We start from the raw sequence: 144179 nt of genomic DNA on the forward strand, positions 1-144179 counted from the left end.
TTTGCCGGTTATTGGTTTTCCACTCCTGTCAGCATGAGGAGAGGATTGCTGATAACTGGCGAATCCTGAGTACGCTGTGATTGGACACAGCTGATCTTGTGGTAAAGGGCCGCCATGATTGGCTCCCTACCCCGATCCGTGATCAGCTGCATCCAAAGGACGCAGCGACCACAGATTACTGCCGATGCACGACGCAGGGGGGCGTGAAGGCAACGCGGCAACGGGAGGACGTCATACGACGGCCTCCTGGCAAAGTGCAGCCATCATTCGGCTATAGCACGGTCGCAAAGGGGTTAACTTTGCCTGTCAGCGGTCATAATGTTATGGCTGATCAGGGTGCTTTATTTTTTCTTTTAATTTACTTTTTTTTATTATTTTACCTTTTTTTTAACTTTTTCCTCTTACTTCCTTTGACTTTTTTGTACATTTTTTTTTTTTTTTTTGCATTCTAGTTTATTTTTGCTTTATCTTCAGTGCTTTTATCATTCGTTTTCCTTAGTTTTTTTTACACATTATTTTTGCTTTTTATTTTATTTATTGCCTTTCCTTTATTTCTGCTGGTTTATTCTTACTTTATTTTTCATTCATTCTCTAATTCCTCTCAACTCCTCTTTATTTACATTCCTTTATCATGTGAAGGTGTCACCAGGCAGTGGTGTCATTGTTTGCACACAGGACAGGTCACTGAGGTGTGCCATGTGCACCTCTGAGGGACTTCATTAACCTGTACAGGTCAGGTCAGTGCCCTCAGTCACCATTGGCAGCCCTGGGGCTGATTTCTGACAGAACATGGGAAGCTAAGCAGCAGCTCTCAGTCAGGAGACCGCCACAATCTGAGTGACTGAGCATCCTCCAGCACACACAGCCCGGCCGCTGCTGCTACTGCTGCCACCACCAACACTTGACGCATTGCAGGTACAGCGCGTCCAATGGGGAGATTCCTTTCAAGCGGGAAACCATTGCAGGGTCCCGCCGGCCAATTAGCGCGCTCCTCACACAGCGCTTAAGATCCGCCCCCCTCGTCAGGCTACGCGTGTAACCCTCCGCGCAGGAATATAGTCCCTGTAGTGTGTGTAGGGAGAAGGCGGGAGGGAGGTTCCCGCGCTTTGTGCACGGCTCTGCCTCCCTGACAGAAAAAAAAAAAAGCCGAGTCCATGTGCACAAACGGCTCTATGGTTAACCCCTGAGGTGACGGGGAAATGTGCAACACCAGAGCATGGCTTCATAATAAAACACATTACATAAGCCTGCTGGGTTATGGTGTCCTTATAAACTCTGTGACAGCAGGGAAGGCATCATGGCAGGGTGAGCTGGGCCTGGCAGCCATGACTGGCCCTGTCTGTCATTAGGGAAGGAGTGGGGAAGATGAACATTTATCTCTGTCACTTCCCTGTCCTCATCCATGTCCCCACCATTCATGACGGCCTAGAACCTGGAAACCCAATCCTCATCCGTGTCCCCACCATTCATGACCGGCCTAGAACCTGAAAACCCGATCCTCATCCGTGTCCCCCCCCCCCCCATTCACAACCGGCCTAGAACCTGAAAAAAGCCAAATCCTCATCCGTGTCCCCACTATTCATGACCGGCCTAGAACCTGAAAACCCAATCCTCATCCGTGTCCCCCCCCCCCCCCCCCATTCACAACCGGCCTAGAACCTGAAAAAAGCCAAATCCTCATCCGTGTCCCCACTATTCATGACCAGCCTAGAACCTGAAAACCCAATCCTCATCCGTGTCCCCACCATTCATGAACAACCTAGAACCTTAAAAAACCCAATCCTCATCCGTGTCCCCCCCCATTCATGATCGGCCTAGAACCTGAAAAACCCAATCCTCATCCGTGTCCCCGCCATTCATGACTGGCCTAGAACCTGGAAAACCCAATCCTCATCCGTGTCCCCCCCATTCATGACCGGCTGTAACCTGAAAACCCAATCCTCATCCATGTCCCCGCAATTCATGACCCGCCTAGAACCTGAAAACGCAATCCTCATCCGTGTCCCCGCCATTCATGATGGCCTAGAACCTGAAAACGCAATCCTCATCCGTGTCCCCCCCATTCATGACCGGCTGTAACCTGAAAACCCAATCCTCATCCGTGTCCCCGCAATTCATGACCGGCCTAGAACCTGGAAACCCAATCCTCATCCGTGTCCCCGCCATTCATGACGGCCTAGAACCTGAAAAACCCAATCCTCATCTGTGTCCCCGCCATTCATGACCGGCCGTAACCTGGAAACCCAATCCTTATCCGTGTCCCCGCCATTCATGACCGGCCGTAACCTGAAAACCCAATCCTCATCCGTGTCCCCGCCATTCATGACCGGCCTAGAACCTGAAAAACCCAATCCTCATCTGTGTCCCCGCCATTCATGACCGGCCTAGAACCTGAAAAACCCAATCCTCATCCGTGTCCCCGCCATTTATGACCGGCCGTAACCTGGAAACCCAATCCTTATCCGTGTCCCCGCCATTCATGACGGCCTAGAACCTGGAAACCCAATCTTCATCCATGTCCCCGCCATTCATGACGGCCTAGAACCTGGAAACCCAAACTTCATCCGTGTCCCCGCCATTCATGACCGGCCTAGAACCTGAAAAACCCAATCCTCATCTGTGTCCCCGCCATTCATGACCGGCCGTAACCTGGAAACCCAATCCTTATCCGTGTCCCCGCCATTCATGACGGCCTAGAACCTGGAAACCCAAACTTCATCCATGTCCCCGCCATTCATGACCGGCCTAGAACCTGAAAAACCCAATCCTCATCTGTGTCCCCGCCATTCATGACCGGCCGTAACCTGGAAACCCGATCCTCATCCGTGTCCCCGCCATTCATTTTTTTGGTGTGCGAGCTCATGGCGACAGGGGCACTTTAAAAAAAAAATGTTCCTATTTATTTTATTTCATTTTCTATTTTTAGCACTGTTTTTTAACAGAAATAAAAACTCTGATCACTTTACTGCCGGTTCACACTGCCGCGACCACTAAAGTCGCGTCGCTTCCAGCGCGACTTTGGCACGACTTTGGCGCGACTAAGCGTGACTTTGGCGCAACTTAGCGCGACTTTGGCGCGACTTCAGCGCGAGGCGACTTTTTATTTGGCCAATCGCAATATGATGTTTTGAAAAAAAAAAAAGAAAAAAAGAAAAAGACAGCTGGAAAGACACTGCATTAGTTTTCTACTAAAAATTATAAGAAAAATGCTGTTTTTTTAGGGGTTCTGGACATGCTACAGAGCTGAAACTTGACAGGTACACTTTTTAGACCCCCCCAGACACTAAATACAAAAAATTACATGCCTGCCTAAAAAAATGCCTGATAAATGCCTGCAAGAAAAAAAGCCAGCTGCAGAGAAGCCGCATTACTGAAATTATAAGAAAAATGCTGTTTTTTAGGGGTTCTGGACATGCTACAGAGCTGAAACTTGACAGGTACACTTTTTAGACCCCCCAGACACTAAATACAAAAAATTACATGCCTGCCTAAAAAAATGCCTGATAAATGCCTGCAAGAATAAAAGCCAGCTGCAGAGAAGCCGCATTACTGAAATTATAAGAAAAATGCTGTTTTTTAGGGGTTCTGGACATGCTACAGAGCTGAAACTTGACAGGTACACTTTTTAGACCCCCCAGACACTAAATACAAAAAAAGACATGCCTGACTAAAAAAAATGCCCGATAAATGCCTGCAAGAAAAACGGCCAGGTTGACAGAAGACATATTCATGTTTTAATAAAAATTATGCTCTTTTCTTGTTCAATACCATTTCTTTGCAAAGTCGGATGACAAGTCGCTTCAATTAAGATAAGGAGGCGACTCCCATTGAAGTATATGGGACAGTCGGATCACTGGTCGCCTCAAAGTAGTACAGGACCCTTTTCTGAAGTCGGAGCGACTTCAGTAGTGGCAATTAAGACGGCACTGATTGATTAACATTGCTTTGGTTATGTCAAGCGACCTGGGGCGACACAAGTCGCCTCGTGAGTCGCCCTAGTGTGAATGGGCACTTATTGCTGTCAAAAGCCATGTAAACATCCCTTGTGACAGTAATAGGCAGTGACAGGTACTCTTTATGGAGGGATCGGGGGTCTATAAGACTCCAAATCCCTCCACTGCACTTCAATGTATTCAAAGTGCTGAAATCGGCATTTTTGAATGCTGACAGTTTTTTTTAATTCAGCGCCGTTAGCCGACGTGTAAACCGGAAGTGATGTCATGAGGCCGCTTCTGGGTTACTACATCGGAGACCCGATCCAAGTCCAATCTGGCAGATGATGTCGGCTGGTTGCTAGGGTCTCCTGGTGGGACGGTAGACCCGGGCAGAGCCGCGGAAGGCGGCGGGAGGGGCGTCCCCTCTCGCTCGCTGGGATAACAGCTGAGCGGCTCCTGAACCGCACTGGCTGTTCTTTTCTAAAAGCCAACCGCCGGCTCTAAAAAACGGTACCGGGGTGATACCTGCAGATTCAGATCACCCCGCTACAACCACTTCTCTGAGCCGATGTACAGGTACCTCGATTCACTGGAAGTGGTTAAAGCAACCTGAGCTTCCATAACACCTCAGCAGTGCCACAGGCTGATCGCCTCCATGCCACGCCGCATTAATGCGGTAATTCATGCAAAAGGAGCCCCGACCAAATATTGAGTGCATCCTATACTGTACATTGACAGACTTCACTAAGCCAACATTTCTGTATTAAAAATCCTTTTTTTTGTTGGTCTTATGTAATATTCTAATTTCTGAGAAGGTAAGCTGCAAACACTATTGCATGTCCATGACACTGCCGCCACCATGTTTCACGGTGGGGAAGGTGTGTTCAGGGTGATGTGCAGTGTTAGTTTTCTGCCATATATTGCGTTTTGCTTTCAGGCCAAAAAGGTCAATTTGGGTCTCATCTGACCAGAGCACCTTCTTCCACATGTTTGCTGTTCCCCCCACATGACTTATTGCAAACTAACACATGAATATGCTTTGATGTAAACCATTCCATTGTAGCTCTGGCTGTATGTTTCGGGTTGTTGTCCTGCTGGAAGGTGAACCTCCGCCCCAGTCTCAAGTCTTTTGCAGACTCCAACAGGTTTTCTTCTAAGATTGCCCTGTATTTGGCTCCATCCATCTTCCCATCAACTCTGACCAGCTTCCCTGGCCCTATTGAAGAAAAGCATCCCCACAACATGATGCTGCCACCACCATGTTTCACGGTGGGGATGGTGTGTTCAGGGTGATGGGAAGTGTTAGTTTTCCACCACACATGGCGTTTTGCTTTCAGGCCAAAAAGGTCAATTTTGGTCTCCTCTGACCAGAGCACCTTCTTCCACGTTTGCTGTGTCCCCCGCATGGCTTGTCGCAAATGGCAAACAGGACTTCTTATGGCTTGGACTTTGACTGGGCCATTCTAACACATGAATATGCTTTGATGTAAACCGTTCCATTGTAGCTCTGGCTGGATGTTTCGGGTCGTTGTCCTGCTGAAAGGTGAACCTCCGCTCCAGTCTCAAGTCTTTTGCAGACTAACAGGTATTCTTCTAAGATTGCCCTGTATTTGGCTCCATCCATCTTTCCATCAACATCAATGTGGGGGATAATTTGTGCTGCACCGCAAAGCATGTGTATACCCTTCTAGCAAAGGCACTGCATTTGCAGCTTCAGAAGGGGGGTGGAGGGTAAAAACACAGCTCAACCTCCTATTTTATACCCCTAACCTCAAGGTTAAATTTTGCTTGATTGGCAGGGACTTATTCTGCGGTTGTACTGTAAGTAGATCTCTATTCTTATTGGGTTATTGCATTTTCTGGGGATAATAATTAACTGTCCGCAGCCAGTCTGCTTTTCAGAGGGTGAGCTCCAAATTTCCTGAATTTTGCTGAATGCCCGGCACACAAGATTTTACAGTCTATTAACACCCTGGTGGATATAAAAGCCATAAAACACTGCCATTTCTCTGCTTTATTGATGAACACACAATTGGGCTGTTTATTTGACTCATAAATTATGAGAAATCGTGCAAAAGTGTGCTGTAAACAGGATGCAATTTCCAAAATTATACAAAGGACACAATGTACAGGCCGGGCTCCATGTCCGCCATTAGCTGGTCACCAGAGGACACAGGCTAGGGTGGGGAGGTGGTGGTAGACTGACCTTGGCTTTATCGTTTTTTTATTTTTCTTAATATTAACTACTTGACCGTAATAAAGGGCCCCACAATGGGAGTAAAGGGCCCCAGGCTTGAAGGGAAGGGCCACAGCCAGGGGTCCGGGGGGCCCTTCATGGTTTCTTGCACCGGGGCCCTGAAGGTTCTAGTTACGCCTCTGCCACTACACTACACTACACTGACCACTACACTACACTGACCTACCTGTCCACTACACTGTCCACTACACTACACTGACCACTGCACTACACTGACCACTACACTAACCACTTCACTAACCACTACACTACACTATCCACTACATTACACTACACTAACCACTACACTACACTACACTACACTGACCACTACACTAACCACTACACTACACTACACTGACCACTACACTACACTACACTGACCTACCTGTCCACTACACTGTCCGCTACACTACACTGACCACTACACTACACTGACCACTACACTAACCACTTCACTAACCACTACACTACACTATCCACTACACTACACTAACCACTACCCTACACTACACTACACTGACCACTACACTACACTGACCACTACACTAACCACTACACTACACTGACTACTACACTGACCATCACACTACACTACACTGACCACTATACCACACTGTCCATTACACTGACCACTACACTACACTACACTGACCATCACACTACACTGACCACTACACTACACTACACTACACTACACTACACTGACCATCACACTACACTGACCACTACACTACACTACACTGACCATCACACTACACTACACTGACCACTACACTACACTGACCACTACACTACACTACACTGACCACTACACTACACTGACCACTACACTACACTACGCTACATTGCACTACACTGACCATCACACTACACTGCACTGACCACTACACTACACTGTCCACTACACTGACCATTACACTACACTGACCACTACACTACGCTGTCCATTACACTACACTGTCCACTACACTACACTGTCCTACCTACAGTATTCCTATACTGATCACTACATGGCATGACCCTAACTGCTCCTTTACTCTCACTCTGGCTGGCTGCTGCCTATGTCACACTGCCAGACTGGCTCCCTGCCACAACGGGAAAGGCCCTTAGATCGAGACCGGAGGAGAGGAGGAGGAGAAGATAGTGGCGGTTCACAACGAGGCGGAGGTGGGACTCCAGGAGCAACCCTTGCGCATGTGCCACCCGCGATCGTGAACAGGCCAGCCCGCCGCCGCACATGCCCCTATTCACCCAATAACAGGGTGCCGGCCCCCCAGTCTGAGACCGAACATGACAGCCAGAGCGCAGATGGAAACCGAAGATGGAAACGTGTTGCCGTGTTAGATGATAGATTTGCAACAAAGCTAATAAGCCTTTTGGGCCAGGCCACAATTTTAGAGTAAATGAGCAGCAATATTGCCCTGGGGTATCAAACATTTTTGTTTTGAAAGCATAAATATTTCACACTTTTCCACCACAGCTATTACAGTGGTTGTAAAGGCTGCAGTTTTTTTTACCTTCATGCATTCTATATGTAAAGGTAAAAAACATTCTGTGTGCAGCAGCCTCCCCCATCCGTCCCCAGGGATGTGCAAAAGAGTAGCAGCTCTCCCAGGTTTCTTCCTCCTCATTGGGTGAGACAGCAGCAGGGGCCATTGGCTTCCAATTACAGCCAGTGAGCCAATGAGGAGAGAGCGGGATGGGGCCAAGCTGCGCTCCATTCGTAAATGGACACACAGAGCAGCGGCTTGGAAGTGAGCCTGCTCAAGTGCCCCCATAGCATGCTGCTTGCTATTGGGGCACTCAGCAGAAGGGAGAGGAGGGAGATGCCAGGAGCGCCGGCGGGGGAGCCGATAAAACAAAGATCGAGGATGCTCAGATGCTATGAGCGTGTATATTACATCTGAAAATTTAAAATCAGTGTCTTGGTCCAGAAACTGAAGGCAGTAAGGCCCCTTTCACACTTGTACAACCTGAAAGTCGCGTAACTTTGCCGCAACTTTGATGCGACTTTAGCAATGCCTGTGTAATCTTGAGGACTATAGACCTCAAGTCGCGTCAAAGTTGGACTTAAGTAGTACAGGGACTACTTTGAAGTCGATGTGAATTGAAGTCGCACAGATATGAATAGTACTCATTGGAAATCATGGGATACGACTTGTCGTACGACTTTGCAGTCCCAAGTAGCAGGACTAGTCGCGCAAATGTGAAGAGGTCAAAATGTTATGACTTTGCACCACAGCTATTAGTGCCGGTTTACATTTGTGTGGCTTGCGAGATTGCATGTAATTCGGAGCGCACTGCTCCTTCATTACATGCGATCTCATGTGCGGATGCGAATTCAGCCATACACTTTGTGCCGTGACCGTCGGCTCCCTCCGCGTGCGCGGGAGTGATGTCACCGCGGCTCCGGCCAATCAGATGGCCGGATGCCGCGATCCCGGAAGACGGGCGACATGTCCATAGAGGTAAGTGGGCAGCACGGCGGGGGCTCGTTCTAAGGTAAGTATTTCATAATGAGCTAGTATGCGATGCATACTAGCTCATTATGTGTTTCTCTTTCAGGGTGAAAAAGAAAGAAAATAAATAAATTTGGGTTTACAACCTCTTTAAACAAATCAAAGTAAATATATAGTGATTGGTTTACATGAAAGTTGTAGAGCCTACAAACTATGGTGTATATGTACTGGAATTTTTTTATACTACTATAGTCGCGATCAGCGACTTATAATAGGACTAATAGGAATAGTGCGGCGAGCATTCTGATACTAACTGAAGCTGGGGGGAACTAACTGACACTGACATCAAGTGGTGACATTTATACAGTGATCAGTGATAATATTATACCCTGTCACTGAACTAATGACACTGGCAGGGAAAGGGTTAACATCTAGGCCGATCAAGGGCTTAAATGTGTGCCTAACTATGTGTAATATGTGTACAGTGTGCTGCTTTTACTTTATTTTTCAGGGATGAGAAACTGACAGGTCACTCCCTCTATACATTGCTCTGTGTTATTTACAAAACACAGAGCTCTGAGCTGTGATTGCATACAGCTGATCAGCAGGTCCCAGCCATGATTTATTGGCTGGGACTTGCTAACAGGCTCCTGCTGTGTATAATGGCAGCGGGTGCTGGGCGGGGGTGCACATGTGTAGCAGTAGGTAGCAATGTACTGGTACATCACTTTGCCTACAGCAGCCACTTGCCTGGTCACCAAGTGGTTGAATTGAGAAAAAAAAAATAGTTTTGCTGCACACTTTTAACCACTTAAGCCCCGGAAGATTTTACCCCCTTCCTGACCAGGGGGTTTTTTGCGATTTTTTACTGCGTGACTTTAACGGACAATTGCGCGGTCGTGCGACGCTGTACCTAAACAAATTTCACGTCCTTTTTTTCCCACAAACAGAGCTTTCTTTTGGTGGTATTTGAACACCTGTGCGATTTTTTGATCACGCGCTATAAACAAAAAAAGAGCGTAATTTTTGCAAAAATAACAATATTTTTCACTTTTTTTTATATGAAATTCCCCCCCCAAAAAAATGTAAAAATCAAAATTTTTTAACATTTTCGGCCAATCTGTTTTTTACGCTACCTATGTTTGGTAAAAAAAAAATCGCAAAAAGCGTATTTTGATTGGTTTGTGCAAAAGTTATCGCGTTTACTAACAAAGGGAAAGATTTTTGTCATTTTTGGTGTTTTTTTTTTAACGAGTAATGGCAGCGATCTGCAATTTTTTTTGCGGTACTGCGACATTGCGGCGGACAGATCGGACCCTTGACTGACATTTTTGACACTTTTGGGGTTACCAGTGACATTAGTGCAGTAATCAGTGCTATATATATGCACTGTTACTGTAAAAATGACACTGGCAGGGAAGGGGTTAACTTTATTAGACAGGGAGGGGTTAAGTGTGTCCTAGGGGTGTGCTTCTAACTGTAGTGGGACATTCCTATTGGTGTAAAAAAAAAGATCAACATAGTAGAACCGTCTGATCTTCATTTTTACACAGGAAGAACTGACAGGCGGCTTGTTTACATAAGCCGCTCTGTCTTTCTCCCGCTGTACCGGCGATCGTAGTGTGACCGGCGGACATCGGGTCCGCCAGTCACACTCCCGCACTCCTCTGTAAACGAGCCTCAGCGGGCGCGTGCCCGCCCGCTATTGGCTCTAGAAGGAGTGACAGGCGAGCGACGTAGATCTACGTCACTCTGCCTGGCCGGGGCTGACTGCCGCAGTAAATATACTGTGCGCAGTCGGCAAGCGGTTAAAGTTATTATTTAGTAAGCCACAATATCTGAGGGAGAAATTTGTGTATTTTGTCAGAAACTAAAATCCAGTTCTGTAGCATAGCTATTAAGACTGTATAAACAGCAATTTCTGATCGATTTAGCAGGTATATTGCATCTGAAAATAAAAAGAATTGTGTCTTGTTTTGCAGAATGAAGATGGTGAAAATGAACACATTTGCACAACAGCTACTAAGCCATTTTTTATAGAAAAGTCACAAAAAAAAAAATCAGGATATTTTAGTTTTTATTTTAAAAGATAAACATTGTGCAGAATTGCCCCAAAACCATGAAGCCCTGAGTGGATAGGCTGCAATTTCTGAGGAAGATAGTAAGCCAATTGCATATTGCAATAAAATAATCCTTTTTTCATTGATTGCTGCACACCTTTTAACCCTTTTTCGGAGAGGCTGCTATTTCCTTTTGGGGGGTGGGGTAAGCAACAACAACCAAGCGCAATGCACATTTTCTGTGCATTTCGTAAATGTGCACAAAATTGCGCAATTTTGGTGATAGTGATAGAAATAAGTCCATTGGCTGCACCTTCTGGCTCATACTCTTGTAGGCAAAGTCACAGAAATGTTGCTGCTATTCTGACTCTAACAGAGTTATTTGAACCTCCTTATATTACTGCTGCCAGGGTGTAGGTACATCTTCCTGGATCCCTGATGGTGGAAATAGGTCCATTGGCTGAAGCTTCTGACTCTCGCTCTTGTAGCTAAAGTTATAAAAAAGCTCCTGCTCCTCTAGCTCCACCAGAGTTTATGAGCCTCCTCTTATTGCAGCTATCAGGGTGTAAATAGATTGCCCTGGCTTTTTGATAATGGTGGTGGAAATAAGTCGATTGGTGGCAGCTGATGACTTTCATTCTTGTAGCTAAAGTAGAGAATGCTGCCGCTTCTCTGGCTCTATCAGAATTTTCTAAACCTTCTGCCAACATAGCTGCCAGGGTGTTCGTAGATTTATCTGGATCTCTGATGGTGATGGTGGAGATAAATCTGTTGGCTGCAGCTTCAGACTCTCACTTTTGTTGCCAAAGTCGTGGAAATATTGCCACTCCTTTGGCTCTATCAGAGTCTTGTGAGCCTCCTCCTTTTACAGCTGCCAGGGTGTACCCATGTTTTCCTCACTCTCAATTGATGATGGTGGAAATAAGTCTTTTGGCTGCAGCTTGAGACTCTTGCTCTTGAAGCTAAAGTCACAGAAATGCTGTCGCTCTTTCGGCTTTATCCGTTTTTGAGGGTGTAAATACTTATAAATCGTAAAAGAAAAAAGTTGAATAGGCCTTTAGAGGCACTGAATATAACAAAACAACATTTAAAACATACCACTTTATTCGTACAAAAAACTAAAAAATTGTTTACAGATCTGTGCCATAGCATAAATACATTAAATCAGTTCAAAAGAACACTCAAAAATTATCATGCCATGGTCTCAAACTAAACTACATCGGCAGATGACCTGGCATCGGCAGACTACCCACCTCTGGACTCGACCCCGGCTTGGATGACTACCTGCTTCTAGATTCAATCCTGGCTTGGATGACTACCCCCTCTGGACTTGACCCCGGCTGATTTCGCTCCTCACTCTTGCTGTTATTTATTGTTACTGCTCTAATAAATTGTTTTATTTTATTTGCATCTTCATGTGGCCTGGTTTCCTGGCACCCTGACAGTACACAAGGGCCATAAATCCTGACGATGCAGGTGCTCCTACGCTCCCCATGCTGGTTTCCAGGCTTGATCAACAAGATCACTTTGCTCAGGCGTTGCAGACGTTGCTTGAATGCACTGCACACTTTGCTACTGGTGCTGCTAGGTCGGTGGTTCCTCCTGCTGCTGTTCCTGTTGCCTCTCCTGCTCCTGCAGCTGGAATCGCTGTTACCAGAGGGATGACTGGTTCAGCTCCCCTCCCACAGCGCTATGGGGGTGAACCGAGTCAGTGTCGTGGCTTCCTAAACCAAGTGAGCATTTATTTTGAGATGGTTCCTCAGGCATTTCCCTCTGACAGGTCCGAGGTGGGCTTCCTAATCTCGTTCCTCTCGGACAAGGCCTTGGCCTTGGTGAATCCCTTATGGGAGATACTCGATTACCCAAGTTTTGTTGCCTCCTTCCGTAGGGTATTCGATGTGCCTGCTCGCTCTGCCTCTGCTGCTAAACTGCTTCTGTCCATTCAACAGGGTATAGGAACTATTGCCATGTAGGCCATCGAGTTTCGTACCCTGGCAGCAGAGATGGGCTGGAATAATGAGGCTCTGGTGGCTGTCTTCTCTCATGGTCTTTCTTATGCATTGAAGGACAAGATTGCGGTCAAGGATCACCCTGACGAGCTTGAGGCTCTCATTTTTCTCATTTTGATCGATTCCAGGCTCAGGGAGAGACCGTCATTTAGGGAGCGCCTGCGGAGGCCTCCTACCAGATTGGCTCCTACATTTTCTTCCCCACCCATTCCTCCCACGCCTCCTTAAGATGGTGCGTCTGGCTGTGAACTCAAGCAGATGGGGTTCACTCGCCTTTCTGAGGCTGTGCGCCTAAGGTCCTGTCGTGGGTAGATCTTAGGTGGAATTTCCTTGTCCCCGGTTTCCCATAAAGATAAACCGCTAATCACAGTTGTCCTCTCCTGGACAGCAGGTTCAGTGGTTACTCATGCATTGGTAGACTCTGGTGCTGGCGGTTACTTTATTGATAGTACCTTTGCTGCTACGAATTCCATAACCTTGCAGTCCCGTGTTTCTCCACTAGTCATCGAGGCGATTGATGACAGACCTCTGCAACCGGCACAGGTTACCCATGAGACTGTTTCGGTTGATATGGCGATAGGGGCTGTTCACAGGGAGTCAACAGGTTTCCAGGTTATATCGTCCCCACACTACTCTGTTGTTTTGGGGTACCCTTGGCTTTAGAAACACAATCCGACCTTTGATTGGCAGTTGGTCGGGATCCTCTCTTGGTCTTCACAGTGTGGCGCTGTTTGTATCCATGGGCCTGTTAAGGTACCTTGTAGCTCCTCGGATTTATTTTTGCCTACTGAATATCATGAGTATCAAGATGTATTTGACAAGGTGCGCGCTGGTACTCTTCCCTCTCATTGTCTGTACGATTGTGTCATAGACGTGCAAACTGGTGCCATTCCCGCTCGTGGTAGGGTTTATCCTCTCTTGGCTGCTGAGAATAAGGCCATGGAGGAGTACATGGCGGATGGGCTTGCCCGGGGGCACGTTCTAAAGTCCCCTTCTCCAGCGGGGGCCGTTTTTTTCTTTATAAAAAAGGGGGTGAGTTGAGACCTTGCATTGATTATAGGGGCCTCAATCGCATCACTGTTAAGAATGCATACCCAATTCTGTTGATTACTAAATTGTTCGACTGTCTCAAGGGAACAATGGTATTTACCAAGCTTGACTTAAGGGCCGCGTATAACCTCTTAAAGATCAAGGAGAGTGATGAGTGGAAGACCGTTTTTAATACCAGAACTGGTCATTACAAATATCTAGTGATGCCCTTTGGCTTGTGCAATGCGCCTGATGTCTTCCAGGAGTTCATCAATGATGTTTTTCGTGATATGTTGCAGCAATGGGTGACATCCTGGTTTACTCGAACTCCATTAAATCACACTACCTGGATGTCAGACGGGTGCTGCTAAGCTTGAGAAATGTGAATTCCACCTGTCTCAGGTTGCCTTCTTGGGCTACATTATTTCTGCTGAAGGGTTCTCCATAGACCCTCAGAAGGTTTCGGCTGTTCTCCAATGGCCTCGCCCTAGTGATCTCTGTTCCATTCAGCATTTCCTTGGGTTTGCCAACTACTATCGAACGTTTATCAGGACCTTTTCCTCTTTGGCCAAACCTATCTCAGATCTGACCAAAAATTTGACCTGATGCCATCCAAGCTTTCGAGGCCCTCAAGTTTGCTTTCGCTTCGGCTCCCATTCTGTCTCATCCCAATCCTGGTTTGCCCTTTGTCCTAGAGGTGGATGCGTCTGAGATGGGAGTAGGCGCCTTCCTGTTTCAACATCAGACACCTGATGGATCCTTACTTCCTTGTGAGTTCTACTCCAAGAAGCTGTCTCCAGCTGAATGCAATTATGAGATTGGAGACAGAGAGCTCTTGGCCATTATCCTGGCATTCAAGGAGTGGAGACACTTGCTTGAAGGTTCTGTGGTTCCAGTTCTCATTCTCACCGATCATAAGAATCTGACATATCTCTCGGAAGCCAAGAGGCTCACACCCGTCAGGCCAGATGGGCCTTATTCTTGTCTCGTTTTAACTATATGGTCTCCTATTTGTCCAGCTCCAAGAATGTTAAAGCTGATGCCTTGTCTCACCAGTATTCTGAGTTGTCCAGGGAGGACTCCTTGCCGACAATGGTCATACCTTCGGATCATATCCTGGCTGCCATCCGCACCAACTTAACCTCTCCTCTTGGGGAACAGATCCTTGATCTTCCTCCTGGCATGCGTATCTCCAATATCTTTCACGTGTCACTTTTGAAGCCACTGGTTTGCAATCGCTATACTTCTTCACTTCCTTGCCCTCGTTCCATTCGTGTAGGCAATCATTAGGAGAATGAGGTTATCGGTATCTTGGATTCGTCTGTTCTGAGGTCAGGTTCAACGCTGGAAGGGTTATGGTCCTGAGGAGCGCTCCTGGGTTCCCCACACTGATGTTCATGCTCCCGCCCTACTCTGCACGTTCCCTTCTCGCTTTTCTCAGAAACCGTTTTTGGCTCTGCAGAGGAGGGGCCAATGAGGGGAGGGTACTGTCAAGCTCTTACCTTGCGTTCCTGTTGGCAGCCATCTTGGACATGGGCAGACTGCTGTCTTTTATAAACTCTGTTTGCATCATCACTTGCCTGCTGCCTGTGCGTCGCTCATTGATGATGTTGAACAGCCGACTATATATATATCACCTGTTGTCTTGCAGTCCTTTGCCCTTGTGTTTGTGCTCCAAGGTGCATCACTGCTAGTAGTCTTCTGTTCTCCGTGTTCCTCTGTGCATGACCTTGCTTGGCTGACGATTTTCCTGGCTCTTGATTCCGCATCAGCAGATGACCGAGCATCGGCAGGCAACCCAGCATCGGCAGACTACCCGCCTCTGGACTCGATCCCGGTTTGGATGACTACCCGCTTGTAGACTCGATCCCGGCTTGGGTGACTACCCGCTCTGGACTTCACCCCGGCTTCACCCCGGCTGTTCCTGATTTTGCTTCTCACTTGCTGTACCTTTATTGTTGTTGCTCTAATAAACTGCTTTATTTTTCTTGCATCTTCATGTGGTCTGGTTTCCTGGCACCCTGACAGTAGCAGGATGATGAAAGTAAATAATAATTGACAAATTTCCTACTGTATTGCTCCAAGATCTTACATCCTTCAATTACGGGAGTAATTACTTGTTCCTGACTGTCTGTTAATGATAATTATGGTGATGAGTCCATTGAATGTCCCTTCAGACTCTCACAATTGGGAATGCTGCTTCATCTCTGGCTCTATCAGTTTTTGAGCCTCCTTATAATTCATCTATATGGGTGTAAGCAGTTGTTCTTGGCTTTCTGGTGATGATGGTGGAAATTAGTCTATTGGCTTCAGACTGTTGCTGTTGTAGTAAGAGTTGCTAAAATACACTTGCTCCTCCTATCAGAATATCCAGGTTTCAGCCACTTCTATATCCTTATATAGTGGTTCTTCACAAATCTGTGTAGCGCTCAACCCCAGAAGGTCCCACTGAATGGTTCCCAAAGTTCTTTCCCAAACTAGGGTATTTGCAGCCAGGCACAGTCTCAGTCACTCTTCTTGCTCAATGATTAATCTAGAGGTATCCTTTTTTCTTTTGCTTTACTAAACTAGAACTTGGATGGGTGCAGGGATACTCCTGTAGGGCAAAGTAGTAACTTGAGGTCTCAAATATTCCTAGCTCAGTCCTTGCAGAAGCAAATAATAGGCTGAACTACACAGGGACAACATAAGTGATGTCCACCTTTTAGCAAAGGCTGGCACTGACATATGAAGGATAGGAGCAGCACACAGTCACTGGGATCTCACACACCGATCTGTACTCACAAATGTCCCTAGATATTTGGATGCCTCCTTCCAATATCAGTCAGACATGTCTCCTGTGGGGAAAGAAAGAAAGGAGGCGCAAACACCTAGTTGTAATGTTCTGGTACCTCTGGTACCCTTATTCCACTTTCCATTCCGTGTATGCGTCCCACCATTCTCTTCTGGTAGGTGCGCATACACCTTTAAGACCGATGCTGTCATCACTGAGCGCCGCAGAGCGGCTATTTCAACCGCCGGCGTTCTCACTCACATGTTCGTTCAACCTGCCTTGCATCTATGCTTACAAGCGTGTCTCGCTGTGGAACCTCGCTACAGATCCCTGTATCTCGCTACCAGGATCACTTCCTCAGACCCGAACCTCGCTACTGATCCCTGTATCTCGCTACTGGATCACTTCCTCATCACCGGACCCTTCTACTACTATACTATAGTGATAAGTACCCCGCAGGGGAAACCTCCATAACTTACACTACTACTATTGCATTAAGGACTGTTACTACCTATCCATACTATTCTATCATCTGCACTGTTACATAGATTGCTAGCTCTTGAGACTACTACCATCTATCATCTGCACTGCTGCATAGATTGCTAGCTCTCCTGTCTACTACTATCTATCCTTGCACTGGGTTAGTCTATCCTGTATTTGTCATCTGCTGTCCTCACCACCTGTTAGCATACTCGATACTAACCTATCTGCATTCCTAAATAATACCATCTTGAACTCTCCTGTACAAACCTATCAAGTGCTTACCATCCTTGTCACTGTTCACACCTGTCCCTTCAGCACATCACCTTCATATTATCATATACATCCTATCACTCCAGGAACATCTCATTGAGTGTGTATATATCTGTATGTTGAAGCTGACAGGCCCACGGTGATGAGTCCTGGAGAGTTGGATCTGGTATTCAACACATCTCTACATGACTACTGAGTGGAGATTTTGCAGCTGTAAATCCAGCCTATAACAAAAACGCAGGAGCGTTACACTAGTGCATTACCCTTGAACAACTTTAAAACTCTTTATTAAAATGCCAAAAACATACTCACAGACACGAAGAGCATAAATCACATTGAATGAGTCCACCACATGTGGAGGTAGTCATCCCTGTAATTGGACTCTGACGCGTTTCGGGAGACAAGCTCCCTTCCTCAGAGCCCTCTGAGAAAGGGAGCTTGTCTCCCGAAATGCATCTCTCTCTGTGGGCCTCTCTCTCTGGCCTCCTTTCTTTCTTTCCTATGCACTTCTGATTGGAGTTCCCTGCCTGAGGAGAGCAGCACGCCAATATTCCCATTGGAGTGAGCACTTGAGTGATTTAGCTGTTTGGATTATCGATGTCTCCTGTGGGCTCTTTAGACCAGATCCCCAGGTAAAATCCTCAGCCGGCTCCAGCAAAATTCAGTAGATTAGATTAGATTAGCTCTGCCACAGCTGGGACCTCGATGAGCAAACGGAGAAGCACAGCTAGACTGCAAAGAAGGGCAGCAGCCCTTCAGGCTGGGAACTTCTCCTCCTGGACAAGAACCCTGCTGTTCCAAGCCTCATATTATTTATGCACTTCCCAACCACCTACTGGACACACTCCACCAGGCATTGGCTGGGACCACATAAATATTCAGTTGACCTTTTTGACTCTCCCAGCCCACTACATTACAGAACCCCCAGAAGTCAAAGGGAAGCAGTCAAATCTGTATCCAGTGAGACTCCGAAAAGCCCAAAATAATCATAAGCAGCTCAACAGATTGCAGAACTACAGGAACTAAATTTACCTAACCTAACTAGCAGTCTATCTAGCAAGGTGCTACATCTGGAATAGGAATATAGTAATTATCGGGGTTTCTAAGGCCTCATGCTCTATGGATGCATAAGGCTCCAGCATTTAGCCGTGTCTAAAGGGCACAGTCACACCATCCAGCCCCAATCTTATAGAGTCTGAAAGCTGCAGTGGCACCTGAGCAGGCTCGCTCCTGAGCTGCTGCTCTGGGTGTCCATTCACACACGAAGCACGGCTCAGCCCCGCCCCCCATTCTCTTGTCATTGGCTCACTGGCTGTGATTGACAGTAGCGGGAGCCAATGGCTACCACTGCTGTCTCAGCCAATTAGGAAGGAAAGACCCAGGAGAGCTGAGGCTCTCATATATATATCGCTGGATCGAGATGGGGCTCAGGCAAGTTTTGGGGGAACTGCATGAAGGTAAAAAACTTTGAGCCTTTAGAATCAATTTAAATAATATGCATTTGACGATGAAGAGTCTGCTGCTGACCGCCTCCTCTCCCTCACTGTGCTTGGACTCCCCCAATATGTGTATACTCACAGGTGCTGATTTAGATGACAAGCATGATATTCTGCCATCTAACTGAACCCAGTCGATCATCCTGCAGTATTGGTGCTGCCTAATGTCACTGATTAGGTGCTGTTGTCCTTCGTGGTTTTACCACAAGAGCTGTAAAGAAGAATAGGAAACAATGAAAGAACTATAGCAATATCTCAACAATAGGACTCCCCTTTTACAATTTGATTCTGACAGTTACATATTTCAGCTTCCTTAATTTTGCTTTTAAACTTGCTACTATCTTATGATTGGATTGCCTTTTAGCTTGGTGTTTTATTGTAATATTAGCTCATAATTGTTTTTAACAAACACAAGACATTTTGCAATGAATGATCATTAGGTTCTGAAAATGTTATTTCTATTAAATCTGCAACTACAAGGACTTTCTTTGTCTCTCTCTGTAAGCCTCTCTCAGTGGGCCTCTCTCTGTGGGCCTCCCTCTCTGGCCTTTCTCTGTGGGCCTTTCTCTCTGTGGTGTCTCTCTGTAGCCTCTCTCTGTGGGCCTCTCTCTCTGGCCTTTCTCTCTGTGGGCCTTTCTTTCTGTGGGCCTCTCTTTGTGGGCTCCTCCCCGTGGGCCTCTCTCTGTGGGCCTCTCTCTCTGGCCTCTTTGTGTGGGCCTCTCTCTGTGTGGGCCTCTCTCTGTGTGGGCCTCTCTCCGTGTGGGCCTCTCTCTGTGTGGGCCTCTCTCTGTGGGCCTCTCTCTCTGTGGGCCTCTCTCTGTGGGCTCCTCTCTCTATGGGCCTCTCTCTGTGGGCCTCTCTCTCTGGCCTCTCTATACGGGCCTCTCTCTCTCTGGCCTCTCTCTGTGGGCCTCTATCTCTAGTCCCTCTCTGTAGGCCTCTCTCTCTGGTCTCTCTCTGTGGGACTCTATCTGTAGCCTTTCTCTGCGGGCCTCTCTCTCTCTCTCTCTCTGGCCTCTCTATGTTGGCCTCTCTCTCCTCTCTATGTAGGCCTCTCTCTCTCTCTCTCTCTATCCTATCTCTGTGGACCTCTCTCTGTGGGCTTCTCTCTCTCTCTGGCCTCTCTCTGTGGGCCTTTCTCTCTCTCTCTGGCCTCTCTCTGTGGGCCTCTCTCTCTGGGTTTCTCTCTCTGGCCTCTCTCTCTCTCTCTCTGTGGGCCTCTCTCTCTGTGGACCTCTCTCTCTCTCTGGCCTCTCTCTCTGGGCCTCTCTCTCTCTCTCTCTGGCCTATCTCTGTTGGCCTCTCTCTGTGGGTCTCTCTCTCTGGCCTCTTTGTGTGTGCCTCTCTCTCTGTGGGCCTCTCTCTCTGGGCTCCTCTCTCTGTGGGCCTTTCTCTGTGGGCCTCTCCCTGTGGGTCTCTCTCTCTGGCCTCTCTATAGGGGCCTCTCTCTCTGGCCTCTCTCTCTCTGGGCCTCTCTGGCCTCTCTATGTGGCCCTCTATCTCTAGCCTCTCTCTTTAGGCTTCTCTCTCTGGCTTCTCTCTGTGGGCATCTCTCTGTGGGTCTCTCTCTCTCTGGGCCTCTCTCTCTCTGGCCTCTCTCTGTGGGCCTCTCTCTCTCTGGCCTCTCTCTCTGTGGGCCTCTCTCTCTCTGGCCTCTCTCTGTGGGCCTCTCTCTCTGGGCTTCTCTCTCTGGGCTTCTCTCTCTGGCCTCTCTCTCTGTGGGCCTCTCTCTCTCTGGCACCATCTCAGGAGTAAGGTGCATGCATTGGAGCTGATCTCAGGAGTAAGGTGCATGCATTAGGGCTGATCTCAGGAGTAATGTGCATGCATTGGATCTGATCTCAGGAGTAAGGTGCATGCATTGGGGCTGATCTCAGGAGTAAGGTTCATGCATTGGGGCTGATCACAGGAGTAAGGTTCATGCATTGGGGCTGATCTCAGGAGTAAGGTTCATGCATTGGGGCTGATCTCAGGAGTAAGGTGCATGCATTGGGGCTGATCTCAGGAGTAAGGTGCATGCATTGGGGCTGATCTCAGGAGTAAGGTGCAGGCATTGGGGCTGATCTCAGGAGTAAGGTTCATGCATTGGGGCTGATCTCAGGAGTAAGGTACATGCATTGGGGCTAATCTCAGGAGTAAGGTGCATGCATTGGGGCTGATCTCAGGAGTAAGGTGCATTCGCTGGGGCTGATCTCAGGAGTAAGGTTCATGCATTGGGGCTGATCTCAGGAGTAAGGTGCATGCATTGGGGCTGATCTCAGGAGTAAGGTGCATGCATTGGGGCTGATCTCAGGAGTAAGGTGCATGCATTGGGGCTGATCTCAGGAGTAAGGTGCATGCGCTGGGGCTGATCTCAGGAGTAAGGTGCATGCGCTGGGTCTGATCTCAGGAGTAAGGTGCATGCGCTGGGGCTGATCTCAGGAGTGAGGTGCATGCATTGGGACTGATCTCAGGAGTAAGGTGCATGCGCTGGGGCTGATCTCAGGAGTGAGGTGCATGCATTGGGACTGATCTCAGGAGTAAGGTGCATGCGCTGGGGCTGATCTCAGGAGTAAGATGCATGCATTGGGACTGATCTCAGGAGTAAGGTGCATGTGCTGGGGCTGATCTCAGGAGTAAGGTGCATGCGCTGGGGGTGATCTCAGGAGTAAGGTGCATGCATTGGGGCTGATCTCAGGAGTAAGGTGCATGCACTGGGGCTGATCTCAGGAGTAAGGTGCATGCATTGGGACTGATCTCAGGAGTAAGGTGCATGCGCTGGGTCTGATCTCAGGAGTAAGGTGCATGCGCTGGGGCTGATCTCAGGAGTAAGGTGCATGCGCTGGGGCTGATCTCAGGAGTAAGGTGCATGCATTGGGACTGATCTCAGGAGTAAGGTGCATGCGCTGGGGCTGATCTCAGGATTAAGGTGCATGCATTGGGGCTGATCTCAGGAGTAAGGTTCATGCATTGGGACTGATCTCAGGAGTAAGGTGCATGCATTGGGGCTGATCTCAGGAGTAAGGTGCATGCGCTGGGTCTGATCTCAGGAGTAAGGTGCATGCGCTGGGGCTGATCTCAGGAGTAAGGTGCATGCGCTGGGGCTGATCTCAGGAGTAAGGTGCATGCATTGGGACTGATCTCAGGAGTAAGGTGCATGCGCTGGGGCTGATCTCAGGAGTAAGATGCATGCATTGGGACTGATCTCAGGAGTAAGGTGCATGCGCTGGGGCTGATCTCAGGAGTAAGGTGCATGCGCTGGGGCTGATCTCAGGAGTAAGGTGCATGCATTGGGGCTGATCTCAGGAGTAAGGTGCATGCACTGGGGCTGATCTCAGGAGTAAGGTGCATGCATTGGGGCTGATCTCAGGAGTAAGGTGCATGCATTGGGGCTGATCTCAGGAGTAAGGTTCATGCATTGGGGCTGATCTCAGGAGTAAGGTTCATGCATTGGGGCTGATCTCAGGAGTAAGGTTCATGCATTGGGGCTGATCTCAGGAGTAAGGTGCATGCATTGGGGCTGATCTCAGGAGTAAGGTGCATGCACTGGGGCTGATCTCAGGAGTAAGGTGCATGCGCTGGGTCTGATCTCAGGAGTAAGGTGCATGCGCTGGGGCTGATCTCAGGAGTAAGGTGCATGCGCTGGGGCTGATCTCAGGAGTAAGGTGCATGCATTGGGACTGATCTCAGGAGTAAGGTACATGCGCTGGGGCTGATCTCAGGAGTAAGATGCATGCATTGGGACTGATCTCAGGAGTAAGGTGCATGCGCTGGGGCTGATCTCAGGAGTAAGGTGCATGCGCTGGGGCTGATCTCAGGAGTAAGGTGCATGCATTGGGGCTGATCTCAGGAGTAAGGTGCATGCACTGGGGCTGATCTCAGGAGTAAGGTGCATGCATTGGGGCTGATCTCAGGAGTAAGGTGCATGCATTGGGGCTGATCTCAGGAGTAAGGTGCATGCATTGGGGCTGATCTCAGGAGTAAGGTTCATGCATTGGGGCTGATCTCAGGAGTAAGGTTCATGCATTGGGGCTGATCTCAGGAGTAAGGTTCATGCATTGGGGCTGATCTCAGGAGTAAGGTGCATGCATTGAGGCTGATCTCAGGAGTAAGGTGCATGCATTGGGGCTGATCTCAGGAGTAAGGTGCATGCATTGGGGCTGATCTCAGGAGTAAGGTTCATGCATTGGGGCTGATCTCAGGAGTAAGGTTCATGCATTGGGGCTGATCTCAGGAGTAAGGTTCATGCATTGGGGCTGATCTCAGGAGTAAGGTGCATACATTGGGGCTGATCTCAGGAGTAAGGTGCATGCATTGGGGCTGATCTCAGGAGTCAGGTTCATGCATTGGGGCTGATCTCAGGAGTAAGGTGCATGCGCTGGGGCTGTTCTCAGGAGTAAGGTGCATGCATTGGGGTTGATTTCAGGAGTAAGGTTCATGCATTGGGGCTGATCTCAGGAGTAAGGTGCATGCATTGGGGCTGATCTCAGGAGTAAGGTGCATGCGCTGGGGCTGTTCTCAGGAGTAAGGTTCATGCATTGGGGCTGATCTCAGGAGTAAGGTGCATGCATTGGGGCTGATCTCAGGAGTAAGGTGCATGCATTGGGGCTGATCTCAGGAGTAAGGTGCATGCATTGGGGCTGATCTCAGGAGTAAGGTGCATGCATTGGGGCTGATCTCAGGAGTAAGGTTCATGCACTGGGGCTGATCTCAAGTCTAATGCCCCATACACACGTGCAGATTATCTGCAGACTTTTGTCTGCAGACTTACCTTTTCTATGTAGTGCAAGGGCCTGCCGGATTGCATACAAATTGAAAGTGTTTAGATTTGACCTCATATTATATGGTTTTGGTAAGTCTGCAGACAAAAGTCTGCAGATAATCTGCACGTGTGTATGGGGCATTAGTTGCAAGCATCGGGTTTACATGTTTTATCTGTGTACCAGTAAAGCTTTTCAGTCATAATTGCACTGCTAATGGAAAGTTACACTAATATGTTTTCTTAAGTTCACCATTAGCAGTACAACTATGAGTGCAAAAACTGAAACCAAACTAAGACTACAACACACTAAACTATCGCTGGCACCCTGAATGTCTGATACTTGTGAATATATAATGTGGTAAGGCTGCTGCCCCCGGGTCTATCCTGAAAGTGTTGTCTATGATGCAATGTATCATCCATGTGTTATATACAATGTATCATCCATGTGTTATATACAATGTATCATCCATGTGTAATATACAATGTATCATCCATGTGTAATATACAATGTATCATCCATGTGTTATATCCAATGTATCATCCATGTATTATATCCAATTTATCATCCATGTGTTATATACAATGTATCATCCATGTGTTATATACAATGTATCATCCATGTGTAATATACAATGTATCATCCATGTGTAATATACAATGTATCATCCATGTGTTATATACAATGTATCATCCATGTGTTATATACAATGTATCATCCATGTGTAATATACAATGTATCATCCATGTGTAATATACAATGTATCATCCATGTGTTATATCCAATGTATCATCCATGTATTATATCCAATTTATCATCCATGTGTAATATACAATGTATCATCCATGTGTTATATACAATGTATCATCCATGTTTAATATGCAATTTATCATCCATGTGTTATATGCAATGTATCATCCATGTGTTATATACAGTGTATCATCCATGTGTTATATACAATGTATCATCCATGTGTTATATACAATGTATCATCCATGTGTAATATACAATGTATCATCCATGTGTTATATCCAATGTATCATCCATGTATTATATCCAATTTATCATCCATGTGTAATATACAATGTATCATCCATGTGTTATATACAATGTATCATCCATGTTTAATATGCAATTTATCATCCATGTGTTATATGCAATGTATCATCCATGTGTTATATACAGTGTATCATCCATGTGTTATATACAATGTATCATCCATGTGTTATATACAATGTATCATCCATGTGTTATATACAATGTATCATCCATGTTTTATATACAATGTATCATTCATGTGTTATTTACAATGTATCATTCATGTATTATATACTAAGGGATGAAAAATCAGTTCTGCATAGAAACCAATCAGCTTCCAGGTTTTATTGTCAACGCTTAACTGAACAAGCTGAAGTCAGAAGCTGATAGGCTACCATCCACAGCTGAACCAGATTCTGAGTGCTCCAGTTTTAGTAAATCCCCTACAATGTATCATCCCTGTGTTTTATAGAATGTATCATCCATGTGCTATATAGAATGTATCATCCATGTGTGATATACAATGTATAATCCATGTGCTATATACAATGTATCATTCATGTGTTAGATACAAAGTATCCTCCATGTGTTATATACAAAGTATCCTCCATGTGTTATATACAATGTATCATCCATGTGTTATATACAATGTATCATCCATGTGTTATATACAATGTATCATCCATGTGTTATATACAAAGTATCCTCCATGTGTTATATACAATGTATCATCCATGTGTTATATACAATGTATCATCCATGTATTATATACAATGTATCATCCATGTGTTATATACAATGTATCATCCATGTGTTATATACAATGTATCATCCATGTATTATATACAATGTATCATCCATGTGTTATATACAATGTATCATTCATGGAATAGAGCTCAGCTGACTCCAGGCATAGGGGTTAAGTCATTGTGCGCAGTGTTTGGCAGCACGGGTGCGCAGAGTCTGTTTTCTGTGTCAATATTTATCACCCCGGCTGTCCCAACTGACTCCTCTTTTGTGCCTGATCACATCTTAGCAACCATCCCCCCTGGCGACCGGCTATGCTACATCTATTCTCGTGGTGGCTGGACTCCGCCATCAGCGGCTCTGACACACCCATGTGCACGCCGGGCCGCGGGACCTACGAGTCATGAAAGGAGGAATATTTTCCATGTCCTATTCACAGGAGAAAAGAGTGGAAAGATTGCTCTAGGCCGGCACTAGGAACTGTACACAACGCACAAAGTCGTCTCACAGCGAGACGGAGAGCAGAGCTTTCCTGCCAGGCAAAGGAGGAAATAGCAGCATGTGAGAAGCCTCGGATAGAAGCTGCCTCTCTCCAACTAAGTTACATCAGGGACAGTAACTCTGTATATGGTCCCAATGTTGGAGAATAAAGTTCCCTTTTACCCCTTCCACACTGCCCAGACACAGATATACACTATATTACCAAAAGTATTGGGACGCCTGCCTTTACACACACATGAACTTTAATGGCATCCCAGTCTTAGTCCGTAGGGTTCAATATTGAGTTGACCCACCCTTTGCAGCTATAACAGCTTCAACACGTCTGGGAAGGCTGTCCACAAGGTGTAGGAGTGTGTCTATGGGAATGCTTGACCACTCTTCCTGAAGTGCGGTCAGGCACTGATGTTGGTTGAGAAGGCCTGGCTCGCAGTCAGCTCTCTAATTCTTCCCAAAGGTGTTCTATTGGGTTGAGGTCAGGACAGTCAAGTTCCTCCATCCTAAACTCACTCATCCATGTCTTTACAGACCTTGCTTTGTGCACTGTTCCAAATCTTCTGGGGAGGGGGGGATTATGGTGTGGGGTTGCTTTTCAGGGGTTGGGCTTGGCCCCTTAGTTCCTGTCAGAGAAATGGTTGTGATGTGACTGGCAGCTCCTCCAGTACTCGTGATCAGGGCTGCCATCAGGGGGGTACAGCCCATACAGATGTAGGGGGCCCGGGCGTCCCAAGGGGCCCAGTCCTTTGGGATGCCCCGTGCTCCAAGTCGGCACCTCTTTTGTTCCTTTCCTCCCCTACACTGACAACTAGTCCCGACTCCTAGTGGTGCCACTCGCTGCACTGGCTCCTGACTCCCATCCTGCCGCTGGCCATCGCTGTCAAAATTATTAATTGCTAGACCGCCTGGCATCCTAGCAGCCAATCATATGCATTCACAGGCCCCCGCAGAGGAGGAGGATGTAACCTGGTGTTCAGGCCCGGAGGGCCCGGGCCTAAAGCTGTGTAAGGGGCACCAAAATTTCTGATGGCTGCCCTGCTCGTGATAGGCGCATCAGGCGCATTCCCGTGCGCATGCGCACTGGCAGAAGATTGGAAAATGGGCGTACGCCGGTTTGCCACGGCTTGCCTGCGCGAATGTGCATACGCGATGGCGCACACATTACGCCATAGAAGCGTCCATTTGTTGGTCTATATAAGACCTCTGCTCAGCCCATCAAGTTGCTGGATTGTCTTCAGCTTTCCCTGTGTCCTGAGCATTCGCTGCCTTCCTTGGATTTCCAGTTGTGACCCGGCTTGTTCCTGACCCGTCTGCTCTCCTCTCCTGGCTTGACCCTTGGCTTTGTCTCACCTACCCTGCTCCAGTTTTGGCTCTTCAGTATTTGACCCCGACTTGGCCCACGGACTTGCTATCTATCTGCCTGCCTACCAACAGTTGACCTTGGCTTGCTTAGCGGACTTTGCTTCTGCCTTCTTCCTGCCCTCCTGTTGTGACCTTGGCTAAGTTCCTGTTGCCACTTCCTGCCTGAGCCCCTGGACTGCTTCACCCTGTTTGACCCTCTGCTAGTCTCTTCACCTGCTGTCTGGTTGCTCCAGTTGTCAAGTCCATCTGAAGACTCCCAGTGGACTACTGCCCAGCATCCTTCTGGAGACCACTGGTCTACTCCTGGGACCCTGTTGGCAACCAGTGCTTCCGTGGGCGCTACATCTTCTGTTCCAACCTCAGGGGAATACCGCACTCAGCCGCAAGGGAAGCCCTCTCTGCATCTCGGCCTCGGATCAGGTACATGATAGTTCCAGTGAAGGGAACTCTTAAAGCGTCAGCATACCAAGACATTTTGGACAATTTCATGCTCCCAGCTTTGTGGAAACAGTTTGGGGACGGCCCCTTCCTGCTCCAACATGACTGCGCACCAGTGCACAAAGCAAGGTCCATAAAGACATGGATGAGCGAGTTTGGGGTGAGGGACTTCACCCCAAGGTCAATGTCTTTATGTCCATGTCCTTAGGAGTTCCCTTCACTGCAACTAAGGGGCCAAGCCCAACCCCTGAAAAACAACCCCACCCCATAATCCCCCCTCCACCAAATGATTTGGACCAGTGCACAAAGCAAAGTCCATAAAGACAAGAATAAAAAATAACAAGCATGTTATACTTACCTCCTATGTGCAGTGGTTTTGCACAGAGCAGCCCCGATCCTCCTTTTCTCATGTCCCCCACTGATGCTCTGGGCCCCTACCCCTTGCCGAAGGCTCCCACAGCAAGCCACTTGCTGTGGGGGCACTCGTGCGTGCTCACTCCCGCGTCGGCTCTCTGTGTCCATAGGACACAAAGAGCGCAGCTCAGCCCCGCCTCCCACCTCACTGGCTGTGATTAACAGCAGCAGGAGCCAATGGCTCCAAGAGCCTCGGGTCTTGTGCACATCGTTGGATCGGGATCCGGCTTAGTTAAGTATTGGGGGGGGGGACCAGGGCTGCTGATAGAAATTATGGGGCCCTGTACAGCCTACCTGACAGGAGCCCCCTCCTCTGAAAATATCAAATTATATGCAACGGCCCGATGCTATGCTTTGCAGTCATGGAAGAAATTATAAGACCCATTCAAGTGAATAGTGGCACGGAGGCAATATCTGCACCCCCCACAGTGAGCGATCGGTACTGTTTTGCTGATCGTAGCACTGGAGGCATTACATGGGCTTCTCGTTGGATTGTCTCTGTGTGTCTTGAAGCTATCAGTGATGTAGGAGGTAAGGGGAAAACTTTTCTGTGGGGTCACAGTGAAAAATAAGAACCTGAAAAAGTTTATAACTTTTCCCTACTATCCAATACTGGACTGAGGTGGGGCTTTTACCAGCTTTAGGGTTGGCTGGCCGTGTGTTCCTTATGTAGTCCCTGGGGAACCCGCAGGACACCAATGACCCAGTCCTAATGATGTCACTCACTTTATGTGTCATGTAATGAGTTGTAGATGAAGAATGGAATTCTCCAAAATGGAAAAATTGTAGGAAATCCTCCGTAGTCCTTTAATGGTCGGCTTGTGAGTCTTATTTCCTGAAGCTGCAGGCAGCCCCTGGCAAACAACTGAATACATAAAACACACATAAAGGAGACGTTACCTGCCACTTTATATTTCAAAGTTATCCATACACTCATTTCCCCTCGTAAGGGAGACTGTCATGTAAGGGGGACTCTCATGTAAGGGAGACTCTCATGTAAGGGAGACTCTCGTGTAAGGGGGACTCTCATGTAAGGAGTACTCTTGTGTAAGGGAGACTGAAATGTAAGGGAGACTGTCATGTAAGGGGGACTCTCATGTAAGAGACTTTCATGTAAGGGAGACTGTCATGTAAGGGGGACTCTCATGTAAGGGGGACTCTCATGTAAGGGAGACTGTCATGTAAGGGAGACTGTCATGTAAGGGAGACTCTCATGTAAGGGAGACTGTCATGTAAGGGAGACTCTCATGTAAGGGAGACTGTCATGTAAGGGAGATTGTCATGTAAGGGAGATTGTCATGTAAGGGAGACTGTCATGTAAGGGGGACTCTCATGTAAGGGAGATTGTCATGTAAGGGGGACTCTCATGTAAGGGAGACTCTCATGTAAGGGAGATTGTCATGTAAGGGAGACTCTCATGTAAGGGGGACTCTCATGTAAGGGGGGACTTTCCTGAAAGGGAGACTCTCATGTAAGGGGGGACTCTCATGTAAGGGAGACTGCCATGTAAGGGGGACTCTCATGTAAGGGAGACTCTCATGTAAGGAGGACTCTCGTGTAAGGGAGACTCTCATGTAAGGGAGACTGTCATGTAAGGGAGACTCTCATGTAAGAGGACTCTCATGTAAGAGACTCTCATGTAAGGGAGACTGTCATGTAAGGGGAAGGGGGACTATCATGTAAGGGGGACTCTCATGTAAGGGGGACTCTCGTGTAAGGAGGACTCTCGTGTAAGGGAGACTCTCGTGTAAGGGAGACTGTCATGTAAGGGAGACTCTCATGTAAGAGGACTCTCATGTAAGGGAGACTGTCATGTAAGGGAGACTCTCATGTAAGGGAGATTGTCATGTAAGGGAGACTCTCATGTAAGGGGGACTCTCATGTAAGGGGGGACTTTCCTGAAAGGGAGACTCTCATGTAAGGGGGGACTCTCATGTAAGGGAGACTGCCATGTAAGGGGGACTCTCATGTAAGGGAGACTCTCATGTAAGGGGGACTATCATGTAAGGGGGACTCTCATGTAAGGGGGACTCTCGTGTAAGGAGGACTCTCGTGTAAGGGGGACTCTCATGTAGGGGAGACTGTCATGTAAGGGAGACTCTCATGTAAGAGGACTCTCATGTAAGGGAGACTGTCATGTAAGGGGGACTCTCATGTAAGGGGGACTCTCATGTAAGGGAGACTCTCATGTAAGGGAGACTCTCATGTAAGGGTGACTCTCATGTAAGGGAAACTCTCATGTAAGGGAGACTGTCATGTAAGGGAGACTGTCATGTAAGGGAGACTCTCATGTAAGGGAGACTGTCATGTAAGGGAGACTGTCATGTAAGGGAGACTCTCATGTAAGGGAGACTCTCATGTAAGGGAGACTGTCATGTAAGGGGGACTCTCATGTAAGGGAGACTGTCATATAAGGGAGACTCTCATGTAAGCTGGACTCTCATGTAAGGGAGACGCTCATGTAAGGGGGGACTCTCATGTAAGGGAGACTGTCATGTAAGGGAGACTCTCATGTAAGGGAGACTCTCATGTAAGGGAGACTGTCATGAAAGCTGGACTTTCATGTAAGCAGGACTGTCATGTAAGGGAGACTCTCATGTAAGGAGGACTCTCGTGTAAGGGAGACTCTCATGTAAGGGAGACTGGGGTGCTGACATCGTGGGCTTCCTGGACAGGTAAGTGTCCTTATCAGTGGCAGCTTGTGCATGATAATTTGGGGGGCAAATACACTACCCCCCCCCCAGCAGGACGGATAGTAGGCCAGACAGCCAGCATTCTTACCTCCTCCGGCCGTGCATCTCCTCCCTCTTTCTGGCCAATGGCCAATAAAATTGCTTCTCTTTTTAGCCAATCAGGAAGGGGGTCTCACGATCCGCTTCCTGATTGGCTGGGAAGAAAATTAGTGGGATAATAGTGAATATTCATTTGCTATTGTCATACAACTAGGTGGGCTCAGGGCGCAGTGCTCTGTGCCCCGATCCCACCCTTTTTTGAAGCCTATTAGAGCCTCTGGCTCTAATCAGGTGCTTAAAAAAATAAAAAATCCCCATTGGAGTCCATGCATCCGGCGCCCTGCATGTTGATTAGGGGGCGGGATGCATGAATAGACGGGCCGCCACTGGTCCTTATATTAAAAGTCAGCAGCTACCCCAGCTGGAACACCGCTTTAAATTTTCCTGTTGATTTACTAAACTCTGGAGCAACTGCACTTGCAAAGTGCACAGTCTATTTGCCTTTAGTAAATCAACCCCACTGTTTTACGGCACCAGGTGACACCAACCCTAGTGACACCACTGCTCATTAAGGAGATTTCCCTTCATTTCCAGAGATACAGGAGGAAGTAGAGGGATTGCTCTGCAAGGCAGGGAAGGGGGGTCTCTTCTGATACAATTGTCACCCAGAAAAGACGTCCCCTTTGGAAGTTTTTCTTGCACCTAATGTTTCTGTGACAACTCAAGAGTTGGATCTTCCATTCCTTTCTGCATTAGAGACAATAGTCACCAGTACAAGTAGGGAGAATCTCCCCAGCGGGGACACCGACAGCAATAAAAAGCTGGCCGAGGATCTGACGCTTCCACTTTCCACCCAAAACAAAACGTTTTGGCTCTGGAACTTTAGCATTCTCAGTAGGATTTGCTATAGTCTGATTTTTCGGGAGTGACTTTTAGGCCCTAATTAAGACCTCATGCGGCGCACTCCAATGGGTGGACGTGGGCTGTATGTAACGTTGGCTATTCGCTTTGTTTCCTTCCTGCAGAGATGAATAACATTCCGGACGCCTGAGTGTGTGTGAGCGAGGGACGGGTGTTACATTGTATCTCAAGTCCCTTGCTGTTTCTCTCCTCGCTCGCCATGTCCTCGGGACGGGTTCACTTTGCAGATATACTGCAGGAAATTTTATCCTATTAGAGAATTCTCCTTTTATTCTCAAGGTCTACAGATGAGAGTTCTCCTTGCTGCAGCCTAAGAAACTCCTTGTGATGGGGCCCCCATCGCGGGATCATTAAAGGGGCCTCTGATTCTCCAATCTCCATAATAAATGCAATCCTCCTACAGAGATCCTAAACAACAGCTAGCACACTGCAGAGTACTAATTGCCTTCATATGTCTGAATGAGGTTTTTAAACTCTGTGGAATCACATCCAGGGCCGTGCAGAGACCTTTGGAGGGGCAGGGGATCAAAGTATAAAAGGGGCACATGGAACAGGGCTTTAAATAGGGCAGGTGCGGGGGGTGATCAGTGATTGCGAACATGGTGCAGCTGGTGGTCAGTGGCTGCGAACATGGTGCAGGGGGTGGTTCGGTCAGAGCCCGAGCCACTTGCCCAGGGGGCCCCACCTGCCCAGCGATCCAGCAAAGCATTAGTCCCGATTCCCGTGTGCATCCCTCCACTGAACTTAGCAGGTGGCAAACGCCTGTCAGCCCTTTGCTGCTGTCAGGCCACTAGGGTCATGGAGGGGGAGCCCACAACTGCAGGAATTCCTGTCCGCCTCCATGGGAACAGGAACACACAGGACAGTCGAGTCTGACTCCCGTCCGTGTGTGTGTTCACTGGACCCAGCCACCGAACTTGGAAGCTGTCATTAGCCTGGCACTGCTGTTCAAATAAATATCGCCTTATCGATAATTTGCATTTTTTTTCTTGTGGGTGATTGTGTAGGCGGGGCCCCAGTGCACTGCATTGCTCAGGGCCCTTTAATGCTCTTAAGATGGCACTGCAGAGGCTGCGGACATGGTTCAGGTGGTGGTCTGGTCAGAGGCTGCGGACATGGTGCAGGGGGTGGTCAGAGGCAGCGGACATGGTGCAGAGGGTGGTCAGAGGCTGCGGACATGGTGTGAGGGGTGATCAGTGGCTGCGGACATGGTGTGGAGGGTGATCAGTGGCTGCGGACATGGTGTGGAGGGTGATCAGTGGCTGCGGACATGGTGCAGGGGGGGGATGATCAGTGGCCTGCGGACATGATGCAGAGGGTGATCAGTGGCTGCATACATGGCGCATGTGGTGGTCAACGGACATGGTGCAGGTGGCGGTCTGGTCAGAGGCAATCAGGGCCGGCCTTTGGGGTGTGCGAGCTGTGCGGCCGCACGGGGGCCATGGGCAACAGGGGCGCCGTGTGGCCATCACAGCTCGCAGATGATCAGGCCGCACAGCGGGAGGTAAGCGGCGACTGTGGCATGGAGGTTCAGTGTGGGGGTCTCTGATGTAAGGGGGGCTCTGTGTGGGGGGGTCTTTGATGTAAGGGGAGCTCTGTGTGGGTGTCTCTGATGTATGGGGGGCTCTGTGTGGGGGGGGGGGCTCTGATGTAAGGGGAGCTCTGTGTGGGGGTCTCTGATGTATGGGGGGCTCTGTGTGGGGGGGTCTCTGATGTAAGGGGGGCTCTGTGGGGGGAGTCTCTGATGTAAGGGTTGGCTCTGTGGGGGTCTCTAATGTAAGGGGGTCTTTGATGTAAGGGGGGGGCTCTGTTAGGATCTCTAATGTAAAGGGGTATTTGATGTAAGGGGGGCTCTGTGAGGGGTCTCTAATGTAAGGGGGCTAAGTTATTAGTGATCTTAAAAAAGAAAAGTCAAATAAAGTGCAAAAAAGTGCGGGGGGGGGGGGGGGTTTCACGCGCGCGTTGGGGGGGGGCGCCACAGGATTAGCTCGCACAGGGCGCCTGAACACCTAAGGCCGGCCCTGGAGGCAATGGACATGGTGCAGGGGGTGGTCAGAGGTTGCAGACATGGTGCAGGTGGTGGTCTGGTCAGATGCTGCGGACATGGTGCAGGGGGTGGTCAGAGGCAGTGGAGCGGGTGCAGGGAGTGGTCAGAGACTGTGGACATGGTGCGGGGGGATGATCAGTGGCTGCGGACATGGTGTGGGGGGTGATCAGTGGCTGCAGACATAGTGTGGGGGGTGATCAGTGGCTGCGGACATGATGCAGAGGGTGACCCAGTAGAGAAATACTAATAGGAACACTTACCTCATCTTCATTCAAGTGGCAGGATGAAGCAGCGGCCTTGCCGCATTCTCAAGTTTAGAGTCCTCAGCATTATGAATAGTTAACAGTTGGAGTATCCCACTCATCCCTTCTCCCATCCAAATTACAATAAAACCACAAAAACAACATCCCCTGGACTGATCTTTGACTGAGCCAAGTACTAAGGTTTCTGCTTGCAGTTGCTACGAGTAACCCAGGGGAATCCCTAAAGTGTAATATCCAGCAGCCCTCTTAGGGGGCAGTGCTACAGTTACAAGCTATGCTACTGGCTTGTCCAGGACCTGAACAGCTTTACTCCTTTATGTCCCTCTGTGGAGACTATGACTTCCCGCATATATTTCAGGTCTAGCAGAAAAGATGTCCCCTTAGACCAGGGATCCTCAAACTACGGCCCTCCAGCTAATGCAGAACTACACATCCCATGAGGCATTGTAAAACTCTGATATTCACAGACATGACTAGGCATGATGGGAATTGTAGTTCCCGATCAACTGGAGGGCCATAGTTTGAAGACCCCTGCCTTAGACTGACAACATCCATGGATATGGAGCTTGCACACCAAAATGCCCACCTCTCATAGAACTTTGTTGATCTAGGGATAGTATTAGATACCCAGGCAGGTGAATTGATGAATGGATTGTCACACCCTCCTAGATAGATTGCTTGAAAAACTAGATATATTTAGTTTGACTTCTCTGTAATTAGTGGAGCAGGTTTTGATTGCTTTGGGCTGTTCCAGGCTCCACTGGCTGCAAGTTTGACTACTTCCCCCTGCTTTCTGGAGGATTCTAGAATGTAGTGGGTTGAAAGGGGCAAATTGATAGCCTGAATATTTATATTGTCTCAGCCAATCCCTGTAGGAGGGTGCCTAGTAGGAGGTTGGGGAGTACATAAATAGCGTGGGGTCTGAGGCCGCTGTGTTCTTGTCTAGGAGGAGAAGCTATCAGCCTACAGGGATGCTGCCCTTCCAGGTAGCCCAGCTGAAGATCTACATGTGCTCATCGAGGTCCCAGCTGTGCTGCTAAAGCTGGGAGGCCTGTTTGCTGAAAGTCCCTGAAACTAATCAAGGGATTTGACCAAGGATCTGATCTTGGGAGTTCACTGGAGAAATGTCCGTCTGATATTGGAAAGAGGAATCCAAGTATCCAGGGACATGGTGAGTACAGACCCACATGCAGGATCCTGGTGACTGCTGCTGATGCTATCCCTGGTGTATCTGTACTATTGCTTGCCTGGCCGGGGACATTTCTGATGGTGTCCCAGTGCTGTCCATTTTCTAAGCCATTACTGAAGGGGACTGTCCTAGGGAGTAGCGACAGGGTAAAGAGGGTCCACATGTAGTTAAAAGTACAAACTTGTTCAGGACCAGCACAGCATTGCTCCCCTATGCAGGGTCAGTGTTAGTCTATTTTTTGACCTAGGCACGACCAGCTACTTGCACTCCCCCCCCCCCAAAAAAAAAAATAAAGCAATCCTCTGCAGGGGTGCTTTCTCACCTCCCTGCCAACGTTAGTTCCGTGTGGAGACTAGGAAGCTGGGAGGGAGTGATGTTACGCACCTCATTGGCTGGATACCTCTTCTTCGTGGATGGGCTGAGGTTTGCAGGAGACAGCATTGTCTCCAGCTAACATCATCCAATCCTGTAGAGGTATGCGGAACATCGGCGTAGTGAGTGGGCAATAGAGCAGCCTTAAAAAAATTTACACAGCTTGAGGCCTGGGCCCCCTGGGCCTGACCCCCTTACATCTGAGTTTTCCCCTTTCAATAGGCTCCCCAAAGTTCCCCCTCTACATCAGGATCCCCAGAGTCTCCCCTTCTTTCATCAGTGTCTCCAGAGTCACCCTCCCCCTTACATAAGGGTCCCAAGAGTGCCCACTCCCTAAATCAGGGTCCCCGGAGTTCCCCCCCTTACATCAGGGTTTCCAGAGTTCCCTCTCCCTAAATCAGGGTCCCCAGAGTTCACTCTTACATAAGAGACCCCAATTTCATTAGGGTCCCTAAAATCTCTCAATACATTAGGCTCCCAAAGTTCCCCCTTTCAGGGTCCTCATAGCTCCCCCTTACATCAGGTTCTCCCAGAGCCCCCCTTAAATCAGGGTCCCCAAAGTCTTCCCTTACATCAGGGTCCCCCTTTCATTAAATCATCCCCCTTACATCAGGGTCCCCAGAGCCCCTCTTACATCAGGGTCCCCAGAGTCCCCCTTACATTCGGGTCACCAGAGCTCCCCTTACATCAGGGTACCCAGAGCCCCTTTACATCAGGGTCCCTAAAGCAACCTTACATCAGGGTCCCTAAATTGACCTTATATCAGGGTCCCCAAAACCCCCTTACATCATGGTCCCTGGAGCCCATTCCCTTTCAATAAGGTCCCTAAAGTTAGAAGGAAAGAGCAAAGTGGGGTATGGAGAGTGGTGAGGTGTAAATGAATAGTTGGGGTAGTGGAAGGGGAGGAGGGATTATTGTGAAGACCCCAGTTTGCATCAGGATCTGTTCCTTCTCATTGCAGCAGTCTGGTACAGGGCAGGTGGAAGCTGTAAAGCTAGGAGGAACTTCCTCCTCCTCTGAATGCCGGTGCCTGGGGCAGGGACAAGCATGTGATTGGTTGCTATGACATGGGCGGTCCTAGTAACCAAACCCTGGTGCTGAGAACAGCGTGCAGTTGTGGATGCTGTCAGCCGCCGTACATTCGGGGACAGCTCTGATTGCTGCACAGCCTGTGCTGTTGCTGAGCTGCGCAGCTGTGGTAGCAGGGGCACTGACTGGGTATTTAGGCAGGACACTCTGGGGGGGGGGGGGTTTGGGCCAAGCAACAGCTGGTTGGTTGGGGCCCAGGCCAGCGGCCATGGCTGTGCCCTTGGCAGCAGTGCGCCCTAGGCAGCTGCCTTGTTTGCCTAGCGTTAGCACGGCCCTGCCCCTATGGCCCTTCCAGAAGCCTCTTACATCCTGCACATATTGCAGCTCTAGCAGTAAAGAAAAAAAAGACTGGCCTGCTCACCAAAATGCCCACTTCTCATAGAACTTTGTTCATCCAGTGATCTTATCTGAGGAAGGGACCTAGGCAGGTGGAGTGATCAATGGATCAATAAAGTTATATGAAGTGGTTGCTTTGGTGTGGGACCCCCATTCCCCATTTCTTTGACTGTTGAACGTTGATGCAGTGATAGACGGGCTGCCTGAATCTGTATGGCAACATCCTTGCCTAAAGAACTCTTGGCATGTGGATATAAGTGAGGTGGGGCCAAGGGTACAGGAGGGAGCCCCCCAGCAAAGCACCATGTCCCTATGTTGATGAGCACAAGGACCTCTTCCCCACAACCCGGGACTGGTGGTGGTGGGGATGGGGGGGGGGGGGGTTAGTTTATCAGAATATCAGAATATGGAAGCTCACTTTAAAAAGCCCCAGATCCCGGCCCTATCCATGTGAATGAGTATGGGGTGTATAGTACTATTCATTCACTATTCATTCACCAAAAAGTATCAAATGTAAATAAAATCACAAGACAGTTTTTGACAATTCCTGTATTAAAAAATAAGTCCCCCAATGTAAATCCACTGTCAATCACGATGAACGCCGGCTGCGCACCCACACAGAAGAAGAAAACGTCACCCACCAAACATGAAAGCTCCCATCGTTTGACACTTGCTGAAAGACAGCGCCGCTTCCCTGCCCCTTTGTTTACTTAACGGCGGGAGGAAGCAGCAATGTCATTTGGTAAGTGTTAGTGCCGGTTCACACTAGGTCGCTCCGACCTAGGGGGCGACCTGTGAAGTCGCGTGCAGCGCGACTTCGGCGCGACTTGCACGGACTTCATAACATGAATGTCTATGCAAGTCGCCTCCAGGTCGCCCTGAAGTAGTACAGGACCCTTTTTCTAAGTCGGAGCGACTTGTGTCACTCCTATTAGAACGGCTCCTGTACTACACAATGGGAGCGTGACGGACCGCGACTTGTCAGGCTGACAAGTCGCGGTCCAAGTCGGATCAATGTGAATGCGGTCTTAAGCAACATGAACGGTCTTGTTCAGTGGGTGGTATATATTTTTTTTCTTGTGGGTCGGAAGCCGGCGTTCATCATGATTGATGATGGATTAACATCAGGGTACATTTTTATTTAGTTTTTTTTATAAAGGACTTGTGTTCTTGTGGTTATTTTTTTTACTTTTGAAATTTTTTGGGTGAACGAGTAAGGGTACAATGTACCCCAGAACCATTTACATGTGTGGGGCTGGGATTTGGGGGCTTCCTTGTTAAAGAGTGCTTCCAGATTCCGATAAGTGACGCCCCATACAACCATACACCTACCCACACCCACACCCCCACCATACCCATATACAACCACTAGGTCTGGGTTGTAGGGAAGGGGCCCTTGTCCTCATCAACATTGGGACAAGCTGCTTTGCCAGGGAAAGTCCCCACTCCCCCCATGTTGAGGGCACGTGGCCTGGTATCATTCGGAAAGGAGGACGTTCGTTCATCCCCCTCCCTTTCCTGGTTTGCATACTGGGATACTTCTTGTGGGACCCCATGCCTTTTTTTTATGGTGTGGGGTTCTCCTTTAAAATCTATACCAGACCAAAGAGCTTGGGTTGTTAGGAAGAGGCCCTTGTCCTCATCAACATTGGGACAAGCTCCTTTGCCAGGGGAAGTCCCCACTCCCCCATGTTGAGGGCACGTTGCCTGGTATCATTCAGGAAGGGGAACGTTCGTTCATCCCCCTCCCATTTCCTGGTTTGCGTACTGGGATACTTTTTGTGGGACCCCACGCCTTTTTCTTTGGCTTGGGGTCCCCCTTTAAAATCTATACCAGACCGAAGAGCCTGGGTTGTGGGGAAGAGGCCCTTGTCCTCATCAACATTGGGACAAGCTGCTTTTTCAGGGGAACTCCCCACTCCCCCATGTTGAGGGCACGTGGCCTGGTATCATTCAGGAAGGGGGAAGTTTGCTCATCCCCCTCCCTTTCCTGGTTTGCATAGTAGGATACTTTTTTTGTGGGACCCCACGCCTTTTTTTTTGGCTTAGGGCCCCCCTTAAAATCCATACCAGATTCATTTTTTGTAATGCGCGCTGTCAATGGGGTATCTGAACTGCACTAGTGTGAACCTAGCTTTAATGGTTATTTGAACTGATTGCACCAAAAACTACAATAGACTGTTTCAGCACACATTACTCAGTCATGGTCCAGTGTTGTCACCATCAGGAACCCCCCCCCCCCCCCTGATAAATGTCATGGAGCCATTGCTAGATTGCCTTACTTATGTCACAAGCTCTACCCGGAGCACTATTTCCTTTACAAGCAAAGCCAAAAATTGTTACTTCTACAAAGGTCAAAAACTTGTGTTTTTTTTAACTTTTGACATTTTTTTGGTGAATGAGTAGGGGTAGAATGTACCCCAGACTCATTCACATGTGGGGGGGCTGGGATATGGGGGCTCCCCTGTTAAAGAGTGCTTCCAGATTCTGAAAAGGGACCCCCCCCACCTCCACTAGGCCCGGGTTGTGGAGAGGAGGCCCTTGTCCTCATCAACATTGGGACAAGCTGCTTTGCCAGGGGAAGTCCCCACTCCCCCATGTTGAGGGCATGTGGCCTGGTATCATTCAGGAAGGGGGACGCTCGCTCATCCCCCTCCCTTTCCTGGCCTGCATACTGGGATGAGGTTCTGTTATGACTTTTTGGGGGATGCCACGCCTTTTTTTTTAATGGCATGGGGTTCTCCTTTAAAATTTATACCAGACCGAAGTGCCTGGTATTGATTTTCAGGGGGACTCTAAAAATTATTTTTGGCTTGGGGCCCCCCTTAAAATCCATACCAGATCCATTTTTTTTATGTTGCTGTCAGCAGGGAATCTGAACTGCACTAGTGTGAACCTAACTTTAATAGTTCCTTGAACTGATTGCACCAGAAACTACAATAGACTGTTTCAGCACACATTACTCAGTCATGGTCCAATGTTGTCACCATCAGGAAACCTGCCCTGAGAAATGTCATGGAGCCATTGCTAGATTGCCTTACTAACGTCACAAGCTCTACCCGGAGCACTATTTCCTTTACATGCAAAGCAAAAAATTGTTACTTCTACAAACGTCAAAAACTGTCTTGTGTTTTTATTTACTTTTTTACCCCAGGCTCATTCACATGTGGGGGGCTGAGATCTGGGGGCTCCCTTGTTAAAGCGGAGTTCCGGCCTCAAATTCGATAAAATCGATTTTGGGCCATCCGCTTGCTGAGGGCAACCTGAAAAATAAATGGATACTGGCGATTTTTTTTTGTTTACTTACCTTATTATAGAAGAAAATATACTCACCTTCCTTCCACTTCCTCCCTCTGCGGCCGCGGCCCGCGACGTCACTTCCGGTTTGCAATGATTGCTGGGAGCTGAACGTCATCGCTCCCAGGAATCAATGCGCCTTCCCCGGCCCCACTCGTCACTTCCGGTGCAGGCGCTGCATCCCTGCACAGCGGGGCCGGTGCAGTGCATTGTGGGACTCCGACATCACTTTTGTTGCCAGCGGTTTAGACATTAATGGCTGTGTGTTGAGTTATTTTGAGGGGACAGCAAATGTACACTGTTATACAAGCTGTACACTCATTACTTTACATTGTAGCAAAGTGTTATTTCTTCAGTGTTGTCACATGAAAAGATAGAATAAAATATTTACAAAAATCTGAGGGGTGTACTCACTTTTGTGAGATACTGTATATACTTCTCGTTTAATGTTTTATAAAATATGCATGATGCTTCTAGATTGTAAGCTCTAACGAGCAGGACCCTCTGATTCCTCCTGTATTGAAATGTATTGTACAGTAATTGTACTGTCTGCCCTCATGTTGTAAAGCGCTGCACTAACTGTTGGCGCTATATAAATCCTGCATAATAATAATAATAATAATGATACTAGGTGATGATATACTGCATGACACTACGAGGGGAGATGCACCTATAATGAGGCCCTTTGATCTAATAGGCCACAGCTGTCAAACACCGAATGCGGCCCCCCAGGCCATTGCACCTCTCCTGCAGCTGCGGCACCCCCCTTGTCTCTGCCCCCACCTTGTCTCTGTAGTCAGCAGAAGAGAGGACAGAACTCCTTTGCCAGATCCTGCATTCCTCTGTGCAGCTGCAGAAAGGCTCGGCTTTGCCCACCCCCCCCCCCCTTCTCAGCAGTCCGCAGCAGAGAGGAGGGCAGAACTCCTCCTACAGATAATGCACCTCTCTGTGCAGCCACAACACCACCTTGCCTCTGCCTCCCCTGGTCTCAGCATTCAGCAGATTCTGGAAGCTGACTCCAGCCCTCCTATGGTTCTCCTCCTGACCCTGCACTTCTTCCCAGAGCCACCCGCGTCTTTTTCCTGGCAGCAGCACAAGGTAAGGGTGTGCATTGTGATGTAAGGAAGGGTGGGTGACTCTTGACTTCTGATGGTGGGGGGGGGGGCTCTTGACATCTCATGTCTAGCACTGCCACCTTTAGGACTGCTGGATTTTCACACTTTCGGGTCCCCTGGGTTTACTGTTAGCAACTTTGACATTCACAGTCTATTACTTTACTTCTTGGCTCAGTCAATAATTAGTCCAGGGGTATGTCTTTGTTTTGTGTTTTATTTTATAAATTAGGGATAGGAGAAGGGAATAGTGGGATACTCCAGATTAACTATGCACAAGGTTTGGAGGACATCTATCTGTTGATACAGCCAGGCTGTTGATCCACCCTGCCACTTAGGTGGATTTAGGATGAAGTCTTTTTCCAGGTGACTTGATGAACTAATGTTATCTTCAGGACACTCTCTTAGTATCCTCTCTCTCAACCACTGACACCTGTCCACTGGCTATCTTACTCCGGGGTGGCCCCCCTCAGGTCAGACCCCTTGACACAATCCCCTTTACTCACGATACTGTTTTTCTAGGGTCTCCACTGTCTCCCCCTCAGTCACCTTTCCTGGACCTCTGGGTTCAGCTCCGTTCCTCTGGCCCTCAGGACGACCTCCTGATGTCTTGTGCCACTGCGGCAGAGGAGGAGGCAGCCGCCACCCTCCCTCCGGGACTCTGCTCACCAGCCAAAGACCCCACAGCACATGTGCTCCTGGCTTTTATACAGTATCCCAGAATGCACCAAGACAACCTGTCTCCACCAATCACCAGGACTGTATCAAAGCTTATGTATCTACTGATCAGGTTTCCTCCCACGGTCCAACATGCCTCCCTATTGGACCAGTGTGAAACACTGTCTAGACCCAATGAATCACACACTGAGCAGACCTAACTCACAGATCCTGCTCTCTGGTAGGCAGAAAGCAATATAGATTTCCCTGCTGCTCCTCTGATAGGCAGACAGAGCCAAAACTATACTCTCTCTCTAGAACCTCCCTAGGAGCAGTGGAGGCTGGTGCTCCATGGCCCGGGGGGGGGGGGGGTGGCAGACAGACCAAACCATACCCCCCCCCCCCGGACCACACCAGCCCGCACACCATACCAACCCCCCCTTCCCCGGTTGCTGGCTCACTCACCCTTTGACATGTGGAGGGCAAGCAGGCTGCAACAGCAACAGCGGCTTCCTTCCTCCTCAGTCTCCTGCGTCTCTTCCCTCCTCCTCCTCCTCCTTGGCCAATGGCATGGCTTTTCCTTTCGTCCAATCGGGAAATGGGTCTCAGGACCCCCTTCCTGATTGGCTGGGAGGAGAATCTGTGTGACAATAGCGAATATTCATTTGCTATTGTCACTCAACTGGGTGGGCTCAGGGCTCAGTGCTCTGCGCCCAAGCCCACCCTTTTTTGAAGCCTATTAGAGCCTCTGGCTCTAATAAAAAAAAAAAACCCATTGGAATCCATGCGTCCGGCGCCCTGCATGTAGATTAGGGGGCGGCGCCCCTGCGCCCCAATGGACGGGCCGCCACTGCCTAGGAGGGTGCTACACATGTAAGGGGGACATGGGGTGCTCTGGACTTCTAATCTTACAGATATAACCGGCCCTTTGAAAGCAACCATAATGTTGAGGCAGCCCGCAATTAAATTGAGTTTGACACCCCTGTAATAGGCCATTGGAGAGTTACAGTCAGTGGCTGTGGTCGCCATTGCACCCCAAATGAGGCTGAGTTTTGGGTAAGTAATGGGTTAAATTCAGCTTTCATTAATATCGTTGAAAATGTCAGCGTATTGGAAGGAAAAACTTCTGCGTAAGGAAAACCGTTCAATGCGGTTTCTGTCCAACAGAGTCTAGTAAAGTCCAGTGCCAGTTTTAATTAGGATAAAATCCTTCAGATGTTGTCTATAGAACCCCCCAGCCATAGTTTTCCATATGTATCGCACTGAAATGCTGCCAAGTCGATAGCTCTGGAGGGTGCAGTCAGATAATCCTCTGTGAAATCATCCGAATGAATTAACAAAGGTCGATTATTTGCCAGCTGTGAAGGGTTACAGTTTTTTCTAGCCAGTGTAAGAAAAAATAAAAATAATTATTATTTAGAAAAAAATCCTACAGTGAGTTATAGTAACAGAGGTTCCTGCTGGGACTTAAAAGTTCCACATCTTCAATTAGCACACCGTTATTTAAAAAAAAAAAAAAAACCTTCTATGTGCAGCATCCCCCCCCCCCCCCAATACTTACATGAGCTTCATCGCGATCAAGTGATGTGCACAAAAGCCTCATGTCTCCCTCCTCATTGGCTGCCATCAATCACAGCCAGTGAGCCAATGAGGAGAGACAGGGGGCGGGGCTGAGCCGCAATTCTGTGTTTCAATGGACACACAGAGCAATGGCTCTGGAGCGAGCCTTCTTGAGTGCCCCCATTACAAGCTGCTTGCTTTGGGTGCACTTGGCAGGAGGGTGGGGCCAGGAGCGCCCGCGGGGGACCCGGGAAGAGGAAGATCGGAGTTGCTCTATGCAAATCCATTAAACAGAGCAGATAAGTATGACATGTTTTATTTTCTTAATTGCTTTTAATATTACTTTAAGCAGCACACCCCCCTGAGTACACCTCCATTTAACTTTTTAACATTTTATTATACAGTACATGCTGTCATTATATTGTTGTTATTTTTCTACTTCTTCATCTTCTTTCTTCAGCTTTTCTTCATCTTTTTTCATCTTCTTTCTTCTTTGTCTTTTCTTCAGCTTTTCTTCTTCATCTTTCTTTGTCTTCTTTCTTCACCTTCCTTCTTCATCCTCTTTTTTCATCTTCTTTCTACGTCTTTTTTTCTTCATCTTCTTTCTTTGTCTTCTTTCTTCTTCGCCTTCTTTCTTCAGCTTTTCTTCTTCATCTTTCTTCATCTTCTTTCTTCATCTTCTTTCTTTAACTTCTTTCTTCTTCTTCTTTCTTCGCCTTCTTTCTTCTGACTTAACCTTCCTTTTTTGTCTTCTTTCTTCGCCTTCTTTCTTCTGTCTTAACCTTCTTTCTTCATTATCCTTCTTTGTCTTCTTTCTTCATCTTCTTTTTTCGTCTTTTTACTTTGTCTTCTTTCTTCGATTTAATTCTTTCTTTGTCTTCTTTCTTCATCTTTTTCTTCACCTTCTTTCCTCACCTTCTTTCTTCGTCTTCTTTCTTCATCTTCTTTCTTCACCTTCTTTCTTCGTCTTCTTTCTTCACCTTCTTTCTTCGTTGTCTTTCTTCACCTTCTTTCTTCGTCTTCTTGCTTCTCCCTCTTTCTTCGTCGTCTTTCTTCGCCTTCTTTCTTCGCCTTCTTTCTTCGTCGTCTTTCTTCGCCTTCTCTCTTTGTCTTCTGACTTCATCGTCTTTCTTCATCTACTTTCTTTACCTTCTTTCTTCATCTTCTTTCTTCACCTTCTTTCTTCTTCTTCTTTCTTCGCCTTCTTTCTTCTGACTTAACCTTCCTTTTTTGTCTTCTTTCTTCGCCTTCTTTCTTCTGTCTTAACCTTCTTTCTTCATTATCCTTCTTTGTCTTCTTTCTTCATCTTCTTTTTTCGTCTTTTTACTTTGTCTTCTTTCTTCGATTTAATTCTTTCTTTGTCTTCTTTCTTCATCTTTTTCTTCACCTTCTTTCCTCACCTTCTTTCTTCGTCTTCTTTCTTCATCTTCTTTCTTCACCTTCTTTCTTCGTCTTCTTTCTTCACCTTCTTTCTTCGTTGTCTTTCTTCACCTTCTTTCTTCGTCTTCTTGCTTCTCCCTCTTTCTTCGTCGTCTTTCTTTGCCTTCTTTCTTCGTCGTCTTTCTTCGCCTTCTCTCTTTGTCTTCTGACTTCATCTTCTTTCTTCATCTACTTTCTTTACCTTCTTTCTTCATCTTCTTTCTTCACCTTCTTTCTTCTTTCTTCGCCTTCTTTCTTCTGACTTAACCTTCCTTTTTTGTCTTCTTTCTTCGCCTTCTTTCTTCTGTCTTAACCTTCTTTCTTCATTATCCTTCTTTGTCTTCTTTCTTCATCTTCTTTTTTCGTCTTTTTACTTTGTCTTCTTTCTTTGATTTAATTCTTTCTTTGTCTTCTTTCTTCATCTTTTTCTTCACCTTCTTTCCTCACCTTCTTTCTTCGTCTTCTTTCTTCATCTTCTTTCTTCACCTTCTTTCTTCGTCTTCTTTCTTCACCTTCTTTCTTCGTTGTCTTTCTTCACCTTCTTTCTTCGTTTTCTTTCTTCGCCTTCTTTCTTCGTCTTCTTGCTTCTCCCTCTTTCTTCGTCGTCTTTCTTTGCCTTCTTTCTTCGCCTTCTTTCTTCGTCGTCTTTCTTCGCGTTCTCTCTTTGTCTTCTGACTTCATCTTCTTTCTTCATCTACTTTCTTTACCTTCTTTCTTCATCTTCTTTCTTCACCTTCTTTCTTCTTCTTCTTTATTCGCCTTCTTTCTTTTGTCTTAACTTTCTTTCTTCATCTTCTTTTTTCGTCTTTTTTCTTGGTCTTCTTTCTTCGTTTTCTTTCTTCACCTTTTTTATTTACTTTTTTTTCCATCTTTTTTCTCTGTCTTCTTTCTTCACCTTCTTGCTTCGTCTTCTTCCTTCATCTTCTTTCTTCTGTCTTAAAGCGGTTGTAAACCCGAAAAAAAAAAAAAAACCTGCAAGACAAAGGCATAATGAGCTAGTATGCATCGCATACTAGCTCATTATGTATTACTTACCTTAGAACGAAGCCCCGACACGGACCCCTGGACATCCCTGCGGGCGCTGCCATGATCCCTCGGCGTCTCTTCCGGGTTCAGCGGCTCCGGCGCTGTGATTGGCCGGAGCCACGATGACGTCATTTCTGCGCATGCGCGCGGGGCTGATTTTCCGGCAAGCTCCCGGCAAGGAAAACTGAAGGTCCCCCCGGACCTTCAGAGCGCATGCACCGCTCGCGTGAGCGGCTGCATGCACTGCAAATATCTCCTAAACCATGCTGTTTAGGAGATATTAATTGTACCTACAGGTAAGCCTTATTATAGGCTTACCTGTAGGTAAAAGTGTCAAAAAGCGGGATACTACCGCTTTAACCTCCTTTCCTCTTCTTCTTTCTTTGTCATCTTTCTTCTACTTTTTCTTTGTCTATTTTCTTCCTCTTCTTTCTTTGCCTTCCTCTTCTTCACAAAGAGTGTGAAAACACAATAACTAAAAAGAACCCTAAAACATTGAAAATTATTGCTCCCGGAGTTGGGCTTTAAGCAACACTTACAGGTCTTGTCCCTCCCCCCAGCCTCTGACTGGAAAGTGATAGGAGAATCAGCAGCTCATCTTTCTTTCACTCTGCTCTTCTCTCCTATCAACATGCTTCTTGTTAGCACATGAGCACTGCAGCAAAACAGATTTGCTCCTTGTATTGCTTATTTTTCCTCCAGTCTAAGCTCTGCTGTACAGGGATTACAAGAGGCTGATACCAGGTCCAATTCAGATACTTTAAACTGTTTGAATTTAAAATAAATAAATGTAATTATTTATTGATAATACAGAGCTGCATTAAATTGTGTCTTTATGTGCCTGGAGTCCAGCATTAGGGGTCATTCCACCCAAGATTGATAATTCAGTTGTAGAAGGAATCTGCCAGCAAAGTCACTTACTAGCATCTCATATCTCTTTGGGTCTCTAGCAGTGAATCTGTTCCTGACCACCTTGTGGTGTTCCAAACTCTTCCTGTTACATTTTCCATTGTTCAACAGTTATTTTAAAGGTGCAGCACATTTTGTCTGTGCTGTAGTTACACTTTATACACTGTGCTGTAGTTACACTTTATACACTGTGCTGTATATACTGCTTCACTTTATACACTTTAATTTTCTTCTGCGGGCAGAACTCTGCTTTAACCACTTGCCGGCCAGCCGCGATAGTTATACGGCGGCAGGTCGGTAGGTTCCCGCAAATTCCTGTACCTGTACGGCGGTCCGCAGGAGCGATCCTGGGGGCACGTGCGCGCCCGCAGGGATGCCAATCCACGGGGCAAGCGGCCGCGATCGCTCCGATTGTCGCTCTTTTTTGTTTATAGCACAAAAAATAAAAATCACAGAGGTGATCAAATACAACCAAAAGAAAGCTCTATTTGTGGGAAAAAAAGGACATCAATTTTATTTGGGTACAGCGCCGCACAACCGCGAAATTGTCCGTTAAAGTAACGCAGTGCCGAATAGCAAAAACTGGCCTGGTCATTAAAGAGAAAGTCAACCCAGTGTGGTTTTTTTTTCCCCTGAAAAGTAAAAGCATACTGTGCTAGTCTGCATCGCAGACTAGCACATTATGGGACACTTACCTCCAAACGAAGCCCCCGTCGTCCCTGCTGGAGGCCGCATCCATTTTCAGCCATCTTCCTTTCTGGTCTGCAGTGCCATCTTAAGAGCATTATAGAGCCCGGGCAATGCAGTGCACTGGGGCCCCGCCTACACAATCACCCATGAGAATAAAAATGCAAATTATGGATAAGGCGATATTTATTGGTACAGCAGTGCCAGGCTAATGACAGCTTCCAAGTTGGGCGGCTGGGTCCGGTGAACACACACACGGACAGGAGTCAGACTGTCCTGTGGAGGCGGACCGGCATTCCTGCAGTTGTGGGCTCCCCCTCCACGGTCCAAGTGGCCTGACAGCAGCGCAGGGCGGACAGGCACTTGCCACCTGCTAAGTTCGGCGGAGGGAGGCACGCGGGAATCGGGACTAATGCTTGGCTGGGGCTGGGTCACTGGGCAGATGGGGCCCCCCCCCCCGGGCAAGTGGGGCCCCCGGGCAACTGCCCAGCGTGCCCATTCGGTAAGATGGCCCTGCTGGTCTGCGGACTTTGCGCAGGGCCGACAGACGCTTGCCACCTGCTAAGTTCGGCTGCGGGAGGCATGCGGGAATCGGGACTAATGCTTGGCTGGGGCTGGGTCACTGGGCAGGTGGGGCCCCCCGGGCAAGTGGGGCCCCCGGGCAACTTCCCAGTGTGCCCATTCGGTAAGATGGCCCTGCTGGTCTGCGGACTCCGGCTATGCTACTGGCCAGGAGCCGCCAGTCGTGGCTGACGCGGGTGCCGCCAGTCACGACACAGGGCTGTGAAGAAACAATAACCGTTCCTTCAGAGCGCATGCGCCAATGACGTCATTGGCGCACTATCCAGTAAATATCTCCTAAACTGTCCAAGTTTAGGAGATATTTATAGTACCTATAGGTCAGCCTTATTAACCACTTACCGCATACTAACGTAGGTCTACGTCAGTAAACTTTGCGGTAGTGTACCGGGATGATGCCTCTAGCTAGAGGCACCATCCCGGTACCGTGGTTTAGAGCCGACGGTTGGCTTTCCGTCGGTACCGACCGATGCGGCTGGGGAGCCGCTCGATCGGTACCCGGGGGGGCGGGAGGGGACGTCCCCCCCCCTCCCGCCGCCTTCCGTGGCTTTGCCCGGGGCTCCCGTTCCACCGGGAGCCCCGAGCACCCAGCCGGCACGTCCGCCGGCTGGATGGAGTCCCGATGAATGCCGGAAACGGCATCGATCGGGTCTCCGATGACGTAACCCGGAGGCGGCGTCCATGACGTCACTTCCGGGTTACTGTGCTGCAAAAGGCGGCAAATTTGAAAAACGGCTGTATGCAAAAATGCCGTTTTCGGCGTTTTGCATACAGGGAAGTGTAGTGGAGGGGTCTAGGGTCTTTTAGACCCTCGATCCCTCCATAAAGTGTACCTGTCACTACATATTGGTGTCACAAGGGATGTTTACATTGCTTGTGACAGCAATAAAAGTGATCAGATTTTTTTTTTTTTTTTAAAACTTTAATAAAGTTAAAAAAATAAATAAAATAAATGGGAAAATAAAAAAAAAAAAAAATTTAGCCGCCCCCGTCACCGTTAGCTCGCGCACAAAAAAAAACGTATACGGAAGTCGAGCCGCAAATGAAATCGCTGTTCAAACCACACATGTGAGGTATCGCCGCGATCGCCAGAGCGTGAGCAATAATTTAAAAAAAAGAGCTACACTCTAACTCTAAACTGGTAACTGTTACATAAATTTAAAGCGTCGCAGATTGAGATCTCTTTTGACCGTAGTTTGTCGCGATCCCACGGGGGGGCGCAATTTTAAACCGTAACATGTTGGGTATCTATTTACTCGGCGTGACATGTTCTTTCACAATATACAAAAAAAATGGGCTAACTTTACTGTTTAGTATTTTTTAAAATTAGTGAAATGTGATTTTTCAAAAATTTTCCAAAAAAATGGCGCTTTAAAGACCGCTGCGCAAATACCGCGTGATAAAAAATATTACAATGACCGACATTTTATTCTCCAGAGTCTTTGCTAAAAAAATATATATAATGTTTGGGGGTTCTAAGTAGTTTTCTAGGAAAAAATACTGATTTAAACTTGTAAACAAAAAGTGTCCGAAATAGGGCTGGGGCTTAAGTGGTTAAAGGCTGACCTATAGGTACAACTTACAGAGGGGGGTTTACAACCACTTTAAGGGGGAAAATCTTCTGGTTAAAGTTCATGTGCGTGTGTAAAAGCAGGCGTCCCAATACTTTTGGCAATATAGTGTAGATGGTATTTGAAGCAGACGTTATTGGTACTTCTGCATTCCACCTAGTATAAAGCAAATGAAAAGCCCAGCAGATTTGGAAACCCGAACGCTGAGGTCTCGTCACCGGAGTCCCCGGGAAATACAAGAAACCATGAGATGGTTTACCTCTCCAGCAACGAAAGCCGACCCGTCCCTTCCAAGTGGACCAACCCTTTAAGGAGTTAAATTCTTTCTTTGCTAACCAGAAAAAAAAAGAAGAAAATCATTCTTCAGTGGCACTAACCTTTAACAAAAATATATATTTTTAGTTAATTATTTAAAATCTCTTTGCTATTTTTAAAAGCTGCTAATACAGCGTTCACCTGTGCTCTTTATTAATAAAATATATGACATCCGGATAACCTAACACCAATTTCTAAAAGTCGCGTTTACCATAGGGTTGAAACAATGATCTTGATATACCATGTTACACGGCACCCCTGCGGTGGAAATTCTAGAAGACTTCGGCTAATTGCCCCCTTCCAAATCTAGGTGACACCTGATAATGTGTGTGCGTGCATGTTTGATGTTTTTAGGAGATTGGGATACACAGACGGCCAATCCTTTGGTAGCATCCAGGATTGTTATTGACGGATCAGCCCATTCAAAACTGACATTTTAGGTTTTTTTTGTAGATACAAGTCAGATTTTAGGCATCCTCTGCAACAAAAATTAGATTTTTTGGGATTCTGCCTAAAGGGTTAATCACTTCTTATGGGATGCCGACACTGCAACTTTCCTTACTAGAACACTTTTCACGAAAAAATTAAAACGTGAACTAAAGTGATTGTAAAGTCCCATTTTTTTTGTATAAAATAACAAACATGTTATACTTACCTCCTCTGTGCAGTAGGGGTGGGCTGGATGTTCGAGTCGAACATCAGGTGTTGGTGTGTTCGCCGAACACATGAACGACCGGGGCGCTCAGCGGCAAGTTCGCCCGCCGATTAGCGCCCCATAATGCACTGCACGATTGCAGTGCATTAAGTGCTTGTGATTGGCCAAAGCATGCACCTGACCTGTATGCTTTGGTCACGATGTCCCGTGACGTCAGACGGGGACGGTGCCACCGAGTGACGTAACCGGGTGGCCCTGCCCCTTGCCTATAAAAGAGCTGTCAAAGCTCAAGAGCGTCATTCAGCGGGTACCCTCTGAAGAGGCGGGAGGGTCTTTGAATTTTTTCTATTTTTCGGGTGCGGCCAGCGTCGTGATTGGTGATGGATTTACATCTGGGGACACTATTTTTTTTTTTTTGAATAAAGGACTTGTCAAACACTGTCTTTTGTGTTTATTTTTGTTGTACAATTTTTTGGTAAATAGATAGGGGTACAGTAAACCCGGTACCCATTCACATGGGGGGGAGTGGGATCTGAGGGCCCCCTTGTTAAAGGGGGCTTCCAGATTCCGATAAGCCCCCCACCCACAGACCCCCACAACCACAGCCCAGGGTTGTTGGGAAGAAGCCCCTTGTCCCCATCAACATGTTGAGGGCAAGCGGCCTGGTATGGTTCAGGAGGTGGTGGGGCACTCGCTTGCCCCCCCCCCCCCCCCCCATATCCTGTCCAGCCAGGCTGCTTGCTCAGATAAGGGTCTGGTATGGATTTTGGGGGGGACCCTACGCCGTTTTATTTTTAAATTTTGGCATGGGGGTTCCCCTTAAAATCCATACCAGATCCAAAGGGCCTGGTATGGACAGGGGTTGGGGGGGATCCTACGCTGTTTTTTTATCTGTATTGCCGGGAGCCGACAATACATTACAGCCGCAAGCAAGTTTAAAGCAGAGTTCCGGACTATTTTGCAACTTTAGTGATTCCTGGAGCGCTCGCTATGCTGATCAACAATTGGGCATTTTCAATTTTTTTTTCGGGGGTCCCTTACCTTATTTTCAGGGCATTTTGGATTGTACTTCCTCCTTCTCCCCCCTCTGTGGCCACCGACATCACTTCCGCCTTTGCATTGCATCCTGGGAGCTGTTTGTCATCACTCCCAGGAGGCTGGAATCAGGAAGAACTCCCAGAACACTCCCTGGAATCAGGAAGAAGGACACAGCAGATTACACTTCAGATGCCCACATCCAAGATGGCCGCGCCCAGACAGCGTTTAAAAAAAAAGATTTTGACTAAAATCCAATACCGTACACCTTGTAAGTATGAGAATAGCGGTTCTGTAAAGGGCGATGGATTAGTATTATAGGGGTATTTTTAGTTAAAATAGGGATTTGAGGCTGGAACTCCGCTTTAAATGACATTTTCTCCTTTAGAAATGTCAGTATTGCTGCAGCAGGCTCCATACATCATACAGATGTGCCACTTTACAGGCACATTAATGGACCCCCCCCCAGGCACGATAATTAAAGGAATTTTCATTTTTATTGTTTACCTTTAAGCATTATTAAAATCACTGCTCCTGTAAAAACTATTGTTTTAAAACATTTTTTTTTTTTGCATGGATACATGTCCACCAGGGCAGTACCCAGGTCCCCATACACTTTTTATGGCAATAACTTGCATATAAGCCTTTAAAATGGGGACTTTTGATTTTTCATGTTTGTGTCCAATAGACATTAATAAAGTTTGCATGTTCACTAGAACTTTTTCCCTGTTCGAGATGTTCTGGTGCGAACCAAACAGGGGGGTGTTCGGCCCATCACTACTGTACAGTTGGTTTTGCACAGAGCAGCCCTCTTCTCGTGTCCCTGGCTGGAGCTCCTGGCCCCTCCCTCCTGTCGGGTGCCCCCACAGCCAGCAGCTTGCTATGGGGGACACCCAAGCAAAGCTGGAGCTTCGTGTGTCCATTCAGACATGGAGCTGCCCTTCAGCCACACCCTCTCTCTCTCTCCTGATTGGCTAACTGAGTTTGATTGACAGCAGTGGAAGCCAATGTTGCCGTTGCTGTGTCTCTGCCAATCAGGAGAGAGAGTCCCGGATGGCTGAGGGACTCGTGGACATCGCTGGACAGAGATGGGCCTCAGGTAAGTATTAGAGGGGCTGAGGGGAGCTGCACACAGAAGGTTTTTTTAGCCTAATGCATAAAATGCACCTTCTGCCTTTACAAACCCTTAAGCCTCGGTTCACATTGCCACGACTTGGGTTCCGACTTGTGAGACCCCAAGTCCCGTGACATGTGAAATCGTATGTTAGTCTGTCTTAATCCCGTGTTTTAGGCTACGTTTCCACTAGTGCGATTTAGAGTGGAACTTTGCAGTGTGACCTTGATGCAACTTTGAGCGCCATTTTGATCTGACTTTACACTCTCTGACTCAAAGTCGTATCAAAGTAGTGCAGGTACCTTTTTAAAGTCGCTGCAACTTTAAGTCACATAGATTAGAATGGGTGCCATTGAAATCAATGGGCTGTGACATGTCATGCGACTTTATGTGTCCACAGTCACATAACAAATCGCACTAGTGGAAACGGAGCCCAAATTAGCACTGCTGCAGTCGCTTCGACTTTGGAAAAGGTTCCTGTACTACTTCAAGGGGACTTCTATCAGACTTGTGGCCATAGACTTTAACCACTTCAGCTCCGAAAGAATTATCCCCCTTCATGACCAGGCCATTTTTTGCGATTTGACACTGCTTTGTTTTAAATGACAATTGCGCGGTCGTGCGACATTAATGCCTTTATTTCCCAACAATAGAGATTTCTTTTGGCGGTATTTGATCACCTCTGCGGTTTTTATTCTTTGCGCTATAAACAAAAAAAGAGCGACAATTCTGATAAAAAAAAACAATATTTTTTACTTTCTGCTATAAAAACATATCCAATAAAAAAATGTAAAAAATCAAATTTCTTTATCAGTTTAGGCCAATTTGTATTCTGCTACATGTTTTGGTAAAAAAAAATCCCAAAGAGTGTTTATTAAATGGTTTGCGTGTACAAACTATATAAAAATTTATGAAATTTTTAAATATTATTTATTAATTTTTTACAAGTAATGGCGGCTATTAGCGATTTTTACCGGGACTGCGACATTGCGGCAGACAAATCTGACGCTGGGTGACATTTTTGGAGGACCAGTGACACCAATACAGTGATCAGTGCTAAAAAAAAAATGCACTGTCACTGTATAAATGACATAGGCAGGGAGGGGGTTAACATCAGGAGTGATCAAAGGGAGTGCTTCCTAACTGTTTGGGGGAGGTGCTTTAACCACTTAGGGACCAGAAGGTTTTACCCCTTAATGACCAGGCCATTTTTTGAGATTCGGCACTGCGTTACTTAAACTGACAATTGTGCGGTCGTGCGACACTGTACCTAAATTAAATTGATGTCCTTTTTTTCCCACAAATAGAGATTTATTTTGGGGGTATTTGATCACCCCTGCGATTTCTATTTTTTGCGCTATAAACAAAAAAATAGCGACAATTCTGAAAAAAAATATATATTTTTTTTACTTTCTGCTGTATAACATTACCCCCCCCCCCCAAAAAAAAAATTCAAAATCTAATTTTTTCATCATTTTAGGCCAATTTGTATCCTGGTACATATTTTTATAAAAATATATGGATATAAAGAAATATACTGTAGTATATTGTTATCTGTGATGCTGTTTTGAATGTTTCATTTTGGAAGAAGCTGGATGGTGTTCTATCAGAATACCGCTACCTACCGGAAGTGACACACGGACGAGAACAACTTACTGCGCACGCGCCATGCTTTCCAATATGGCCGCCATGCGTTCCAATAGGTTTCCTAATGTGACAGAACACGAAGCAGAGGCGGACATCTTCTTACACCCACTCAAGTCTTGAATTTTACATTTATTTTAGCAGGGTGTCCAAAGAGGCTGCTCAGAATATGTCCAGGTTCTCTCAAATGGTAGGGAGGCAGCCAGTCATACAAGCTCAGTTCCACACACACTGACAGTTATGGCTTATTCTAGGACTGTGGTCTCCAAACTGCCACCCAGGGGCCGGATGTGGCCCTTTACTTGCCTTTATCTGGTCCTTGGGACACTATTCCTCCCATTGTCACCAACAATGGGGCACTATACTTCCTTCTGACACCGACCATGAGGCACTATTCCTCCCACTGACACCAACGATGGGACACTATTTCTTCTTCTGACACCAACGATGGGGCGCTATTCCTCCCACTGACACCAATGATGGGGCACTATTCCTCCCACTGACACCAATGATGGGGCACTATTCCTCCCACTGACACCAATGATGGGGCACTATTCCTCCCACTGACACCAATGATGGGGCACTATTCCTCCCACTGACACCAACAATGGGGCACTCTTCCTTCTTCTGACACCAATGATGGGGCACTATTCCTCCCACTGACACCAATGATGGGGCACTATTCCTCCCACTGACACCAACAATGGGGCACTCTTCCTTCTTCTGACACCAATGATGGGACACTATTCCTTCTTCTGACACCAACGGTGGGGCACTATTCCCCCATCTGATACCAAAGATTGGGCATTATATCTCCCACTTACACCAACAATGGGGCACTATTCCTTCTTCTGACACCAACGGTGGGGCACTATTCCCCCAGCTGACACTGACAATGAGGCACTATTCCTCCCACTGACACCAAAGATTGGGCATTATATCTCCCACTTACACCAACAATGGGGCACTATTCCTTCTTCTGACAGGCAGGACTGGCAGCCAGTCATACAAGCTCAGTTCCACACACACTGACAGTTATGGCTTATTCTAGGACTGTGGTCTCCAAGCTGCCACCCAGGGGCCGGATGTGGCCCTTTACTTGCCTTTATCTGGTTCTTGGGACACTATTCCTCCCATTGTCACCAACAATGGGGCGCTATACTTCCTTCTGACACCGACCATGAGGCACTATTGATCTTTTATTGAAAAGAATCAAGCAACATATTTTATACAAAAGTAAAAAACAGAACTATAGTACAATATTCCAACAGAAAAAAACAAAGGAATTCACATCCATGTGCAGAATATATACAATATATACATAATCCACTTCCAACATTCTTAGAAAACTATTTACATAAAGCAGCAGAGAGGGCCTAAGAGGCACAACCCATCACCTATGTATGCAGCCATTTATCAAAAACTGAGCATTAAGAAAAAATCTAGGGTGATAAGAGACAGAAAGCCACACCCGGGAAAGAGACTCCTGGCAGTCAGGGAGGCTTGAAACCCCTCCACGCCTTCAGCCAAGCCCTCTGACCCCACTTGTCTCTCTCAAGCGCCCGAATCTTCCCCACCTCATGCAGAATGTCACACACCACCACCTGAACAGGAAGGATTTTACGCCGAAGGGTGACCTGACACCGTGCGTTCCATGTGTAATAACGGACTACTAAACTAACTAAAAAAAGTGTATCCAAACAAAAGCCCCCACCAGTATTGAATGCTCCGTACACCCACTCAGCATAACCCAGCCTGGAGAGGAAAGGAACACCGAGGGCCCGCCCAACCTGTTTGTATACCTCTATGTTAAAAGGGCAACGAAGCAGAAAATGGTCCATAGTCTCCTCCTCACCTGCACATTCCTCCCGAGGACAACCACGATCCATCCCACTGCGGAATTTCAAATTGCCCCGAACATAGAGCCTCCCGTGGAAGCACAACCAGGCCAGATCCCTGAATTTAAGGGGGACTCTAGCCAAATTAATCAATCTTAACCCTTCCCTCAAAATTGGGCCTGGGCAATCCCTTAAGGCCAGTGGGTCATGAAAGACTTCACTCAAGACTCGGCTCATAAGGACTTTCCTCGGAGCGGATCTGAGATCTTCAGCCGACAGTCGCCACTGCCGCAGCAACTTCAGACACGGAGCGACATAGGCTGGGAGCTGACCACGATGACCCCTGAGATTCTTCACTTGGCCACCTTCTTCCCAAAGTCGCAGAAAAGGCCTAAACCAAGATCTAAACATGCCTGCCCATCCAGGAGGTTCCACTGCAAGCATACTACCAATGTTAAACTTGAGAAATAGCAGTGAAAAGAAAAGAACGGGGTTGACCATACCTAAGCCACCCTCCCTCCTGGATAGATAGGTGACATTCCTCTTGATGGGGTTCAGTCTGTTCCCCCACAGCATCTGGAAGAACACACTATAGATCCTAGCATAGAGAGACACTGGCAAGATGCAGACAGGGCTGACATACAAGAAGATCGGTATCAGGTAAGTCTTAATCAGATCAACCCTTTCCCTCAGAGATAACTTCCATCTCTTCCAGCTGACCACCTTAGTATTGGCAACTTCCAGCCTGCCCTCCCAGTTTTTGAGGCCATAATCGCCAGGTCCAAATTCAATGCCTAATATCTTAATTTTTTCCTGGGGCACTGGAAAAGTGTCCGGGAGATCAAACCCCTCACCTTCCTTTCCCATCCAAAAAACTTCACTCTTTTCCTGATTGATCTTGGAGCCTGATGCTTCAGAGTACCGTGATGTCAGAGAGACCACCTCCTCCGCTTCATCTGTCCCAGTGACAATCACTGACACATCATCCGCATAGGCAACAACCCTCAAAGGCGGCTCACCCGGGATTCCCACTGGTACCCCACACAACATGCTGCTCTCTAGCCTCCTGATGAAGGGGTCGATTGCAAACACATAGAGCAGGGGACTCAGCGGACAACCCTGGCGCACCCCAGAACCAACCTCAAAGGACTGTCCAACCCAACCATTAACAAGAGGGAAGCTTTCTGCCCCCTTATACAAAACTTTTAACCAATCGACAAAACCACCCGGCAGACCGTACTTACTAAAGAGCAACCACAGGTACTCATGGTTGACACGATCGAAAGCCTTTGCCTGATCCAATGCCAGTAGATACTTTCCCCAGCCTGCAGCCCTGCACTGCTCCAAGGCCTCCCGGACAGCTAAAACCGCTGTGAAGGTGCTCCTACCCTGGATCGAACAGTGCTGATGGCGAGAAAGCAAAGACTCTGCTACTGCCGATAGGCGCCAGAAAAGTATCTTCGCCAGCACCTTTCTATCGACATTGAGAAGGCTGATGGGGCGCCAATTCTCAATCATCGAAGGATCTTTACCTTTTGAAAGAAGAATCACAGCTGAGTGTCTCATGGAAGGGGGAAGCACCCCCTCAGCAAGACAACCGTTAAAAATCTCTACCAAATGTGGGGCCAGAATAGACTTAAAGGCTTTGTAAAACTCAGCCGTCAGACCATCCGGTCCAGGTGACTTCTTGATGGCAAGCTGTTCAATTGCCCTCGTCACCTCTTCAACTGTGATCTCTTCTGTCAAATTCATCAAAGGGACATCTCCACCATTTAGACCTGGAATAGAGTCCAAAAAGCTTTCCATCTTGTCTCGGTCAAGCTCCTTCCTCCCAAGAAGTTCAGCATAAAAAGACCTCACGACCTCCAGGATCCCTGACCTGGACTTTGTCAAGGAACCTGTACTATCCTTAAGGCCAACGACCATCTTAACAGCTACACCCTGTTTGCAGTTCTGGTAAGGGTCAGGCGAGTGGTATTTCCCATAGTCCCGCTCCAGAACCAAAGAGGTATGCCGGTCATATTGACACTTCCTGAGGAGGATTTTCACTTCAGAGATTGCCCCAGGATCTCCTCCTCTCGAGACAAGAATATCCAGCTTCCTCCGCAAACGTTGGTAGGTCATGTATCTATTAAACTGTTTTTTATTGGCTAGGCCCCTGAAGAATCCAGCAATCCTCTTTTTGGTCAGCTCCCACCACTCAGCCTTGCTGCTACAAAAGTCCAGGATGGTCACCTGTGCCTGAAAGAATTCCTCAAAGGATTGTCTAACATGTTCTTCCTCAAGGAGAGTCGAATTTAATCTCCAGATGCCTTTGCCCCTCTGAGGGAAATCTGAAGCATTCAAGACCAGAGATAGCATACAGTGATCAGAGAACTCCACCGCCTGCACCACTGGGGGTGAGAAAGCAGAGGCCTCCTTCAAAAAAAACCTATCTATCCTACTCTGACTATTACCTCGATGAAAGGTGAACCCTGTGTCATCCGGGAGGTGCTTAATGTGCACATCCACAAGACCAGCATCCCTAACCATACTATTTAAAAAAACGCTATCATATCCCAGCCGGTCATTGAAGTCCTTCCTGTCCTTGGGCCTAGTCACAGTATTAAAGTCACCTCCAAAAACCACTTGCCGGGATGTAAAAAGAAATGGCTTGATCCTTGTAAAAAGGCATTTCCTGTCCCACTTTGTGTGCGGCCCATAAATATTAATTAGGCGCAGGTCCTGCCCTCCCACAAGAACGTCTAAGACCATACATCTCCCAATCTCCACCTCAATAACCCGCCTGACAGTTACCATGCCGGTTTTAAACAACACCGCCACCCCGCCGTAAGGCTCGGCCGCAAGAGACCAGTAAGATGGACCATACCTCCACTCTCTCTTGGCCATATGAATATCTGCCAAGGAGGTGAGCCTAGTCTCCTGCAAAAATAAAATTTCAGCATCTAATTGGCTGAACAAAAAGAAGGCCATAGAACGAGCTCTTACTGACTTAATACTGGCGACATTTATTGTCACCACTTTTAACGGAGGGGGAACCGCCATTTGGGTTATTGAGTGGATTGCTTCTTAGCTCCCCTCTGCTGCTCATCACCAGAAGCCTCTCTCTTTCTTGAGGCCTCCTCCAATTCCATTTCTGAATCAGAATTTTGCTCAGAAGAAGCTCCAGATGTGGAGATATCCCATGCAGAAGCCCTAGAACGGTTGGGGACAGACACTGGGGCATCCTGTCCCTGTTCCGTCCTCACCGCCTGTCTCTTCCGCCTCACAACCTTCCTTCTCTCCTCCAGGTACTGCAGGTCAGATTCAGAGATGTTATCTCTTGTTTTCTTCTTTTTTGAAGTCTTCACAGAAGACTTCTTTACAGAGGAAACCGCAGCACCCTTTTTGGTACCCTCTACCACTCCTGGTGGGGGGGGACCTTCCCTTAAGTCAGACCTAGGAGGGGATGACTCATGGGGCAAGACTGACTCGGGGGGGACAGACTTAGAAGGTTCTGACACAAGAGGAGCGGGTACAGTAGGCTGGGGGGACACAGAGACAGTCACAGAAGTAATACCTACAGACACAGGAGGGTTGGCCACAGAAACTGGGGAGGGATCCTGAACAGGACCTGGGGGGTCAGTCACCGCTGAGGAGGATGGTACACCAGGGGCCTCATCCTCCATCCCGTCCAGCCTCAACAGTTCATCTACTACCTCCTTCTCCATGTTGTGCCAGGCCTCTGGACATCGGCTGTAGGGGTGGCCAAGGCGCAGGCACAGGTTGCACCTTATCGCCTGGGTACAGTCCCTGGCCACATGACCCTGTCCCCGACATACTGAACATATTAAGGCTGAACAGGAGGAGCTAAAATGCCCCTTTTCTCCACAGCGGTGACATAGCTTTGGCTGACCAGGATAAAAAATAGTCATCCTATCCCTCCCTATGAAAGCCGAGGAGGGCAGGTGACGGACAACATTCCCATCCCTGGCCAACCTAACCGTTACTGACCAACCCCCGGTCCAGATGTCACGTTCATCAAGGATTTTTTCTAGCCTTGTCAAAACCTCACCATAGTTCCTTAACCAGACCTCTAGGTCCCGAGCAGGAACACTCTCATTATTGAGGATGATGGTTATTTTTTTAACCGTTGATCTCTGCGAAACAGCAACTGGTGCCAGATCTTCCCATTCGGGTCTTGACCTGCACCGAGCTTCATATCGTTCCCAGAACAGGTCAAGACCCTCCGGCCTGGTGAAGCTGATTGTGTACTCCCGGCTCCCAGCTACATGTATTAGGGCATAAAGGTCATTCGCCCCAAAGCCCATCTCCAAAATCATATCCACCACCACACGCCGTGCTGGAGAGACTGCACCACCTTCCCATTTAAGTATAACGACATTACGTCTTGGACCCCCAGCAGAAGCCAGAGACCCAAGACCGGAACCAGGGGTGCTCAAAGTGGCAGTTTGTGGTGTAAATCTCTGCCTGGAAGCAGGGTTCCTCATTGGCTGCAGCCCTGGCTTAATAATATTACCAGGAGCAGAGCGTACCACCTGAGCAAAAGAAGGCTTATCAGGGCCAAGACCCCACACCGATGTAACTTTAGCTGGTACATTATTATTATTATCCTTATTATTAACTGCTTGTACTGAGCCAGCAGGATTGTCTATTACACAAACATTAGTAGGATTATTCAGAACACCTGTGTTGGAAGTAATGTCAGAACAATCAGTATTCACTATCACAGTTTCTGCTGTAGTACCACAGGTGTCCTGATGCTGCAGTATAGAGACAGCAGCTGTGACTGGACAAACAGCCTTTGACTCAGCAAAAGGGGGGTTAACTGGTTGTTCTGGCTCTTGTAGTTCCTTTGCTGCAATGTCATTTTTTAAATGCAATTTTTCCTCAGTGGAAACATCAGCAGCTGAAGTATTGCTGGATATAATATTACCAGCCTGGGTGTCATTGGGCAAAACATCAGTATTAGCCAAGGTGTTAAATGGCACAAAAATAGTTTTATCAGTCACTTGTGACTTGCTAGGCTTTACCTTATCAGGCACATTATCAGGAAAGTTCTCCTCACCAAACACCAGCTGATCCGCCCGTAATGGAGACTCCACTGCCTGGATCACTGTCAGCATGCCTCCTGAGCCCTGAGAAGGCAACGGGTTGCTTACCTCACCTTGGGGGGTCAGGGGGTCAGAACTGGGGGTCTCCTCGTCCACCTCCATCTTTGCCATCCTTGCAAATCTGCGGTCATTGCAAAACTTTTCCTTAAAGGGCCCCTCTTTACCTTCCATCATGGCCACAATGGTTTCCTGGTGTTGAACCCGGACCTTTGCCAACTGGATTTCCGGATCCATAGATCCACGGTTGCGGCTGTACAAACCTTCACGTTGCTTTCGCAGACGCTTCAACTCCGCTCTCAGTTTGTAGAGCTGGTCTCTCTCCCTATTCAGGACCTTGATCCCGGCCACCACTCGCTCCCGAATGGACTCGGTATCCTCATCCTCACCAGGGGCAGAGAGATCCCCAGCCATGGCTTGTCCAGGAGCAGGTATGTCATCCATCTGCCCAGGGGATGGCTGAGAGCTTCCAGCAGGAGAGGCCCTGCTGGCCTGCATGGCCTCCCCAGATAGGGGCCAGCAGAGCTGGGAGAGATTTTACCAGACTCCCCTCTCAAACAGATCACCTGGAGCAGCTCCAGACACACAGCCAGAGAACCTTCCTGCAGCCACACCCGAAGCTGAATGATGGGAAACTACTCCTCCCACTGACAGCAATGATGGGACACTATTCCTCCCACTGACACCAACGATGGGACACTATTTCTTCTTCTGACACCAATGATGGGGCGCTATTCCTCCCACTGACACCAACGATGGGGCGCTATTCCTCCCACTGACACCAATGATGGGGCACTATTCCTCCCACTGACACCAATGATGGGGCACTATTCCTCCCACTGACACCAATGATGGGGCACTATTCCTCCCACTGACACCAATGATGGGGCACTATTCCTCCCACTGACACCAACAATGGGGCACTCTTCCTTCTTCTGACACCAATGATGGGACACTATCCCTTTTTCTGACACCAACGGTGGGGCACTATTCCCCCATCTGATACCAAAGATTGGGCATTATATCTCCCACTTACACCAACAATGGGGCACTATTCCTTCTTCTGACACCCACGATGGGGCGCTATTCTTCCTTCTGACACCGACGATGGGGCTCTATTCCTCCCTCTGACACCAACAAGGGGGCACTCTTTATTCTCCTGACACCAACGGTGGGGCACTATTCCCCCATCTGACACCAATGATGGGACACTATTCCCCCATCTGACACCAACGATCGGGCACTCTTCCTCCAACTAACACCAACAATGGGGCACTATTCCTCCCACTGACACCAACAGTGGGTGCTCTTCCTCCCACTGACACCGGTTGGGCACTAGTCCTCCCACTGACACTAATAATTGGGCATTTTTCCTTCCACTAACACCAACAATGGGGTACTATTCCTCCCACTGACACCAAGGATTGGGCACTATTCCTCCCACTGACACCAACAATGGGGTACTATTCCTCCCACCGACACCGACTGGACACTAGTCCTCCCACTGACACCATGTGTACCATGTGGTTAGCTGTGACCAATCACAGCTAATCACAACAATTCAGTAAAAAAAGTATTGCCATATAGCAGTGAATTTCACTGTTATAAGGAAGTATAGTATGTAAAAAAATAAAATACTGATCAACTCCCCAGAGTGGTACAGTATTACTGGGGTAACACTGTACTGTTCTGGTCACAGTATGTAAAAAAATAAAAATAAAACAAAAAATAAAAGGAACAATATTTAAACAAATATACATTATTTTTTTTTTTTTTACATACTGTCACCAGTCATTGTCCCTGGTCACCGCCATGCCATACCAGTTATATGATAACATTGTACTGCACTGGTGACAGTATGTAAAAAATGAAAAAACTAATTTTCCTCCAAATTCGTATCCCAAAAAAATTGACAAAAAAGTATAACTTCAAAAAACACGCCATGCCTCTTCCTAAATACGTCAGACTTCATTTGCAGTGTCACATTCATTGTCACAGTAACATTATACATTATGTTGCTGTTAAAAAAAAATTATAAAAAACGAAATAAATATATAATAAAAAAATTATTTTGATGAATCGTTGCTATCCTCCTGACCACTCCGACCGTGAGCCCTTTGAGCTCCTCTGCTGATGATCCCTGCTCCCCCCCCCCCCCCCAGAATTGGTTCTTGCCCCTCTCACCCCCCCCCCCCCTTTTCTTTCTCTAGTCTTCTCTCTCTTTTTCCTCCTCCCTCTTCATTTGGTTCAACCTCTCCTCCTTCATTTCTTACCCCCCCTTTTTTTTTCCTTTTTTCTCTCCCCCCCCCCCCCCCTTTCCCTTCGATTTACGTTGGATTGATTAGCCCTCCTTATCCAAGGATATTAATGAGTTAAGCTGGATGCATACTATACAACTTTTGTTGTGCGATCGTTACTATCCTCCTGACCACTCAGACCGTGAGCCCATTGAGCTCCTCTGCTGATGATCCCTGTTCCCCCCTAGGATCTGTTCTTGCCCCTCTCATCGCACCCCCCCCCTTTTCTTTCTCTAGTCTTCTCCCTCTTCTTCCTGCTCCCTCTTCCTTTGGTTCAACCTCTCCTCCTTCATTTCTTACCCCCCCCTTTTTTTTTCTCTCCCCCCCCCTTTCCCTTCCATTTACGTTGGATTGATTAGCCCTCCTTATCCGAGGATATTAATGAGTTAAGCGGGATGCATACAATACAACTTTTGGTGTGCGATTTCCTTTAGATTTACCTTCAACTATGTAGTGGAAGGGCCTGACTGATTGCATATAAATTAAAAGTGTTTAGGTCTGACCTCATATTATATGGTTTTGGTAAATCTAAAGGAAAAAATCTAAAGAAAATTGTATAGTGTGTATCCAACTTTAGAATAGACCCTCTATGAGTTGTGATTGGACTGGACGTTAGCCGCACCCGTACAATTATGGGATTATTTTAGTTGTGTAACTTTGTTTTCTCTTAAATATTTTGCATTTGTATCCTTTTAAGACCCCGTTCACACTGGGGCGATCCGACTTGCCGGGGCAACCTCACAGGTCGCGGCCCGCATGCTCGCACCGCGACCTCGGAGCGGCCGGCACGGACTTCATAACATTGAAGTCAATGCAGGTCGCTCCAAAGAAGCTCCGGACCCTTTTTCTAATGGCCCGTACACACGATCCGAAAATCGGACGAAAATTAACGCTTGTGAAAGGATCGGACGATAATCGGATCGTTAGTACACAGCTTACGAGAGGCGATCACAACAGTTCACCCGATATTATCCGGTCGTGCAAGGATAAAAATTTTGATCGTATTATAACACATCGTACGATAATCGTATTATCAGTATGTTGTTCGTCCGAAAGAAATGGTGAGCAGTAGACATCATTTTCCCCTCACACGCTACAGCGTGGTTACGCATACCGGAAGCTAAGAATTATCGTCCGAGAAAATTCGTATCATGAGTAACCTCTCCCTTAAGCGAATATTATTGAGAGCTGCTAGAATACAAAAAATAACGGATGGAACGTCGCCCGATTTTCGGATCGTGTGTACTGGGCATAAGTCGGAGCGACTTGTGTCGCTCCTATTAGAACGGGTCCACAGCTTCTCTATGGCAGGCGACCCACTGCGACCTGTCAGGCGACCTGGTCGCCTGACAGGTCGCCCCAGTGTCAACGGGGTCTAAGTCTTGACTCCGAGGGCTGCGTCCCGATACATTTTAGGTGTATTGTGCATCCTGTTTTACCCCCTTTACCCTTGGAGTTACTTTGAAAAATTGTTATTCTTTGTATTCTATACTCCTTATTTACCAATAAAAATATTTAAACCGGGAAAAAAAAAAAATGTAAAACATTTTTTTTTTTTATACTGTCCCTGGTCACTGCCACACCAGTTATATGATGACGCTGTACTGCACTGGTGACAATATGTAAAAAAAAAAAAAAATTACAACTTTAGAAAACTCGCCTCTTACTAAATACCTTGGACTGTCTACTTTCCAAAATGCGGTAATTTGGGGGGTATTTTTACAGTCCTGGCGTTTTCGGGCCTCAAGAAAGGAGATAGGCCGTCAGTACATCAGGATTGATCAATTTTCAGATATATACCATAGTTTGTGGACTCTATTACTTTCCTACAGACTAAATAATATACAAATATATATCTATATACAGTATATTATATATATATATATATATATATATATATATATATATATATATATATATTATAATTATATATAATAATAATTATAATAATATAATATAATTATAATTATACTTATTATAATTATAACATAATATAATAATAATAATTATAATATATATTATAATTAGAATTATATAATATATAAAATATATATTCATTTATATATTTTCACCAAAGAAATGTAGCAGAACCCATTTTGGCCTAAATTTATGAAGAAAGATTATTTATTTGCAATATTTTATAACAGAAATTAAGAAAAATGCATTTTTTTTTTTTTAATTTTTGGATTTTTTCTTTTTTTTAGCAAAAAATAAACAACCCAGTGGTGATTAAATACCACCAAAAGAAAGCTCTATTTGTGTGAAAAAAATGATAAAATTTTAATTTGTGTACAGTGTAGCATGACCGCGTAATTGACATTCAAAATGCAACAGCGGTGAAGGCTGAAAATTGGCCTGGGCAGGAAGGGGGTAAAAGTGCCCGGTATTGAAGCAGTTGAACCCTTCTAGGCTTTGCACAGACTCATGTCGATGCATTTCATGGATGGTGTCCCCTCTCTCAGGCCCGCAGTAATCGGCAGTTCTCAGATGATAGTAGTCAGTTGTCTAAGATAAATAGCAGCATGTAACAAACTGTACCATGTAAAGGAGATTCCCCGTCATCTCCTGCCTGGTGATAGCTGTCACTGTAAGGTATAGGAAATCCCAACAGTGACTGCTACAAATCTCCCTATGGGGCTCCCTTCCGTTATCCTTCCCTATTCCACTGTCCATTAACCTGGCACAGAGGGGGAAAGAGGAAAAGGAGAGAGAGAGGAGAGGGGTGGAAAGAGAGAGGGAGAGAGAGAGGAGGGGAGAAGGGGGTTAGAGGTACGTGGGGGGGGGGGGGGACAGATGGGGGAATGACAGAGGGAGTGATAGGGGGATAAAGAGAAAGCAGTTGAGGGGGAGGAGAAGGAAGAGGAGAGAAAGAGATAGATAGAGGGGTGGGGAGAGGGAGAGAGAGAGGAGGGGAGAAGGAGAGAGACAGGGGGAGAGAGGAGAGGAGGGGGAGAGAGGGGGAAGAGGGAGAGAGAAGGGGAGAGGGAGAGAGAGAGAGAGAGAGAGTAGGGACGAGAGAGAAGAGGGGGGAGGGAGAGACAGGGGGGAGAGGAGGGGAGGGGGAGAGAGGAGGAAGAGGGAGAGAGAGAGAGGAGCGAGAGGGGGAGAAGGGGAGAAAGATGAGGGGAGAGGGAGAGAGAAAGGGGAGATGGAGCGAGAGAAAGAGGGGTGGAGAGAGGGTGAAAGATTGAAAGGGGGTGAGAGAGAGGAAAAGAGAAAAAGAGAGGAGGGGAAGATAGAAGGTGAGAGAAGGAAAGGAGGGGTGAGAGGTACGTGGGGGGGGGGGGGGTAAAGAGACCGAAATAGGGGGATGAAACAGGGAGTGATGGGGGGAATAAATGGAAAGCAGTGGAGGGGGAGGAGAGAGAGAGAGAGAGAAGAGGAGAGGAAGCGATAGATAGAGAGGAGGGGAGAGGGAGAGAGTGAGGAGGGGCAAGGGAGAGAGGGGGAGAGAGATGAGGGGAGAGAGAGATGGGGGTAGAAGGAGAGGGAGAGAGAGAGAGGAGGGTAGAGGGAGAGGGAGAGAGAGATGAGGGCAGATGGGTGGAGGGAGGGGAAAGAGGGAAAAGGGGTAGAGAGGGAGAAAGGGAGGGGGAGAGGGCGAAAGAGAGAGGGGAGGGAGAGAGAGAGAGAAAGGAGGGGAGAGGGAGAGAGGGGGGAAGGAGAGTGAGAGGAGGGGAGAGGGGTAGAGAGAGGGGGGAAAGGGGGATAGAAATTTGAGGGGAGAGGGAGAGAGAGGGGGGGGAGGGAAAGAGAGAGGGAGGAAAGAGTAAAAGGGGCGAAAGAGAGAGAGGAAGGGAGAGGGAGAGAGAGAGGAGGGGAGAAGGGTAGAGAGAGAGAGAGAGGAATGGAGAGGGGTTGAGAGAGAGGGGGGAGGGAGAGAAAGGGGGAGGGAGAAAGAGAGGAGGGGAGAGGGGAGAGAGAGGAGGGGAGAGAGAGGGAGGAGAGGTAGAAAGAGAGAGGAGGAAGAGAGGAGGGGAGATGGGTGGAGAGAGGGGGAAAGAGGGAAAATGGGTAGAGAGGGAGAAAGGGAGGGGGGATGGAGGGAGAGAGAAAGGAGGGGAGAGAGGGGGGAAGGAGAGTAAGAGGGGGGGAGAGGGGTAGAGAGAGGGGGAAAGAGGAAAAGCAGGGAGAGAGAGAGATGAGGGGAGAGGGAGAGAGAGAGAGAGAGAAGGGGAGAGGGGTAGAGAGAGGGGAGGGAGATAGAGATGAAGGAAGAGGAGTTGAGAGAGAGAGAGAGAGAGAGAGAGAGAGAGAGAGGAAGGGAGACGGAGAGGGGGAGAGAGAGGAGGGGAGAGAGAAGGGGGAGAGGTAGAAAGAGAGAGGAGGGAGAGAGAGAGAGGAGGGAAGATGGTGGAGAGAGGAGGAAAGAGGGAAAATTGGTAAAGAGGGAGAAAGGAAGGGGGGAGGGAGAGAGAGGGGGGAAGGAGAGTGAGAGGAGGGGAGAGGGGTAGAGAGAGGGGGAAAAGAGGAAAAGCAGGGGAGAGAGAGAGAGATGAGGGGAGAGAGAGAGGATGGGAGAGGGGCAGAGAGAGAGAGGAGGGGAGAGGGGCGGAGAGAGAGAGGAAGGAAGAGGGGTTTAGAGAGAGAGAGGAGGGGAGAGGGAGAGAGAGGGGGAGCGAGAGGAGGGGAGAGGGGGAGAGAGAGGAGGGGAGAAGAGATGGGGAAAGGGAGGAGAGAGAGAGAGAGGAGGGGAGAGGGGTGGAGAGAAAGTGAGATGGAGAGAACCACTGCTGGGGAGTGAGTGGAGAGTAAGGTGGGGGGGGGGGGGGCAAGAGACAGAAGGGGAGAAAGAGAGAGGGGGGAAAGAGGAGAGAAAGTTGGAAGGGGGGGGCAATGGAGAAAGAAGAAAAGGGGGAGAAAGAGAGTAAAAAGAGAGCGAGTGTGTATGTGGGGGGGGGGGGGGTTGAGGATAAGGTACAGGGAAATAAAGATACAGGAAAATAAAGCTGGGGGGAGGGGAGATAAATAGAGGGGGGGGGTAGAGACAGGGAGAGAGATTGGGAAGAGAAGGGAACAGGGAAGAGGGGCGGTGGCATAGAAGGAGGGAGATAGAGAATATATTTAGAGTGAGGGGGAGATTTACAGAAAAAAAGGTGAAGGAGAGAGGGGGTGGGGAGTGAAAGATACAGAGGGGGGAAGGGAAACAGGGAGAGAAATAGAGAGGGGCAAAGATAGAGTAGGGGGAGAGATGAGAGGGGGGAGAGAGAGAGAGACAGAAGGAGGGAGAGGGGGGGGGTAAGAGAAGGAAGGGGGGAGGAGAGAAATGGACAGTATTACATTGTATCAGTAAAAGCACACACAGTGTAGTAGATAAAAATATGATCTGACACATTTGATGTCTAATTACCTCCATCCCTATATACAGTGGGTACGGAAAGTATTCAGACCCCCTTACATTTTTCACTCTTTGTTATATTGCAGCCATTTGCTAAAATCATTTAAGTTCATTCTTCTTCCTCATGAATGTACACATAGCACCCCATACTGACAGAAAAACACAGAATTGTTGACATTGTTGCAGATTTATTAAAAAAGAAAAACTGAAATATCACATGGTCCTAAGTATTCAGACCCTTTGCTCAGTATTTAGTAGAAGCCCCCTTTTGATCTAATACAGCCAGGAGTCTTTTTGGGAAAGATGCAACAAGTCTTTCACACCTGGATTTGGGGATCCTCTGCCATTCCTCCTTGCAGATCCTCTCCAGTTCTGTCAGGTTGGATGGTAAACGTTGGTGGACAGCCATTTTTAGGTCTCTCCAGAGATGCTCAATTGGGTTTAAGTCAGGGCTCTGGCTGGGCCATTCAAGAACAGTCACGGAGTTGTTGTGAAGCCACTCCTTCGTTATTTTAGCTGTGTGCTTAGGGTCATTGTCTTGTTGGAAGGTAAACCTTCGGCCCAGTCTGAGGTCCAGAGCACTCTGGAGAAGGTTTTTGTCCAGGATATCCCTGTACTTGGCCGCATTCATCTTTCCCTCGATTGCAACCAGTCGTCCTGTCCCTGCAGCTGAAAAACACCCCCACAGCATGATGCTGCCACCACCATGCTTCACTGTTGGGACTGTATTGGACAGGTGATGAGCAGTGCCTGGTTTTCTCCACACATACCGCTTAGAATTAAGGCCAAAAAGTTCTATTTTGGTCTCATCAGACCAGAGAATCTTATTTCTCACCATCTTGGAGTCCTTCAGGTGTTTTTTAGCAAAGTCCATGCGGGCTTTCATGTATCTTACACTGAGGAGAGGCTTCCGTCGGGCCACTCTGCCATAAAGCCCCGACTGGTGGAGGGCTGCAGTGATGGTTGACTTTCTACAACTTTCTCCCATCTCCTGACTGCATCTCTGGAGCTCAGCCACAGTGATCTTTGGGTTCTTCTTTACCTCTCTCACCAAGGCTCTTCTCCCCCGATAGCTCAGTTTGGCCGGACGGCCAGCTCTAGGAAGGGTTCTGGTCGACGTGCGTGCGAACGCCAATTAGCCATTCTTCTGGGAATAGCCTGCGCATGCGCATAACGTCTCACAGAGATTCCCTGACAGGCGTACTTTGGTGGATAAATGCATATATATAAAAAACAATTATAATATACATATGTACAGAGAAATGACATACGACAAACTATACACTTCATATTATCTGATGAGACCAAGATAAACTTATTTGGTTCAGATGGTGTCAGGCGTGTGTGGCAGCAACCAGGTGAGGAGTACAAAGACAAGTGTGTCTTACCTACAGTCAAGCATGGTGGTGGGAGTGTCATGGTCTGGGACTGCATGAGTGCTGCTGGCACTGGAGAGCTACAGTTCATTGAGGGAACCATGAATGCCAACATGTACTGTGACATACTGAAGCAGAGCATGATCCCCTCCCTTCAGAGACTGGGCTGCAGGGCAGTATTCCAACATGATAACGACTCCAAACTCACCTCCAAGATGACCACTGCCTTGCTAAAGAACCTGAGGGTAAAGGTGATGGACTGGCCAAGCATGTCTCCAGACCTAAACCCTATTGAGCATCTATGGGGCATACTCAAATGGAAGGTGGAGGAGCGCAAGGTCTCTAACATCCACCAGCTCTGTGATGTTGTCATGGAGGAGTGGAAGAGGACTGCAGTGGCAACCTGTGAAGCTCTGGTGAACTCCATGCCCAAGAGGGTTAAGGCAGTGCTGGAAAATAATGGTGGACACACAAAATATTGACACTTTGAGCCCAATTTGGACATTTTCCCTTTGGGGTGTACTCACTTTTGTTGCCAGCGGTTTAGACATTAAGGCTCGGTTCACACTGATGCGATGCGGGAAGGCTGCGAATTCGCAGCCTGTTCCCGCATCGCACACGCACCCCAGGCAGTTCACACTGCCATATGCGATCCGCTGGGGGTGTCAATGTAATCTTAACGACACCCCCAGTTTGATCGCATATCGCAGTGCGATCGTGCAGTTCGCACAGGATCGGATCGCACAAGTGTGAACCGCTGTGCGATCTGATCCTGATGCGGCAGCAAAAATGCCTCCTGTGCGTGTTTGCTGCGGGTGCGATGCGAATTTAGCCATACAAACTGTATGGCTAAACTCGCACCGCACAGCTGATCGCATGTCATGTCGGAGCAGTGCGCTCCGACATGACATGCGAACCCCGCACACGCAGTAGTGTGAACCGGGGCTCAGGGCTCTTTCACACGGGCGTTCCGTATGTCCGTTTTTCATCCCATCCGTTTGCGGATGAAAAACGGACATAATGCATCTCTATGTAAATACGGATGTCAGAGGATGATCATCCTCTGACATCCGTTTTTTGTCAGTTCAGTTTTTTTGAACGGAGGAGAACCCTATTTTTTCTTCCTTTCAAAAAACGGAACTGAAGCAAAAACGGATGTCAGTGGTGTCATCCGCAGACATCCGTTTTTACATAGACATGCATTATGTCAGTTTTTCATCCACAAACGGATGGGATGAAAAACGGACATACGGACCGGATGACACAAGTGTCATCCGTGTCCGTTACAAAAAAAAAAAAAAAGGACCTGATCGGGCAAAAAAAAGGAACGCCCGTGTGAAAGAGCCCTAATGGCTGTGTGTTGAGTTATTTTGAAGGGACAGCAAATTTACACTGTTATACAAGCTGTACACTCACTACTTTACATTGTAGCAAAGTGTCATTTCTTCAGTGTTGTCACATGAAAAGATAGAATAAAATATTTACCAAAATGTCAGGGGTGTACTTACTTTTGTGAGATACTGTATATCTAGCCTGTCATGTGCTCCAGGAAGGATATCCTACCTTATATCAGCAACCTGGCAGTTTCCTTGACAAATGCCTATACAGTAAAACCTTGGTTTGAGAGTAACTTGGTTTGAGAGCGCTTTGCAAGACAAGCAAAATTTTTAAAATAAATTTTGACTTGATATACAAGCGATGTCTTGATATACAAGTAGCGTCATGTATAAAAAAGAAGAGAGGAGCCTCTAAAGTGTAGCAATATGGTTACATTTAATGAAGGTTCAATATTTAGCAACTCACATGGTTGATGATTAAAACAGGCACATCTAAGTATGCAGGCATCCGGGGTAAAGCTGTCCACAGACCATCTTCTGCACAGCCATCTTCATCATCCCTTCCCCGCTGCACTCCACGAGTGATTCAAAGCCTCACTTTCAGATCACTCTAATGCAGGCTATTCTTCCCAGTCACGATTGCAGACTGACATCGGTGAGAGTCGGTGGTTCAGAAGATGGTCTATGACTGTGGACAGATTTACCCCGGATGCCTGCATACTTAGATGTGCCTATTTTAATCATCAACCATGTGAGTTGCTAAATGTTGAACCTTCATTAAATGTAACCATGTTGCTACACTTAGAGGCGCCTCTCATCTCTCTTATATTCTGTAGCTCTGCTAGATTTAGCTTCTAATCCCCTTGGGAAGGCTGCATATTGTGGATGGACATTTTATGGTTACACAACCTATCACATTGCTATAATCTTTGTATATAGACTATAAACTGAAGGACTTGTGGAACGAATCATCTGAGTTTCCATTATTTCTTATGGGGAAATTCGCTTTGATATAAGAGTGCTTTGGATTACAAGCATGCTTCCAGAACGAATTATGCTCGCAATCCAAGGTTTAACTGTATAAACATCTAAGGTGGGAAAATATCCCAATACAGCGGGTTCATCACTGCAGGACTTGTCTGCCAGGACTCGGTGGTTTCGGACTGCCTGGGTCCGGGACAGTGCTTTCACCACCACTGAAAATTACATTTTGCAACTATAGGCAATATATATACCGTCCGTATCTCGGGGCAAAACCGGCAGAGTTTTGTGGGACTGTGTTTTTATCCATACATGGAATTGTCATTTTTTGCACCATTGTAACACATTCAATTGATCGCTCCCGCATCCCTGAGGAAGGAGTTGTAAAACCTCTGAAACGCGTCGGGTGGAGGAAGTCAGTTTTGAATATTGTATATACCGGTGCAATTTCAGCTGTGCACTCCATATATAATTTTGTTTAAAATGTTTTTATTGATGCAATGCAAAAAAAAAAAAAAGATTTTATAAAATATAAATGTATCTTATACTCAGTGCCTATAAAGTCCCATTTAAGGGGAAATTCCAATGTTCTGTCTGAATTAGGGATGTGGCACATTAAAGGAGATCAATCACTGATACTTTCTAAGTGCAGTATATCAGTGCAGTAGATAATCGGTGCAGTAGATGATATCAGTGCAGTAGATGATATCAGTGCAGTAGAGGATATCAGTGCAGTAGAGGATATCAATGGAGTAGAGGATATCAGTGCAATGGATGATATCAGTGCAGTAGATGATATCAGTGCAGTAGATAATAGGTGCAGTAGATGATATCAGTGCAGTAGATGATCAGTGCAGTAGATGATATCAGTGCAGTAGATGATATCAATGGAGTAGAGGATATCAGTGCAGTGGATGATATCAGTGCAGTAGATGATATCAATGGAGTAGATGATATCAGTGCAGTAAATGATAGGTGCAGTAGATGATATCAGTGCAGTAGATGATATCAGTGCAGTAGATGATATCAGTGCAGTAGATAATAGGTGCAGTAGATGATATCAGTGCAGTAGATGATCAGTGCAGTAGATGATATCAGTGCAGTAGATGACATCAGTGCAGTAGAGGATATCAGTGCAGTAGATGATATCAGTGAAGTAGATGATATCAGTGCAGTAGATGATATCAGTGCAGTAGATGATCAGTGCAGTAGATGACATCAGTGCAGTATATGATATCAGTGCAGTGGATGATATCAGTGCAGTGGATGATATCAGTGCAGTAGATGATCAGTGCAGTAGAGGATATCAGTGCAGTGGATGATATCAGTGCAGTATATGATATCAGTGCAGTGGATGATATCAGTGCAGTAGATGATATCAGTGCAGTGGATGATATCAGTGCAGTAGATGATATCAGTGCAGTAGATGATATCGGTGCAGTAGATTATATCAGTGCAGTGGATGATATCAGTGCAGTAGATGATATCAGTGCAGTGGATGATATCAGTGCTGTAGATGATATCAGTGCAGTAGATGATATCAGTGCAGTGGATGATATCAGTGCAGTAGATGATATCAGTGCAGTATATGATATCAGTGCTGTAGATGATATCAGTGCAGTGGATGATATCAGTGCAGTAGATGATATCAGTGCAGTGGATGATATCAGTGAAGTGGATGATATCAGTGCTGTAGATGATATCAGTGCAGTAGATGATATCAGTGCAGTGGATGATATCAGTACAGTAGATGATATCAGTGCAGTGGATGATATCAGTGCAGTAGATGATATCAGTGCTGTAGATGATATCAGTGCAGTAGATGATATCAGTGCAGTGGATGATATCAGTGCAGTAGATGATATCAGTGCAGTGGATGATATCAGTGCAGTAGATGATATCAGTGCTGTAGATGATATCAGTGCTGTAGATGATATCAGTGCAGTAGATGATATTGGTGCAGTAGATGATATCGGTGCAGTAGATGATTTCAGTGCTGTAGATGATATCAGTGTAGTAGAGGATATCAGTGCTGTAGATGATATCAGTGCTGTAGATGATACCAGTGCTGTAGATGATATCAGTGCTGTAGATGATTTCAGTGCTGTAGATGATATCAGTGCAGTAGATGATATCAGTGCAGTGGATGATATCAGTGCAGTGGATGATATCAGTGCTGTAGATGATATCAGTGCAGTAGATGATATCAGTGCAGTATATGATATCAGTGCTGTAGATGATATCAGTGCAGTGGATGATATCAGTGCAGTAGATGATATCAGTGCAGTGGATGATATCAGTGCTGTAGATGATATCAGTGCAGTGGATGATATCAGTGCAGTAGATGATATCAGTGCAGTGGATGATATCAGTGCAGTAGATGATATCAGTGCAGTGGATGATATCAGTGCCGTAGATGATATCAGTGCAGTGGATGATATCAGTGCAGTAGATGATATCAGTGCAGTGGATGATATCAGTGCAGTAGATGATATCAGTGCAGTAGATGATATCAGTGCTGTAGATGATATCAGTGCAGTAGATGATATCAGTGCTGTAGATGATATCAGTGCAGTAGATGATATCGGTGCAGTAGATGATATCGGTGCAGTAGATGATTTCAGTGCTGTAGATGATATCAGTGTAGTAGAGGATATCAGTGCAGTAGATGATATCAGTGCAGTAGATGATATCAGTGCAGTGGATGATTTCAGTGCTGTAGATGATATCAGTGCAGTGGATGATATCAGTGCTGTAGATGATATCAGTGCTGTAGATGATATCAGTGCAGTAGATGATTTCAGTGCTGTAGATGATATCAGTGCAGTGGATGATTTCAGTGCTGTAGATGATATCAGTGCAGTGGATGATATCAGTGCTGTAGATGATATCAGTGCAGTAGATTATATCAGTGCTGTAGATGATATCAGTGGTGTAGATGATATCAGTGCAGTGGATGATATCAGTGCTGTAGATGATATCAGTGGTGTAGATGATATCAGTGCAGTGGATGATATCAGTGCTGTAGATGATATCAGTGCAGTAGATGATATCAGTGCTGTAGATGATATCAGTGCAGTAGATGATATCAGTGCAGTAGATGATATCAGTGCTGTAGATGATATCAGTGCAGTAGATGATATCGGTGCAGTAGATGATTTCAGTGCTGTAGATGATATCAGTGTAGTAGAGGATATCAGTGCAGTAGATGATATCAGTGCAGTAGATGATATCAGTGCAGTGGATGATTTCAGTGCTGTAGATGATATCAGTGCAGTGGATGATATCAGTGCTGTAGATGATATCAGTGCAGTAGATTATATCAGTGCTGTAGATGATATCAGTGGTGTAGATGATATCAGTGCAGTGGATGATATCAGTGCTGTAGATGATATCAGTGTAGTAGAGGATATCAGTGCAGTAGATGATATCAGTGCAGTAGATGATATCAGTGCAGTGGATGATTTCAGTGCTGTAGATGATATCAGTGCAGTGGATGATATCAGTGCTGTAGATGATATCAGTGCTGTAGATGATATCAGTGCAGTAGATGATTTCAGTGCTGTAGATGATATCAGTGCAGTGGATGATTTCAGTGCTGTAGATGATATCAGTGCAGTGGATGATATCAGTGCTGTAGATGATATCAGTGCAGTAGATTATATCAGTGCTGTAGATGATATCAGTGGTGTAGATGATATCAGTGCAGTGGATGATATCAGTGCTGTAGATGATATCAGTGGTGTAGATGATATCAGTGCAGTGGATGATATCAGTGCTGTAGATGATATCAGTGCAGTAGATGATATCAGTGCTGTAGATGATATCAGTGCAGTAGATGATATCAGTGCAGTAGATGATATCAGTGCTGTAGATGATATCAGTGCAGTAGATGATATCGGTGCAGTAGATGATTTCAGTGCTGTAGATGATATCAGTGTAGTAGAGGATATCAGTGCAGTAGATGATATCAGTGCAGTAGATGATATCAGTGCAGTGGATGATTTCAGTGCTGTAGATGATATCAGTGCAGTGGATGATATCAGTGCTGTAGATGATATCAGTGCAGTAGATTATATCAGTGCTGTAGATGATATCAGTGGTGTAGATGATATCAGTGCAGTGGATGATATCAGTGCTGTAGATGATATCAGTGGTGTAGATGATATCAGTGCAGTGGATGATATCAGTGCTGTAGATGATATCAGTGCAGTAGATGATATCAGTGCTGTAGATGATATCAGTGCTGTAGATGATATCAGTGCAGTGGATGATATCAGTGCTGTAGATGATATCAGTGCAGTGGATGATATCAGTGCAGTATTAGTATATACAATCAGCAGCGCTCAGGCTCCTCCCCCTTTCTCTAGCAGCTCGTCGGCCGGAGTAGGGAGGCGTGGTCTCTGTCGGAGGAGTGTCCGGGGGGCGTATCCTATGTGAGGGGCGGTGTGTGGCCGCTGGCGGAGGGATACGCTCTCTTATAAAGCGGTGCGGCGCTCAGTCACACCCCCAGCACTGTGTGGAGCCCGGCGTGCGGTGCGTCTCCTTCTTCTCCTCTTCCCGGCATTCGGATTTGTAATCGGCAGACAGCATGGTACGTAGCGGGGCCTCTCCTCACCTCACCCCGGCCCGAGATGGGCCCGGATCCGCTCCGATCTCCCGGCTTTACTTCGCAGCTCTGGCCGTGCTGGTAGGGTTGGTTGGTGGGGGGGCGGGGCCTGACCTGGAGCCCAGTGCGCTTCCCCGCAGCTGCTGCAGAACCTCTTAGGGGGCTCATTGCTTCTATTATACAGCCTGTGTATATTACTGTGTGTGTGGGGGATGGGTGGAGGGGGCTCTCTGTAGATGAAGGGGGGGGGGGGCAGTGTGTCTGATTTCTGTACATGGAGGGGGTGGGGAGATAACGAATATCTATAAAATATATCTTCATCTCATTTTTATTTGTTGTTTTTATTGTAAGGACTGTTTTGGGTTGTCTTAATTTTTTTGTATTTGTAGTAGGTTTCTCTGTCTGAAGATGATGGGAGTAGTTGTCCTTGGCTCTGGGCTGGGTTGCTATAGTTGGAGTTCATATGGAAGATGATGGGAGTAGTTGTCCTTGGCTCTGGGCTGGGTTGCTGTAGTAAGTACATATAGAAGATGATGGGAGTAGTTGTCCTCCTGGGCTGGGTTGCTATAGTTGGGAGTACATATAGAAGATGTTGGGAGTAGTTGTCCTCCTGGGCTGGGTTGCTGTAGTCGGGAGTACATATGGAAGATGATGGGAGTAGTTGTCCTCCCAGTCTCTGGGCTGGGTTGCTGTAGTAAGTGCATATGGAAGATGATGGGAGTAGTTGTCCTCCTGGGCTGGGTTGCTATAGTTGGGAGTACATATGGAAGATGATGGGAGTAGTTGTCCTCCTGGGCTGGGTTGCTGTAGTATGGAAGATCTCCCCGGCAACAGAAAAACCTTCACTACACCCAACCGTCCCTGTGGGGTCAGCTTCATCCCACCCCCCATTCCTACATCCCACCCCCCCATCATGGTCCTCTCCTCTCTGGGGTGTCCCCATTCCTCCATTCCCAGATCAGTTACCATCCTTGGTTCTCAGATCCAACCCAGTCCTTCTCCATTCACCCCCCTCTTATCTCTATCCTCTGTTCTCAGATACTAGCCCTGTCCTCCATGCACTGATCTGCCCCATCCTCATGTTTTCAGTTCTATCCCTGTCCTCCATGCCCAATCTGCTCCTTCACCATCCTTGTGTTCAGATCTAGCCCTGTCCTCCTCGCCCGGGTCTGCCCTTTCCCTCATCCTCTTCTCAGATCTAGCCCTGTCCTCCTCGCCCGGATCTGCCCTGTCCTCCCATGCCCCTGTATCTGCCCCCTTCCCTCGTCCACTTGTTCTCAGATCTAGCCCAGTCCTCCAGGTCCATCACATTCTCATCCTCTGTTCCCAGATCAGTTATGATCCTCTGTTTCCAGATCCAGCCAAGTTCTCTATTCCTGGATCTGACCCTTCCCTGTCCTCTGTTCTCAGATCAGTTATGACCCTCAGATCGTGGACTTGTGACCTCCTCATCTTCTGTTCTCAGACTTGCCACACTTCTATTCCTGATCTCCCATTTTTACTCTCAATTTCCCAGATGATCCTATTTGTGTATTGTTCCCACATCAATTAGGATCCTTGGTCCTCAGATCCAACCTGTCCTGTTCTCCAGTTCCTCCCAGTTCACCAGATCTGTCCCTTTCCATACTAAATTTTGATCCTGTTCTCAGATTCATCCATGCCCTCAATTCCCAGATCAAATATGATCCTCTGTTCTTGGATCGGACCCATCTCTATCCCCACATTCATCCTCCTTCCCAAACTCCATTGTCAGATGTCTATTTTGTTCTCAGATCTGTCCCTGTCCTTCGTTCCCACATCAATCACTACTCTTGGTTCTCTGCCCCATTTCCATTCCCAGATCTTCCTCCATCCTCAGATCAGTTTCTATGTTCATGGTTCCGACCAATCCCTTTCCCATTCCAGATCAGTTTGAGCCTCTGTTCTCGGTTCTAACCCAGTCCTCCCATTCCCAGATCCGTTCTATTCCCATCCTCTATTCCAGATGGGTTTGGGAGTCTGTCCTCAGCTCTGAACCATCCCTGTCCTCTTCTATAAAATCTATTCCAGTCCTCCATTCCCAGATCCCTCCTGATCCTCGGTTATCAGATCCATTCCCACATCTGGCTGTGATTCCTCCTATGTTGATGGTTCTAGGCTCCCCAGATATTTGATTCAGCAGGCAATGAAGCGGATTGAATCCTCATCTGGGCCAATCGCAATGTGATGTGATTGGCCAGTGGGGATCAGTTGTTGTTTTTCAGCAGGGTGGAAATCCTGGTTATCTGAGGATGTCAACTAGTGGCGGTGGGTCTGGGGTGTTGATGGCGGTGGGTCTGGGGTGTTGATGGCGGTGGGTCTGGGGTGTTGATGGCGGTGGGTCTGGGGTGTTGATGGCGGTGGGTCTGGGGTGTTGATGGCGGTGGGTCTGGGGTGTTGATGGCGGTGGGTCTGGGGTGTTGATGGCGGTGGGTCTGGGGTGTTGATGGCGGTGGGTCTGGGGTGTTGGTGGGTCTGGGGTGTTGGTGGTAATGCTTCTGTCCATAGACTGATCAAGTCTTGCCATAGGGAACCTAATTTCTGGATTACCACTCAGTGATTGGCCTGGTCATCTCTTGCCCATTGAAACCAATTTTCTGCCAGTTGAACGGGAAATGTATTGATATTTCCGCTGTTCTCTGGGTGGCTGATCTGACGTATGAGCTGTCTTGGTTCCTCATTGTCCTAATTAATTCTCTTCATAGCTTTAAAAAAAAAGGGGGCAGACTAAGGGGGGATGAGGTCTCCTTTGCTCCATAGACCTTCGCTTCCATTGTCAGAGCAAGGTGTGCCTTGTGGCTTTCATTAGCCTCACCAGAGGCTTCCTGTGGACTCGCGGTGCTTTTCATTCATCTTGACTATAATAATCTCAGTATTGTGTGTGGAGTTCCTGCAGACGCCGCAGCTGGTGAGTTGTTATTTTTGGGCTGTGGTCGCAGGAAATGAGAGAACGGAAGAAGTCTTTACATACCTGGTAGTAGGGGAACCGGTAGCCTTGCCTTCCTCCATTGTTCTCCCTGGAGGACTGAGGCTTGTGCTGGATGAACACCAGTATACAGGGATGAACACCAGTATACAGGGGCAGACTAAGAGGGATGAGGTCTCCTTTGCTCCATATACCTTAGCTTCCATTGTCAGAGCAAGGTGTGCCTTGTGGTGGTTTCATTAGCTGAGCCTGTAATAAAGATTGGACTGATTGCTCAGTTGCACAGATCGTGTTTGCAGACTATTGTACAATGGTGTATGTCGGAGAACTGGAGTTGTAAGTGTAAAAAAAAAAAAATGACCAAGTCTGTTTCCCATATGTACCCTCTGATCATATAGAGCTTAGGAATCGGGGATCGAAGGCACAGGAGTCTTGGTGTGCGTACCTAGCGTTATTCCCAAGACTGCCGGATGGTGTTGCTAGGGTATGGGGATAAAGCAATCCTGCTGACTTTGGGGTCCTACGTTTTGGGATGGATGATGGTAGGCCTGATGACTGTTGGGGTCCTACATAGGGATGGACAGTGGTCTCATTGACTAAAGTCATACATGTAGGATGATAATGCCAAACCAATCACTCTAAAGTGGCAAAAGGTAAACAAACGGATATGTGAATCTGCATCATTACAGATGGAATACATTGTGTTTATAGATATGGGGGCTGGTTGGGGTGTTTATAGATATAGGGGCTGGTTGGGGTGTTTATAGATATGGGGGCTGGTTGGGGTGTTTATAGATATGGGGGCTGGTTGGGGTGTTTATAGATGTGGGGCTGGTTGGGGTGTTTATAGATGTGGGGGCTGGTTGGGGTGTTTATAGATATGGGGGCTGGTTGGCGTCCTACATACTTTGGGCTTTTAGCTATGGAATGGGCAATGGTTCCACTGACTTTGGGTTCGTGTGTGTGCAATGGGACAGTGGTCATACACATGGGGTGAATGGTAGTCCTTATGACTGTTGAGGTCCTTCATAAGGATGGTCCCACTGACTACATATGGGATGAATGGTGGTCGGTGAGCTTTTTGCCCATAGATATGGGGTGGCTGGTGTCCTACAGACCCTTGGGCTTCTAGATATGGGGGTGGCTGGTGTCCTACAGACCCTTGGGCTTCTAGATATGGGGGTGGCTGGTGTCCTACAGACCCTTGGGCTTCTAGATATGGGGGTGGCTGGTGTCCTACAGACCCTTGGGCTTCTAGATATGGGGTGGCTGGTGTCCTACAGACCCTTGGGCTTCTAGATATGGGGTGGCTGGTGTCCTACAGACCCTTGGGCTTCTAGATATGGGGTGGCTGGTGTCCTACAGACCTTGGGCTTCTAGATATGGGGTGGCTGGTGTCCTACAGACCTTGGGCTTCTAGATATGGGGATGGCTGGTGTCCTACAGACCTTGGGCTTCTAGATATGGGGTGGCTGGTGTCCTACAGACCCTTGGGCTTCTAGATATGGGGATGGCTGGTGTCCTACAGACCTTGGGCTTCTAGATATGGGGTGGCTGGTGTCCTACAGACCTTGGGCTTCTAGATATGGGGGGTGGCTGGTGTCCTACAGACCTTGGGCTTCTAGATATGGGGTGGCTGGTGTCCTACAGACCCTTGGGCTTCTAGATATGGGGGGTGGCTGGTGTCCTACAGACCCTTGGGCTTCTAGATATGGGGTGACTGGTGTCCTACAGACCTTGGGCTTCTAGATATGGGGTGGCTGGTGTCCTACAGACCCTTGGGCTTCTAGATATGGGGGGTGGCTGGTGTCCTACAGACCCTTGGGCTTCTAGATATGGGGTGGCTGGTGTCCTATAGACCTTGGGTTTCTAGATATGGGGGGTGGCTGGTGTCCTACAGACCTTGGGCTTCTAGATATGGGATGGACAAGGTGCCACTGGCTTTGGGTTATAAATATGCAGTTGACAGTGGTCCTGATTTCAATCGCCTACATACGGGGGGGGGGGGGGTAATGGTGGTCCGGCTGACTCTTGGCTCATCTTTGCTGAAGTACGTAGACGTAAAGCTCTGATCTTTGCTAGAAAGGCATGCTTGCATGGTTGTCTGATAGGATTGTGAAAGCCGTTGGCAAACTGGCTTTGATTTCTAGCTGCACATATATGGCTGTGTTTTTTGGGTCGCATTGTAAAGAGATGCTTGGCAGTCAGTTACCATACATGGCCGCTGTATAGCTGCAGGCAGGTGAATCGCTGTACTTTTAGTCCTGGAGTCTGTGAAGAAAGGTATAAAGATGTTCTCTGGCAGCGACACATCGTAGCACCCTGTTTGGTCCCCCTATGGCTATAGATTGGCGTCTGCTTTATTTCCGCTCCTCTCTGACCACAGATGAGGAAAGTGCTCTTCGGTACATCTGTGGCTACCTTGGTGACTTTCTTTTTTGGTCCCTCTGTGGCCACCAATTGCTGATATGCTTTATTTCAGGCGCTGCTGCCGCAGACAGGTGAACTGGCTCGCTCTAATATGCAGAGGTCTTAAATCACCTCTAGCAGTTCAGGAATCAAATGTTAATCTCCTTTAGCTGGAACGTTTCCGGCTCGAGTGTTCCCAGCTGCAACCCCGCCGGGTTATTTTAGGCTTGTGCTAGAGAGGCTTAACGTGACATGGCTACAGGTGGATGGAAATCCCAGACACTGAGCGCCTGCTTGTTCCATCTGGAACGTCCTACAGACCCCTCCGTGGCTTGTGCTGCCTTGTGTGAACTGAAGAGCTCTGATGGCAGACCATCACACTGTGCTTGGTGGCATGTTGGGCAGTTTGTGGTGTAGTCCATTGTAACATTCTTTTTGCTCGACCTAGGTTCAAGCAATGCTTCTACGGCTCATGATGCTGCATGTGAATTGAAGAATCTGAATGGGTCATACGGCATAGGCATGTCATGCGATTCTGGTGCATGTTGGGCGGTTGCTAGCTCATAGTCCATTCTTCCCTATATGGTCAGAGCTATCTGGGATCAATCAAGATACAAGCAATTAAAGAAGCTATTCATCAAAGATTAAAATATTAAAACGCAACACACTGCATTGTGTTGAAATCCCTAGATATGGGATGATTGGTGGTCCCCTCTGAATTTGGGCTCATAGAACACATTGCAGTGTAGGGTTATTAGGGTCATACATATGGGATGAATGGTGGTCCCGCTGACTTTGGGCTCAAAGATATGGAATGGTTGGTGTCCTACGGTCTGTGGGCTTGTATGGGATGGCCAATGGTTCCAGTGACAAGGTTCATAAATATGCGATGGACATTGGTCCTTTAAGCTTTGGGTTTCTAGATATGGGATGATTGGTGGTCCCGCTGACTTTGGGCTCAAAGATATGGAATGGTTGGTGTCCTATGGACTTTGGGCTTGTATGGGGTGGCCAACGCTTCCAGTGACAAGGTTCATAAATATGCAATGGACATTGGTCCTTTAAGCTTTGGGTTTAGATATGGGATGATCGGTGGTCCCGCTGACTTTGGGCTCCTAAATATGGGATGATTGGTGTCCTACGGGCTTATATGGGGTGGCCAATGGTTCAAGGTTCATATGCTATTGGACAGTGGTCCTGTAAACTTTGGGTTCCAAGATATGGGATGATTGGTGGTCCCGCTGACTTTGGGCTCAAAGATATGTAAAGTCGGTGTCCTACGGACTTTGGGCTTGTATGGGGTGGCCAATGCTTCCAGTGACGAGGTTCGTAAATATGCCATGGACATTATTAGTCCTTTAAACTTTGGGCTCCTAGCTATGGGATGATTGGTGGTCCCGCTGACTTTGGGCTCAAAGATATGTAAAGTTGGTGTCCTACGGACTTTGGGCTTGTATGGGGTGGCCAACGCTTCCAGTGACAAGGTTCATAAATATGCGATGGACATTGGTCCTTTAAGCTTTGGGCTCCTAGATATGGGATGAATGGTGATCCCGCTGACTTTGGGCTCAAAGATATGGAATGGTTGATGTCCTATGGACTTTGGGCTTATATGGGGCGGCCAATGGTTCCAGTGACAAGGTTCATATGCTATTGGACAGTGGTCCTTTAAACGTTGGGCTCCTAGATATGGGATGATTGGTGGTCCCGCTGACTTGGCTCGGAGCAAACTGCAGTGTGGTGTTTAGTCATATGTATGAGATTTGACATTGTTCCTGATGACTGTTGGGATCATACATGGAATGGACAGTGGTCCCACTGACTTTGGGCTTTGATCTATGATGGTTGGTGTCTTATGGGGTTGACAATGGTTCCAGCAACTAGGCTCATAAATATGCAATGAACAGTGGTCCTGTAGATTATGGGATTGGTGGTCCCGCTGACTTTGGGCTCATTAGGGGTGAAAGTCCAGAGTTTGGGCATGTGAGCCCACTGCATTGTTTTGCAACACCTAGATATTGGATGAATGCTGGTCCAGCTGACTTCAGGCACATTGCGGTTGCATTTTCAGTCCAGTAACCAGATGACTGTATACAGTGCTGTATTGTATTTCTGGTGGCATAATCTGCAGTTGCTGGTATAGCTTATCCTTTGAGCGCCAGTTTGGATCATTCTTCCTGGTGGCCATAAACGAGGGTTCTTGGATCAGCCAAGGATCAAACAAGCGATTTATTAAAGTATTGAACATGCAGCACTTAAAAGAATTGTATTTTTTGATTGCTATTAGTCCTGTAAATTATCGCTCTTTAGAACTGATCAATTCATCTATTAATGGGTTCTCTGGCAGTTCTATTTTTGCACAGTTGACAAAATCCCACTATTGCTGGGATTTCAGATCAGGCTTAAAGTGATTGTAAAGGGGTGGTGGTTTTGTGCAAAAAAAAAAATTATACTTGTCTGCTCTGGGCTAGGGTTTTGAATAGCAGCCCTGATCCTCCTCTTCTGGGGTGTCCCTCCTAGCTCCTCTTCATTGGGTGCCCCCATGGAGGGCCATCTTCAATGGGGGTGCCTATGTGGGTGCTCAAGTCCTGCTGCATCCATTGACAGACAGCCGGACTCAGCCCTGCTCCTGTGTTGTCACTGGATTTGTTGGCAGGAGCCAATGGCTCCTATCTATCCAATGAGGACCTGACAGCAGCTGGTGCCACTGGGCTTGTGCTTGTCGCTGGAACGCTTGGGTTCAGGTAAGAATAAGGTGAGGGTGGGGGGGGGGGGCAGCTGCAGCACCAACAGTTTTTCACCTTAATGCATATAACACAGGGTGAAAACCCTTGAGCCTTTACAAGCAATAAAAACAAGTTGCAAAGGCTCAAGCTTTCACACTTCAGGCATTCTATGCATAAAAGTAAATCTGTGTGCAGCAGCCCACCCTGATAACTTACCTGAGCCCCCCATCTCGATCCAGCAATGTACACTAGAACAGGGGCTCTCCCTCATTGGCTTCCACTACTGTCAATCGCCAGTGAACCAATAGAGTGGGGGCAGGGCCAAGCTCTGAGTGACTGGGCATGCAGAGCTGCAGCTTGGGAGTGAGCCTGCTTGAGTGCCCCTATAACAAACTGCTGGCTTTGGGGGGGGGGGGGCGGGACTGAGGTACTGGGAGCACTGGCAGGGGACCCCAAGAAGAGGATTGGGGCTGCTCTGTAATGGCTCTGCACAAAGGGGGAAAAAACAAATCTGCCTGCATATCGCTTTAATGCAGTAAATCTGATCTCTTGGTATTTGCTTTAGCAGTTTAAAATCGCACCCCATTTATGCCCATGGAGCCATTCAAATCGGTGCGACTAGGACTTACACCTATTTGAAGGGTTACTGCACTATTTTTGGTGTTCATGTGACTTGCATAGACAACAGAGCATGAAATCGCACTGACCGGCGTCTTTGAAATCTCACTGAAGTGACTCCATTTCAAAGCCGCATTGTTCCCTCCATGCATTAAGTTTTTAGCTCCTGCTGCAAACTGCTTCTTGCAACCTTCAGCCAAGCAAATCCTCATTGTGTGCTTTGAAGAGAATTTATGGCTGTAGTAAAGGGTTTAGGATGTCCTATCTATTGATCAGAGGTCCTGATTACTGGGGGGTGAATGAGATTACAGCATATATGAAGGATAATGGAACAACGCCTGCCAGTGGCAAAGTCCAGATCCCGACCTGTGGACCTTGTTCATAAACGGTGTCTGTGTGTGCCAGGATTGTGAATGAGGTGTCACTGCCCCGCCCTGTACTCTAGGAAAGGCTGGGTGTGTACACACGGCCTTGTATGAAAGCCAACTCATGAATAGCCTGAAATGTCTTCATTGTGTATTTGTGCCAAAGGCTAAATTTGAACATTTTTTTGGTCATCAGTTTCTGGTTTTTAATTATTTTTTTTTTTTTTTTTCTTTTAGGCAGACCAACTTACTGAGGAGCAGATTGCTGGTGAGTAATTCCCTTTCCCTGTTTGCTGGGTTACTTGGTGCGGTTTCAGGCTATTTGTGGCATGCAGTGACTAAGCCTGTTTACTAAGCAAATTCTCTCCCTGGACAAGGCGTTGACTGGCCTAACGCTGGAGGTATTGGCCTGCATTGCATTTGCCTGCTCTGCTCTTGTACTGATTAGAGGACCGATCTGGTAAAACAGGAAAGACACCGGCTCCTAGATTCACAGCAAAAAGACACCGGCTCCTAGATTCACAGCAAGTTTGTCAAGCCCTAACACTGCTTTATTTTTAACAAAGCAATCCCTTTTCCTATGTAGCCCTGACGCCCTAGATCAGGGGTCTCCACTTTCTAAACATAGGACCAGTTTACTGTCCTTCAGACTTTAGAAGGGCCAGGGACTGGCCATTAAGTGTAGACCTTGTTCTGGCGTCAGTGGGAGGCATAGTGGGGGGGCCCCATGGTTTTGGCGGCAGTGGGAGACAGATGGCGCTTTTCCACTCCATGGAACTGAACGGTTCGGCTCGCTTTTGTGCTTTTCCACTGCTGGTACCGCACGGTATAGTGTAGGAACGGTTCGGTACAGCGGCGCTTTTCCACTGCATGGAACCGAACGGTACGACTCTCAAAAACGGTACCTACTCGATTGTGGTTCCAAGAGGTACCATATCCCACAATCCTTTGCATGCAGTCACTACTAGCCACTGATTGGTCAGAGAATCCCACCCACCCTGTTGTTATCCCACCCACTTAACTTTAGTGGAAAAGCAAACTGTACCGAACCGTTCCAACACCGTACCATGCGGTACCAGCAGTGGAAAAGCAAACCGGACCGAGTAGAGCCGAGCCGGTACTTGCAGTGGAAAAGTGCCAATAGTGGGCCCCATGGTTTTGGCAGCAGTGGGAGGCATAGTGGCCCCATGGTCTTGGCATCAGTGGGAGGCATAGTGGCCCCATGGTCTTGGCGTCAGTGGGAGGCATAGTGGCCCCATGGTCTTGGCGTCAGTGGGAGGCATAGTGGCCCCATGGTCTTGGCGTCAGTGGGAGGCATAGTGGCCCCATGGTCTTGGCGTCAGTGGGAGGCATAGTGGCCCCATGGTCTTGGCGTCAGTGGGAGGCATAGTGGCCCCATGGTCTTGGCGTCAGTGGGAGGCATAGTGGCCCCATGGTCTTGGCGTCAGTGGGAGGCATAGTGGCCCCATGGTCTTGGCGTCAGTGGGAGGCATAGTGGCCCCATGGTCTTGGCGTCAGTGGGAGGCATAGAGGCCCCATGGTCTTGGCGTCAGTGGGAGGCATAGTGGGCCCCATGGGTTTTGGCGGCAGTGGGAGGCATAGTGGGCCCCATGGGTTTTGGCGGCAGTGGGAGGCATAGTGGGCCCCATGGGTTTTGGCGGCAGTGGGAGGCATAGTGGGCCCCATGGGTTTTGGCGGCAGTGGGAGGCATAGTGGGCCCCATGGGTTTTGGCGGCAGTGGGAGGCATAGTGGGCCCCATGGGTTTTGGCGGCAGTGGGAGGCATAGTGGGCCCCATGGGTTTTGGCGGCAGTGGGAGGCATAGTGGGCCCCATGGGTTTTGGCATCAGTGGGAGGCATAGTGGGCCCCATGGTCTTGGCATCAGTGGGAGGCATAGTGGCCCCATGGTCTTGGTGGCAGTGGGAGGCATAGTGGCCCCATGGTTTTGACGTCAGTGGGAGGCATATTGGGCCCCATGGTTTTGACGTTGGTGGGAGGAGTGGTGCCCTGAGGGCCAGATAAAGGCAAGCAAAGGGCTGCATCTGGCCCCTGGGCTGCAGTTTGGGGACCACGGCCCTAGACAATAAAATGGTGGTGGTTTTAGGTGTGGTTTTTTTTTTTTTTTTTTGGGTCACATGATGACCAACAGTTTAGGAAACAAATTTCAGTAAAAACGCATTGAATTTAATTTTAGGGGGCACAACCCATAAATTACCCACATTTTTGGGGTAAAAATGATGAGTAAATACCCAACATGTCAAACCTTAAATTTGCATGCGACTGCTCACTGCTATGACCACAAACTTCAGTACCCTATATCTTCCATAGGCAGCAGTTACAAAGCCCCTATATACGTTGGTGTTATGAAGGAGGTCTGGTGCTAGAATTGCTCACTCCGGTGTGCGCAGCGATATGAAACGTGTATCTATCAGTTTTTCAGGTGTAGGCACCCTAACACATGCTTTTACATTTGTACATGTGGGGGGCCTCCATTTTCTTTTTCTTTGGGGGGTGATTTACATTTTACAATTAAATATATATGCTAAGTTTCCAAATTATGGGGGACAAAGTCCCCCTGAGTTTTGACAGGTTGTCTGCATTCAGTGGAGTTCAGGGGAAACATCCAGGGTCTCAATGTACATTGCACTGAATTATTCTTTCCTGGCCTTGATGGCCAAGGAAACTGTCACCAGGGACCTGGAAGTGACATCATACACGTCCCTTCCAGGTCATTAATAAAGGAGCACCTGCTATGTCGGCCCTGGGCTTTCAGATTGGCAAGATGCTTAGCGGGAAGATGATGTATGGAAGCACACAATACTACATGTCCCAGGTTTTGGGTGATGGAATTGGGCATCCCTGTGCCTGGTGCCAGCAGGGAGTGGGCTGGCAAAAGCCCAGGCACCTGGAAGCAATTTCTAGTACGCCTGGGATTTGTTGAGCCCTATGGTAAAATCTGAGTTGTACCATCAGCAGGACAATTTTATATACAAAGCCCTGTTCATGTTAAAATGGGAAGCGGAATGATTAAATATTGCCTTACTGGATAAAGACACAATTGCATGCAGCAAGTACCTGAATCTGACCTGGTGTCAGCTTCTTGCAGTCCCTGTACAGGAAATCTGACTGGAAGAGGCAGAAGCGGTAAAGCAGCCATTGGATTTTTGACCAGGGAAAAGCAAGCTTGCAGAGATGAATTGTGCTGCTGTATTCAGTTCAGATTAACGGCTTCCTATGCAGCCACTGTACATTTACAGCCAGGGGGTGTCCTTGGAAGACATAACCATACATCCTCCCAGAGCTGCGCATCAATGTGATCTTTTGTCCACCGGGTGCAGCCATTGGAGCACCAAGCAGCAGTGTCTGCCTTGGTACCATGTAGTCGCTGTGATTAATTGCTGTCAGGCACGTGGCCAGTAAACATGGCTGTTGGGCACATGGCTGAGGGCAAAGCACTGCCTCCCTGTACCATTTGATGGCTGTAGCCAGTAACTGATATCCGTTATCAATGGCTGCATGAATGAAGCTGAAAACTCTGAGCTGATTGCTTGTACAGCCATAATGGCCTTATAAGCAATCCTAGTCCAAAAAAATCCAATCTCTTCCTTATAGTGCATGGCCATTGTGAGAACACTGCACTACCCTGGTGACCGGATGTAAAGTTGCATGCTGTCACCAGAGCAAGTGCAGTAATACTGTGGTGACCTCGTACTGCTGGTGGTGATCATGTACAAATGCTGGCTGCTGAGATCACTATCCATCAGTTCTACAAAAGAAAAACTATTTATTATTCACGGAACTCAACTTAAAGGCTAAGTTCACCGTCACCTTTTTTCTTTATTTTAGATCATGTACTTTTGCAAAAAAAATGGCTTTACATTTATTCTACACACGCTTACCTCACGGTCTTCATGCCTTACTTCCTGGACAGACTATAGGTCATGGTACAGGAAGGAGTTGACCAGCTGACCTCATTAGCGCACACCCTGCATCGAACCTCAGCTGGTCAACTCCTTCTTGGGTCGTGACCTACAGGGCCATCTTACTGAACGGGCAGTTGGCCGGGGGGCCCCACCTGCCCAGCGACCCAGCCAAGCATTAGTCTCCATTCCTGTGTGCATCCCGCCGACAGTTAGCAGGTGGCAAAGAGCCTGTCGGCCCTGTGGTGCTGTCAGGTCACTTGGGCCGTGGAGGGGGAGCCCACAACTGCTGGAATGCCCATCCTCCTCCATGAGGACAGGCACACACAGGACAGTCGAGTCTGACTTCCGTGTGTGTTCACCGGACCCAGCAGCAGAACTTGGAAGCTGTCATTAGCCTGGCACTGCTGTACCAATAAATATCGCCTTATCGATAATTTGCGTTTTTTTTATTCTCGTGGGTGATTGTGTAGGCGGGGGGGGGGGGGGGGCGCCTTTCAATGCTCTTAAGATGGCACTGATGACCTATAGTCTGTCCAGGAAGTAAGGCAGAAGTAATGGATGTTTTGAACAGCCATGAAGGCAGTGAGGTAAGTGTGTATAGAATAAATGTAAAGCTGTTTTATTTTTGCTAAAGTACATTAATTCTATACTGGTACATAAGGGAGCTGGCATTTAGGAAAAAGGTGAACTTGTCTGAATGGTGTTTGGCTGTGGATACAAGGGATAAAATGTGTAGCTCAGATTAAATAAGTGACATAATACATCAGTTGGAGAATTGGCATCAGTGCTTTGATAACCTGGTGGGATGTATAAACCATTGTATAATAAAATAAATGGTACTGCACGATTGAAGGAGATGTGATGTCAGGAAGGGTTTTTTTTTTCTTTAATGCTTTCAATGCATGAAGATAAAAGGCCTGTGAGTAGCGGTCTCCCCTGCACCCCTAATACCTGAGGTCCCCCTGTCCAACAATGTCCATAAATGTCTCAGCCGTCTGATTCTCTCTTCTGTTTGGCTGAGACACAGCAGCGTCACCATTGGCGGCTGCCAGTCAGCCATCCAATCGGGAGAAAAGGGGGCGGGGTCAGGGCTCTGTCTGTATGGACACAGGGAGCTGCAGCTCGACTCAGGTGCCCCCATAGCTTGCTGTTGGGGCACTCAACAGGAGGGAGGGGCTGGGATCACTGAAGAGGGACCCAAGAGGAGGATCTGGGCTGCTCTGTGCAAAACCAACTTCAGAGGTAAGGATAACATGTTTGTAAACATTTGTTTTTTTAAAAAAATCACCTTTAGGCTCGGTTCACATTTATGCGATGCGGGAAGGCTGCAAATTCGCAGCCTGTTCCCGCATTGCACACGCACCCCCGGCAGTTCACACTGCCATATGCGATACGCTGGGGGTGTCAATGTAATCTTAACGACACCCCCAGTTTGATTGCATATCGCTGTGCGATCCGATCCTGATGCGGCTGCAAAAATGTCTCCTGTGCGTGTTTGCTCCGGGTGCGATGCGAATTTAGCCATACAAACTATGGCTAAACTCGCACCGCACAGCTGATCGCATGTAATGTCGGAGCAGTGCGCTCCGACATTACATGCGAACCCGGCACTCGCACAAATGTGAACCGGGGCTTACTGCCGGTTCACACTGCTGCGGTGATTGCATTTAATATCGGAGCGCACTGCTCCTTCATTACATGCGATCGGCTGTGCGGTGCAAATTCAGCCATACACTTTGTATGGCAAAATTCTCACCGCACCCGCACAAAAGTCGCACAGGACCCTTTTTTTCAGCCGCATCGGGATTGAATCGCACAGTGGTTCACACTTGTGTGATCCGATCCTGTACGAACTGTAAAGATCGCACTGCGATATGCGATCAAACTGGGGGGTGTCTAACATTTCATTGACACCCCCAGCGTATCGCTTATGGCAGTGTGAACTGCCAAGGGTGCGTTTGCGATGCAGGAACAGGCTGCGAATTCGCAGCCTTCCTGCATCGCATAAGTGTGACCCGGCACTTAGACCAAAAACCTTCTGACTTTAGAACCACGTTAGACTCAATTGGCGTCCCTCTTTGGCTTGGGATGTCTTTAGAAACACCACTTGAAACCAGATTGTCCTATACCGGGATGATCTTTTATCTCTTATAAAACAAAGCTGGGTGATTCTGCACCAGGGAGCTTCACTTTGTGGTCTGACTCTAAACATGAAGATATTGCAGGAACTGGAGCAACTTTCCTAGAAACTTGCAGCTTCAACTTTCAGGGGAAGCTTTTGTTCTTCAGCTGAAACTTTCCCACGCTAAGGAAAGGCTCGCTGCTACTCCATCTTGTGAAAACAGGACGTTACCCACAAGGCCTTATCTGATTAGTCGGAGAGAATGCCGCACTGCAGTCTGTATGCTCATCTGTTTAAGAAAATGCTATGGGTTGGGGCTGTCTTGGTGCTCTGTGGGTGGTTTGTAGATTTATACAGTAGTACATGAATGAACATTGGCACAATGGCATCAAGTGAGTCTGTGCTTCCACGCATTGGAATAGTTTGCTCAGTTTAAGGGCCCTTTTTTTTATTTTATTTTTTTACAGATGGGGTGGGAATTGCACATTTCTCTAGTGTTAGTGTTCCTAAACCCACAACAGTAAAATCAGTCTGTATATGCAGTAAAGCATGCTTATACTTGCTGTGGAATCCAAGGGCTGCATTGTGTAAAAAGGCTATTTGAGCCTCCCCCCCCCCCCTTAGTGTCTCTGAGCCTCCCCCCCCCTTAGTGTCTCTGAGCCTCCCCCCCTTAGTGTCTCTGAGCCTCCCCCCCCTTAGTGTCTCTGAGCCTCCCCCCCTTAGTGTCTCTGAGCCTCCCCCCCCCTTATATAGCCTCTCGATTGCGTGCTCCCTCCCGTCTGTGGTCCTGCAGCCTCATAGGATAGTCTGAAGAGGATGAAAACTCCTATCAGTGTCTGGATAATACCTTTTTAGAAGTCACAAGACGGCCAAATATCTTTTCTCAGCAGTATATGGCAGTTTATATTCTCTAAAAATTGCATTTCCATGGTCTGGGAGACCAGATATAGAGAATGCAGGATCAGTAACACTTAAATTCAGCTCTTCTAGCGACTTGTTGGCTAGGAAGTGAGGAGATATTAACAATTCAAATTGTCACCAAAGCGACAATAGTTGGGAAATCTTCCGATGGTTCCTTTTGACAACTTTGAAGTGGGAAAGCCTAATCTCCAGTTTAGAATGAAGTGGGAAAGCCTAATCTCCAGTTTAGAATGAAGAAAATCTAAGGATGAAAAACCAGATGCACATATTTTCCTGCAGGAGCATTGCACCTGTGATCAGGAGTGTAATGTTGGGCTTCTGCAGACAAACCTGGTAGCTTTCAGCCTTTACCTCCAATACAAGCTGCAGGGCTTGTAAATGAACTGAGCGCTCATCAGCACCCTCAGTCCATTCAGAACTACAAGCCATCTGCCACGGGGGTTGATGGTAGTTGTAGTCCATTCGCAGGAAACTGTAAATGAAATGATGCAACCATGTGTGTGGTGTCCTGCATTGCTGGACGAGAATGTGGTTTTTGAATTGTTGCAGTGGGTAGATCACCGACAATGAAGTGAGTTTGTGGTGGGGGGGGGGGATGTAGAGTAGTAACATGGTTTCCAAAAGGTGGAGATGAGGGTTAATTTACTGAAGGCAAACTACACTTTGAGTGTAGCTGCTCTAAAGCACAAACGTGTGAATGAGTAGAAGCTCTGCCTTCCATCATCCAATCATGTGCAAGCAAAAATGCAGTTTTTATTTTCCTTCCATGTGATTGGGTAAAGGCTTTACTTTGCAAAGAATACCCAATTTACTAAGATTTGGAGCAACTGTGCTTCAAAAGTGCATTCTGTTTGCCTTTAATTGTTTCCAGCCCAAGCCAATTCTGGCATTCCCCTCCTACATGTAAAAATCATCATTTTGCTAAAAAATTAGGCACCCCCCACATATATTTTTCATTGATACCCTAGGGGGGGAAAAAATGGCAGTCCTTGCGACTTTTTATGCCTCCCGGTTGTCCATCTGTAAGAACAATCAAGCAGGTATGGTTTCTTTACATTGCAGGGAATCTTTGAATCTGAATGATGAGTGCAGCCTGCAGGCATCGGATTCAATGAGATTCCCTGCAATGTAAAAGCACTTAAACTCGAATGTCATATCTCCAACAAAGAAGCGATTAGTCTCATTCACCTAGGTGCAGCATACGCTCATACAAGGCCATGTGCCTGCATGGGAATGCACGGGTTAGTGTGGTCAATCCCATGCATGTCAATTGGGATGTATTGGCTGCAGACAGTTGCTGCTCCCAAATTTGACAGCTGTGCACAGCCCAAACACACACTGCATGGCTGTCAAACTTAGGACTGCCTACAATACAGTTAATGCTCCTATTTGTCGGTAGGGACCTATTGGCTGCACAAACACCTGTGCATCCCCATGCAGGCAGACATGGCCCTCACACAGGTGTACCCTGTAGTATGCCCATGTAAGACCTTATTGTGCCAATAGTTTTGGCATTTGGATACATTAGGTTAAACCCAATTGCCAATTTAACAGTATTGTGTGGTCCTTTTTTATTCTTGTATACTCATTCATATTGCCACAATCTGCGTTGATTACAGAATCTGTTTCTGCAGTGGCTAAATGTTCACTTTTGGGGTCTCTAGGGCCCCCCATTGTAGAACATGGCATGCATGCCCCACTTCCCTGTATACCTGTGCATACTGACAGGTGGCAGTCTTGTGACCAGCCCCCCCTGGTTTTGAGTGACCGTTCATGCTGACAGATTCTTGTTAGGAACTTCATCTGCAAAGCAATGTAAAGTATATTGATAAAAATGGAATTATCGAAGACCGGGTCTTTTCTGGCACTTTTTGTTCAAGTTTAAATCAGTATTCTTGCTAAACATATACGTATAACCCCCCCCCCCCCCCCCCCAAAAAAAACATTCTACCTTTTTTGTTGGCGGAGACCCTAGGGCAATGATGGCAAACCTTGGCACCCCAGATGTTTTCTAACTACATTTCCCATGATGCTTATACACTCTACAGTGTAGTTGAGCATCATGGGAAATGTAGTTACAAAACATCTGGGGTGCCAATGTTCACCATCACTGCTCTAGGGAATAAAATGGTGGCCATTGCAATTTTTGTCACATGGTGTTTGTGCAGCAGTTTTCCAAATGAAATTTTGAGGAAAAATATACTGTATACCTAATTTTTAAAAATATAAAGGTTACGCAGAGTAAATGGATACTTAACATGTCACGCTTTATATTTTCTCACGCTTGGAGAATGGCGACAAATTACCATACTTTGATACAAAATTTGACAAGTTACCTGTTTAGAGTTAGACACCATAAATATCCCACCCCCAGTGAAAATTGGCTGCCTAAAGGTTTGTGGAGGGGAGGGGGGGGGGGCTGCTGCCTTACTGCATTGTATGCTAGAAGGTAAAATTCTGCATGCAGCCCCTACCTCCCTCTCTCCTAAATACAAAGAGCACCAGAGCCATGGCTCGGTCACCCCTCACTGGTGCAGACACAGCAGCAGGAGCCATTGGCTCCTGTCAATTGGCCACGGTTTTAGTGACTTGCTATGGGGGCACTTGGTGTTAGGATGCACCGACCTGACTTTTTTGGACCCGATATCTGACGTTGTGAAATCGCCGATACCAGAACCGATCCGGAGCTACACAAAGCAAGCGGCTGCAGTACAGAGCAAAGCTGCTGCTTCATGTGTGCAGCTCCTCCATTCACAGGCTGAGTGAATCTGATATCACTCCGCCTGTGAGCTGGCCCTATACAGGAAGTAGCGGCTACCATCCCATACTACTACTGCACCTAGTAAGGGATGGCTGAACCGTTGCCAAGCAAAAACCGGATCGGCCAGTGGATTGGTCAATGTTACCGATCCCAAGATCCATCTAAAATGGCCATATCGGTGCCGATGTCCGATCAGTGCATCCCTACTTGGTGTTGGGCAGAGAAGCCAGGACCACTGACGGGTATTAGAGAATGGGGCTGCTCTGTGCAAAACCAACAGCAGAGGGAAGTGTGCCATTTTATATAAGAAAAAAAAATAAAATTTCTTAACATTACAGCTTGCTGGGAATTGAATTGGTTTACATGTTGCGTACCTGTTGTGGTTAAATTTGTCTTTTTTTTCTTGTTTTGTAGAATTCAAGGAGGCTTTCTCCTTATTCGACAAAGATGGCGATGGCACCATCACCACTAAAGAACTTGGAACAGTTATGCGATCATTGGGACAGAATCCTACTGAAGCTGAGCTGCAAGACATGATAAATGAGGTGGATGCTGATGGTGAGTTTTAGCTTGGAATAAAGCACGGCTTGTGGCCTGCTGGGGTTTATATGCATCTTGTCCTGGATCAGAGTTGGGTGTACATCTGCGGGTTGACTGCTTTGCTCCCTGGCTGCACACCTTTCTTTCACTCCCATCAGCTGCTCTGAAGGCTGGAAACCCCCAGTGGATTTACTGAATGCTCACACCTATGAAACTTGGGACTCTATCCCCAACTTCATGCTAAACAGCAGATGGATGAATCTTGCACCATGACTATTGTATTCCTCCAGCTGGAATCTGCATCTATCAAAATACATGAACAAGGGCTGGCTGCCCTACCTGCCTTGCAGTAAACCTGTGCATGGCACAGATGTTTGGTTTGTTCTTGCACATCATTGCTGTAAGATCATGTCACCATGCTTGGCCACTACAAGAAAAAGGGGTTGCTGCCGGAAAGGTTACCATACTATTATAAAGTACATGGCAATCAAAGTGATTGAAGCATGATGCATACAGGGAGCATAGTCAGTTTTTTTTATCTCAGCAATGCTAAAATGACACCAACCAACTCCCACCCCCTATCTGGTCTTCCTGGAGTGTGCCCAATTAATAAAAACACCCCTCTGCCTATGCTAACAGAAACCTCAGAATAAAAAAAACTGCTCCAGTCAGATCCAAACCTATTTTAGAATGTGATCTGCAACACAAAGCGACTAGGAAGTTGCATGATGCAAGTTCCAGGAAGTACCCTCTCGTAGACCGTGCTAGATGGTTCCAGGAAGTACGCTCTCGTAGACCGTGCTAGATGGTTCCAGGAAGTACCCTCTCGTAGACCGTGCTAGATGGTTCCAGGAAGTACGCTCTCGTAGACCGTGCTAGATGGTTCCAGGAAGTACCCTCTCGTAGACCGTGCTAGATGGTTCCAGGAAGTACCCTCTCGTAGACCGTGCTAGATGGTTCCAGGAAGTACCCTCTCGTAGACCGTGCTAGATGGTTCCAGGAAGTACCCTCTCGTAGACCGTGCTAGATGGTTCCAGGAAGTACTCTCTCGTAGACCGTGCTAGATGGTTCCAGGAAGTACTCTCTCGTAGACCGTGCTAGATGGTTCCAGGAAGTACTCTCTCGTAGACCGTGCTAGATGGTTCCAGGAAGTACTCTCTCGTAGACCGTGCTAGATGGTTCCAGGAAGTACTCTCTCGTAGACCGTGCTAGATGGTTCCAGGAAGTACCCTCTCGTAGACCGTGCTAGATGGTTCCAGGAAGTACCCTCTCGTAGACCGTGCTAGAGGGTTCCAGGAAGTACCCTCTCGTAGACCGTGCTAGAGGGTTCCAGGAAGTACCCTCTCGTAGACCGTGCTAGAGGGTTCCAGGAAGTACTCTCTCGTAGACCGTGCTAGATGGTTCCAGGAAGTACTCTCTCGTAGACCGTGCTAGATGGTTCCAGGAAGTACTCTCTCGTAGACCGTGCTAGATGGTTCCAGGAAGTACTCTCTCGTAGACCGTGCTAGATGGTTCCAGGAAGTACCCTCTCGTAGACCGTGCTAGATGGTTCCAGGAAGTACCCTCTCGTAGACCGTGCTAGAGGGTTCCAGGAAGTACCCTCTCGTAGACCGTGCTAGAGGGTTCCAGGAAGTACCCTCTCGTAGACCGTGCTAGAGGGTTCCAGGAAGTACCCTCTCGTAGACCGTGCTAGAGGGTTCCAGGAAGTACCCTCTCGTAGACCGTGCTAGAGGGTTCCAGGAAGTACCCTCTCGTAGACTGTGCTAGAGGGTTCCAGGAAGTACCCTCTCGTAGACCGTGCTAGAGGGTTCCAGGAAGTACCCTCTCGTAGACCGTGCTAGAGGGTTCCAGGAAGTACCCTCTCGTAGACCGTGCTAGAGGGTTCCAGGAAGTACCCTCTCGTAGACCGTGCTAGAGGGTTCCAGGAAGTACTCTCTCGTAGACCGTGCTAGATGGTTCCAGGAAGTACTCTCTCGTAGACCGTGCTAGATGGTTCCAGGAAGTACCCTCTCGTAGACCGTGCTAGAGGGTTCCAGGAAGTACCCTCTCGTAGACCGTGCTAGAGGGTTCCAGGAAGTACCCTCTCGTAGACCGTGCTAGAGGGTTCCAGGAAGTACCCTCTCGTAGACCGTGCTAGATGGTTCCAGGAAGTACTCTCTCGTAGACCGTGCTAGATGGTTCCAGGAAGTACTCTCTCGTAGACCGTGCTAGATGGTTCCAGGAAGTACTCTCTCGTAGACCGTGCTAGATGGTTCCAGGAAGTACTCTCTCGTAGACCGTGCTAGAGGGTTCCAGGAAGTACCCTCTCGTAGACCGTGCTAGAGGGTTCCAGGAAGTACCCTCTCGTAGACCGTGCTAGAGGGTTCCAGGAAGTACCCTCTCGTAGACCGTGCTAGATGGTTCCAGGAAGTACCCTCTCGTAGACCGTGCTAGAGGGTTCCAGGAAGTACCCTCTCGTAGACCGTGCTAGAGGGTTCCAGGAAGTACCCTCTCGTAGACCGTGCTAGAGGGTTCCAGGAAGTACCCTCTCGTAGACCGTTCCAGGAAGTACCCTCTCGTAGACCGTGCTAGAGGGTTCCAGGAAGTTTACTCCCTCTTTAAAGGAGTTGAATGCTTAGGACAGTAATAGGGGGTAGGAGGGGGTACTACACTTCTCTGCATTGACAGCTGTTTAAAGTGACAAATATGAAGGAAAATCTTTATATTTTTTTTCCTCAGAGCCTTTATTTTGGTTGCTGACAATTGTGACTTTGTGACGTCCACCATTGGAGACCAAATCTTAGCAAAATTTGTGGGAAATGCAAAAAACTTGCCATTCTTGTCATGGATTATTTGTTCTGTGAATGTTAATGGCTTTTATATAAAGTAGGATGCCGCACTTCTGTCAGCCCATGACCTAGATTTAGATGGTGGCCTAGGCTTCTCCCCGGGCAACGCTACGGACACATCACCCCACGGTGCCTTGATCTGTCGCCAAGCCCTGTGGGTGGGGTAAACTTATCAGTGTTGTCTGACAGAAGTGCCACGTTCTACTTCATCATATACTGGCTTGGATGTGGACAATGGACACCAGCACCCTTTTTATATAGTGAATCGCCAGAGGGGAACAATCAAGCCCTCTGTTATCAAATAGATTTCACTGATGGTTTTATCAGAGACTGGTTTAGGCGCTCAGAGTTCATATAGATATAAGCTGAAACAATTGCAGATAAAAGTGTTGATGTACACAGGTGGGGCAAAAACAGTTCGCACGGGGGGGGGGGGGGGGGGATTAAGAGTCCATGTGCAAATTTCTGACAGTTCTTAGAGGCAATCCAAGGGTGATCCGCAGCTCAGGGTCAGCTCATTTAAACATACTGATGGTTTTATCAGTCATTTACATTATTGTAGGACTAAAGACACTTTTTTTTTTTGACCCCTTGAAGCATGTTGGCTTTTAGTACAAATGGCTACATTAACCACTTGCCGACCGCCGCAAGTACATATACTGCGGCGGTCAGCCCCTCACAGGCAAAGTGACGTATGGGTACGTCACTAGCCTGTGAGGCCCTAGGGAGCGAGCGCCGCGCTCCCGCTGGGTCACGGACCCACCCGCGCGTGTACCCGGCAGACCCTATGTCCGCCAGGCACTCGCGATCGTCGTTAGAGCGGGAGAAAGGCAGGCGGCTGATGTAAACAAGCCGCCTGTCATTCTCCCCTGTGTAAGAATAGTGATCGTACGGTTCTACTATGTAGGACCGTTGATCACTGTTCCTACACCTCAAGCCACAGCCAATCAGTTAGAAACACGCCCCTAGGGACACGCAACCCCTCCTTCTCAAAAGTTAACCCCTTCACTGCCAGTGTCATTTTTACAGTAACAGTGCATATGTATAGCACTGATTACTGCAGTAATGTCACTGGTAACCCCAAAAGTGTCAAATGTCAGTCAAGGGTCCGATCTGTCCGCCACAATGTCGCAGTCCCGCAAAAAAAAATCAGATCGTCGCCATTACACGTTAAAAAAAAAAAAGACAAATCTTTCCCTTAGTTAGTAAACGCAATAACTTTTGCGCAAACCAATCAAAATACGCTCTTTGCAATATTTTTGGTTAAAAAAAAAAAAATGTAGCATAAAACAAATTGGCCTAAAATGTTAAATTTTGATTTTTTTACTTTTTTTTGGGGGGGGGGGGGGGGGAATTTCATATAAAAAAATTTTGAAAATGTTTCTGCAAAATTGACGCTTTTTTTTTATAGCGCATGATCAAAAAATCGCACAGGTGATCAAATACCACCAAAAGAAAGCTCTGGGGGAAAGAAGGTTTAGGTACAGCGTCGCAGGACCACGCAATTGTCCGTTAAAGTCACACAGTGCCGAATCGCAAAATAGGCCCTGGTCAGGAAGGGGGTAAAATCTTCCGGGGCTTAAGTGGTTAAAGGAGTTGTAAAGGCAGAAGGTTTTATCTTCATGCATTTTATGCTCTAAGATGAAAAGCCTTCTGTGTGCGTCAGTATCCGGCAATGTCCCGTCGGTATCCGGCAATGTCCCCGAGTCTTTCCCGTCTTTCCCCCTCCTGACTGACAGCAGCAGGAGCCAATGGCGCTGCTGCTGTGTCTCAGCCAGTCAATCAGGAGAGAAGGGTTTGTGGCCAGGCCATTGCTCCTAACACGGAGCTGTGACTCGGCTCGGGTGCCCCCATAGCAAGCTGCTTGATGTGGGGGCACTTAGCAGGGGGGTGGGGGGGCAGGAGCTCTGAAGAGGGACCCTAGAAGAGGATTGGGGCTGCTCTGTGCAAAACGAACTGCAGAGGGAAGTATAACATTTTCAATAGATTTTAAAATCCCTTTAAATGGACTTCTCTCTGGGCCTGGTGCTCCTTCCACTTTGTATTCATTGGTAGAATACATTGCTTTCGCTGAGCACCAATCAGTCTTGTGTGTTTGGCTATAAGACAGGAGGTCTTGGCTTGCACCCTGACCAGTGCGTTATGCAATAGGTGGCCTCGGCTACATACACTTTATACCGCACATCCAGTGGCCTCACATGTTAGTGAGGGACATGGTTCACTTGGCCTAAAAATATGTCCAGTTTTTTTGTTAAATCAGCACAACTGGAATATGAAACGGAATACTTATTATAATGCACTGGAAAAAAGGCAGGTACAGGTTTTGTCTTTAAGGGCTAAGTTCATTTTTGGGGATAACCTAGATGTGGGTGTAACATGTTCAGACAGGAACTTAGCCTTAAAGTGATTGTAAAGGCTTGTTTAAAAAAAAAAACAGGTTTTGCACAGAGCAGCCCGGATCCTCTTCTTGGGTTCCTCTTCGGTGCTTCTGGCCCCTCCCTCCTGTTGAGTGCCCCGAAGCAAGCAACTTGCTGTGGAGGCAACCGAGCCAAGCTGCAGTTTGCACCCTACCTCTCTCCTGATTGGCTGACTTTGAGACACAGCCACGGTGCCATTGATTTCTGGGGCTGTCAAACAGCAGAGTCCCAGATGGCCGAGGGACTTGTGGACAGAGATGGGGCTCAGGTCAGTGTTAGGGGGTGCTGGGGTGGCTGCTTCACAGAATGCTCTATTTTAATGCATAGGATGCATTAAATTAAAAACTTCTCCCTTTAACACCTTCCCCCCCCCCCCCCTGGCCTATAGCAGATTGACAGCTGGGCAGTGGCTTTACCATTCTAACTGGACGTCATGATGCCCTTTAGGATGGGCCGCTCGTGCAAACCCCCAGGGGGTGTGCAATGATTGGTGGTGCCATGATTATCAGTGCTGCGCATCAATGCACCTAAGTCAAGGAGAAATTATTTACATTTTCATGATTTTTTTTGACACAAAAAACCAATGGTTTAACACCACCAAAAAGCTGTCTGAAATGTCATATAGGGTACAATGAATGACATTTTGTGTGGTCATGCAACAAAGTGTGACGGCGCTGAAATCTGAAAAGTGTCCTGGGCAGGAAGGGGTTGAAGATGTCCAGTATTGAAGTCATTAAGTAGAACTATAGGCAAAACCTTTTCTCTCTTTGGATAGAGTAGGGGGAGAGGGTATGACCCCCCCCCCCCCCCCGGTCGGAGTAGGGGGAGAGGGTATGACCCCACCCCCCCCCCCCCCGGTCGGAGTAGGGGGAGAGGGTATGACCCCACCCCCCCCCCCCCCCCCCCGGTCGGAGTAGGGGGAGAGGGTATGACCCCCCCCCTGTCGGAGTAGGGGGGGAGGGTATGTCGGTTTATTTTTTGCCTTCCTTCTCTCCCATTGGCTATGGAACAGGAAGTGAAGGGAAATGTCCCCAAACAGGAAGTGAGGAAATCGCCTACAAAAGAGGACTTATTAGTGACCCCCCCCAGGTCACCAGAACTAGTGTCCCCATTGGAAGATTTCCCCTTGTACGTCTGGGGACATCCCAAAATGTGGGTTTTTCTTTCACTTTACCATCACTGCAAATGAAACGGAACAAATAAAGGGTGAATCTCCCTAACTGGAGCACACGGCAATACAAAATGACGGGTTCTAATCCATCTCCACTATCCAAAAGGATAGTTTTACTGATTGCCTTTACACAATATCTTCTCCTTCCATAAAATAGTGCAAACACTAATTTGCAATATATCCATTCTAACGAGGGGGTCATTTCTCTATATTTTCACAACTAGTGGCCACTGTGCCAAAATTATATATATATATATATAAAAAAATTTTTCCCCTTGGCAACAATTTTTGTAAACACCCCCCCCCCCCTCGATAATTACATCTCTCATAAAAGGACCTGGGAGTCGCACACCAGGAACCTCCTGTCCTTCAAGAAAGACCGGTTTAGCGAGTGTCAGTCAGTTAATCTCAAAGGCTGATGGCAGACACTTCCGCTCCACAGCCTGCACACTTATGCCCCATACACACTATCAGATTATCTGCAGACTTTGTCTGCAGACTTACCAAAACCATATAATATGAGGTCAAACCTAAACACTTTCAATTTGTATGCAATCCGGCAGGCCCTTGCACTACATAGAAAAGGTAAGTCTGCAGATAATCTGCACGTGTGTATGGGGCATTACTTACTCCCTATTGCTGATGCATTTCCAACAACCTGCACACATTAATCCCTATTGCTGCTGCATTTCCCATGGCAAGACGGGAAATGTGGTTGCTAAGCAGCTGTGCATGTTCGCTGAATTGCATCTTCACTTTTCCCACTACCATGAGTATAGCTGCATTTACTGTATATAAAAGATGGAAGTTGTCCTTAACAAGGTAACTTTTCAGAAAATTTAGAGACTGGGAAGGGTGACAATCAGTAACTAGCTTTGAGTTCAGCTTTAAAAGATTCTCTAAAGTATTCCCATTCCTGGCCCTCAGTTTGAGCAATAATTACGTTTTTTGCCTTTAGTTATACTTAAAGTTTTGAATAGTGGAGAGAGGTTTGAAGCCCTGTCAGGACAGAGGGTGAATCTCCCTAATGGGGACACAGACTGCAATAACTGTTTTGCCATGTCATTAAGTGAGCAATTCCCAAATTTTGGGTTGTCCCCAGTAATGGGGGAATCTTCCAATGGGAGACGCTGGTTCTGATGACCTGGGGGTTCCCAAGGAATTCCTTTAATTTGCTGGGATTTCCTCACTTCACATCCTGTCCCATAGGCAAACAGGAAGGGAAATCTCCCCAGTGGGATGCAGATGGCAAATCTGACCGTTACAACCCTCCCTTACTCTGTCCAAAATGTTCAGTTTTGCCTAGAGTTCTACTGGAGGGGGGGAGCTGGTGTGTGCGCCCAGAGCCGTTGCTTTGGCTCCCACTGCTATCAATCCTGCAGCTGTCTCCGCCTTTGCAAAGCACAAGAGGCCTAAAGTGGTTATAGTTGGTGATTGTAAAGTCTCCGTTGTTAAAATAAAATGTTACCACCTCTGTGGTTTTGCACAGAGCAGCCCAGATCCTCTTCTCGGGTCCCTGGTTGGAGTTCTCCTGGCCACTCCCTCCTGTTGAGTGTCCCCACAGCAAGCTGCTTGTTTTGGGGGCACCCGAGCTGAGCCACAGCTCCCTGTCCATTCAGACATGGATCTGTGGCCTGGCCCCGCCTCCTTTCTCCTGATTGGCTGGCTTTGACAGCAGCAGGAGCCAATTGTGCCGCACTGCTTAGAAACTCCCATCACTGGATAAAGATGGGGGGGTTAGGGGGGTTTCTAAACAAAGGTTTTTTTCTTTTTTTTTTTTTTCCCATCTTGTTGCATAGAAAGCATCTTCTGCCTTACAATCCCTTTAAAGGGGTGTGAATATCGGGCCACAGGGTGACCAATATTGATGGTAGAACTAAGATTGTGTAAAATTGTGACCACAACATATTGACTCTCTCATAACCTGAAGGAGACTACTGCTTAATTTTGAGAGCTGTGGTCAGACTTCCTCAGTGGTGAAATGGGTGTTTGTGGTGAAGATCTTCTGTAATGGGATCTCTTGTTATGCAGGCAATGGCACAATCGATTTCCCTGAATTCCTCACCATGATGGCAAGAAAAATGAAGGACACGGACAGTGAGGAGGAAATCCGTGAAGCCTTCAGAGTCTTTGACAAGGTAACGGCGCGGTCTCTGCTATTGTCACACCTGATTGGAGGGTTAATGATGCGCAATGCTGATGCAGGTTTTTATTTTTGCTTTCAGGACGGTAACGGCTATATCAGTGCTGCTGAGCTCCGCCATGTAATGACTAATCTAGGAGAAAAACTAACAGACGAAGAAGTAGATGAAATGATCAGAGAAGCAGACATAGATGGGGATGGACAGGTCAATTATGAAGGTAAGGACATGTGGCGGTGGTCAGCCTTTCCTTTGTCTCTGGGCTATCGAATGGGCATAAGTAACTGTACTAATCCAAGATGGGAAGGTACACACCTGACGTGTCCTTGCTAACAGTTCTTAATTTGGTTGTGCTAATAAAATCTGTTTTAAGCATGGACATATGCAGGGGTGCACTCCTTCCTAACTTGGATCAGCACTCTGGGCTTCACACCTGGCTTTGGAGGTTGAGCGCTGCAGTTGAAATCCTGGATATCTTTTCTAATGTCTTGACCTGCCTCTGGCCCACAGGAGGTGAACGACTTTGTCCTCAAACCTCCCCCCATTGCATATGCACCAATACTTTGATCGGTGACGGTTTAGATCCTACAGAGCAGATATAGGACTTTTTGGTTGAATTTAGCTAATTTTTCACTTTGCTATGCAAGGGGAAAGCAAAAGTTTCTGTATGTCCTCCTTTATATCCCATAGCTCAGTGGTCCTCAACCCTGGCCTACACGGCCCACTAACAGGCCAGATTTTAGGTATTACCTTGGGGAGATGCAGACTAGAGTACTGCAATCACTGAGCAGCAAATGATATCACCTGTGATGGATTTCAGTTATCTTGCAAATCTGGCCTGTCAGTGGGCCCTGTAGGCCAGGGTTGAGGACCACTGCCATAGCTTGTAGGCAGTATAGCGTTTGTGCAAAACTAATATATGCTTGGGTTTTTTTTTTTTTTTAACCAAAAACATGTAGCAGAGAACATATTGGGCTAAATTGATGAAGAAATTTGTTTTTATAGCAACATTTTTCTCTATCATCCAGCGACAGATGCAGCCTTGTGGTCTCCATGAGCTGAGTGGGTTATGCTCCTCCCATAACCCACTTAGCTCATGGAGATGAGGCTGCATCTGTCGCTAAACAGCAGAGAAATTTTTCAGTAAAAGCTTTACAATTTTTTTTTTTTTTTTTTACACAAATAAAAACCTCAGAGGTGATCAAAAACCACCAAAAGAGCTCCATTTGGGGGGAACCTACATTTTCTTTGGGTACAGTGTCGCTCAATTGCAGTTGTCAAAGAAACACAATGCTATATTGCAAAAAATAACCTGGTCATGTAGGTACTTCTGGAGCTGAAGCGGCTAATGAGACATGCAGGGTTTAAAAGAATGTAGAATGGGCTCCACTGAATGGAATGCAAATTGCATTGCAATACATCCCTTCCTGACTTTGCTAGCCAGGGAAAGACGGGGTGACCCAGAAGTGACGATACATATTGCTTTCCAGGTCACCAACAAGAGCTTTCCCCACGGCCCTGCAGATGAGCAATCGGACCCTGGAATACATGGGGGGGGGGGGGGGTGGAAGCAATCGGGTGACAGCGGAGCCACCTGAATGCTTCCACCTGACAGGAGTCTGTTCATTTTACACACGATCCTGGTGGCTGCAGCTATCGGATTGTATGTAGGGCTGGATGTACATACCTGGCAGCAAAGGGGTTAAAAGTCCCCCAGCAGCTTTCAGACAAAAGAATGTTGGTCATTTGTAGCGCCTTCACTTGTGCAAGACTTGCATTGAAAAGTAGCTGACCTTCTCCATTATAGTCTGCGGTTAATGGTTAGTGTTTCCAGTACAGAATGAGGAAGTTACAGTTGAACTTTTAGTGTGGGCAGAATGTGCAGAGATGGCAGATAATGCGTGTCATTACAAAGTACAGACTTTCTTTTTTAACCCATTGACTTTGCAGTGCATTATTGCATGGTATGCCCAACATATACATGCATTGGGTAAGGTAGCAAATTGACATGAATGTGCTGGGGAAAAAACCCTAACCACTTCAAGACCACAATACAGATATAGAAGTTAAAGCTTTAAAGTGGTTTACCGGAGCTATGGCTGTTACCCCAACAAACCCCGCCCCCTGGTGTTTTTTGAGCTTTGGTTCCACCAGCTCACCTGAGAAACAATCCAAAGGAGCCACTGGCTGGTCCTAGAGGCGATCAGACTAGATATTCTTTGATCGCCTCTTTGGCTTTGGAGGACCAGGGCGGCGGCATGACATTTCTGGTCCAGAGGTGGTTTTTTATTTTTTTTGTGCAGAGATTTGGGGTATTTTGACCCCAGATCCTCCATAGAGTACCAGTCTTCCTTATTTCTATTACAAGGGATTTACATTCCTTGTAATATGAATTAAACATTAAACTAGAAGAAAAAAATCAGACTATGTAAAACGGAAGAAAAATTTAAAGCACCCCCACCCCCCCTGTGTTTGCACATGGAAGCATATGGAAGCCTCGCATGCATATGCAAACGGTGTTCACACCACATGTGAGGTATCCCAGTTGTTAGAGCTTTGCTTGTAGATTAACTACAGGGCGCTTGGAAGTGCTCAAGTAGTTAATTGATCTTGCAGTTCAGTAACTACCTGCCTGTATTGGTGGTACAGACATTGCACCCGTGCGGGAGCCGTGACATTGCACCCGTGTGGGTTACAATTTTTTTTGCCATTCTTTGGTTTACTAAAGGTAAACAGACTGTACTTTGCAAGTGCAGTTGCTCCAGAGCTTGGTATACTAGGTCCAGCTCCAATTTGCAAGGAAAAACGCATTTTTGCTTGCACTTGATTAGATGATGGCAGTCACCAGAGCTTCTCATTTACTAAGCTCTGAAGAAATTGCAGAGTGCACAATCTATTTGCCTTAAGTAAATCAACCCCTTTATGTACTTCTGAGGAACGGGTTGCTGTGACCCTGGGATGGTGTCTGGTTAAAAATATAGGTATTTTGGCTGTGGCCTTCAGGTTGCAGGAATTATAGGATGTTAGTAGCCGACGTGACTGGGGGGGGTGTAATCAGGCGGTGTATGGCAGTAGGTTAGGTGGTGGTCGTCTTCTCACATGATCACTAATCCACTACCTTTGTTTTTCTCTACAGAATTCGTACAGATGATGACTGCAAAATGAAGACTTGCCCCCCATCTCCCTTCTAGAATCAAACTGAATCCTTTACTTACCTCTTGCAAAAATGTTCATTTACTCATTCTGTTTCTGTATAGCAAAACTGAATGTCAAGAAATTACCTTCTGTCCACACAAAAAAAAAAACAAAAAAAAAAAAAATTCTGCATGTAATGGTTGGTGGTCCTGTCCCCAAAAAAAAGATGAGTTTAAACATCAAGTTTCACAGTATATAAATACTTGTACTACCTTTTTTAACAACAAAGGAAGCACTTAAAGGACTCCCTACGTTCCATTTGCTAAATGATTACTACACTGTTTGGGCTGGCCAGTTTTAACATGCATGCAGCTTGACAATTGAGCACAGATTTGTATTTCAAACAAAGCGAATCAGCCGCCTTTGGCAGATCGTGTTAATGAAATTTGTAGTATAAAAAAAATTGTCATAGCTGGCTTACTTTAAAATTGGTTTATACCTCAGGATGGTATGCAGCAAAATGGTTGAAGGGTGCAAGTGTTGAAGAATCTAATCCCCCCCCCCCCCTCTTTCTGGTTGAAATGTTCTTTTGTACCTGGTGTGCTTCAAGATCCAACCCTATTGGAAGATGACATGTCTGTTTTCCGGGTTTAAAAAAAAATTGTTTGTGCTGCGCTAGAGTTGAGACGGGAGTTGGGGCTGTCGTACCATTCAGGTTTTTAAAAAAAAAGAATTGTTCACCGCCGGGGAGCATCTTTGGACTCTCTAACTTAAGACGTCTGTACCAGACTTGGAGCCGACAAGATTCCTATGTCAATATAGGACTACAGCACAAACTATCAACAAAAAGGCTGTTCAAGAAAAAAAAACTTCAAAAATGTCCATTCCAAGTTGTAAATGCTAGTTTTATTTTTGTTTTGTTTTTCCAATAAAAGACCATTAACATAACTTTTTTTTTTTTTTTTTTTTTGGACACACTTTAATTTATTCATCCATCCATGTACAGACTGCTTTTTTTTTTTTCATTGTTTAGCTAGTTTTTTTTAAATCCTCCTAGATGCAACCTTGAACGTCTCTTCCCCCTTTTTAGAGATTCCTATTCACGTTCTCTTAGTAGTGATCCCATTTTTGGTTTGAGCTTTGTACAGTCTGTTGCAATTGGTTTAGGTTTTTTTTTTGCGCTGTTGGGCGAGTGGTCTTGCCATGCACAGATTGCCGTTCTGCAGTAGAGGTTTCGCCGCCCATGAGTTTTCATTTTGTGTTTTTTTACTCAACGTCTGCATCAACCTAGTTTTGCTAAAGTCTTAATGTGTGACCCTTCCAGGCCCCCCCATGGAGAGCGGCGTTTTTTCTTTTGCATGCACAAAGTGTACAGACCTATAAAGGCACATTTTAGCTGTAATCTGAATTTTGATAAATCGAGGACTTTTGAGAGTTATCCTAGGTGTTAACTGCTGACACCTAGTCAGTGTTTGTTTTTTTTTCTCTCCACATTTCACATGCAAAAAGCTGTATCGCTTCTTGAAGATTGACTGACAGTTGGGTCTCAGTCTTCAGCTCATGCTTTGTGGACGGGCAAGAGAGGGCGACCTCATCGACTTTCGGCGATCTGGTTTGATAAGCTTAAAGGGTGAGCGGATTCCTTTTTGGCTAGTTTTTTGGGAGGGTTTGGTTGGCGATCCGGTTGCTTTACGGAGGGTTTGGTTGGCGATCCGGTTGCTTTACGGAGGGTTTGGTTGGCGATCCGGTTGCTTTACGGAGGGTTTGGTTGGCGATCCGGTTGCTTTACGGAGGGTTTGGTTGGCGATTCGGTTGCTTTACGGAGGGTTTGGTTGGCGATCCAGTTGCTTTATTGGTGGGCTGCAATTCCTTTTTGGCTGGTTTGTGGAGGGTTCAGGGATTTTTGATTTGTGGCTCTAAAGTGAAGCCCATTTTGGAAGCCGCAGTTTTGTAGTTGTTGAGGAAAGTCTGCAGCTGGTTGGTACCTGTTCTCGTGATTGAGGCTGTAATTCTGATTGAACCCACTAGACTAGGTGAAATATATATACTCTTGAAACTGTTGGAATGCGTGACTACTGGTTTCGCAGATATTTTTATATGGATCTAATGTGTATGCTTTATATCCCATGTTTCAGGCTGTGTACAGCAGTTGGGAGAGATTGAAGACTCGTGGGGATGAGTTTTTACCATTTTGGTGTGGGTATTTTTTTTCTCTGGTTTTGATGTACCTGACTTCAAGCATGCACTCTACAAACCTACCCTTGAGAATGACAGGTGCACTGACTAGCAGTCAAAGACGATAGCTGGTCAGGAGGTGGCTAAATTGGTTTGGTTAAGATCTTGGTGGCTTCTTTATGGACAAGCATTGGGGGTTCTGTCCTGTGCCCACTTCCTGTAGACCATCCAGTCAAGGAGCCCTATAATGGTTAAAAGCTGCCTAGATCTTGCTTTAAACTAAACCTTGCAACCTAGGGATGGCTTTTTTTTAACCGGTAGGGGGTAATAAGAAACCTTTCTAGAAGGGCATACCCTCAGTAAAACCAAAATGGCTTCAAAACATCTTAAATTTTTTAGGTGGTGCAGTCAGGTCTTTCTTTCATGACTACAGATAGGGTAGTATTGTTATGGACTTAACGTTTTGTTTTTTAAAATGTTAAAATCTCCACCACCAATGGTAACTCAATCTACACAGAATGCCAAAGACATTAAATTTGCAGTAAATGTGTTGCGGCGTTGGGTGCAGGTGTATCGCCTGCCTTCATTTTGGTTGTTATCTGTTTTGCCCTGGCTGCCGCGAGTGGTAATTTTTGGGAGGGATATTGTGGACTACTGCACTCATTCTACCCATGCCATGACTGGAAGCTTGTGCTAATTCTGAATCCATGCTTGCACTTTAGGGAAATAATAAGCCTTGAAACAAAGACCTGGGATAGAGTAAATGGCTGTCATGTATTGCAATTGAAACTAATAAAGCCAAATAAAAAAAAAACAAGTAAGTCTGTCTGTTATGTTTCTGTTGGGACAGGTGTACAAGGCTTTCTAGGTGAATGTTTATGCATGGTTGGCATAACCCCCCTTAACTTGATTAGTTGTCTCTTGACCTTGCCAGAAAAATGACCACTGTAATAGTCCAGTAGAGTAGCTCAAAAAGCCAACTTGTTTCAGGAATAAATTCCCCACTCATCAAGGCTTGTATGTTGTAAGGGAATTTTTGACCTCATCCCTAAAAAAAAAAAAAAAAAAATCTGTTGGCTTTTTGACTTTGTCATAAAATACTAATTTTTTGTGGAGTATTTCAGGGACCTTCTGGGGCACCCTGGTTGATCAGAGCTGCCTCTAAAAGTTTGATCCAGGTTTTCATGTACTCCCAAGGTGAACACAGCACCACTGCTTATTGATGGTCAATGAGAAGTTGCTGGAACCAAGTACTGAAGGAATGTTGGCCTATTGGGATTGGCTAGATCATGATTCCAGTTTTAAACAAAGCCGAACCAACCATGTAGACTCAAAGCCGAACCAACCATGTAGACTCAAAGCCGAACCAACCATGTAGACTCAAAGCCGAACCAACCATGTAGACTCAAAGCCGAACCAACCATGTAGACTCAAAGCCGAACCAACCATGTAGACTCAAAAGCCGAACCAACCATGTAGACTCAAAAGCCGAACCAACCATGTAGACTCAAAGCCGAACCAACCATGTAGACTCAAAGCCGAACCAACCATGTAGACTCAAAGCCGAACCAACCATGTAGACTCAAAGCCGAACCAACCATGTAGACTCAAAGCCGAACCAACCATGTAGACTCAAAGCCGAACCAACCATGTAGACTCAAAGCCGAACCAACCATGTAGACTCAAAGCCGAACCAACCATGTAGACTCAAAGCCGAACCAACCATGTAGACTCAAAGCCGAACCAACCATGTAGACTCAAAGCCGAACCAACCATGTAGACTCAAAGCCGAACCAACCATGTAGACTCAAAGCCGAACCAACCATGTAGACTCAAAGCCGAACCAACCATGTAGACTCAAAGCCGAACCAACCATGTAGACTCAAAGCCGAACCAACCATGTAGACTCAAAGCCGAACCAACCATGTAGACTCAAAGCCGAACCAACCATGTAGACTCAAAGCCGAACCAACCATGTAGACTCAAAGCCGAACCAACCATGTAGACTCAAAGCCGAACCAACCATGTAGACTCAAAGCCGAACCAACCATGTAGACTCACTCAGTATTTCTGCCTAGTTTACAAATGAAAAGCATGCACAAAGGTGAACATGTGATGGCCTTTACTTGGTGTATGCAGTGAAGGTATAGTCGGTCGAAGATCAGCTTTAAAAGTGCAGATTTTGAAGAGAAAACAATCCATACTTAAAAAGGTGGATGCAGCATCTGTCCCCTGCTGCCTCTACACAAAAGAACTAGGCGATCAAAGACCGCTAATCACTCAGTAACCAGTTCTCATTATGGAAGGCCAAGAACTGTCAGTCACTAGCTTCCTGCTTTGCCTCTCCACCACTTGCTCAAGGCCTAGACTGTGGAGGGGGGGGTGAAAGTAGCTGGCTGTTGGTCTAGGAATCTGGGTGGATCCCTGCAGACCATGGACCAGCTGTGATGTCTGCAGACATTGGGCTTTGGTGCATTGTCTGTCTAATATGGGTCAAAGGAGTAAAGCACTAAGTGCACTCCTACAACCTACAGAAGACTGGCTCTACTTGGATGTTTGTAACCACCTGAAGTGAACAAAGCTCTTTTGGCCAAAGTATATCCCACCATAGTGGACTTGCCTTGAGCCAAAGGACTTAGTGTGATTTGTGCTGTCATTCCGCTATCTGCATGAGCCGCTCTGTCTATGCCAGCCTTTCTCAAGCAGCGTTCAATGAAACCCTAGGGTTCTTCCAGAGGTTGCTAGGGGTTCCATGTACAACGAGCAAGTGCTGCCTCTTGGTTAATTAACTACTGACGACAACAAAGGTATATTTAAATATTTGTAAGGGTGCTTTGGTCCCAATGACCATAAATGTAAGGAGTCTTCCCATTGGCTATTACACTAATCTACGATGAGCTGTAGATTTAGTATTCTCAGGGGTTCCTTGAGATTGGAAAGTAATTTCAAGGGTTGCTCAGCCTTAAGTTTGAGAGAGGCTAGTTTATGTTGACACCAGGGAGGCAGCCCCATCCTCGAGCACACAACAATTTGTCTCAGGGCCTCAGCTGTTCATGGTTCCTATGATACTGGGGGGGTCCTTTCCCTCCACTTGGGTCTCAGATTATACTTGGCTCCTTGTGCTATCTAGTGTGACATTACACCATAATCCCCCTGAAGCTCAGAAATGCATTGTAAGGTGTGGTGGGTCTTTTTTTTTTTTTGAAAAGGTGGTGGGATGAAACCAAAGCAGCCACATAAGTGGCACCAGTTTAACATTTGAGACTAATCACGTCAGCTAATATTGAGTAGATCCCCATTTTTGCCAACAAAACAGCTCTGATATCTTGAGGTATTTACACCACTAGCCCCCTTTTGACTTGGTCCCCAAATGCTCTAACTCCAAACTTGTGTTCCTCAAACCATTCTTGAATTTTTTGTGGCAGGATGCATTATCCTGCTGAAGGAGGCCACTGCCATTGAGGGGATATGGTTTCCATGAAGTGGTGTACTTGGTCAGTAACAATGTTTAATGTAGAAGGTGCTTTTCGAAGTAACATTCACATGAATGGCAGAACATTGCCCAAAGTATCACACTGCCTCTGCCAGTGGGATTGCTTCCCATACCACATCATGGTAAGCGGTGCATCCGGCCATCCATTGGATGAAAATGTGATTCATCAGACTCAGCTGCCTTCTTTCAGTGGTTGAGGTCTTATGTGCACATGCCCATTGTAGGTCCTTTTGGCTATGGACATGGGGTTAGCATGGGTGCCCTGACCAGTCTTTTGACTATGCAGCCACAAACTGCCCATTCTGCTGTGTGGGTAGTGATGGCTAATTGCCCGGGGAGGGTGGTCATGAGTAGCTAAGGCTCATTGATGCATGTGGGGAGTGAAGGCTGTGTAGTCCAATCCTGAACAGCTACTGTAGATCAAAATGCTGGTTCTAATAGAAAGTTGGAACACTGAGCATCCCAGATTGTGTAGTCGGACTGGTCAGGGTGCCCATGCTGACTCGTGCCTACATGAACATGAGAACTGGACCATGGAGAAATGGAAGAAGGTGGCCTGGTATGATGCATCAAATTTTCTTCACCTAATGTGGATGGGCGTGTGCATGTTACCTGGGGAGGAGATGGCACCAGCGTGCACTATGGGATGAAGGCTTAAAGAATCTGCTACTTCTGGCTTGGTGGCAGATGCCACATCATACCGTCAGAGGTCTAGTGGGGTTCCTAGGTCAGGGTTGTTTGGTGACAAATGAGGGACCTCATTTTAGGTGGATGGTCAGGGTATGGTTGATCTGTGTAGAAGAGACCCTTCTATATTCCAATTTTCTTGGATCAGATATGGCTTATACCTATTTATTCTGTTGCAGCAATACTGATGGACAGTAAAGTTGTCATTACTATTTAAATATGGCTTTGAGCTGTATCCACACACCCAGTAATGTGTTGGAAAAGCCTTCTTGGATTGCCCGACGGTCTATTGAAGCTGCTAGCCCTTTTACAGTACTTCGCTCGCTTGGATTTGCTTGAGCTGCTTTGCATGCAGGAAAATGGATCTGAGGGCCGGTTTGAGCAGTCTGGGGCTTGCTCTCTGCTGTTTCAAATTACAGGGTAGGCTCTCATTTTCTGCATGGCTACCTATGTATCCTGTCACCTAAACATGAAATATGTTCACGCCTCTCTTCGCTAGGAAACATTCGTTTGAAATGCTTGTCCTCAATTGATTTTACCTGGGGCGGTTATAAGCTGGTGTGGTCTCACTAAATATACACTCTAATACTGCTTTAAGACCATTGTGATGAATAAAGCCCTGTACACATGCACCGATTGTTGGTCGTAAATATTCGGCCAACATCCGATCGGCCGATTGTCGGCTTGTTAGTATGATGCTTCCGACAACCGACTGACTTTTCGGCTGAACAAAATCTGGTGTGCATGCTATAAAATTTTTGTTGGCCGTCACCAGAACGGCCGATTGTTCGTCAGTCAGTACAGATTTCGGCCGACAAAAGTCAGATGAGCAAGACTGGGCATGCTCAGAGAAGAAAAAACACACGGAAAGTAGACCAGAACATGACATCACTTCTGCAGTTGGTTGTTGTTGGCCAACAAAATTTGTGTGCAGTCTAGAGCACATTTCAACCAACACAACAACACTGGACAAAAGATGGCTGATCGGTCGGCCAACAATCGGTGCGTGTGTATGAGGCTTTACTCAAGAACCGTCTGCCTTCAGCAACACCCTGTAAATGCTAGACCTCCAGTAAGGAATGAAGCTTTCCTGCAACACAAGTCTGTGCTTAAATCGTAATGATCTAGTAGTTGCTGGATGCAGGTCTATGCTTGCCTTTATCTGGTCCTGCTTGGGGCATTTATTCCTCCCATTGATATGAGACACTGTTCTGCCAACTGTGACACCAACAATGGGAGACTAAAAAAGGAAATTCCCCTTGGGTGTGGGACTTTGCAGGCAATAACCAAACCTTGAGTAGTAAGTATAGTTTAACCACTTTACCTCCGCCCACAGTAATATTACTGCGGCAGAGTGGCTCGTTATCGTCTGACGACGTAGTACTACGTTGTCAGACACTCCCCCTTCTGGGCGGCGCTTGCGCGCCGCCGGAGGCTCGCTCCCGCTGTTTTCAGTCACAGCGGGAGTCGGGCCAGGGGAGGAGCAGCGGCGATCGCCGCCGCTCTTCCCCCGATCGTCGGGGATCTAGTGTGGAGATCCGCCCGCCTGTGTAAACACAAGCGGGCGGATCTCCATAGTGACAGGGAGTGACAGATCGGACTGTTCAGCATAGCTGGACATCTGATCTGTCCATGACTCACTCAGTCCCCTCCCCCCCCCCCCACACGTCAGTAAGCACCAGGCATACATTAACCCCTCCTTCTCCAATAAAATTAACCCCTTCCCTGCCAGTGTCATTTTTACAGTAACAGTGCATATATATATATATATATATATATATATATATATAGCACTGATTACTGCAGTAATGTCACTGGTACCCCCAAAAGTGTCAAATGTCAGTCAAGGGTCCGATCTGTCCGCCGCAATGTCGCAGTCCCGCAAAAAAAAATCGCAGATCGCCGCCATTACGCGTTAAAAAAAAAAAAACACCAAAAATGACAGAAATCTTTCCCTTTGTTAGTAAACGCAATAACTTTTGCGCAAACCAATCAAAATACGCTTATTGTGATTTTTTTTTTACCAAACATAGGTAGCAGAAAACAAATTGGCCAAAAATTTTTTAAAAAAATTGATTTTTACATTTTTTTGGGGGGGGAATTTCATATAAAAAAATTTTAAAAATATTGTTATTTTTTCAAAATAAATGCTTTTTTTTGTTTATAGCGCAAAAAGTAAAAATCGCACAGGTGATCAAATACCACCAAAAGAAAGCTCTGTTTGTGGGAAAAAAAGGACGTAAATTTCGTTTGGGTACGGCGTCGCACGACCGCGCAATTGTCAGTTAAAGTCGCACAGCGCCGAATCGCAAAAAGTGGCCTGGACGGAAGACAGCAAAATCCTCCGGTGGTAAAGTGGTTAATATATGTATTAATGTAGTACAAAAAGGTATGTAAAAGTTAAACCGAAAGGAAGACAATTCTCTTATGTATATGTTGCTGATATTTATTTTTGTCATTGATTGTTACTTTTCGTACCCCTAGTCTGATTTATTTCCACTAGACCGTTGAAAAAGGCGATTGTCTGAAACGCGTCTGGTCGTCTTTGGAACTCTCAGCCACCTTCAGTCCAAGTGACGTAATACATGGCCACATGCTCTTTTAAAGTGTTGTTTGTATTTAGTTTCGGTTTAACTTTACACACCTTTTTGTACTACATTATTAAATTTATTAAACTATACTTACTACTCAAGGTTTGGTTATTGCCTACAAAGTCCCACACCCAAGGGGATTTTCCTTTTTTAGTCTTGCAACCCAGGGATGTTGGCAATACCCACTCTAACCACTGGACCTGAATGTATATTGTCTAAACAATGGGAGACTATTCCTCCCAATAATACCAATGATGGAACACTATTCCTCCCACTACTACCAATGATGGGGCAATATTCCTCCCACTACTACCAATGATGGAACACTATTCCTCCCACTGACACCAACATTGGGACACTATTCCTCCCACTAATACCAATGATGGGGCACTATTCCTCCCAATGACACCAACGATGGGGCACTATTCCTCCCACTGACACCAATGATACCAACAATGGGACACTATTCCTCTCAGTGATAGAAATGATGGGATGCTATTCCTCCCAATGATGGGGCACTATTCCTTCCACTGACACCAACAATGGGGTACTATTCTTTCCAATGATACCAGCAATGGGGCACTATTCCCCCCCCCCCCCAATGATACCAATAATGTGGCATTATTCCCCTCATTGACACCAACAATGGGGCACTATTCTTCCCATTGATACCAATGATTTGGCACTATTTCTCCCCCTAATACCAAAAAAGGCGATGTGGGCACCGGTCCTCAGGAAGGATGTGCTGGAACTGGAGAAAGTCCAGAGAAGGGCAACAAAAATAATTAGGGGAATGGAGGACATCAGCTATGAGGAAAGACTACAAGCACTGAACTTATTCTCTCTGGAGAAGAGACGATTGAGGGGGGGGATATGATATCAATGTACAAATATTGTACTGGCAACCCTAGCATATGGAAAAACCTATTCAGAGAAAGGAAATACAATAAGACACGTGGCCACTCACTAAAACTAGAGGAAAGGCGGTTTAACCTTAAAATACGCAGGGGGTTTTTCACTGTGAGAGCGGTAAGGATGTGGAATTCTCTTCCGCAAGCAGTGGTATCAGCAGGGAGCATCGATAGTTTCAAAAAACTATTAGATGGGCACCTTAAAGACCACAACATACAGGGGTATACAATGTAGGGCTAACAGCAAACACACATCATAGGTTGAACTGGATGGACTGATGTCTTTTTTCAACCTCACTAACTATGTAACTATGCTCCCACTGATGCCAGGAAAATTTCTGCTCCTGCTGGCCACAGTCCGGCCCGCTAAAGCCTGAAGGACAGTAAACTGGCCCCTTGTTTAGGTCAACTTTCCTAATATAAGAAGCCTCAAGTTATGGCCACTGACATCACTAAAGGACTTCACGTAATATTTGGTAAATGTAAGTCTACAGAAAGTTGTCAGTGACTGCATGCAATGAGAGATGGTCCAAGACTGTAAACATGCAATGGGAGATGGTCCAAGAGTGTGGGCATGCAACGGGAGCTTATTATTATAATACAGTATTTATATAGCGACAGCAGTTTGCACAGCACTTTACAATATGACAGCAGACAGTACAGTTGGTCAGAGACTGCGGGCATGCAGTGGAAGATGGTCAGAGACTACCTGCAAACAATGGGAGATGGTCTGAGACTTTGGGCATGCAATGGGAGATGGTCAGAGACTGCGGGCATGCAGTGGAAGATGGTCAGAAACTACCTGCAAACAATGGGAGATTGTCTGAGACTTTGGGCATGCAATGGAGATGGTCAGAGACTTTGGGCATGCAACGGGAGATGGCCAGAGACAGTGGGCATGCAGCGGGAGATGGTCTGAGACTGCGGGCATGCTACGGGACATTATGCGAACTGTTGGTGCTATATATAGTAAATCCTGTGTAATAAAGTGCAAGACAGTACAGTTGATCAGAGACTGCGGGCATGCAATGGTATATGGTCAAAGACTACCTGCATACAATGGGAGATGGTCTGAGACTGTGGGCATGCAACAGGAGATGGTCTGAAACTGTGGGCATGCAACCAGGAGATGGTCTGAGACTGCTGGCATGCAGTGACATATGACCCGAGACTGTAGGCATTCAATGGAAAATTATTATCGATACTATACAGTATTTATATAGCACCAAAAGTTTGCACAGCAATTTACATGACAGCAGACAGTACGTTGGTCAGAGACTGTGGGCTTGCAATGGGAGATGGTCAGAGACTACCTGCATACACAGGGAGATGGTCTGAGACTTTGGGCATATAATGGGAGATGGTCAGAGACTTTGGACATGCAACGATAGATGGCCAGTGCGGGCATGCAATGAGAGATTGTCAGAGACTGCAGGGATGCTACCAGGGATGGTCTGAGACTGAAACCATGGTGTTGGAGTTGAAGACTGTGGCCATTCTTTAGGAGACTGATATATACTAAAGACACAATACCTAAGACTGCTAGAGATCAGTGCTATTACATCTCAATAAGAAACACTAAGCCCAGGTTCACACTGATGCAGTGCAGGACACTGGCTAACATCATCCCATCTCCCCCCCCCAACCACCACCGATCCCATCCACCACGGCTGCCACTGATCCCATCCACCACATCCCATCCACCATAGCTGCCACTGATCCCATCCACCAAGCCTGCCACTGATCCCATCCACCAAGCCTGCCACTGATCCCATCCACCAAGCCTGCCACTGATCCCATCCACCAAGCCTGCCACTGATCCCATCCACCAAGCCTGCCACTGATCCCATCCACCAAGCCTGCCACTGATCCCAACCACCACGGCTGCCACTGATCCCATCCACCACGGCTGCCACTGATCCCATCCACCACGGCCGCCACTGATCCCATCCACCACGGCCGCCACTGATCCCATCCACCACTGCCGCCACTGATCCCATCCACCACTGCCGCCACTGATCCCATCCACCACGGCCGCCACTGATCCCATCCACCACGGCCGCCACTGATCCCATCCACCACGGCCGCCACTGATCCCATCCACCACGGCCGCCACTGATCCCATCCACCACGGCCGCCACTGATCCCATCCACCACGGCCGCCACTGATCCCATCCACCACGGCCGCCACTGATCCCATCCACCACGGCCGCCACTGATCCCATCCAACACGGCCGCCACTGATCCCATCCAACACGGCCGCCACTGATCCCATCCAACACGGCCGCCACTGATCCCATCCAACACTGCTGCCACTGATCCCATCCACCACAGCTGCCACTGATCCCATCCACCACAGCTGCCACTGGTCCCATCCAGGGGTATAACTACAGGAGACACATTTGAAACCTGGCCCCCTGTACACCTGGATGGGGGGGAGGGGTGACGGGGGAAGCATATAGAGGAACCGATCACTCCATTTACCTCCTGCAGCTGATAAACGCTTACTTTTCCTCCTCTCCCTCCTGTAGGCAGGTAGGGGGCCCAGGCATCCCAAGGGGCCCGGGAACGCGGCACTGGTGTTCCACCACTGTGGGGGGGGCACGCCACTCATTGCCTGCCGCTTCTTCTAGTTTTGATGTATGGCCGCTCTGTTTGGGATTTCTGCCCATATCAATGGCAGCTTCTTGTTTAGGCGACGCACGTGTGCGGGATTTCTCCTTGCATGCACATTTGAGAGCAGAGCCTGGTGCCGTCACTGGCCAACATCATCCCCACCACCATCACTACCACTGATCCCATCCACCACTACCACTGATCCCATCCACCACCACTGCCACTGATCCCACCCACCACCGCTGCCACTGATCCCATCCACCACCGCTGCCACTGATCCCATCCACCACAGCTGCCACTGATCCCATCTACCACCACCACTGATCCCATCCAGGGGCATAACTACAGGGGACTCATGTGCAACCTGGCCACAATGCTCCAGGGGCCCGTGCGGCCCCCTGTACACCTGGATGGGGGGGGTGACGGGGGCAGCCTATAGAGAAACCGATCACTCCATTTACCTCCTGCAGCTGCTAAATGCTCGCTTCTCCTCCTCTCCCTCCTGTAGGCATTCAGTGGCCAGGTGGTCAGGCCCAGGGGGGCCCAAAGCTGTGTAAGGGGCCCCAAAATTTCTGATGGCTGCCCTCCACACGATACAATGTGGTTTACAGAGCGGGTTGCTGCACTGTGGTGACATTGTACAGTAGATCCGATCCTCGTCTCATCTACCTTTATACAAGCTTATGTGATCCGGAGAGGCAGAAATCAGGCTCCGCCCCGGGGATTGGCATCTGACCTCGTCCAATACCGGCTCCTGTTTGCCTTTTATGTCCTTGGTTCCCGTAACGCTCAGCGAAGGCCGGAGATTCCTCGTACGCTTCATAAACGTCATCGACACGGGAGAGGAATCCAGCACAGGAGGGTAGGAAGGGATCGGCACGGCACAAACCAGGAGACGTGTTTACTTCTATTATAAACTATTTATGGGGAAGCTGAACTCCAGACACATATAAAAGACACACTTAAAGAGGTAATAAAACCAAAAGTAAACATTTGTTATATTTAGGGATGCACCGATACCATTTTTTTATGGGTACCGATACTTTTTTTTTTTTTTTTAGAACTCGCCAATACCAATTGCCAATAACTGCCGGCAACTGTTTTCGTCTACACTTTAGCTGTCAGCAACGGTACGAAGCATTGAAAAGTTATTTACAAATTAAATACATTTTTTTTTTTAATTTGAGCTTTTTTTTAATGTGAAACGTGTAACTATATGTTAAAGGTGTAAAAATATTAACAAACAAAGCAAACAAAAAAAAGTTTTTAATTATTAATCGTTTATAAAAATAGAAGTGAACAAAAAGAAAATTTCAGCAGGAAAATAATAAATGAATGGAGGAGAATAAGGAGTTGATTGTAAGATCTCGTTTCTTTTTTAAAAAAATATTAAACATGTTATACTTCCCTCTTCTGTGCAGTTGGTTTTGCACAGAGCAGCCTGGATCCTCCTCTTCTCGGGTCCTTCTTTGCTGCTCCTGGCCCCTCCCTCCCATCGAGTGACCCCACAGCAAGCAGCTTACTATGGGGGCACTCGAGCCAAGCTGCTCCGTGTCCAGACATGGAGCTGCCGTTCAGTCCTGCCCCCTCTCTTTCCCGATTGGCTAACTGACTTTGATTGACGGAGCAGCCCGGATCCTCCTCTTCGCGGGTCCCTCGTTGCTGCTCCTGGCCCCTCCCTCACATCAATTGCCCCCACAGCAAGCAGCTTACTATGGGGGCACACGAGCCAAGCTGCTCCGTGTTCAGACACGGAGCTGCCGTTCAGTCCTGCCCCCTCTCTTTCCTGATTGGCTAACTGACTTTGATTGACGGAGCAGCCCGGATCCCCCTCTTCTCGGGTCCCTCATTGCTGCTCCTGGCCCCTCCCTCACATCAAGTGCCCCCACAGCAAACAGCTTACTATGGGAGCACTCGAGCCAAGCTGCTCCGTGTTCAGACACGGAGCTGCCGTTCAGTCCTGCCCCCTCTCTTTCCTGATTGGCTAACTGACTTTGATTGACAGAGCAGCCCAGATCCTCCTCTTCTCGGGTCCCTCGTTGCTGCTCCTGGCCCCTCCCTCCCATTGAGTGCCCCCACAGCAAGCAGCTTACTATGGGGACACTCGAGCCAACCTGCAGCACCGTGTGTCCATTCAGACTCGGAGCTGCCGTTCAGTCCTGCCCCCTCTCTTTCCTAAATGGCTAACTGACTTTGATTGACAGCCGCGGGTGCAAATGGCACCGCAGCTGTGTCTCAGCCAATCAGGAGAGAGAGTCCCGAATGGCCAAGGAACTAGCAGACATCGCTGGAGAGAGAAGGAATTCAGGTAAGTATTAGGGGGTGCTGCTACACCCAGAAGGTCTTTTATCTTAATGCATAGAATGCATTAAAGAGGTTGTAAACTCATTTGAGTTTTTTTTTTTTTTTTACACCCTGCAAAAGAAAGACATAATGAGCTAGTATGCATCGCATATTAGCTCATTATGCAATACTTACCTCAGAACGAGCCCCCGCCGTGCCGCTCACTCACCTCTATGACGGGCGACATGTCTAGTCGCCCGTCTTCCGGGATCGCGGCATCCGGCCATCTGATTGGCCGGAGCCGCGGTGACGTCACTCCCGCGCACGCGCGCGGGAGCCGACAGTCACGGCACGGGGCTCTGAAGGAACGGCACGATCGGCCGTTCCTTCAGAGCGCATGCGCCAGTGACGTCACTGGCGACATGTAAGGTAAATATCTCCTAAACGGTGCATGTTTAGGAGATATTTACAGTACCTATAGGTAAGCCTTATCATAGGCTTGCCTATAGGTACAAGTTGTAGAGGAGGGTTTACTTCCTCTTTAAGATAAAAAGCCTTCTGACTTTACAACTCTGAGTAAATGAAGGGTTAATAAGGGGTAAACAGCAGAACAATCAATAAAAAACACTTTTTTTTTTAACTTAACAGATTGCTTTAAACTGACTTCATCTGCAGGTGAAAGTTCATCCCTTTGATCTGTAGATGAATAAACAGTAAAAAAAAAAAAAAAAGTTTCTTTAGGCTACATTCACACCTGAGCGTAGCGTTTTTCGCGCGTTTTTTACCGCGATTTTACCGCGATTTTTGCGGCGTTTTTTACCGCGATTTTAACCGCGATTTTTGTGCAGGCGTTTTTAGATTGAATAGAGATCAATGGAAAACGCCTGTAATCTGCCCAAAAAGAAGCTCATGTACTTTTTTGAGCGTTGGGCGTTTTGTATACAGCGTCAAAACGCTCAGATGTGAACAGGGGCCATTGAAATGAATAGGATTTGTCTTGTTGGGCGTTTTGAGAGCTGATCCTAGAGCAGAAAAACGCCCCAAAAACGCCCCAAAACGCCTAGATGTGAACGGAGCCTTATATCTTTCTGTTTTTTGTTGTTGATAAACATTGCCTGGCTGTTTTTTTTTTTTTACAGCTCCAATTGCCAGAACTTTGTATACACTTCAGCTGTCACTGACAGCTGAATGAGTCATCGATTGTTAACCACTTCAGCTCAGGAAGGTTTACCCCCCCCCCCCTTCATGACCAGGCCATTTTTTGTGATACGGCACTTCGTTACTTTAACTGACAATTGTGCGGTCGTGTGACACTGTACACAAATGAAATTGATGTCCTTTTTTTCCCCACAAACAGAGCTTTCTTTTGGTGGTATTTGTGCGATTTTTATTTTTTCTAGGCCATTTTATTCTGCTACATATTTTTGGTAAAAAAAATCCCAATAAGCGCATTTGGATTGGTTTGCGCAAAAGTTATCGCGTCTACTAACTACAGGAAAGATTTATGTCATTTTTGTTTTTTTACTAGTAATGGCGGCGATCTGTTGCATTTTTAGCAGCACTGCGACTTTGCGGCGGACAGATCGGACCCCTAACTGACATTTTTGACACTTTTGGGGAGACCAGTGACATTACTACAGTAATCAGTGCTAAGAATATGCACTGTTACTGTAAAAATGACACTGGCAGGTAAGGGGATAACCCAGGGGCGATCAAAGGGTTAAGTGTGTACCTATGGGGTGATTCTAACTGTGTGGGGTGCCAGACTTGGTGGATGGAATGTTTCAATCAGTGACAGATGAGTGGTGTGCCGTTTTAACATTTTAACATTTTAGGCCAATTTGTTCTTTTTTTTTTACTAGAAATTATGGCGATCTGCGATTTTTAGTGGGATTGCGACATTGCGGTGGACAGATCGGACCCCTGACTGCCATTTTTTACACTTTTGGGGGGTACCAGTGACATTACTACAGTAATCAGTGCTAAAACATATGCACTGTTACTGTACTAATGACACTGTCAGGGAAGGGGTTAACGCCAGGGGCGATCAAAGGGTTAAGTGTGAGCCTAGGTGGTGTTTTCTAACTGTGAGGGGGGTGGGCTTGTGACATCAACACAGAGACCTGTGATCCTAAATATGAGGATCACAGGCGCTCTGTGTTCATTCCAGAGAGAACAACGGTCAGCTGTGTTTACAACAGCAGACTGCCATTCTCTCTCAGCGGGGAGCGATCGCGGGTGCCTGGCAGCAATCGCGGCCGCCGGTTCCATGGATTGGCTTTCCCGCTTCCTAATGGCTGTGGGTGTGCGCGCCCAGGAGCGCTCCTGCGAACCGACGTACCCGTACCCCAAGCCAGCCTGCTGCAGTATATCTGCGGTAGGCGGTCGGCAAGTGGTTAAGCTGAGTTTTGATGGCTTAAAGGGGAGTGTTCACCCAGGTAAGGGGTGTGGTCTTATATGGGTGTGGCCCATTGCATCAGATATTTGGTTTGGTGAAGCTTTGCAGGTGTGCATTACTCGGTCTTCCCCTGGGGAGTACAAGGCTCATCAGCCTCCATGCTGTAAGTAAAACTCCCAATGTAATCAGTGGAATGTAGAATGTTAGATGATTTCTATCCATGGGTGGACTCTGCCATTATTTCCTATGTATTATATTATTCTGGAAACCAGCACCTGTAGGAGGGATCCATTCACCTGAATTGAACCTTTTGGTTAAAAGTAATAGGTTGTTTGTGATATAATTGGAAATGTGAAGATTTTGGTTAATGTGCATCAGCTGATTATGAATTGATGTTAATTAGTCCCCCCCCCCCCCCATAGTATGTGTCTATGTCTATGCTGCATAGTATACAGTCAATGCCTGATGATAATCCTTTCTTAGCACAGAGACGCACAGCACACCTCAAATCAAACTAACTTGTTCCTGCTGATTTCTTCAGGTCTCAATCATATTTGCAGTTGAGGCATGTTTTTACCGCTCCCCCCTTAACCACTTGACCACTGGAGGATTTTGCTGTCTTCCGTCCAGGCCACTTTTTGCGATTCGGCACTGTGCGAATTTAACTGACAATTGTGCGGTCGTGCGATGCCGTACCCAAACGAAATTTACGTCCTTTTTTTTCCCACAAACAGAGCTTTCTTTTGGTGCTATTTGATCACCTGTGCGATTTTTACTTTTTGCACTATAAACAAAAAAAGAGCGTTTATTTTGAAAAAATAACAATATTTTTAACATTTTTTTTTTTATATGAAATTCCCCCCCAAAAAAATGTAAAAATCTATTTTTTTTTTAATTTTTGGCCAATTTGTTTTCTGCTACCTATGTTTGGTAAAAAAAATCGCAATAAGCGTATTTTGATTGGTTTGCGCAAAAGTTATTACGTTTACTAACTAAGGGAAAGATTTCTGTCATTTTTGGTGTTTTTTTTTTTAACGTGTAATGGCGGCGATCTGCGATTTTTTGCGGGACTGCGACATTGCGGCGGACAGATCGGACCCTTGACTGACATTTTTGACACTTTTGGGGGTACCAGTGACATTACTGCAGTAATCAGTGCTATATGTATGCACTGTTACTGTAAAAATGACACTGGCAGTGAAGGGGTTAACTTTATTGTAGAGGGAGGGGTTAATGTATGCCTGGTGCTTACTGTGGGGGGGGGGGAGGTGACTGAGTGACAGAAGGACAGATCGGATGTCCAGCTATGCTGAACACTCCGATCTGTCAGTCCCTGTCACTATGGAGATCCGCCCGCTCTGTTTACACAGGCGGGCGGATCTCCTCACTAGATTCCCCGATGATCGGGGCAGAGCAGCGGCGATCGCCGCTGCTCCTCCCCTGGCCCGACTCCCGCTGTAAATGAAAACAGCGGGAGCGCCGCCTACAGGGAGAGGAGTCCAGCGACGTAGGTCTACGTCGCTGGACGGGATCGTGCCACTTTGCCGCAGTACGCTCCATGTGAGCGGTCGGCAAGTGGTTAAGCTGCAAGGCAATGGACGGGAATGGGGGGGGATTGTGTGCACCCAGCGCCATCTTAAGAGCATTAACCACTTCTGGACCGGAAGGATTTGCCCCCTTAACCACAGGATTTTGCTGTCTTACGTCCAGGCCACTTTTTGCGATTCGGCACTGCGCGACTTTAACTGACAATTGCGCGGTCATGCAACGCCGTACCCAAACGAAATTTACGTCCTTTTTTTTAACCACAAACAGAGCTTTCTTTTGGTGGTATTTGATCACCTCTGCGCTTTTTATTTTTTGTGATATTAATAAAAAAAAAAAATGCAAAAAGTTTGAAAAAATAACAATATTTTTCTACTTTTACAGTTAAAAAATATCCAATATATTCAATTTTTGTCATATATTTAGGCCAAAATGTATTTAGCTACATGTCTTTGACAAAAAAATTCTCAATGAGCGCATTTTAAACCGCTTTAAGACCGGAAGATTTTACCCCTTTCCTGACCAGGCCATATTTTGTGATTCGGCACTGTGTGACTTTAACGGACAATTGCACGGTTGTGCAACGCTGTATCCAAATAAAATTGACGTCCTTTTTTTCCCCACAAATAGAGCTTTCTTTTGGTGGTATTTGATCACCTGTGCGATTTTTATTTATTTATTTTTTTTTTGCGCTATAAACAAAAAAAGAGCGACAATTCTGAAAACAAATAACAATATTTTTCAAATGTTTTTTTTATATGAAATTCCCCCCCAAAAAAAAATGTAGCTAGCTGCAGCGCACGACCGACGTATACCTACGTCGGTTCGCGCAGGAGGGGCTGCCTGCCACAGTATAACTGCGGCGGGCGGTCGGGAAGCGGTTAAAGGGCCCCGGGCAATGCAGTACACTGGGGCCCTGCCTACACAATCTCCCACGAGAATAAAAATGTGAATTATGGATAAGGCGATATTTATTGGTACAGCAGTGCCAGGCTAATGACAGCTTCCAAGTTGGGCAGCTGGGTCCGGTGAACACACACACGGATAGGAATCAGACTGGACTGTCCTGTGTGCGCCTGTTCCCGTGGAGGCGGACAGGCATTCCTGTAGTTGTGGGCTCCCCCTCCACGGCCCAAGTGGTCTTAGAGCAGCGCAGGGCCGACAGGCGCTTACCACCTGCTAACTTCTCCTCGCTGCCTGGCACACACCCTCTGAAGAGTCATCTGCCATGGAATGCCTCCTTGCTGCCTGTCAAATACACTTATTGGGATTTTTCTTCTTTCTTCTTCCTTTCTTCCTTTCATAGTGTAATTAATAAAATTGCAGAGGTGATTAAATACCACCAAATGAAAGCTCTATTTGTGGGGAAAAAAGGGACATACATTTTTATTTGGGTACAGTGTCGCACGACCGCGCAATTGTCCATTAAAATAATGAAGTGCCGAATTGAGGTTGTAAACCCCACACTTTTTTTTTTTTTCCAACCTGCAAGAGAAACACAATGAGCTAGTATGCATCGTAGAAATACCGTGCCGTCCGCTTACCTCTACCTCTTCCGGGATCCCGGCATCGGGCCATCTGATTGGCCGGAGCCGTCGCTCACGCGCAGGAGCAGACGGTCACGGCACGGGCCTCTGAAGAAACGGCACCGGCGGCCGTTCCTTCAGAGCGCATGCGCCAGTGACGTCACTGGATGCATGTAAGGTAAATATCTCCTACACGGTACATGTATAGGAGATATTTACACTACCTATAGGTAAGACTTATCATAGGCTTACCTATAGGTAAAGGTGTCAGAGGAGGGTTTACTTCCTCTTTAACCAGTTCTGGCCCGGAAAGGATTTGCCCCCTTAATCTCCCCCCAAATGTGTCTTATTTGCTGTTGTCTCGAATTTCTAGGTCATATTATAATCTAAAGAGATAAAAGATAATCTTCAAAGAACAATTCCAGCTGGCAGCACAGGTGCATTCATGGTGAGAATGTAAGAGAATGCAACAAATGATTTCACCTGTGATACATTGTAAGGACCCGGAGGATGTGGATCAGAACCATTCTGGAAGATTGCACCTGATTAGGGTTGCCACCTTTTTTCTGCAAGCCAAACCTGAGCTGCAAAGGGCAATGTTTTTTTTTTTTTCTGCAGTAAACACTATAGGATTATAAAAGAACTGGGACCTATTAGGGTGCCCCAAGGAGAGTAGTGACCATTGTTATTATAGGGCCCCTTTCACACCTTTAGTACAGTGTGTGAGGTGCCTTTACTAGAGGAAGACATGAAATTAATTCCCTGCTTTGCAGGAACACAGGATCCATGCCTTCCCTCCTGTCCTTGTTTACATAGGCAGACCGTCGTTCTCTCTCTGCAGGATGATCGGTGGGTGCCAGTGGACATCATGTACGCAGTGACCACCACTGGCCTCCTGCTGTGTGTGTCTGGCAGCACACACTCATCCCTGCACGGAAGTGCAGGATCATCAGTTGGCGCAAAAGTTATAGCATCTACAAACTATGGGATACTTATTTATTTATTGTTTACTAGTGATGACGGCGTTCAGCAACTTATAGTGGGACTGCAATATTTGGGCGGACATTAGGACACTAACTGACACTTTTTGGGGACCAGTGACACTAATGCAGTGATCATTGCTAAATATATGCACTGTCACTGTACTAATGACACTGGCTGGGAAGGGGGTTAACATCAGGGGCGATCAAAGGGTTAACTGTGTGCCTAGCCAGTGTTTTACTACGCAGTGTGGGAGGTGCTTTTACTAGAGGAAGAGATTAAATGTATTCCCTGCTTCGCAGGAACACAGGATCTATGCCTTCCCTACTGTCAGAACAGCAATCTGCCTTGTTTGCATAGACAGGCCGCCATTTTTACCTCTCTGCAGGATGATTGGCAGGTGCTGGCGGACATAGAGTCTGCGGTACCTGGCGGCGGCAGCAGCACTCGCCTGCTACCCAGAAGTGCAAGTATATATATCTATATGTGTGTGTGTATATATATATATATATATATATATATATATATATATATATATATATATATATATATATATATATATATATATATATATATATATATATATATATATATATATATATATATATATATATATATATATAATATATATATAATAATTGTGTGTGTGTATGTATATATGTTTTTTTTTTTTTGTTTTTCTAGCAATGGTGGCGATCAGCGACTTATAGTGGGACTGCGATATTGCGGCAGACACTAACTGACACTTTTTGGGGACCAGTGACCCTAATGCAGTGATCAGTGCTAAAAATATGCACTGTCACTGTACTAATGACACTGGCTGGGAAGAGGTTAAGTATCTAAGGTGATCAAGGTGGTTAACTGCGTGCCTAGCCAGTGTTTTAGTACAGTGTGTGTGTGATCCTGCGCACAGCTGCCGCCCTGTAGCAGTAAAATTACTATAGGGTGGTCGGCAAGTGAATATTCATGATTTTAGTGTATTTTCTTTCAGAAAAAAAATATATATTACCTTTTTTTTCTGGGGGTTGGGAGGGAGCAGCAGTATGGGGCCCCGTGACAAGCATTTACATGATTTTGTCATCTCTGAGCCGGCATCTCAGTCCAGGAAGTAGACGATGACCCTGGATGATGCCTGAAGAAAGATGGAGCTGTCCTTCTGGAGAGAAAAGCAGATGAAGGCATTGTCGGGGGCATAGGTGTGTGCACAGGGTGTGCTCGGATGTGCCTGGCATCACCCCATGTGCATTAGCATTATCCAAGTGTTGCACCAGGTGGGTGGTTGGGGGTGCCAGTGTAAATGCCCCCATTATATTAAAGGCTAGGATCAACTCTGGGAACATAGAAATGTGGGTGTAACATGTCTCCCACCACCAGAGCCTCCTCCCTGTGAGCTTTGGGGTTCACACCCTAATGCAACAGGCTGCGCACACCTATGCTCATGGGGAGTCACGTGATCTCTGTGAGGGGGGGGGGGGGGTAGTGTGATCTCTGTGAGGGGGGGGGGTAGTGTGATCTCTGTGAGGGGGGGGGGTAGTGTGATCTCTGTGAGGGGGGGGGGGAGTTGTGTGATCTCTGTGAGAGGCAATCAATACCTGGAGGTGTTACACTGAGCATGCTGCACTTAAACAAAAATTTCTACTGTATATAAAATCTGATCGCAGGTCCACTTTACATGGAGGGGAGTCACCCTATTCCAGCATGGAGGGGGTTATTTGGAGTGGATCTCCTGTATGGAGGGGAGTTATTTGAAGTGGATCGCAGCATGGAGGGGAGATATTTGGAGTGGATCTCAGTATGGAGGGGAGTTATTTGGAGGGGATCTCAGTATGGAGGGGAGATAGTTGGAGGGGATCTCCGTATGGAGGGGAGTTATTTGGAGTGGCTCTCAGTATGGAGGGGGGTTATTTGGCGTGGATCTCAGTATGGAGGGGGGTTATTTGGAGTGGATCTCAGTATGGAGGGGGGTTATTTGGAGCGGATCTCAGTATGGAGGGGAGTTATTTTGGAGAGGATCTCAGTATGGAGGGGAGATATTTGGAGGGGATCTCAGTATGCAGGGGGGTTATTTGGAGCAGATCTCAGTATGGAGGGGGGTTATTTGGAGTGGATCTCAGCATGGAGGGGTGTTATTTAGAGTGGATCTCAGCATGGAGGGGGGTTATTTTGAAAAGGATCTCAGTATGGAGGGGAGATATTTGGAGGGGATCTCAGTATGCAGGGGAGTTATTTTGGACAGGATCTCAGTGGTGAGGGGGGTTATTTGGAGCGGATCTCAGTATGGAAGGGGAGATAGTTGGAGGGGATCTCCGTATGGAAGGGGAGATAGTTGGAGGGGATCTCCGTATGGAAGGGGAGATAGTTGGAGGGGATCTCCGTATGGAAGGGGAGATAGTTGGAGGGGATCTCCGTATGGAAGGGGAGATAGTTGGAGGGGATCTCCGTATGGAAGGGGAGATAGTTGGAGGGGATCTCCGTATGGAAGGGGAGATAGTTGGAGGGGAGTTATTTGGAGGGGATCTCCGTATGGAGGGGGAGATAGTTGGAGGGGATCTCCGTATGGAAGGGATCTCCGTATGGAGGGGGAGTTATTTGGAGGGGATCTCTGTATGGAGGGGAGATAGTTGGAGGGGATCTCAGTATGGAGGGGAGATAGTTGGAGGGGATCTCAGTATGGAAGGCGAGATAGTTGGAGGGGATCTCCGTATGGAAGGCGAGATAGTTGGAGGGGATCTCCGTATGGAAGGGGAGATAGTTGGAGGGGATCTCCGTATGGAAGGGGAGATAGTTGGAGGGGATCTCAGTATGGAGGGGGAGATAGTTGGAGGGGATCTCTGTATGGAGGGGAGTTATTTGGATCTCTCTCCTCTGTATAATGGGAACAGAGAGATTCAGATTCCTCCCTCTCTGGGACCTTGGTTATATAATTTATATATTGTGTGTGCAGCTCTGAGCACAATCCTGAGCCATCTGCACGGGGGGGGGGGGGCTCCAGTCTGCTGGCTGGCTCGCTGCTCTTGCGGTTGGCTGGCGGTGGATTAGCGCAGGAAATGGACTTGCAGATCCCTCTATTTGCATAGATCAGACAATATAGATTTACTAAAACTGGAACACTCAGAATTTCGTGCAGCTGTGCATGAGAGCCAATCAGCTTGTAACTTCAGCTTGTTTAACCACTTACAGACCGCCTGCCGCAGTTTTACGTTGCTACTTTGATGTGGAGTGTCAGATCACACATATGCAATGCAGGAACCCTGTGAATCCACTGTGGGTTCCTGCATCGCATTCAACTCGCAGCCAGTTCACACTGCCATATGCAAATCAGTGGGGGTGTCCATACAGAATTAGGGACACCCCCAGATCAGTTTGCGTATCGTAGTGCGAACTGTCAGTTCGGACATGGATCGGAAAACACCCATGCGATCCGATTCTGGTGTGGACCCAAAAAGGGTCCTGTGCGAATTGTGTCTGAATGTGACGCGAATTCAGCCATACAAGCTCACTGGGCACCCCAGGATACTGACTGACTGACAACTCACTGGCGCTGACTACTGACTTCCAAACACCTGATCATGTGATTGGCCGTCATAGTGATCAGGCTCTCCCCCTACCCACCTGTAGCGTTAAGGTCCCCTTAAAGGGCCAGAAGGGAGTTAGGTGTGTGTGTATGTGTGTGTATGTGTGTATATATATATATATATATATACATACATACATACATACATACATACATACATACATACATACATACATACATACATACATACATACATACATACATACATACATACATACATACAGTGGTGTATTTTGGTTTTGTGCTGCCCTAGGCAAGACTAAAATTGGGCGCCCCCCTTCCTATGTAAATTTGCCCATTCCTTTTTTAACCGATGTAACTCTCTCCAAAATTGAAGGACTACAAGTCCCAGCAGGTACCCCTGAGAGCTCACAAGAGGGGGGGTGAGAGGGGGTGGGTGAGAGAGAGAGAGGGGGGGTGAGAGAGGGGGGAAGAGAGAGAGAGGGTGGTGAGAGAGGGGGGGTGATCAAAGAGAGAGAGAAAGGGGATGAGAGAGAGGGGGGAAGAGAGAGAGGGGGTGATCAAAGAGAGAGAGAGGGGATGAGAGAGAGAGAGAGAGAGGGGGGATAAGAAAGGGGGATGAGAGAGAAAGAGAGGGGGGATGAGAAAGAAAGAGAGAGGGAGGTAAGAGAGGGAGAGAGAGGAGGGGTGAGAGGGAGAGGGGGGTGAGAGGGGGATGAGAGAGAGAGGGGGGTGAGAGAGGCGGCTCTAGCACCCAGTGGCCAATAGAGTCTCATGTGGAGGGGGGCAGCTTTTTTGCTGCCCCCCTGCAAAGTGCCGCCCTAGGCCTGGGCCTTGTTGGCCTAGGCCAAAATACAGCACTGTATATATATATATATATATATAATGTATGTATATGTGTGTGTGTGTGTCAAATAATGTAAGCACCCCAATTTGATCTAGTATCGGCCTCTTGGAAAAGGAGAAGTGGTACAAGGAGTTGATCAATGCTTATGTGCTAACAAGGGACATGCCGGTAGGAGGGGAGAGCAGAGTGAGTGAGAGATGAGGTCATTAGCCTGCTGCTTCTCCACTGTCCAATCACTGGCTAGGGATGGGGTAAGACCTTGTAGCAAGCGGAAGGTCAGGTCTCTTGGCCTGCCAGTTTGCTGTGCGGTAGGGCTTTGAGAAACTCAGGACTGGATGGACAAATACAGCATTGGCAGGTAAAACAGCAATGTGGATTATTGCACATTATGGTGGCAGCCTCATTGGTGTTCATCATCATCAGCGCCCATCAGCCTCAACTCATCAGCGCAGCCTCATTAGCGCCCATCAGCGTAGCCTCATCAGTACAGCCTCATTAGCTCCCATCAGCGTAGCCTCATCAGCGCAGCCTCATTAGCGCCCATCAGCATAGCCTCATCAGCGCAGCCTCATCAGCGCAGCCTCATTAGCGCCCATCAGCATAGCCTCATCAGCATAGCCTCATCAGCGCAGCCTCATTAGCGCCCATCAGCATAGCCTCATCAGTACAGCCTCATCAGCGCAGCCTCATTAGCGCCCATCAGCATAGCTTCATCAGCGCAGCCTCATTAGCGCCCATCAGCGTAGCCTCATCAGTACAGCCTCATCAGCGCAGCCTCATTAGCGCCCATCAGCATAGCTTCATCAGTACAGCCTCATCAGCGCAGCCTCATTAGCGCCCATCAGCTTAGCCTCATCAGTACAGCCTCATCAGCGCAGCCTCATTAGCGCCCATCAGCATAGCCTCATCAGTACAGCCTCATCAGCGCAGCCTCCCCAGTGCCCATCAGCGCAGCAACCATAAGTGCAGCCTCCTCAGTGCCCATGAGCGCAGCCTCCATAGCTCCCATGAGCGCAGCCTCCACAGCGCCCATCCGTAAAGAAGAATTGCCTGAGAGGAGAGCCAGTAACCGGCTAGTGTAAAAGGGACATCTGCACTGATAATTGGAGCACTGACAATCAGGGCCGCCTCATTAGCGCCCATCAGTTAAGAAGAAAAGTTACCTGTTTGCAAAATTTTACAACTGAAGAAAAACTTTTTTTTGTTTTTTTTTTTTTTCAAAATTTTCAGTCTTATGTTCATTTGTTTAGTAAAAAACAAAAACCCCAGCGGTGATTAAATATCACCAAAGGGGAAGCTCTAGTTGTGTGAACAAAATGATAAAAATTTCATATGGGTACAGCATAGCATGACCGCGCAATTATCATTCAAAGTTTGACAACGCTGAAAGCTGAGTACTGGCCTGGGCAGGAAGTGGGGGAAAGTGCCCGGTAGGCAAGTGGTTATAATAAACGCAGCTGACCAGTGTGAAGAGTTCCATAGGATTTAAAATGCAGCATTTTTTACGCATTTTTTTTCTTCTGCTTTTTTTTTTTTTTTTTATGTAGTGCATCACAATGTACTGTATTTGCACTTACGACACACTGCCGAGTGGAAAGGGTTGCATTGGAGCGCCAATCACAATGAATGGCAACACAAATCACTAGGGGTGATTTACTAACATTAGAGACTGCAAAATCCTTGTGCAGCTGTGCATGGCAGCCAATCGGCTTCTACCTTCAGCTTCTTCATTTAAGCTTTGACAATAAGCCCTTGTTCACATTGGAGCAATTTTAAATTGCATGACAGGTCGCAGCCTTTTGCCGACAATGGCACCATTCCAATCTGTGCTACTCTGGCTTTGTTGCGCTGCACCGATTTGCAAAAGTAGTTCCTGCATTACTTTTGCCGATTTTTTTTTTTTTTTTTTGCAAAGTCGCACTGAAATGCTGCTTTAAAATCCTGCAATTTCAGATGAAGTTGCATGATTTCAAAGCCACATTCAATGTGAACGAGGGCTGAGCCTTCGTTCACACAGGTGCGGCTTTGAAATCATGCGACTTCAGAGCAATTTCAAAGCTGCACATCAATACGATATGAATTGCCGATTTTCACTGCGGCTTGCAACTTCATACAACAGAAGTCCATGCAAGTCGCAATGAAATCGGCAAAATGTAGCGCAGAAACCTTTTTCAAAGTCGCTGCGACATAATCACAGCTATCTGAACAGTTCCATTGGGGTGCGACTTATGCACTTTTGAACTGTCAAATTCCATGACAAATCGCACCAGTGTGAACAGGGGCTAAGGCTTGATTCACACCTCTGCATGAGGGAATAGCCACAACCACTCGCAGTGAAAACTCGCTGCTCTGTGGAAATGTGCAGGAATGCTATTCATTCTGAATGGCACCCTCATGCATGTAAAATCACTGTGCGGGTGCAGGGACCAAAAAGCCCATGCATTTTTTTTTTTTTTTTTTTTTTTTATCCCTGGGGTTGCACTTTTGAAAAGACGCATGCACCTTTTTTTGCGGAAACGCAGGCACGGCAGCCCATTAATTTGAATGGCCTGTCGTGCAAGTGCAAAAGCCGCCTGCAAAAAAACGCATAGGTGTGAACCTAGCAGAAAAACCTGGAAGCTGATTGGTTTGCTGCACCAGGTTTTGCACTCTCCAGTTTCAGTAAATCTCCCCCCAATGTATATAAAGCGGGAATAAAGTGTGAATGATCCCCAGACTGTCATTTACGGGAAGAAGAGCCTGCGGCGGCTGAGCTACTCGGGAAACGCAGCCTCTAGTTGCAGCTTACTGCAGAATAAAAAAAAAAGAAAAAAAAATTTCCCTGCAATTGCTTCCCTGATTGACAGCTTCTGCCAAAAGCACTGCATCCCCTCTGCATTGCAGAACTCGCAGGGACGGCAGGCGGCGATTGCAGGCTGGGCGCAGGTGAACGCGGGGGTCATCTGCTTCAGAGGGGAAAAACCAATCCAATGATAACATTAGTCTAATCCTCCGGGAGGGAGCTGTGATTACCCCCCCCTCCTCCCCTTTTTTTATAGAGCGAGAGATTGCACTGCGGCGGAGGCAGCTGCCGGTGATGTGAGGGTTAACGGGCGGCTCATTAATCCACTGCGCTGCTGGGATTGTTAAACACACCGTGAATGGTTTCTCATAAATGGGTCGGATTAAAAGCCTCAGGAGGGGGAGGGGGAGGGGGGGGGTACCACTTCTTTTTTTTTTTTTTTTTTTATCATTGAATTTTTGCAAGTGGCGGCTTATGGTCGCTCTCCCTCCCTCCCCCACCCCCACTTTTTTTTTTTTTTATATGCCATCCTCACGTTTATCATTTTTCTGCAAGCGATGCAACAGGATCGCCTGCCTCCGCTTCTAACAATCAGTTTTATGAGCGTTGGACCAGAGCTCAGGTCCGTTTATTTAATCTGCCAAGAGCAACTAACTTTCTTTTTTTTTTTTTTTTGTCAATTTCTTTTTATTGCTTTAAGAGAAAAAAGTCATCACGCAGGGAGGAATATACTAAACAAAAGAAAAAAAACTCTCGCAATGCAGGGTGGAATATACAAAATAAAACAAATAAAACTCGGCGGATTAAGAAAACAAATTAAAAAAACTCGCCACACAGGGCGGAATATACAAAACAAAAAAAAACTTGGTGGATTAAAAAAAACAAAAAAAAACTAACCACAAAGGGGCGGAATATACAAAACAAAACAAAAAAACTTGGTTTTAAAAAAAAAAATTGCCACAAAGGGCGGAATATGCAAAACAAAAAAAAAAAACTTGGTGGATTAAAAAAACAAAAAAAAAACTTGGTTTTAAAAAAAAAATTGCCACAAAGGGCGGAATATGCAAAACAAAAAAAAAAAAAACTTGGTGGATTAAAAAAAACAAAAAAAAAACTCACCACAAAGGGCGGGATATACAAAAAAAAAAACACGTCACGCAGGACGGAACATGCAAAACAAAAAAAGACCCCCTTGTCCCCAGAGCCCGGAGACCTATCCTGGGAGGTGAGTTTCCCCATATGAATGAACCAATTAGGCCAACCAGGTGAAGAGTACAAAGACAAGTGTGTCTTCCTACAGTCAAGCATGGTGGTGGGAGTGTCATGGTCTGGAGTTGCATGAGTGCTGCCGGCACTGGGGAGCTACAGTTCATTGAGGGAACCATGAATGCCAACATGTACTGTGACATACTGAAGCAGAGCATGATCCCCTCCCTTCAGAGACTGGGCCGCCAGGCAGTATTCCAACATGATAATGACCCCAAACACCTCCATGATGACCACTGCCTTGCTAAAGAAGCTGAGATTAAAGGTGATGGACTGGCCAAGCATAGCTCCAGACCTAAACCCTATTGAGCATCTGTGGGGCATCCTCAAATGGAAGGTGGGGGAGCGCAAGGTCTCTAACATCCACCAGCTCTGTGATGTCATCATGGAGGAGTGGAAGAGGACTCCGGTGGTAACCTGTGAAGCTCTGGTGAACTCCATGCCCAAGAGGGTTAAGGCAGTGCTGGAAAATAATGGTGGCCCCACAAAATATTGACACTTTGGACCTAGCCCCCAAGTAGGTGCTAGGTAAAGTGTAGTAGGCCTTATCTGCTTATCAGCAGGGCCATGATTTTCAGCTGGTCTGTCATGGTTCCCAGGTGTGGCTGTTGAGACTGGGGAGTATCCCCACTGTGCGCAATGAAGGCTCTCATTGGGCAGTGGAGGAAACCTGGCCAATCGCACACCCAGGCTTGTATCTTCCCCAGAAAGGCAGATTCTGCTGCACAGCATTCTGGGAGTGGGTATAAGTTTGAGGGGAACGCATGACGCAGAGTCCCAGGAGGGAGAGTACGGCTGTCTCTCCCCCTGTCAAGAGGAATCAGGTGTCCCAGGTGGCTTGCTCTGAGGGGACAGAGGGCTGAGCTGAGCTGCAGAGAGGATCCGGTGTGCTGAGGACCAGCGGAGCAGAGGGGGTCCAGTTTCAGGAAAGTATTCCCAGTCGTGAGTACTGCAAACTGCCCCTGGGGGTCTGACTAGTGAGAGAGGACCACTCCGGAGAAGGTCAGAGCTAGCCGATGCAGGAGCAAAGGAAAGGGGGTGCCAGTGTTGACCCTGAAGGGTAAAGGGGGTGACAGTGGTTGGGCCCTGAAGTATTCAGTGTACAGTGTTGAGAGTTGCAGCAGTGTTACTAAAGGCTACCTCAGTCAGGAAGGACTGGAGGTAGCAGTGTCAAGGGCTTTTGAGCGAACCAGAGCGTCAGAAGTCAGTCTTTAGGACGGTGCAAGCAAGTCAGTGATTTCAAGCGCCAGCAAGCGTTGGTCGCCATCCTGCCGGCGTCCAGTCAGCGCTGGAAGACCTTTTTCTCAAGTGTCCCAATTTATACCTAGCTGAGCCAGAGGAGTATCCCAATCATTCCCTTCTCCCATCCCCTATATCAGTGGTCCTCAACCCTGACCTACAGGGCCCACTAACAGGCCAGGTTTTAAGTATTACCTTGGGGAGATGCAGACTAGAGTACTGCAATCACTGAGCAGCAAATGATATCACCTGGGATGTATTTCAGTTATCTTGCAAACCTGGCCTGTTAGTGGGCCCTGTAGGCCAGGGTTGAGGACCACTGCCCTATATCAAATAAACAAAACAAACCAAAGATGCCGGACTGGTCTTTGACTCAGATCTCACACTTTAAAGGTGCTGTTGGTGTTACCGGTGACCATGGCAGACCCATATCAGGCCCAATGCCCAAATATTTATACATGAACATCTGTGGGGCATCCTCAAACAGAAGGTGGAGGAGCGCAAGGTCTCTAACATCCACCAGCTCTGTGATGTCATCATGGAGGAGTGGAAGAGGACTCCAGTGGTAACCTGTGAAGCTCTGGTGAACTCCATGCCCAAGAGGGTTAAGGCAGTGCTGGAAAATAATGGTGACCCCACAAAATATTGACACTTTGGGCCCAGTTTGGACATTTTCACTTAGGGGTGTACTCACTTTTGTTGCCAGCAGTTTAGACATTAATGGCTGTGTGTTGAGTTATTTTGAGGGGACAGCAAATTTACACTGTTATACAAGCTGTACACTCACTCCTTTACATTGTAGCAAAGTGTCATTTCTTCAGTGTTGTCACATGAAAAGATACAATAAAATATTTACAAAAAATGTGAGGGGTGTACTTACTTTTGTGACATACTGTGTGTATATAGGAGAGCAATCCGTGCGGACATCCAGAACTGAATCCTGAACACGTGTGATTCAGAAGCGTCCCCATAGATCTTAATGAGCCTGGAATTTGCGCCTGAACTGCACCGCAAGCCTCAGAAAATGCACAGGACTCTTTTTTTTTTTTTAAAACTTGCGCTGCGGATGTAATGCATATATGTGAACGGCTCCCCTGCTGGGAGGGGGGGATTTGGTTTGGGAAGGGAGAGGATGTATACCCAAGGGAGAGGGATATGAGGAGTATTTTTTTTTTTTTTTTTTGGAGGGGGGGGGGGGCATGTGTGTCGGGAGGATTTGGGGGAAGGGAGGAAAAGATTTGTGCCGAGAGGAGAGATTTCAGCAGGGGGTTGGATTTGTCCAGGAAGGAGGGGGGATTTATGCTTTGGGGGTAAGAATGCATATTAGTGCTCTCTCTCTCTATATATATATATATATATATATATATATATATATATATATATATATATATATATATATATATATATATATATATATATATACAGTGGGTACGGAAAGTATTCAGACCCCCTTAAATTTTTCACTCTTTGTTATATTGCAGCCATTTGCTAAAATCATTTAAGTTCATTCTTCTTCCTCATGAATGTACACATAGCACCCCATACTGACAGAAAAATACAGAATTGTTGACATTGTTGCAGATTTATTAAAAAAGAAAAACTGAAATATCACATGGTCCTAAGTATTCAGACCCTTTGCTCAGTATTTAGTAGAAGCCCCCTTTTGATCTAATACAGCCAGGAGTCTTTTTGGGAAAGATGCAACAAGTCTTTCACACCTGGATTTGGGGATCCTCTGCCATTCCTCCTTGCAGATCCTCTCCAGTTCTGTCAGGTTGGATGGTAAACGTTGGTGGACAGCCATTTTTAGGTCTCTCCAGAGATGCTCAATTGGGTTTAAGTCAGGGCTCTGGCTGGGCCATTCAAGAACAGTCACGGAGTTGTTGTGAAGCCACTCCTTCGTTATTTTAGCTGTGTGCTTAGGGTCATTGTCTTGTTGGAAGGTAAACCTTCGGCCCAGTCTGAGGTCCAGAGCACTCTGGAGAAGGTTTTTGTCCAGGATATCCCTGTACTTGGCCGCATTCATCTTTCCCTCGATTGCAACCAGTCGTCCTGTCCCTGCAGCTGAAAAACACCCCCACAGCATGATGCTGCCACCACCATGCTTCACTGTTGGGACTGTATTGGACAGGTGATGAGCAGTGCCTGGTTTTCTCCACACATACCGCTTAGAATTAAGGCCAAAAAGTTCTATTTTGGTCTCATCAGACCAGAGAATCTTATTTCTCACCATCTTGGAGTCCTTCAGGTGTTTTTTAGCAAAGTCCATGCGGGCTTTCATGTGTCTTACACTGAGGAGAGGCTTCCGTCGGGCCACTCTGCCATAAAGCCCCGACTGGTGGAGGGCTGCAGTGATGGTTGACTTTCTACAACTTTCTCCCATCTCCTGACTGCATCTCTGGAGCTCAGCCACAGTGATCTTTGGGTTCTTCTTTACCTCTCTCACCAAGGCTCTTCTCCCCCGATAGCTCAGTTTGGCCGGACGGCCAGCTCTAGGAAGGGTTCTGGTCGTCCCAAACATCTTCCATTTGAGGATTATGGAGGCCACTGTGCTCTTAGGAACCTTAAGTGCAGCAGAAATCTTTTTGTAACCTTGGCCAAATCTGTGCCTTGCCACAATTCTGTCTCTGAGCTCTTCAGGCAGTTCCTTTGACCTTATGATTCTCATTTGCTCTGACATGCATTGTGATCTGGAAGGTCTTATATAGACAGGTGTGTGGCTTTCCTAATCAAGTCCAATCAGTATAATCAAACACAGCTGGACTCAAATGAAGGTGTAGAACCATCTCAAGGATGATCAGAAGAAATGGAAAGCACCTGAGTTAAATATATGAGTGTCACAGCAAAGGGTCTGAATACTTAGGACCATGTGACATTTCAGTTTTTCTTTTTTAATAAATCTGCAACAATGTCAACAATTCTGTGTTTTTCTGTCAGTATGGGGGGCTATGTGTACATTCATGAGGAAGAAGAATGAACTTAAATGATTTTAGCAAATGGCTGCAATATAACAAAGAGTGAAAAATTTAAGGGGGTCTGAATACTTTCCGTACCCACTGTATATATATATATATATATATATATATATATATATATATATATATATATATATATATATATATATATATATATATATATATATATATATATATATCAATTTTTTTTGATTGGATTTCTGCTAACCCATAATGCTCATACATCTTGGGGGGGCAGTTTGGCATGTTCGCCCTGGGCTCTAGGTGGCCTTGTCCCAGGCACTGGCCGACAGTCTTCATATCCCCTCCGTAGACGTCTCCTTGAAGATGCTTTTTAAAGCGGTAGTATACTCATTTATTTTACTTTTACCTACAGGTAAGCCTATAATAAGTCTTACCTGTAGGTACAATTAATATCTCCTAAACCTGCACGGTTTAGGAGATATTCGCCCTGCATGCAGCCGCTGACGCTAGCGCCACATGAGCTCTGAAGGTCCGGTGGACCTTCAGAGTTCATTGCCGGGCACTTGCCGGAAAATGACTCTCATGCGCATGCGCGGCAATGACTCCAGCGCCAGAGCCGCCGAACCCGGAAGAGACGCTGAGGGAGCATGACAGCTCCCTCAGCTGTGTCCGGGCGACCGTGTCGGGGCTTCGTTCTAAGGTAAGTATTTCATAATGAGCTAGTACTAGCTCATTATGCCTTTGTTTTGTTGCAGGGTTGTTTTTTTTTTTTTTTTCGGCAGTATACAAGCGCTTTAAAATTCAGTTTAGAGCGCAACCTCCTGGAGACGTCCCGGCACTGAGCGTTGCAGAGAGATGTAGTCTGTGATAGGGGAGAGGTTTGTGCTGGAAGTCAGGGCAGCCGGGGAGCTCCCTGCACTCAGCCACACCTAGGAAAATATTTACATATTACCTGCTCTGTGTTGGTGATGACTGCGAGCGTCTCCAGATAAGGAATAACAAAAAGACGTGCCCCCCCCCCCCCCCCCCCAGACAGAAACCGAGAACCTTCCATGCTCCTTTTCACCAGCGCTTTTCAAAAGAAGCCTAAGGCTGGCCATACACGATCCAATTTTCTTGAAATTTACCTTCAAGTATGTAGTACGAAGGCCTGCCTAATAAGATACAAGTGAATGTGTTGTTTAGCTTTGACCTCACATTTTGTGGTTTGTGGTAGATCTACCAGAAAATTGTACAACAAAAGTTGAACATGTATGGCCAGCCTTAGGATAGCTTCTCTTTTAACCACTTCTGGACCAGGAGAATTACCCCCTTAATGACCAGGCCAATTTTTGGCGATTCGGCACTGCGTTACTCTAATGCAGTGGTTCTCAACTCCTGTCCTCGGGACCCACCAACAGGCCAGGTTTGCAAGATAACTAAATTACATCACAGGTGATCTAATTTGCTGCTCAGTGATTGCAGTATTCTAGTCTGCATCCCCCAAGGTAATACTTAAAATCTGGCCTGTTAGTGGGTCCCGAGGACCGGAATTGAGAACCACTGCTCTAATGGACAATTGCGTGGTCGTGCGACGCTGTACCCAAATAAAATGAATGAGCTTTCTTTTGGTGGTATTTGATCAGCTGTGCGATTTTTATTATTTTTTTTTTCTCCCCCCCCCCCCCCCCCCAAAAAGAGCGACAATTCTGAAAAAAAATATATATTTTTCACTTTCTGCTATAACATTCACAAAAAAAAATGTAAAAAAATATTTTTTTTCATCCTTTTAGGCCAATTTGTATTCTGCTACATATTTTTGGTAAAAAAAATCCCAATAAGCGTATTTTGTTTGGTTTGCACAAAAGTTATCGAGTCTACAAACTAGGGGAGAGATTTGTCACTAGTAATGGCGGCGATCAGCAATTTTTAGCGGGACTGCGACATTGCGGCGGACAGATCG

The 144179-nt window shown here is 47.1% G+C and overlaps 1 protein-coding gene across 1 annotated transcript; it reads left to right on the top strand.

The window, feature by feature from the left end:
* Nucleotides 1-77257: 77257 nt before the first annotated feature.
* CALM1 (calmodulin 1) lies at nt 77258-108831 on the top strand. Its single transcript, XM_082242803.1, has 6 exons — nt 77258-77387; nt 86702-86732; nt 96606-96749; nt 105179-105285; nt 105373-105508; nt 108425-108831. Exons 1-6 carry the CDS (start codon nt 77385-77387, stop codon nt 108451-108453), a joined length of 450 nt encoding a protein of 149 aa, XP_082098929.1. The 5' UTR covers nt 77258-77384; the 3' UTR covers nt 108454-108831.
* Nucleotides 108832-144179: the final 35348 nt, after the last annotated feature.

Source organism: Pelophylax lessonae, assembly GCF_965119305.1.
Source record: "Pelophylax lessonae genome assembly, chromosome: 13".
NCBI classification, from domain to species: domain Eukaryota; kingdom Metazoa; phylum Chordata; class Amphibia; order Anura; family Ranidae; genus Pelophylax; species Pelophylax lessonae.

Excerpts from the sequence above, each read along its gene's own strand:
- CALM1 (XM_082242803.1), top strand. Across the intron at positions 86,733-96,605 it reads TACTGAGGAGCAGATTGCTG|AATTCAAGGAGGCTTTCTCC; the intron begins GTGAGTAATTCC and ends CTTGTTTTGTAG. Across the intron at positions 105,286-105,372 it reads CCTTCAGAGTCTTTGACAAG|GACGGTAACGGCTATATCAG; the intron begins GTAACGGCGCGG and ends TTTTGCTTTCAG.